Raw genomic sequence first — 123,811 nt, 5'->3', positions numbered from 1 at the left:
AAGAACCCTAGCTACAAATCGAGTTGCTTCCTCCCAAATCTGAGCATTAATGGTTTTTTTGAACTTGAAGAACTCGAGCCCAAGTTTTTGTCCTGGCTTTTGGTCGATAGCCTTCTGACCAGAGAAAGGAACTCGATTTTGAGGGTTTTAATAGAAGTCCTCAACTCAAAATGACAAACTTTGAGGGACTAAACTATAAACTCGGGTAAAATCACATTTACTGGTTACTACACGTCAGCAGTTATGCCCGGCTGGAGTGGCAACTCACCCAGACGGGATTCGGCCGGGAGAGCATCATTTTTGGTCCCATAATGTTTCAAATTTTTATTCTTCCTTTTCTGTTGTTTGCCTTCACTGCTACATCTTTTCCTTGTCTAGTTTACTTCCATTTTATTTTCAATATATAAGATCAAAATACATTTCAAGATCTGTAAATTTGATTTTTCTTGAGAAAATCGTTTTTATGATACTCATGAGTCATGATACTACCCTTTCTTTGCCTCTCTCTCTGTTATAAACAATTATGTGTTAAAGTCTCATTTTCTCTCTCTACATGCATTCGTTATATGTTTTCTCTCTCTATAGATTTGTCTTGTTTTGCTTGTATATTGAGAACAGAAGATAAGTAACTAATTCAAAGACAAAATCTTACTGGATTTCAGAAACATCTCTGCTGGGTTCTAAACATCCTCTACTAGATATTATGATCAATCATAAACCAAATCCAACAGTTAGGCACCCATCTTTCATCTTTTCTTTCTTTACTTATTCATTTTTCTCTATTTCTTTTTCTCTCTCTGAACTCCTATGTTCTGTTTCAAAGCATCATTTCATGAATTTTCTGAGAGGGGTGTTTGGTCTTAATCACCAGAACAAAAACTTCATTTACTTGGTGAACAGAGTTGGGCAATTTTTAAACATGAAGATGATCTCCTACCCATATAGATGAATTGATATCTTAAACTCTAAAAAGGTAGCATATTTGAAGAGGAAGAGATTATGTCCTAATTCAATTAATGGATTTCAACACATCAATCCAACTTTCGAAGATCATAAATCCATCTCGAGTTCTTGTGCAGATCATATAGTTAATCTTCAATCATCACTAGGTCCAAATATTTTTAGCTAGGTTAAGAGTTCTTATGAAGATCAAATTCATCTGCTATGTTTGTATAATTATATTTATGTTTGGGATATTGAACTCATCCACTTCGATTATGTAATTAATTTAATTGACATAAATTATTATTCCCTTGGCAAATCAAACAGTAGAATATATGAAAATATTTACGGAGAAACTAATTCTTAGAGAAAAAGTTTCTCTGAGAAAAAATTACCCTATTTTGTTTCTTTTTCCCAAATTGCTATCAAACACAACCTTAATTGAAAAATCAACCATTTTTTAATTGGGCCATTTTCCTTTGGTGTCGTCTTCCAATTCATCACGTTTGAAGTCTCTTGACTAAAGACTTTAGCATCAATTGTGTTTGGTTTCTTAGGCTTGAGAGGTGGCAACTTCATAACACCAACACTTAAAATCCCATCTTTACAAACAATTGTTATTCCTCTGGTATTTGCATTCTGATGTAACACTAATTTCGTCATTATCATCACATCCCTTCTTTTCAATATTGAATACTTACTCCTATCTTTTTCTTCATCTCTTTTCACTTCTCCACTTATTACTAACACATGTTCATCTTCAAACAAAATTGTAATTTCGTTTTATTTCACACCAGATGTATCTATTACGAATACATATGATTTTGATATTCTTTTACATATGATGGACTTTGACCACTAACATTAGGGTTTGTTGATATCTCGTATTCATTTATCATGTGACGAAGTGTTTAAATGATCTGGAATTCGAAATCTATTAATCTAATATCCATTTGTGAGAGCTTGAAATCCGAGTTGAGGGTTTGATTATGTTCACTAGTGACTTCGAGGGCAGACTTCACCTGCTTGCAAGTGGGAGAAACACAAAACTCTTTGATTTTAGATGTCATTATAGTAAGCTCCACATCATATCTAACTTTTGATCAAGAGAAACAATAATAACAGTTTGTTTCTCATTCTCACACAGAAAATTATACACCTGGTCACTCAAATTCAACCTAGCACGACAGATTTCGTTTGAGTGGCAGAGAAAAGCAAGGTTTGGTGCTGCTTTGGAATTTTCCAGATTATGTGATTCAATTCTTTTTATAAATCCCATATCATGGGTGTGATCTGCTTCATCAAGAAGCATAACCTGTAGCTGGATCAGTGATGGGCCTAAAAAGTTTCCTAAATAGGTCTACACCCACCAGTGCACGGGTGTCAAGTTGTAAATTCCGGTAAGACCGTTTCGTTCCTCAGAGACTTAGTCAAACTGAAATTCTAACTTAAATTCTAACTTGGAATCTAACTTGGTTTGATTGGTAATATTTTTCAGATAAAGATAAAATAAACTTAAATGATATAAAATTCAAGAGATGGAGGAACCTAGGGTTTTCGAATCCGTCATTCTAACAATTCTAACGACGATTTATTATGATTTAATTAGCAAATTCTTTATATAACTCAGATTTTTGGTCCATGAATGGTCTAAAAATCCGGAAGATTTTATCGTGAAAAACAATAAAAATTATTAACAAATCATATCGATAAAATTATTTATGAAGAACTTCATCTAAGACCCTAGATAAAAGATTAGTTAATCATAGACATTATATAAAAAAAAATTGGATAATAAAGTAAAGAGAGGGAGAAGAAAACTTAACTTTTTCGCTATTTCAAAAGCAAACAGCACCTTAGGGAAAGGATTTCCTTCTGTTTTCCCAGAATTCTGCCAAACACACCCTCAGGGAAAACGATTTTCTCGTCTTCCCGGAAACGGATTCCTTTGGGAAAATTATTTTCTCACCTTCTCCAACTCTCTTTCTCTCACTATAATCTCTGTTAATCTCTCTCTCTCACTTAAAAAAGATACAAAAATCAAAAGTATGAAGATAACTCTCTCTTTTTAATTCAAAACTGAATCTTTATATCTCTCTTTCTCTAACTTTCTAACATCAATCTCTCTCTGTTCTTTTGTAATCTCTTTCTCTCTCACTAAGAAACAGAAATAAAAAGAATACAAGAAAAATCGAAAAGAAAACAAATGATCAAAACAAGCTAGAGATGATGATGATGAACTCTAAACCGTGTTGTTTCCTCCTCTTTCTTTCTGTCTAAAACCGTGATGATCCTCTTCTTTCTCTCTGTCTAAACTCTGCTTTCTGTTTTTTTCTAGCCGTGGAGAGATTATTTGCCAAAAACCGAGATGATTAAGATGATAAGAATGGTTTTTTTTGTTTCTGTTTTTCTGGCCGAAAGGAGATGATCCCTGGTTCCTCCTCTGACCGAGCTCTTATACCCGAGACCCCAAAACTCCTTCTCTCAATCACAGCTCTTACCTCCCTTTCTTAGTTAAGTTTTTAGAGAGAGAAAATATCTTATCTCTCTAAAAACAGAAATTTCTTTTCACCCTCCCTTTGCCGACTGAGTCCGGTCCGTTTTATCGAGAGAACTTTCCATAACCTCCTCTCATTGACTCACAGATCTTTCCCTTTCTTCCTCTAACGAATCCCTCTTTCCAATCCTTGTGAATATTTCCATTTCCCTCTCTATCAATTTTGGACTACGAATTAGAGAAAGATACGTTAGGAAGGGTATGCTGACTGGACGAGGTGGAAGTTTCTGATTTGGCCTAAATCCACTAGTACATGACTGTTCATGACACATCTGTTGTCGCTAGCATGTTACGCGGAATTTCTTAATAAGTTGCGCCGCACGCCTAGATGACGCCACGTAAGTAACGAGTAATAAAATGGATTGCCCGATCTGAGGGGAGTATGGTGTCTTCTGCTTGCGAGTGCACCGAATCTCAAGCTCCAAATTACCTCCAAGTACAACCGCATGTGACCGAATGGAGCCCGCATACTATCAAAACTGTCAGATTTGCCTTCCTCTTGCACTCTACGTGTCCACTAACTAATTTGGTTGACTGATTTTGACTCATACTTTGACTAGCTCTAATATCCTCATTCGACCTCTGATTGGACTCCCGTTTTCGCCTACGGATTTATCATGGACTCCACTTCTCATCCGAGTATTAAAATTTCCAGAATATCCTAACCTTCAAATGAGCAAAATGCCCCTCAAGTATGTCTTCATCACGATGTTTTCGTATCGAACTCCGTAAATGAGACCTGAGAAAGAAAATCAAACAAATCACCAGAATAACCGCTCGAACCAGTTCGAGCGGTTATTCTGGTGATTTGTTTGATCTAAGTTTGGGGATGTTTGATGAGACATGAAAATGTCTCAAACCTTCAAATGAGCAAAATGCCCCTCAAGTATGTCTTCATCACGATGTTTTCGCATCGAACTCCGTAAATGAGACCTGAGAAAGAAAATCAAACAAATCACCAGAATAACTGCTCGAACTGGACTAACAAACCAATTCGAGCGGTTATTCTGGTGATTTGTTTGATCTAAGTTTGGTGATGTTTGATGAGACATGGAAATGTCTCAAACCTTCAAATGGGCAAAATGCCCCTCAAGTATGTCTTCGTCACGATGTTTTCGCATCGAACTCCGTAAATGAGACCTGAGAAAGAAAATCAAACAAATCACCAGAATAACCGCTCGAACTGGACTAACTAACCAGAGTTAAGAGATTCAAATGAGACATTTTCATGTCTCATCAAACATCCCCAAACTTAGATTTTGCTAGTCCTCGAGCAAAACAGATAAATAAAACCAAGCCCAGTTCACCACTTTCGTAGGGAATCACGATTGCACTTAGCACGTGCAACAAGCCGTTAAACCTCTGAGTTACCCTAGAGGACGAGTTTTGTCTCGTGAGGGTTTCCAGTGAATATACCCACAAAATTCAAGAATTTCAAAAGTGCAGAAGGGTTTAAATATGATGTGGACTAAAAATGTTCATCCGGTAGATTTTCGAAAGTTAATAAAAATGAAATCCAAGTCAACCAGACCATACAAAAGCTAAAAATCCCTTCACTAGTAATCAAGACCTAAAGTGCACGTGACCAGCCAATATGAGTATCATTTCGGTTCAGAACAGACAAAACTTTGATTACCTTCTCAATACATTTCGCCTCGACTACTGCCTCACGGTCATACGCTCAAAAATTCAAGTCACTCAGAAATGTTTCACTCAATGTGCGAGTATGAGCATGAAGAAAAACTCAACACATTACAAAAGACGGACTAAATTTTTGGTAAACGACTGATCTCATAGAAAGGAAACAACCACTAATACGGAATGGGGAAGCTAACCAACTCTTCTCACCTGATCAACTATCTAACAATGCTTCCTAGAGGTCAATAGACTATAATGATGACGTGACTAGAACTCCTGAGAACTCGACGTCTTCAAGAACTACTTCAAGGGATAAACACTTAAACAAAACTACACAAACATTTTTTTCTTTTTTGTTTTTTTTTCACTTCTGGTAATACAACTCAAAATACACAACTTACTTTCTCAACAATTTCCTTGGGTATACTTTGCTTCATGTCTTATTCTCAGGGTTCTAAATGATGGATGAGATCTATTTTCCTCTAGTTGACATTGCTTTCAAGTTTCTCAGACTACAAGAGAAGGGTTTACATCCTGATGACATCCCTAGTGGTTGTAAAATTTGAACTCAAGAGATCAACTGAGCTCTAATGAATATTGCGAGGTTGAGTAGCTCTTCATTCTACTCGGAGTTATCACAGAAGAGATCACTCAAAACAAAAGAAAAGGCTCAGAATCTCACATAGGTTAAGTCTCCACTAATGATCGATTAAGTTCTCTCAGAAAAGTCAACTCTTCACCTATCTAACACTCACATGGCTAGTGCACAGACAACTCCAAGACTCGAAATTCATGGAAAAACCTTTAGCAAACGGATAGCCTGACAAACTAGACTCTATAACTATTAACAAGCAAAAACAACTAGACTCACATTTTCAATCCAAAAATTAAAAATTTTGAACCCTTTTGAATTTTTGAAATAAGAACTAAAAATTCAATCCCCTATCCCCAAACTTAAACCGAATATTGTCCTCAATGTTCTGAAGACTATGCAAAAATAATAGGATTAGGGAAAGATGTTACCAGATTCAGAAGTCCTATGCATGGGTTGCCTCCCAGTAAGCGCTAAGTTTAACGTCTTCAGCCAGACGAAACTGATCATAGCGGACCAGTCTGGATAGACAGGATCTTCGATAGAAACATCCTCTGTATCGTTCAACATCTCTAAAAATGGTTTTAACCGTTGTCCATTTACTTTGAACACACTACCATTTTTGTCTTCAATGTCGACCGCACCATAAGGATAAACAAACTTGACCGTGAAAGGTCCTGACCACTAGAACGGAATTTCCCAGGAAATAAATGCAAACGTGTGTTATATAACAAAACTTTCTGACCCGGTGAAAACGTTTTTCTTAAAATATTTTTATCATGAAACATTTTCATCTTATGCTTATACAATCTAGCACTTTCATATGCATCATTTCTCAACTCCTCCAACTCACTGAGTTGCAACTTTCTCTCTCTACCTGCTTTGTCAAGCGAAAAATTCAATTGCTTGATAGCCCAATATGCTCTATGCTCTAACTCAACAGGTAGGTGACATGCTCTGCCATACACTAGTCTATATGGAGACATTCCAATAGGGGTCTTAAACGCTGTACGATAGGCCCATAGTGCATCGGTTAGTCGTAAAGACCAATCCTTCCTATTGGCGTTAACCGTTTTCTCCATAATGCGTTTAATCTCCCTATTCGACACCTCCACTTGACCACTAGTCTGTGGATGATATGGGGTTGACACTTTATGGGTAATACCATATTTTTTCATTAAAAGCTCAAACTGCCTATTACAAAAGTGTGTTCCCCCGTCACTAATGATTGTCCGCAGTGTACCAAAACGTGAAAATATGTTTTCCTTTAAGAAGGTGATCACAACTTTGTGATCATTTGTTTTGGAAGCAACCGCCTCTATCCACTTAGACACATAGTCAACTGCAACTAGGATGTACAGATTTCCAAATGAATTTGGGAAGGGACCCATGAAATCGATGCCCCACACATCGAAGACCTCAACTACCAAAATAGGATTAAGGGGCATCATGTTCCTACGTGAAATGCTTCCCAACTTCTGGCATCGTTCACACGCCAGACAATATGCATGGGTATCCTTAAATATAGACGGCCAGTAAAAACCACATTGTATAATTTTTGCAGCCGTCTTTTTACCACTAAAATTCCCTCCACATGCATGATCATGACAAAAGGAGATGATTTTGGATTGTTCCTCATCAGGAACACATCTCCTAATGATCTAGTCGGGACAATACTTGAACAAGTGTGGGTCATCCCAGAAGAACCGTTTTACCTCGGATAAAAATTTATCACGATCTTGCTTGGTCCAGTGTTTGGGTATTTGACCAGTAGCAAGATAGTTCACTATATCAGCAAACCAAGGTAATTGGGAGATACTAAAAAGTTGCTCATCAGGGAAGCTCTCTCTCATGGGTAACTTGTCTTCTACAGACTCGACTACAAGTCTAGACAAGTGGTCTGCTACTAAATTCTCGGAACCCTTTTTGTCCCGAATTTCTATGTCAAACTCTTATAGCAGTAGTATCCATCTAATCAGCCTAGGTTTTGCGTCCTTTTTAGAAAGGAGATATTTTAATGCAGCATGATCAGAGAATATAATGACCTTAGACCCAATTAGATATGATCTGAACTTCTCTAGGGCATACACTACAACTAACAACTATTTTTCAGTGGTAGAGTAGTTTAGCTGTGCATCGTTCAACGTCTTACTGGCATAGTATATAACGTGAAGAAGTTTATTCTCACGTTGACCTAACACGACTCCAATGGCATAATCAGATGCATCGCACATGATCTCAAATGGAGTACTCCAGTTGGGAGGTTGGACAATAGGGGCGGAAGTAAGCATAAGTTTGAGTTTCTCAAAGGCTTCTAAACAAGGCTCATCGAAGACAAATTTGTTCTCTTTTGCCAAAAGATTACAAAGAGGTTTAGATATCTTGCTGAAATCTTTAATAAACCGTCGATAAAATCCAGCATGTCCTAAGAACGATAGAATATCTCTAACCGTTTTAGGGACTGGAAGGCTTTTTATTAACTCTACTTTAGCCTTATCTACTTCAATGCCCTTTTCAGAAATGACATGCCCTAAGACTATTCCTGAGCGAACCATAAAGTGACATTTTTCCCAATTGAGAACTAGGTTCTTCTCTTTGCATCGAACCAACACGAGTGTGAGGTGATGCAGACACTGATCGAATGATGAGCCAAAGACCGAAAAATCATCCATAAAGACCTCGAGAAACCTCTTTACCATATCTGAAAATATGCTCATCATACATCGTTGAAATGTAGCGGGTGCATTACACAACCCAAAAGGCATCCGACGATAAGCATAAGTTCCAAATGGACAAGTAAAAGTGGTTTTCTCTTGGTCTCCAGGGGCTATTGGAATCTGATTATAGCCAGAATAGCCATCTAAGAAACAATAGTAGCTATGCCCAGCTAGTCTTTCTAGCATCTGATCAATGAAAGGAAGAGGAAAATGGTCTTTCCTCGTGACCGTGTTCAATTTCATGTAGTCAACATAAACACGCCACCCAATGGTCATCCTGGTGGGTATTAACTCATTTGACTCGTTCTTGACTACAGTAATGCCTGATTTCTTGGGTACAGTTTGAACAGGGCTGACCCAAGTACTATCTGAAATAGGGTATATGATACCCGCTCCTAACAATTTCAGGACTTCAGCTCTAACAACTTCCTTCATGTGAGGGTTAAGTCTACGTTGCATTTCCCTTGACGGTTTAGCATCTTCCTCTAAGTAGATATGGTGCATGCAAACAGAAGGACTTATCCCCTAAAGCCTCTTTGGTTTCTAAGGACATCTAGCAATCTACTTTCCTGTTCTTTTTCTAACTCAGAAGCAATAATGACAGGTAAAGTTTCAGATGGACCTAGAAACAAATACTTTAAGTTGTCAGGCAAGGGTTTCAATTCTAAGGAAGGTGGTTTCTCTGTAGATGGAGGCAACTCTGGGATAGAAGGACCACTGGACTCACTGGTGGATGATAGTTGATTTGTCTCTACAGTTGGCGAGTCAATTGGCTCGGACAAAATGAGGGGTTCAGCTTTTGCTTTCCACTTATTAGTATCCAATAATGGGGTAAAATCCAACAAAGCATTCACCTCATTGATACTTCCCTCCTCATCAAAGTCTAAGCCAAAATGAGCCAACAGTGTTTCTAAAGGATCCTCGGATAAAATCTCAGGTAAAGAATCCTGAACGAACATATCTATTAGGTTCATCTCGCTAAAATCATTAACATCATCAGGAAAAAGTCCAGCCTTAAAGATGTTCATCTCTGCAGTCATGTTTCCAAAAGAGAATCTTAAAAGTCCACTCCTACAGTATATGACAGCATCAGATGTAGCTAAGAATGGTCGTCCTAAAATGACGGGAATTTGGTTTTGGGCATCACGAACTGGTTCAGTATCTAAGATGATGAAATCTACAGGAAAGATGAATTCACCAACTTTTATTAAAACATCTTCCACTATCCCACGTGGTCGCCTAACAGACCGATCTGCCAACTGGAGAACTATAGAAGTGGGTTTTATTTCTCCTAACCCTAACTGTAAGTAAACCGAGTAAGGAAGTAAGTTAACACTGGCACCTAGATCTAACAATGCTCGCTCATGTTCCCATATGGTGCATGTAATGTAGGGCTTCCTGGGTCTTTATACTTTGCTGGAAGGGTTTGCTGGAGAATAAAGCTGACTTGATTAGTCAAGAAGACTTTCTTATGCACATTCATCTTACGCTTCCTAGTACATAGGTCTTTAAGGAACTTAGCGTAAGCTGGGATTTGTTTAATAGCATCTAATAATGGAATGTTAATACTAACCTGTTTGAACATTTCCATTATTTCCTCAAACTGAGTCTTCTTCTTTAGTTTTACCAAACACTGAGGATATGGGGCTCTAGGAACATATGACTTAGGCACAATGGGTGGATATTCAGACTCAGGAGCCTTCTCAGGCTCTTTACTAGGGACACTAGTTGGTAAGGTGGGTTGTTCAGAGTTTAGTTCACTATCTTCGGGAACTCCTACCTTATTGTCAATTACCCTGCCACTTCTAAGGGTGGTTACTGCATTAGCCTGGTCCATCGACTGTTTACCCTTTGGGTTTGGTTTTGGTTGACTAGGAAACATCCCCTGTTCTCTCTGCCTAAGGGCTTTTCTAAGTTGACCTACCTCGATTCTTAAACTACTTACAGCCTGGTTGGTCTGTTGTACAGCCTGGTTGGTCTGTTGTATAGTCGGGTTGGTCTGTTGTGCAAACTCTATCTGGGTTTTAGGTAGTTGCTTCATGGTTTTCGCTAAAGACTCATTGTTTTGAGAAGGATATTGGGTACTAGATTGACCCTGGTTTTGAGCAAAAGGATTCCTAGGAGCATTAAACCCAGGAGGGTTCATGGAACTACTAACCTGACCTTGATTTTGACCCTTGGACCAAGAAAAATTGGGGTGATTTCTCCAACCCGGATTATAAGTGTTCGAATAAGGATCATATTTCTGACGGTTATCTTGCCTAAAGTTTAGATAAAGGGCATTAGCTTGCTCTTTTTCGTCAGAAACAAAGAATAGGGTACACTTATTCCCTGTATGAGATGGGTCTCCACAGACGGAGCACGGATAAGAGATGGATTCATTTCCAACACTTATGACTTGAGTGGGATCCTCCCTAACTGCTTTAGGCTGACCAAGCTCTAGGGCTTCTATCCTTCTCGTCATGGCGGCGAGTTTAAGTTCGGATTCATAAACTCTATAGATGCTTCCTTTATTCGGAGTAGGATTGGCCCTACTAGGAGGTCCTTTAGAAGTTTCCCATTGGTGGGATTTCTCAGCTAGATCTTCTAGAAACGTCATGCAGTCATCGACGGATTTATAAGTAAATCCGCCACCACAGAATGACTCTACCATGGATGTAGTGGGATAGTCTAGTCCGTCATAGAGAAATTGGACTAGTCTGCTCTTTTCATAACCATGGTGTGGACACTGTAGTTCCAGTTCTTTAAACCTCTCAAGATATTTATAGAGAGATTCTCCTTCTTGTTGCACAAAATTATTAAGACTTTGCCTTAAAGAGGTGGTTTTGTGCTTGGGAAAGAATTTCAGAAGGAATAAACTGGTTAATTCTTCCCATGTGGTGATGGAATGAGGTTGTAAGGCATACAACCAAGATTTTGTTTTCTCTCTCAAAGAGAAAGGGAACAACCTAAGCCTCACTATTTCATCAGACATATTGGGGAATCTTATAGTCCCACAGATTTTTTCAAAATCCCTAACATGGTGGTAGGGATTCTCGTTCTCAACTCCACGAAAGAGTGGGAGCATTTGGATAATGCTCGGCTTTAACTCGAAGTGAGCCGTAGAGTGGGGTAACTGTATGCATGATGGTTGACATGTTCTAGTAGGGTTCATGTAATCCCTGAGTGTCATAGGTGGATTTCCATCCCTGGCTTGGTTTAGATTTTCACCCATAGTGTCACTCAAAGAGAGATTGGCTAGAAGATTACTTAGATGAGTTTCTTTACTAATGAAACGACCTCTCTTATCACGATATCTATCGGGCATAAACTAGAGCCCAATGACCAAGGATATTCTCAACAAAACTTTTTTTAAAATCGAAAACCGAGGAATCACTACGAAGACCCTAGAGGAAAGCAAACACAATCAGTCTGACTCCACCAAGCAACCTAAACAAAATCTAGACGAAAGACAAGTTGGTCAGATTTACCTTACAAATCTAGACAGCTCCTATTTCGTAACAAAGCTTGAACTATAATGTTTATGAGGGTTACTCCGTACAAGTACTACGGTCAAACAACTCTTGGAGACGACCAACGATAAACGTTGTGATAGCCGTCCAACCTGGTAACGTTTCCTCTTCTCGAGGCGACCTTATAAAGAGTTGAGTGAACTTTCCCTTTAGGAATGCCCAAATAAAAATCGAGTCCCCGAATTGTTTCAAAGATCCTATGAGCTCGAAAACCTTAGGGGCTAATGTCTAAATCAGATTTTAGTTTTTAGGTGAGGTTTAGGATCGTGAATGTTGTTACCTATTTGGGCAAGAGAACGGTGATGAAATGCATCTCCTATCTTTCAATTGGGTTATTGCCCTTACTAGAATGCTTATACTAAACAATTCGATCAAAGCAATTAGGCACGCAAAACACACAATTACCCACTGACAGGGGTTTCGTGGGTGATTAAAGAAATTACCTCCCGTTCAAGACGGGCGATGACCCTTGCAGACGACCCGGGCCACTCTCCCGTGAGTGTTCCAACTCGAGGCTTCGTTTTGGTTTTCGGTTACAATTTATAAAGCCCTCCAATTTAGGGTCAAAACTTTAAAACCAAAAATAAAAACTAGAAAGTCTAAAAGTCTCTCTCTCACCAAAAATAATAAAAATAAAATACTAAAAATAAAATGTAAATTTTCCTTCTTGAGCTCCTCTCCTTGTTGCGCCTTTTCCTTCGCTCCTTAGCGTTCTACACACCAAAAATGGAAAAGCAAGTCAAAGTGTCCAAAAATAAAAACTTAACAAAAATAAAACTTTCCAAATATAGAAATAAAATAAGACACATTCAAACTTAGTCCCCGGCAGCGGCGCCAAAAACTTGATGGGCCTAAAAAGTTTCCTAAATAGGTCTACACCCACAAGTGCACGGGTGTCAAGTTGTAAATTCCGGTAAGACCGTTTCGTTCCTCAGAGACTTAGTCAAACTTAAATTCTAACTTTAATTCTAACTTGGAATCTAATAACTTGGTTTGAGAGGTAATATTTTTCAGATAAAGATAAAAAAAGTAAACTTAAATGATATAAAATTCAAGAGATGGAGGAACCTAGGGTTTTTGAATCCGTCCTTCTAACAATTCTAACGACGATTTATTATGATTTAATTAGCAAATTCTTTATATAACTCAGATTTTTGGTCCATGAATGGTCTAAAAATTCGGAAGATTTTATCGTGAAAAACAATAAAAATTATTAAAAAATCATATCGATAAAATTATTTATGAAGAACTTCATCTAAGACCCTAGATAAAAGATTAGTTAATCATAGACATTATATAAAAAAATTGGATAATAAAGTAAAGAGAGGGAGAAGAAAACTTAACCTTTTCGCAATTTCAAAACCAAACAGCACCTTAGGGAAAGGATTTCCTTCTGTTTTCCCAGAATTCTGCCAAACACACCCTCAGGGAAAACGATTTTCTCGTCTTCCCAGAAACTGATTCACTGTGGGAAAATTATTTTCTCACCTTCTCCAACTCTCTTTCTCTCACTATAATCTCTGTTAATCTCTCTCTCTCACTTAAAAAAGATACAAAAATCAAAAGTATGAAGATAACTCTCTCTTTTTAATTCAAAACTGAATCTTTATATCTCTCTTTCTCTAACTTTCTAACATCAATCTCTCTCTGTTCTTTTGTAATCTCTTTCTCTCTCACTAAGAAACAGAAATAAAAAGAATACAAGAAAAATCGAAAAGAAAACAAATGATCAAAACAAGCTAGAGATGATGATGATGAACTCTAAACCGTGTTGTTTCCTCCTCTTTCTTTCTGTCTAAAACCGTGATGATCCTCTTCTTTCTCTCTGTCTAAACTCTGCTTTCTGTTTTTTTTTCTAGCCGTGGAGAGATTATTTGCCAAAAACCGAGATGATGAAGATGATAAGAATGGTTTTTTTTTTGTTTCTGTTTTTCTGGCCGAGAGGAGATGATCCCTGGTTCCTCCTCTGACCGAGCTCTTATACCCGAGACCCCAAAACTCCCTCTCTCAATCACAGCTCTTACCTCCCTTTCTTGGTTAAGTTTTTAGAGAGAGAAAATATCTTATCTCTCTAAAAACAGTAATTTCTTCTCACCCTCCCTTTGCCGACTGAGTCCGGTCCGTTTTATCGAGAGAACTTTCCATAACCTCCTCTCATTGACTCACAGATCTTTCCCTTTCTTCCTCTAACGAATCCCTCTATCCAATCCTTGTGAATATTTCCATTTCCCTCTCTATCAATTTTGGACTACGAATTAGAGAAAGATACGTTAGGAAGGGTATGCTGACTGGACGAGGTGGAAGTTTCTGATTGGGCCTAAATCCACTAGTACATGAATGTTCATGACACATCTGTTGTCGCTAGCATTTTACGCGGAATTTCTTAATAAGTTGCGTCGCACGCCTAGATGACGCCACGTAAGTAACGAGTAATAAAATGGATTGCCCGATCTGAGGGGAGTATGGTATCTTCTGCTTGCGAGTGCACCGAATCTCAAGCTCCAAATTACCTCCAAGTACAGGGGCGGAGCTACAGCTAGGCCCGAGGGGGCCATGCCCCCCCTCGGCCTAGCCGTAGCAAGTTGCATTATATACCTAATTTACTAGGACTAAGTATTAGACAAGCAATAAGGAGACAATATCATTAAGTTTCAGTTAGCTCTTTGGTTGGAATGAGTCCTTATGACGGGAATGATCCGGGTTCAAACCCTAGAGATAGCATAAATTTTAAATTAGCATAAATTTTAAATTATACTCTTAGTTTTTATGCCTTTACTAGGAGTGCTTGGAAATGTTATACATTGGTTTAGGAGTGCTTGGAAATGTTATATATTGGTAATATGATACTTTTGAATTTAAAAAACAATAATTATATTTTTTTGTTGAAAACCTCGTAATTATCATCAAGAAATTTAAGTTTGAGAAATAGATCAATCGTTCACATTGGTTGGACAATAAAAGAATATCGTGACTCGTTTAGCAAAAATTTAGTCTCAAATTTTTTTTATTTAGAAGACATTTTTGAGTGATGAAAGTAAAATGATGTTAAACAAAATCGTAATTTTAACCGGTGGTACTACTCTTATTTCAAAAAGTATATATAAACAACGTCTCTTAGTATAAATATAAAATTTAAATAAATGGTTAAATAAAACAATTTAGTTTGTATTTACATAGGCCCCCCTTCGTCTTTAGTCCTGCTTCCGTCCCTGTCCAAGTACAACCGCATGTGACCGAATGGAGCCCGCATACTATCATAACCGTCAGATTTGCCTTCCTCTTGCACTCTACGTGTCCACTAGCTAATTTGGTTGACTGATTTTGACTCCTACTTTGACTAGCTCTAATATCCTCATTCGACCTCTGATTGGACTCCCGTTTTCGCCTATGGATTTGTCATGGACTCCACTTCTCATCCGAGTATTAAAATTTCCAGAATATCCTAACCTTCAAATGACCAAAATGCCCCTCAAGTATATCTTCATCACGATGGTTTCGCATCGAACTCCGTAAATGAGACCTGACAAAGAAAATCAAACAAATCATCAGATTAACTGCTCGAACTGGACTAACTAACCAGAGTTAAGAGATTCAAATGAGACATTTTCATGTCTCATCAATTAGAGATTGTATTTGCCCAACCTGTAGGTGTAGTGGTTTGTGCTTGCAGTAAAGAGACGGAACTTGACTTTGGTAACTTTCTTGTTCTTCAAGTAGTCGTCCTCCGTCGTGCAATCAGTAGAAATTAATACAAATTAAGAATAATAGATTGAGATAAACTCGTTTTCTTTTAATAATTCTCGTGTATACAATAGGAGATGTTCTTCCCCTTATATAATTACAAAAGTTACATATATAGAATATATTATATAACGTATTTAGTATATCCCATATATCATATATATCATATATTTAATATATATCCCATATTGAGAGAATATATTCTATATTATGTATATATGCTATATTGAGAGAATATATCCTATATTCAACACTCCCCCTCAAGATGGAGCATAGATGTCAATCATGCCCAACTTGTCAATCGTTTTGTTAAATATTCGTCCGCAAACTCCTTTTGTAAGAATATCTGCAAGTTGATCTTCTGATTTTACGAATGGAAGACATATGCACCCTTTGTCAATAATTTCTCTGATAAAGAACCGATCCACTTCAACATGTTTCATACGGTCATGTTGAATTGGATTATGTGCAATCATAATTGCCGCTTTATTGTCACAGTGCAGATCCATTGCTTTCACAAGCTTAAATCCAAGATCCTTCAATATATTTCGTATCCATAGTAATTCACACACCCCTTGAGCCATACCCCGCAACTCAGATTCTGCACTTGATTTAGCAACAACTTTTTGCTTCTTAGCTCTAAATGTTACCATATTCCCACATACAAACGTATAATATCCAGAGGCTGACCTCCTGTCCGTTATATCTCCTGCCCAATCTGCATCGGTGTATCCCATTACTTCCATATCACCACCTTTCCGGAATAAGAGACCTTTTCCCGGATATTTCTTCAAGTACCTTAGTATTCGAAAGACTGCCTTCATATGTTCTTCACTTGGATTATGCATGAATTGACTCACGACGCTAATGGAATATGCAATATCCGGTCTAGTATGAGAAAGGTAAATTAGTCTCCCCACTAAGCGTTGGTACCTTCCTTTGTCACATGGAACTTGATCTGAAAATATTCCCAAGTGATGATTTGCTTCAATCGGTGTATCTACCGGTTTGCAATCAAGCATCCCAGTTTCAACAAGAAGATCTAATATATACTTTCGTTGGGACATGAAAATACCTTGACTTGATCTTGCAACTTCAATGCCTAAGAAGTATTTTAACTGCCCCAAATCCTTCATCTCAAATTCCTGTGACAAATAGTTTTTCAGAGCCTCCATTTCCACTGAGTCATTTCCAATAACAACCATATCATCAACATAAACAATAAGAGCAGTAAGTTTGCCTAACTTTTGTTTTATAAACAAAGTATGATCAGAATTACTTTGTTTATATCCATATGCCTTCATGCTCTTTGTAAACCGTCCAAACCAAGCCCGTGGTGACTGTTTTAACCCGTACAATGCCTTCTTTAATTTGCATACTTTTCCTACTTCAGAATTCATGACTCCAGGTGGTAACTCCATGTATACTTCTTCTTCTAAGTCTCCATTGAGAAATGCATTCTTCACGTCAAACTGTTGTGATGGCCAACCTTGATTGGCTGCAAGAGAAATGAGTACACGAATAGTGTTTATCTTTGCCACCGGGGCGAAGGTCTCCTCATAATCCACACCATACGTCTGGGTATACCCTTTGGCAACAAGTCTGGCTTTGTACCTGTCAATACTTCCATCTGGATTCGTCTTTACTGTAAAGATCCAACGACACCCAACAATACGATATCCGTGGGGTTTATCAACAAGTTCCCAAGTGGAATTCTTCTATAATGCATTCATCTCTTCATTCATAGCTTTCTTCCATCGTGGATCTGATAATGCTTCCTGCAAATTACTAGGAATAGATACAGATGATAATTGATTCATGGTGCATGTAAATGACTTAGACAACCTATTGGTGGACACATAATCAGAAATTGGGTATTTGGCTTTAGAATTAATATTTGGTTCATAAGTAAATTTTGGAATACCTTTAGTAGATCTTTCTGAACGTATAGGTTGAACATCATTAATAGTGGTAGGATCAAGTAATACCTGAGGTTCGACATTCGGAGGCAGGTCTTTGGTAGATGGTGTTAGAAAGCTGGAGTCACGGGCAACTTCTACTACTTCAGCTTGATCTCCCCCTATCGTCTGATCCTCTCCATTCTCATTAAATTCATCTTGACTACCCTAATCCCCCCTGTAATCTGCTCTGGTTCACTCTCCTTTCCATCATCACCTAGATTACTAGGCCTATTGAAATTACTTGTCAAATTCTCTAGTTCCTGAAATATATCCCCAATAATGGGGAACTTTCCTTCACTATCATTTTGTTTCTCCCCCTGAAGGGAAGATCCCATAAAATATGCATCTAATTCTCGAAACGAAACATCTAATGAGATATATACTTTCCCCTCCTCAGGGTCATAACAACGATAACCCTTTTGAAAATCAACATATCCAAGAAACACACACTTTCGAGCACAATGATCTAATTTTCCTCGTTGATGTTTAGGTATATGAACAAAGACAACACACCCAAAAACACGTGGTTCTAGGTTTGGCATTGCAGGGATGGTGATAAGGTCATAGAGTTTTTTGAAAGGGGTCTGAAATTCAATGACACTAGATGGTGTGAGGTTTATCACATAGGCAGCAGATTTTAACGCCTCTCCCCAATAATTTAATGGCATATTCATTCCAAAAATAGATGCACGAACAACTTCTAACAGTTGTCTATTCATTCGTCCAGCTAACCCATTTTGTTGTGGGGTATAAGCGTTAGAAGTTTGATGTCGAATGCCGTTATTTATCAGGAACTTCGCCATGTCATTACTAGTAAATTCTCCTCCGTTATCAGATTGATACACTTGTATCCTCCTTTGGAATTGGATCAACACCATCTGAAAAAATACTTTAAATACTTCAAAGACTTCACTTTTATGAGTGAGTAGCGATACCCACGTCATACGAGTACACTCATCGATAAAAGTCACAAAGTAACGAGCCCCAGACAAAGAAGGAATACGTGCAGGACCCCATACATCAGAGTGAATTATACTAAAAGGTTCTGAACTTTTATTGAAACTTGGAGAATATGTAATACGGTGACTTTTAGCAAGTTCACAAATATCACACTTAAATTCTGAAACACTACACTTCGAAAATAACGATGAATTTAATTTTTGAAGATATCCGAATGAGAGATGACCCAATCGCCGATGCCATAACCAAACATTAGCTTTTGCTTCTTCAATTCCTCCAACTTTATTCACCTGATGAATCCTCTGCTCTCCACTACTAGACAGGTCCAAATAGTAGAGATTGCCCTTTCTAACACCACAACCAAGAACCTGCCGCGTCACTATTAGGGCCGTGGCTGAGAATTTCGGGGCCCAGTGCCAAATTTTTGTTGGGGCCCCTTGTATAACGAAACATATTTTTTCTTTTTTTATAAAAAACATATAACAAATAAATTCAAAATAATTTGACCATAATAAGATAATGAATTGTTTATTAATCGAATTTCAATGTATTTTTCAAAGCATTTAAAAGAACAATTTTCACTTGAAAATTTTTCTCCTTGCATTTTTTGAAGCGAAATCATCGATTAAACCTTCGTAATCAATTGTGTCTAGGAAGCCACTTTCAATGCTAAGCAAAGCTAATCCATTAAGTCTGTCTTGCAACATGCTTGATCTCAAGTATGACTTTAAAAGCTTTAACTTTGAGAAACTCCTTTCTGCCGATGCAACTGTAACGGGTATAGTTAATAAAATTCTGTAAGCGATGCTACTAGCTGGAAAACAATTCATCTTCTTCAAAAAATTTAATACTTCATTAGCTTTGGTAATTTCTTCTGGCAAAATTGCTTGTAAGAGTTTCAGCTCCACAAATAAGTCATCTGCTTCAACATCAGAATGTTCTCCGTTCTTCAAACTATTTGAAAGATTATGACAACAAGCTTTTAAGTCATCTACATGATACTCGCGTAGCTTTTCAGGTCTCAACAAAAAGCCAAAATTTTTCTCATAGTCTTGATATTGCTCGAATCTCTTCTCCAATGAGCCAATAGCTTGATCTACTAATAAAGTGAAATAATGAATTCTAAAATTTTCTTTACCTGATTGCGGAACCAATTGCGATGATCCATCACCAGTATCATCAAAATGTCTTTTTCGACGAATTTCACGCCTCTCAGAAAAAACTGGGTCAATTTGCATTTCAATAGCCATTTTCTCAGCATCAACCATGGCCTCTTCAAATCCAGTTTCTCTATACATCTTCAGATACACAATCAATCCTTTTATTAATTCTATAGCAACGTCAATATGTATGTCCTTTGCCTGCAAGCGCTTGCTAACCTTATTAACTGCTACTAATAACTTGTACCAAATAGTAAGACTTAGTAAGAATTCGAAATTACCAAGTTCAAATCTTGCAATTGATTTTGCTTCACTACTTGTTTTTGGGTCATTCTTACTTTCTCCTAGTTGAAGTAAAGCTTCTCTGATTTGTAGAGGTTGCGTTATGATTGCCTTAATACTATCAACACGACTCTCCCACCGTGTAGTCGACAACGGTTTTAGAGTAACTCCTTTCAAATTATCTTTTAAAATTTGCCAACACTTTGTGGAATTCGCGAACAAAGAATAAATTAGTTGCACTACTCCAAATAGATCTTTAGCTTTACCGTGACAACTTGCTATATCGCACAGAGTTAAGTTCAAACTATGACAACCACACGCAGTGCAGAATGCTCGCGGATTTATATTTAAAAGTCTTTTTTGTACACCTTGTTTGCACCCTTTCATATTTGATCCATTGTCATATCCTTGACCTCTTACATCATCAATCTCAAGATCAAAACTCTTTAACGCTGATAGTAATTCTTCGAAGAGTCCATATCTAGATGTATCATTAACAACTAAAAATTGTACAAAATATTCTTCTACTTTTACTGGGCTAGCAGACATATCGACACACCTCAAAATCAAAGTCATTTGTTCTTGGTGATTGATATCAGGTGTACAATCGAGTATAACAGAAAAATACTTAGCTTCTCTAATCTTTTTAAGGATTGCACCTCTAACTTTAGAAGATAGTAGTTCTATTAACTCATTTTGAATAACATTACTAAGATAATGATTTCGAATTTCACTATTTTGAATTCGACGAAGATGTTCTTTCATCAATGGATCATGTTCTGCCAACATCTCAACAAGACCCAACAAAATTTCCGTTAGACTCTTGACCAATTTTGTGGTTGGTTCCACGAAATGCAAGATTATATTTTGAAAGGTACTTTACTATTGAAATCAACCTTTGTAACAATAATCTCCAATGTTCTTTTTCTTTCTGAATTGAGTCTTGTACAACTTGATCAATGGTACGATTTTTTTGAAATCTAAGCTGCAATCCAATCCAGGTGGCCATGTTAGCTATGTGGTCACTACTAAGTTCATGTTCTTTAAGCCTCTCAGTAAGATGTCTCCAGTCTCCATAACCATCATTTGCTAACTGGTTTTTTGACAATTTTTTCTTAAACAATTTGCAACAAAAGCAGAACACTCTATCAATATCTTTTGAGTACACAAGCCAAACTCTATCGTTTTTCTCTCCGTTTGATAATTGCCTTGTGTAAAATTCTGATGAAAAACGTCTATTTGCCTTATCTTTAGGACCTTTCTTGATTGATAGGTCTCTAATAGGACCTTTTTCAGCTAGCAGATCTCTCAATTTTCCATCAAGACTATCCCAAATTCTTGGATCATAGATATTATCCGGAATTTCATCAGTTGGTTTATCAACGAAGTCATTGAAATCATGATTAGGAATATCATCATCATTACTTTCGTTTTCTCCGCGAACTTTAGTTGATTCTTCATTATTTTCCTCAACTACTAATTCTTCAGTTGGAATATCGCCATCACTCTCTTCATCAACAACGATATTTTCATAACTGTCCCCATGAATCATATCATGATCATTGTTACTTTCATTCTCTACACGGACTTCAGTTGATGCTTCATTATTTTCTTCAACTACTAACACTTCAGACGGAATCGATTGTTCTCTAATAATGAATTTATCAAGAGCTCCTCTTTGTGATTGAATCAATTTTTCTTCTTTTTTTTTTCTCCTGCCTTTTCAAATTTCCAGATTTATATTTTTTTGGTGCCATGTATATAACTACAAGTAAAATTGAAGAATGGAGAAAAAGACCATTGAATCTCAAGGTCGTAAAAACCCATATTTATAGAGTATATCAGTCCTTTTTCTAATCTAAAAGAACTAAATTAAGAATTTAATAAAAGAGATTTAGATTTTGGAAACAATATATGTTGGAGAGATTAGGATGAAAATAAATATAAAGAAAGTTACCAAAGTAGAGAGAGAAAAGGATTGGTATGGCGGTTAATGGAAAATTGAAGGGAAATTTAGCAATCAGAAAGGAGGAGAGAGAATTTAACATTGAAAAGCATAAATTTCTTTACTATTAATGGTAGGTTTTAAATGTAAGAAACAAAAACTTTGACCAATTTCAAATTCAATTGAAGGGAATGTGTACTATTGTGGGCCCCATTGATTACACAAACTTCTCCATTGATTATCCCGCTTTCTCTCTCTCATTTATTACCATGCATGTTGCTTTTAATAGAAACGCAAAGGGGACCGTTCCGTTTACATTAAAGTAAACAATTTTTTTTGTAGGCCCCATCCGTTGAGGGGCCCAGTGCGGGCGCCCTGCCCGCACTGGGCCTTACACGGGCCTGGTCACTATGTCCTGAAAAATACAGAATGGAGGCCAAAACGTCACAGTACATGCAAGTGCAGCAGTGATCCTACTGACTGATAGGATATTGTACTCTAGCGCGGGAACAATGAGGACAGAGTTTAATGTCAGATTTTCAGATATGTCAGTGGAACCTTCCCCAATTACAGGAGAGGAACCACCATTTGCTGTGTATATAGAGGTTTGGGTTGAAGGTATAATGGATGATAATATGCTAGTGTCATTTACCATGTGATCCGATGCACCAGTATCAATTAACCACGTATTATTCAAAGAATTTACAGATAAAACACTACCTTTAATTTTCATACCTCACTGGGCAACATTCACTGATGGAGGAATTATAGCAGAATCCTTCTTCGCAGATATGTTTTTCCTAGGTCGCTTTGTAAAATCCCACCATTATGGATACCCAATGACTTCATAACACTTCTGTTTTGTGTGTCCCTTCTCTCCACGGTGGGTACACTCAAGATCAAGGCGTAAGGGTCTAGCCTCTTTGTAAGAATTCTAGGAACCTTGAGGTTGTCCCTTTTTATAGTTGACTACCATAACTAAAGACTCAGTTGCAAGTGTTTGGGTTCCCATCGCCTGTTTGTGAACTGACACCCTTCGTACTGTCTGATAAGACTGTTCCAAAGTAAGTGGCGGGTCTTTTCGAAGAATCTCACCACGCACCTGATCATACATACTATCTAATCTAGAAAGGAACATGTGAACTCTAAGACGTCCTACATATTGTTGTAAGATGGCGATAGACTCAACACTTTTTCCTTTCACATTGTTGCGCTGGTCAATTTCTTGAAAAATTGCTGCTAATTCATCATAATAGGTCGCAATAGATCGACCAGCTTGTTTTGTTGAGAAACACTTCCTATGTAACTCAAAGATTTTAGTTTCATCAGATGTGTCTGTATACGTAGCTTCAAGAGAGTCTCAAACTTCTTTCGCAGTTTCCAAACAAACATACCTGTTCATTAGTGTTGTGGACATTGAATCACACAACCATCCCTTCACCTTATCATTCTCCGAGTACCAATTTTCATATTCTTCACTTCCTTCTGCAGGTTTCGCTTTAGTGCCACTAATATACCCCCACATCTTCCGACCATTAATACGCATCTTCATGACCTTTGACCAAAGGGTGTAATTGTTATCATTCAGGGTATTACCTAATGGAAAGGGTGCATCGATGTGGTTGTGAACAACGTGAGGGTTTGATAGTACCATTGTTGCATCATCATTGGAACCCATTGAGTTTTCAATTTCAAGATTCGCATCGGAATTCAATTCAATTCAATTCGAAATAACCAAGTTCAATTACCGAACCTGCTCTCGATACCAAGTAGAAACTAATACAAATTAAGAATAATAGATTGAGATAAACTCGTTTTCTTTTAATAATTCTCGTGTATACAATAGGAGATGTTCTTCCCCTTATATAATTACAAAAGTTACACATATAGAATATATTATATAACGTATTTAGTATATCCCATATATCATATATATCATATATATTCAATATATATCCCATATTGAGAGAATATATTCTATATTATGTATATATGCTATATTGAGAGAATATATCCTATATTCAACACAATCCTCCAAGTTTTCACATATAAGAATAGTTGCAAACAAAATCCAAATTGCTCATAAACCCAGATTTTCAATCAATAAACTCATCAAATTCACGATCCACAATAAAAAATTCCTTATTATATTTATACCTCTTCAACTTAAAATCAGCTCTATCGAATTTTTCTTCCTTCGCTATTGAAAGAGTTTTGTTATTGCGAAGTTCTTCATTAACATCATCAGAATTGTATTTATCACTATTAATATCATAAACTTTGTCTTATATTTGTCTGTCATGTCTTCCTTGATCATATCTTACTTTTTCATGGATGGGAGATATAATAGGCATGGGAAATGGTTGAAGTATTATTGATATCAGACTTAATCAACTGAAGTGTTTCTGAAGAAAGAGAAGACGGTTGTGGTGGTGGTGGTGGTGGTGAAGATCGTATTAGAGGTGGTGAATACCGTGGTGGTGTATAACGAGAGTACGGAGATGGTGAAATTTCTCTTACAGGTCCTCAAAGATTCCAATGATAAACATACAAACTTTTTGTAGAAAAACATGCTCTGAATGAGCATTGCTTCATCCTCTCTTGAGGAATAAAATATGATTGATATTGATTGAACTGGTCTGGAAAAAAAATTTCCATAATAATTCACCCAAAATTTTGGTGGCTCAGAATACCACATGATGTAGACGCAGCGAAAATTAAGTGAATAATAAACTTGATTGAATAACGGAGTACAATAAAGAAAATATGATAAACTTTGATTGATAATGTCTGAAATCTAAATAAAAAGACAAACCGGACTCCCTTTTATAGGATTTTAGACACTTCTAGATAGACTAAAACTAGGAAGGAGATAACTACTAAACTCTAGTTTCCTTCATTGATACTAATCCTAATTTGAAAACAAATAAAATACTCAAACTTCCTTACTAGATAAAATACTCAAGCCTAAAAACTCTTACACCTAGATCTAAAGGACTTGGCCAAAAGGCCTACTTGTTCTCTTGGCCGAGAGGCCCACTATAATCTGCATGAGTAAGTTAGCAGAAATTTATGCGTAAAGACAAAATCATCAAACCCTCACTTGGTGCCTCAAACTTATACACAATAGACATTGGCCTTTTAGAGAATTACAAACACGTTCACTTTCTTCTATTTTCTTCGTACGACAGAAGCAGACTACTTCGTCTGGTTTTTCAAACGAAGGAAAGGATCATTCCTTTTGTCGAAACTTAGGAAGAGAAGGAGGGAAGGATGGAGAGAGAGAAAAAAAATATGAGAAGACAAAGAAGTGGTCGACAGTCTCCGACCAACGTCTTTCTGTCAGTGACTTGAAGGGCGCATTTGGTGAATATTTTTTAGGTGTTCCATGTTGTATCGCAAAAAATTTTCTTATTTTTTTCAAACATGGATCTCACTGAATAGGTCGGTCCCACCCCCTCAAATGTGTCTACAATGTAATTTACAATCTTCTTAAACATATACCTTTTAAATCCCTTTAATATATTACACTAAAAACGTTAGAGTATTCATCACTTGAGAGGAGCTAGTTGGTCTTCTTAATTTTTCAAATTTAGTTTCCGTCTTTAGATATGTGTAGTTTGTCTCTCTTAAAAATTCAAAACCAAATTCTGGTAACATCAATGTATTTAAGTAAGATTTACATCAATATTTGAATGATTTTATCCATAACTATATAAAAAGGAAAAAAATAACACTTGAATAAATTTGAAATTTTCAATTTCTTTCTTTATAAAGAGTGAAATTTCAACACTCCCAATTGTTTGTATTTGATATTTCTTTGGTAAAAATTTTGGGATTTTGAAAACACGATCTCGGACGCCAAATTAAGTTCAAATCCACTCTAAAATATTTCATCGCGTCTTGTCTCCTCCTCCCCCCGGACGCCCCCCCACCACACTCTTATATTTCCTTCTTCCACAGACTGATTTCTAGAGAGAGAGAGAGAGAGAGTGAGATTTCTAGGGCAAAATCCAGGGTTCTTCCTTCTGAATTTCTAGGGCTTTTCTAGGGGTTCCCTTTCATTATCTAGCTCAAAATCTCTACACACCCTTTTCTTATTTGATTGAGATTGTGATATTTGGTTGGTAATAAAGATCAAAGCTTGAGATTTTGACACTTTCCTGAACAGGATTGTTCATCACTTTGGTTTGTATTCTTTAATGTTATAATAAGACATTATTAGGGTTTCTCTGGGATGGACGGAAGGATATCTGCTAGCCCTCGACCTTGTTCAGCTCGTCGGATTTCTGCTAGGAAAAGACCTCGAGTCGATGGGTTTGTAAATAGTGTTAAGAAGCTTCAAAGACGAGAGATTTGTTCGAAGAGAGATCGTGCTTTTAGTATGAGCAATGCTCAAGAACGCTTCAGGAATATTTGTTTGCAGGTTAGGGTTTCAATATTTTACTTTCCCCCTTTCCACTCTTTTCTATTCTTATATCTTAATAGGTAGGTTTAGGCGTTTAATAAGACACGAAAGTAAGTGCATTGATGAGGAAAATTAGGGTTTAGAAGGAAAATGAGTGTGAATTTCATCTCACTTTGTTAGTTTGTTATTATTTCCAACATAATCTGATATTGGAATAGCTCCCCTTTATGTTCATGTTCAATCAACCCAATCTTATAGAGTAGTACTTTTCCATACCATATTTGAGTTTTTCGTTCACATCTAGTATGATTTTTCAGGAGGAATATGATACCCATGATCCCAAGGGACATTGCCCTATGTTACTGCCCTTTTTGAACAAAAGATCGAAAATTATTGAGATAGTGGCAGCGCGTGACATTGTCTTTGCTCTTGCACAATCTGGTGTTTGTGCAGCATTTAGCAGAGGTGAACTCGCTTTGTTTTGTATTTGAGACATTTCTTACTAAATACTATTATTTTCGACTTCCAAGCTGATTGTTTTATATGCTTTCTTTTGGTTCTAAATGCAGAGACGAACCAGAGGATATGTTTTCTTAATGTCATTCACGATGAAGTCATTCGAAGTTTGTTCTATAATAAGAACAATGACTCACTTATTACAGTTTCAGTTTATGCTTCAGATAACTTCAGTTCCTTGAAATGCAGAACAACAAGGATTGAGTATGCGAACTCTTATATACATAATTATATATCCATCTATTTTCTACTTTCTCTACCATTCCAGGGTAATACTTTTGTTGAACTATCTTGGAGTAGTACTTATTGTATATATGAATGAATTAGGTACATAAGAAGAGGAAAACCAGATGCTGGTTTTCCGCTTTTTGAGTCTGAGTCGCTAAAGTGGCCTGGCTTTGTTGAGTTTGATGATGTCAATGGGAAAGTCCTTACCTACTCTGCCCAAGACAGGTACAGTTTGGTTTGTATTTGCTATGGATTGCGGTCTACCTTATTGTTTCCATTATAGCTGAAATCCCCTTTTTTCAGTATATACAAGGTGTTCGACCTCAAAAACTATACTATGCTATACTCCATATCAGATAAAAATGTGCAAGAAATCAAAATTAGGTACGCCATCTCGTTTATGCTCCGCCCAATTAGTTTGGATCTTACTTATAGTTTATGTTAATGTTAATGTTAATGTGTTCCTTGGACAAACTTTTGGGATTCAACTCAGTGCGCATTGTTATATCTTCGAATTGGCAATGAGCTTGGTTTAAAAGTGTCCCATTGTTGCTCATTTTTAATATTGTTTTCTAAACCTTTTACTTTCTTGGTTTTGTTTTCTTATTATTCAACTTGCAGTCCAGGGATCATGTTGCTGATATTTACTAGATCTAATAGTCATGTCCCTCTTAAAATTGTATCAATAGAAGATGGTACAGTTCTAAAATCCTTCAACCATCTCCTCCATCGGAATAAAAAGGTAGACTTCATAGAACAGTTCAATGAGAAACTTCTTGTCAAGCAAGAAGATGAGAACCTTCAGATTCTTGATGTAAGATTCTTTTTTTAATTCTGTATGTTAAAGCAACATTTCTTGTGACAAAACCTTTTATGCTTGTCGTAGTTGTTAACACTTACTCTTGCTCTTTCAGGTAAGAAATGCTGAACTTACTGAAGTTAGCAGAGCGGAGTTTATGACTCCATCAGCTTTTATCTTCTTATATGAGAATCAGTTGTTCCTCACATTTCGGAATCGAACAGTTGCTGTTTGGAACTTCCGGGGGGAGCTTGTAACTTCGTTCGAGGACCACCTTTTATGGCATCCAGACTGCAACACAAACAACATCTACATTACAAGTGAACAGGATCTTATAATTTCTTATTGCAAGGCAGATTCTGATGATCCATTAGAAGGAAGCGGTAATTTCTTATTTTAAGGATTGACTCCAAGTTTGAACATTTAGCAATTTATAGAATCGATATACTCATCGCCCTTGTAGGATCTGTTGATTTGAACCTGAAGGTTCATGTGCAACATAATAAGTCCTATATGTCTTACGAAGAGCTTTTAGAAATGGGTTATATGGTAGCACCTTGTTTTACATATGGTCTAGGCCTTTTGGGTGGGTTAGTGCCCTAGATTGCCTAAGGGTGGCCCGAGTCAAGAAAAAAGGGAGGCCCTTGTCAAGAAAAAGAATCTTGTACTATGTGGAACTTGGCTAGTGGTCATATGTGGTGCCTAAATCAGAGTTTGGTGTTACATTTCTGACAGCTTATGTTTCTTTTGTAGCCGGTTCGATCAATATCAGCAATATCTTAACTGGAAAATGCCTTGCCAAGATACGTGCAAACGATGGAAACCCCAAGATAGAAGAAGAAGAAGAAGACAGCAGTAGCAGTAGTGGCAAGGATGTTGGTGGTAGTGGCAAGTATCTTGGTGGTGGTAGTAGATTAAAAAAGAGACCATTATTATATGCACCAAGAATGAGAAGCACGGTAGCAGAAGCCTTGGAGGATATCACTGCATTGTTCTATGATGAAGAACGTAATGAGATCTATACGGGTAATAGACAAGGACTTGTTCATGTATGGTCCAACTAACTGAAGCCTGATGAAGGCTTCTTCTGCTCAGGTCAAATCCAGGTTAGAAGATGGTTGAATTCATTGGTGTTTCTTCTGCAACTACTTGTTGTTTTAGTTTTTATTTTGGTTTGGGGGCTTACCCACATGAGAGTCGAGAGGTTCGGTCTTAGTCGCCTGGTTATTCTTAGATGTACTAGTTATGTTCTTTTTTCTAACTTGATATTTCTATTGTCATGTTTGTGTTCATCGTCATTTGTAAACTATCATATCCAACTTGGCTTAGTTAATTATTCTAATGAAGCCCTTAATTTGAGTCATAAATTTTGCCAGAGGCATCTTGATTATTTTCTTGGCATTCATGTGATGTTTGTATTTGTTAGGATTTTTAAACCCTAGGAGGATGTCTTGAACTAGTTTAAATGAGAGTGGAACCATACAGATTCAGGTTAATAGCGTACAAGTACTACAACAGGCCACGCTGAGAAAATAAAATGTACATGAGTGTCGGATACAAATGCTTGAAACTCGGAGTCTGATCTGCTGAAAGTAAGTGGTAGACAGAGTTGATGTCGCGTATGCGGGGAGTTCTGATCAAACTTTTGCAAGAATTACCACTTATACGGGAACTTTTGATCATGCTTTCAGCAGGTATAAGATCTTCCATTACTTTTACTGAGTTATGAAAATTGATCTGCAAAGAAACAAGGCTTCTACACTGATAAGTGCAGAAGACAAATTCTATCTCTGAACACACAACTCAAGAATGGTAGATAAAGAATTTGTTAAGTTCTATCTTGTTGTGACGGGTGGGGATCCAGTTCAATTTTCATTAGAAGCAAATTAGATTATATTCGCTAGCAAATTAGATTGTTTTTAGTTTCTTAATTTTACCCTTATTAGACTTGGCAACTTGTCACTCGAATTAATTTCAATTTTCCTCTATAATTACTAGTACTATTATTTCTCAGTTGAGAGCTTCTCACTCACTCATTCATTTCTTGTCTTCATCTTCTTTATCATCTTCATTTTCCGACTCATCTTAGGTCTAGTTCTTATATTCTTTGGTTTGCCAATTTCAAAGTGCCATTCTTCACTGTACACGATCATATAATTCTTCATGAGGTATGCAACCTCTGACCGAGTAAGTTTAATCTTTGTTTCATATACATATTCTGATTCTAGTCCTGTTCTGTTCCAAGATCTTGAAGCCTCGTCGAAAATCAATCACTTCATCTGGAGTTTCGTGAAGTGCAGTGATTGAAACTCGTATTTGAACGTTTGAAGCTAAAACAGTAAGTGGTCAAGTGATCAAACTTCATCCAAAATCAATCGAGTGTCAACCATAAATTCGCTTTGTAACTGGTCAACAAAGACCAATACAACTGACCAGAGCGGAAGAGTTAGATCATGAAGAGGTCTTTTTACAACCCTAAAGTTCACTGACCAGATAAAGATGAAACAACAAGGTGAGTGAGAAGAGGTCCTAGTATGAACGCTAGACAGTATTGGGGGCTAACTGGACGAATTGGTCGTGTTAAGAAGTCCATTTGGGAATGAACCTTTTTTCTCTCAAATAAATGTGGAACATCAAATATAGTAAAAAAGAAAAAGAAGATTTCTTAAATTAGGAAAAACCGACTTCAAATCAAGAAACGAGTTCCATACAGAATAAGACTAAAGGTTCAGATCACCAAGACGATGAAACTGAAACCACAAAGTAATTTATCAATGTTAATTAAACCTACGATGAAAATGCCTGTGATAAAAGTTGGTATTTGAAGGAAACAAACAAGTAGTTAAAATTGTGACTTATCGAGGCTATCGAAGTAAGGATGTTCTAGTGCTCCCTTAGCAGAGATTCTATTTGCAGGATCATACTGAAGCAGTTTCTGCAAAACACAGAGAAGATGTTGTTAGTTATATGCTTTCAAGGTGAGGTCGTTCATCAAGTGAAATTCAAGATACAAGAATGTAGATTTACCGATAGAAGATCAATGCCCTCAGGTTCTAATGCCGGAACAGCACGCCCCAAGTTCTGAGGCTTCCAAACAGGATACTCGTGCCAGTCTCTTAGAGAACTCACTCCTGGCCATTGCTCGTCGGTTGGAGTTCCCAACAACCTGTCATGACAGTTTGAATCACTTCAACATATATACATATGTATGGCCTTCAAGCGAGGTTTAGTCGTCGTTGGGAATATATATAGAAGTAGTAGGGATGTAAAATGCCTGAATATATGAAGCAGTTGTTGTAACTCAGAGTCACCAGGAAATAAAGCTTGACGTCTTGCCATTTCAGCTGCAGTGAAATCAAAATGAAATAAGATTAAAAATGAAAAAGAAATGAACTTAGAAGTTGAGCGCCGTTCTGTTAATCTTTGATTATAAGTTTTTTACACAATATTGATGCCTGAAGAGCATAAAGTTGCATATTGTTGTCCCCTTATACTAATATAACAATTTGATGATCATAATCTCCATTGAAATTAGGAACACAAAGCCACCATAATCAATCACAACCATTTTGGTTTCTATTTGGAAGATGAAAACAAAGGTATCCTCCGTGACAGGAGCAAGATCGGTCGATTCAAATAAAATGCGAAATAATGGGTTAGACACGATCATATAACGGAGATAGTCGAATGCCCACGAAGCAAATTCATCATTTACATTTACTACCTAAGTTGAAGTTCAAACAACGATATATGAACATCAATCAAAGTCGAAATTGCAAGAACAGGTTGGGCACACTAAAATGGGGAAAAGAGAAGCTAAAAAAACTAACCAAATATACATCCTACAGACCACATATCAACTCCGGTCGAGTAATGGGTCGATCCAAGTAATACCTCAGGAGCTCTATACCATAGTGTAACAATCTGCAAAATTAGATATACATAAATTCAATATACTTCACCATAGCTCTTAACAATATTAATACCTAATTTTTTTGAACTATCTTATACCTCATGAGTGTAGCTCTTAAGAGGTACAGTAAATGCCCTTCCAAGGCCAAGATCTGCAATCTTAAGAATACCCTTTTCTTTATCCACTAAAAGATTTTGGGGTTTAAGATCTCTGCCAAATCCCCATCAACAAAAAAGAAAGAATCAACACAATCAAACACAAAAAAAAACCTAAGAAAAAAAAAAGCAAGAACTTGTAATATAATAATTAACCTATGAAGAACTCCATGACTGTGACAGTGAGCAACTCCTTTACACAACTGATACATGAAACTCTACAAGAAAGAAAAAAGAAAAACCCCCCAAGAATCAAAATCAATCATTTTTAGAAATGAAAGAAAGGGTATTTGAATTGAAGTTTACCTGAATCATAGAAGGTGGTAAAGGCCTAGGATTAGGTCCTTTTCGATAAGTATCAATGAATTTCTTTAGATCGGTTGGTAGGTATTCAAAAACCAAATAAAGAAGGGGTTTTTCATTCTTGTGTACATGTTCGACACAGATTAATCTTACTATGTAAAGAGATCGAGATAACATTTGAAGAAGAGAAATCTCACGAAGTGCAGTTGGAGGAATACCTTCTTCATCCATTTCTAATCTTGTTTTTTTTAAAGCTACTATTTCACCTGTTGTTTTATCTTGGGCTTTGTATACTTTCCCATATGTTCCTTCTCCTACTTTCTCAAGCTTCTCGTATTTCTCCATCAATTTTTGTTTCCTCTCTCTCTCACAACCCTTTCTCTCTCTACGATCTGCCTCACTCTTTGTAGAAATTTCAAATGGAGGAGAGAGGGGGAAACAATATGACTGTCATTTCTATTCATGTAAATTTGACATATTAAAATGGGGAGATTAAGTTATTGACCTGATTATTTAGCGAAATTAGGATTACACCCCTAAAACAAATATTGTTAAGGTGTTAACCCTTCTCGTCAAAAGTCCGTTATATGAGGGTTTGCAAGTCATGTGTTTTATTTCAGACGAAAATACGCCCTCCAAACCTGACGGTCACCAGAGGCCTACTAGTTTCAACGGTCTAGATCTATTCCTTCCTTCTTATTGATGTTGGAATATTATTCATAGATTGCCCTCCACCCTCCAACGGTAATAACTACTCCTCTAATAAAACTCAGGACATGTCCCCCACCCTTCACTTGAAATTCTTTGAAAATCTTGACAAGCAAATGCAAGTGTTAGTTGACTGATTCATACTAAAATAGATGGGAGAATGGTTAAACAAAGCTGATAGGGGGACTCCTTGGGGATACTCCCTGGTCTACTCCCCCTCACAGGACAAGGCCGTTTTGGTATTTTCACAGTGTTTGTCAAACTGAAAAGATCAAAATACCCTTGTACTGTGAGGGGGGGGGGGGGGGGGGGGGGTATACTTGGGGGTATGCCCCAGGGAGTCCTCGAATCATTTTTTATGGTTAAAAACAAATTTAGGGTGTAGTCCTAATGTGATAGTCCCACATCGCTCACGAGAGTGTCCGGAGCCTGGGCTATAGGTGTATTGATGCAGGGGCACCCGGCGTGGAAGCTTTTTCCATGACCAAACCGGGCCATGGGCCATCCGGCCATGGAGAGTAGTTTTAGGAAGTTCCAATTTTAGTATGATTATTAGAGAATTTAGGTTTAGGAAATTATGTTATTTTAGTATTTCCAATAATTGGAAAGGTCCAGATTTGAGTCTAGTTATTTAGGAAGTTGCAGTATTTTAATTATTTAGGAAAGTCTAATTCAAGTCTATCTAGGAAAGTCCAGAATTCTATAAAAGGATATCTAGTTTGTCCATTATTCTCAAGTTGAAGAGAAACCCCATTGAAGTTTAATAAAGTTTTAAGTATCTAGAGTTATTTCATCGTTATTTTATCGTTCTTTGTTTAATTTTATCGTCTTCTTTAATTCCGCTGCGTTATACATCATGTGGTATCAGAGCCACCAAAGTTTTGGGTGAATGATTCTGGAAATTTTTTTCCAGACCAGTTACATCTGTATCGATCGTATTCTATCCCGCAAGAAGATTATAATCAACCAGATTATACTCATCAAGAGATAACGAATCGATGTTCATGCTCATCATGTTTATATGTGAATAACGACTCGTACAATTATCATTGGAATCCGGGAGAAATCGTACAAGAAAACCCTCCACAACCATCTCCTTGTCAATACCAACCGTCACCACCACCAGTGTACCCTACACCATCACATCCCTCTTATTATCATCCAACACCATACGGAACACCACCACTACCACCACCTTCGTACTCTTATTTTACACCACCTCTTATACCATCTTCGGCACCGCCACCACCAACTCAATCATCTTTTCTTTCCTATTCACCACAACCGCCACCACAACCGTCTCTTTCTTATTCTACATCACCAACACTTTTACCCGAAAATTACCAATCTTCTACTAAAATTGAAACTCAGTTCTCAACGTCACTCAAACCCTATATTGATAAACCAGTGCCAACGTTTATAATGACATCAAATCAACCATGTCAATTGACTCCCTCTCCTAAGCTCACTCAGGATCAATTGGTTGTGAGTCCTCTAAATCCTCAAAATTTCACGAGTCAATTGTTATCCACGAATCATGGGATAGAACCTGTACAGACAAGACAACAACTTTTGCAGCAGCAGTTGGAACCAAGTACTCTACCATCCCATCAGCCTAATCAGTTATCTCTTGGATTGGTTAATGATAACATGGATCATTCCTTCCAAAACCAAGACTTCACATATTGGAATTTGATGAACTCATCTCGTGGCGGTGGAAGCAGCAACGAAGTACCAAAGATTGAGGGTTTTCTCGGTGTTGAGCAAATCGACAACCACACAGACCTTTCTCCATTCAACCAAACAACAGTGGCTCAACCTGACTACTTCTTATCTAACCGCCATAATACTCACGTATCTGAGCTCACTCCTGACAATTGTAGCAACAAAAACTACGAATCTCAAGGAATTGTTGAAAATCTACAGTCCGTGACATTGTCTATGGGTACTGGTAAGGAGGGTTCCAATATTAATGGTGAAGGTAGTACTAGTATTGGTACAAGTACTAATGTGGTTAAAGAAGCACCAAGAAGAGTTATCGATACATTTGGGCAGCAAACATCGATATATCTAGGTGTAACGAAGCATGGATGGACCGGGAGATATGAAGCTCACTTGGGAACATTCAGTACTGAAGAGGAAGCAACAGAAGCTTATATTATGGCTGCAATAATATTTAGAGGACTGGATGCAATAACTAACTTCGACATGAATCGGTACGACGTTAAAAGCATTCTCGAAAGCAACACATTGCCGATTGGAGGAGCTTCAAAGATATTACAGGAGACTCAAGATGCGGAAACACTACGAAAGAGAGAGGAGATAAAATCTATCGATTCGAGCTTCTACGATGGAAATTCAATTGGTTTTCAAGGTTATCCAGTGGTTCCACCATTTGTGCAAACTCAACCATTACTAGCTGTACAAAACCAACAAAGTTACCACTTCACTCACGACCCTCAAATTCATCAAAATTATATGCACACTCACCTTCACCAAAACTGTAACAGTATACTAAATCAAGGATTTACACCCTTCTACTAGTGTTTATAGCGGAAATATGACATCTAATGTCTACACTAGTATTCCCAGGATCACATGCAAAACTAGTAATTAATCTAATGGAGATAGTAGATTACCTTAATCGCTTTTCCCTCGAACTAGTTGAATTGATTGAAGAAGACCAAGAGCTTCAAGTGTAGCTCCTCTACTTGGGACACGAGCAATCAATTTGATCTCTCACCTTGTTGTATAGCTAGCACACCAATGGTGGTTGGAAAAGAAGAACACCTTCTTCTTTGACTAGATTGATAGTAATGGGAATTAGCTCACTTTCTCCTCTCTACTTGATGTGGTAGAGTAAGAAAGCTTAGAGAGAAATTCCACACCTTATTCTCTGCCCTAAGAGTGTTTATATAGAACCCTAATAAGAATCCACCTCCTTTTAGGTTTCCTAAAACACCCTTTAGAATAAGATTTAGGGAAATAGTCGAAAATAGCAACTATTGGTATTTTCTCAATTCCCTAAGGAGGAGGTGTCCAAAAACCACGAAAATTGGCAGATATAATGTTTATTATATCAGCAACTAACCCTCCAAAATTCAGCCCAATCCGAGTCCTAGAAGTACCCGAACCGGTCTAGGCCCAAAAACCCTGTTTTTGGCCTTTTTGTACTATCTTTGCCTAATTCCTTTTAGGCCTATGAGATATGTTTATGGGACACTCCCATGATTATATCTCACTCCCACTAGTCATATCCTAGATCAATTTGTCACTCTTATGTGTAACCCGTTGTAGGATCCGATCGAAGTTAGCCGCGAATTACTTCGTAATTCGACGATCGTAGTTGGTCTCTAGCTACAACTCTACGATCCCTAAATCAATCGGACTTGATGATCTTCCACATCAATTGTCCTATCCGACAAATTGTTCGCATTGTCACCTTGGTCGAAGGACATCTCCTTCAACTCCTTCAACAATGTCGGTGGAAGGGGGTCGATGACGGATCTTGGACTTGTTAAGGCTGATTATGACACGAACTCCAAGGGGTACGGCTGGCCGGCACCGGTAACTGTTCATGATAATGTGGCAGGTGCTGGTTCATTCACAATGTGGACTGATGAGAGTGTGGTTTTGGTTTCTGATATGGAGAAATTTGTATCAGACGAGTTAAAAAAAGAATTGGCTCGGAAGGTATTCGATGAATTGTCTATGAGAGTTGTTTCTACTTTTACTACAACTTTTTCTTCTTATACTCATGGTGGTTTTCTCGAGAAGGGCTTAGAGATTTGTATGGCTAGAATGCAAAACCACCTAGTTGAGTTAGCCAAAGAGCATTACTCTTTTGTTATTAGTACTTTATGTCGTTCGGGGAGACGTACAACAACATGTGATATTGCGAAGAAGATGAGTGTAGACTTGGGGTTTTCAACGGCGTTGAGTATAATCTTCTTCATCGACTTACTAGATGACGGGAGATGTCGAAATTTGTTGAAAGATTATTTCTCACAATCGATCTTTCGAGATTCCTTGCAATATGAGATTGAAGCTAATGATATATTGCATGATGGTGTCTTTTGGTTTTCATGCACCTTTCGAGCAAAGTGGGAATTGCGGATTGCCATGACGGAATTCACCGTATGCGGGTGCATCAAATTATTTTCTTTATCGAAACGGTTCGGGACGAACCTCGTGGGAGAAAGGGAAGCTGATGCAGGGGCACCCGGCGTGGAAGCTTTTTCCATGACCAAACCGGGCCATGGGCCATCCGGCCATGGAGAGTAGTTTTAGGAAGTTCCAATTTTAGTATGATTATTAGAGAATTTAGGTTTAGGAAATTATGTTATTTTAGTATTTCCAATAATTGGAAAGGTCCAGATTTGAGTCTAGTTATTTAGGAAGTTGCAGTATTTTAATTATTTAGGAAAGTCTAATTCAAGTCTATCTAGGAAAGTCCAGAATTCTATAAAAGGATATCTAGTTTGTCCATTATTCTCAAGTTGAAGAGAAACCCCATTGAAGTTTAATAAAGTTTTAAGTATTTAGAGTTATTTCATCGTTATTTTATCGTTCTTTGTTTAATTTTATCGTCTTCTTTAATTCCGCTGCGTTCTACATCATGTATGCTCAAGCCTGGTAAGTATCGAGGCCTTTTGGGGGAGTACGTGGTGCTCTCACCAAGAACAAAACCTCCTGCCATCCGTGCGAGGGTGGTGGTGAAAGGGAGGACAATATCAGCAACTGCTGGGCTTGGGGCGTCACAAGTGGTATCAGAGCCGAAGACGGCTCTTCGCTGAGGGTGAGGGATTGTGATAGCCCCACATCGCTCACGAGAGTGTCCGACGCATGAGCTATAGGTGTATGCTCAAGCTTGGTAAGTACCGAGGCCTTTTGGAGGAGTCCGTGGTACTCTCGCCAAGAACAAAACCTCCTACCATCCGTGCGAGGGTGGTGGTGAAAGAGATGACAATATCGGCAACTGCTGGGCTTGGGGCGTCACACCTCATATCGCTAAATAAATGGGAGTTAATAACTAAATATTCCGTTAGAATATCTGGTAAGATTCACGAGCAGTGGACAGAGATGTTCGCAGACATTTATGAACAAAATGTTTCATAAACATATCAAGATATTCCTAGATATTTCAATCCATTTCAGGACATTTACTCCATAAACAAAATATTTTTATAAACATTTCAAGACATTGAGTTTGTAAACAAAATCTCTTATACACATTTCAAGATTTTTGGTCCACGAAAAAAAATATTTCGTCCATAGGCAAAAGGTGAAGTGGATAACACATCTATATAATAAAACGCAATGTTTTTTGCTTACTGGGACAAACCAAAAGATAAATCAAACCGTCTGTTGTGTTTTTTTTTTCAGATATTAGCCATTGGATCTCTAACCTACCTAAAAAAATACAATTTGTTCACCTACTCACTAAATCTATTATACAAACCCACGATAAATTTTGACCGTTCAATTTCTACAGTTAAATCTCAACCCTTAATTCTTATCTCAATTATAACCACCATCATAAAATTAATGACAGATTAGATTTATAGTAATGACCATTTTCACAATTTATTATCTCCATAACTTTTTCAATATTAATTGTGTTTTAGGTTATGAAATCATAACCCTTACATCTTAATTCCTAAAATCTCCTAAAATCTTAACCCTTGATATCTCCCTGATAACCTCTCTATCTCCATAATTCCCAAAAAGTAATTGTCTTTCGGTTATAAAAGAAGAAGATTAATGGATTTTATCTCCCAATCCTTTCTCTATATATACTTTCCTCCTACAATCTTTCTTTCTTATACTTTTATCACCCTCTTGCTTACCAAATTTCTTATTTGTTGGTAGAAGAAATTTTTCTTTATATGTAATTTTTGTCCATATGTAATTAGTAATGTAATTTCGGTTCGACATTAGTTTTTCTTAGTTGATTTAGTATTAGTTTTTCTTAATTTTGTTAATATGTAATTAGTAATGTATGATTAATACATAAAATTCAGTATATATAGATCTTTTATTAATATTGTGTATTCTCCATAAGTTTACTGAAATATTTAACGGGGGATGGGATTTAAGTCCAAAATCGCATGATCAACGAGTCTAGAGACCAAAGATAATCTGAAATAGAAAATAAATCCACTCAAAGTAAATTACATGTCTATCCTCTTATTCTCTTTTACTGCCTAACCTATCCTAAGTTAAAAAAAAAAACAACCCAACATAAAAGATACCATAATATATAGAGATTCATTAAATTATTTCTTCAAAAACAAACTTTCTTTTCCCGAAAAAATTTGTCTTTTCCGTTTAGCATAACAAAAAAAAGTAGCCTTTTTTGTTTCAAAAAAATAACCAAAAAAAAAAAGTTGTCTTTTCCTCAAATATCAAATCGAAGAGAGAGAGAGATGGAAACTCTTATCTTAAACACGCCCAAAATAAACTTAACAGAGAGAGAGAGCATCGAGTAGAAGAGAGGGAGAATCCATTGTTGGTTTCGTTCATCATCATCAACAGTAAAGTAAGTTATTTTGGTTTTCATCATTTTTGTTGCTCCTTCTTTTTTGTTTCTGATTTAGATTGATTTCTACAACACAAAATGAATTAGGTTTTGATTTTAACAACTTTAACTATGATTTATTTTTCTGAAATTCATTAGCTAATAAGAAATTTCTAGGGTTTAGTTGTTTCGAAGTGGTTTAATGGAAGTCATTTCAAAACCCTAAATCAGTTAAAAGTGAAGAGTATGTTTCTTTTTTTCATGCACAAAAAATTTGTATGGTTACCTTGTCTCTGTTGTTGCGTAATTTCTTTGAAGAAATAACATATGAAGCTTGATCTCTTTATAAATTGTAGTTACTACTACATCTTCTGCTTAAATTTTTTATTTTAGACCGACAATTTAGGGTTCTATCTAATTAGGGTTTTGTATTGTAGACTTTCAAGCATAGTGTTAGATCCAGAATATAGTTACTTTCAATAAAAACTTAATATTTTGTCTAGCATTATTAAGTTTCTTATAAAACTTTATCAATGGTTACCTGTCAAACCTGATTTTTTGACAACCATAGAACATTACATGGTGTAATATGGGAAAAAAAATGAGCGAATAAATTGGATTGTAAAAACAATGACATTTTTTTGTCTAGCATTTTTGAAGTTTATCGTAGAACCTTGAAATGGTTACTGTTCAAAACTGGTTTCATAAGAAAAATGACTTGTTTGACTAACATTTTTTAGTTTCTTATAGAAACGCATAAATGGTTACAACCCAAAGATGTTGAATTGGTTTGTTGTTTGAACTTTGACAGGCCTGATTGTGGGTTGTATGTGATTTTGCACATGGAAGAACTTTATATCGAATCAAACTATAAACATTTTCCTAACGAGATGCCAAAAGATGATTAGACAAAACTAGTGCAAAGGAAAAGGGGTGAACTAACTTGGTTGTTGCTGAATGAATCGAAGGATATATGGAGAAAAAATGTTGAAGTACTTTAACTTGTATTTTGTAACATGCTATGTGATAAAACGTAGCAAACATGTTTATGTTTTAAGTTTGAATAACATCTTGAGCAGTTATGAGATTATTTATTAATGTTTACAATACCACAATTATATTATATTTTAGATGTCGTTCAACAGGTTTATAGATACGATAAAGATGTTACTCAAATTTCTTGGACACTACTGAAACTATACAATTATAATACGTGGTAGGGCAAAGGCATGATGAACTCAAACACTTAATGCTGAATCCATTGATAACATATATAACTAAGGAAACAAATAGTTCGTACAAAAATATATCAAAAATCTGGACATTTTGATTAAAATATAACAAAGGCTAAAACCAACCTGCTTTGATTGTATTGAAAATTGCTAAATTGCGAGAAACATCAAACAAATTTTTCTAGCATGGTCCAATGGGTATAAAGATACCAGTAAGATGTTGACAAAATTTCACCAACACTACCAGCATTTTTTCAGTTTTTCGACATTTTGTAACTTACTCTAGCCAAATCATAATACCAACTGAAATATTGATCCAAATACATATGAGTATAACTACAATAATATCGTAACCATTGATAAAATTTAATAGGAAATAGGAAAATCCTCTTGTTTAAATACGATAAGCTGGTAACATTGATCAAATTCTCTAAACATATAAAAAACATAAGTAGAATATTTATGTTTCTAGCAGAATAAGTAAACCTGCATAATCAAAATTTAAGTTAGTTATTATATAGCTGCCGTGCATGAGGCACTATTGTGATAAGCCGGTTTTTTACACCGACCGCAAACCCTCATTTTTTTGGGTATGTTTCCTGAGCTCTCTCTTCTTACTGTCCTTGGTCTTCCTGGTTTTCTTTTTGTTAACGGAGGTAGTGTTTTTGTTTCATCGTTGTACTCTATTAGCTCATCATAATTTGGTATTGGGTAGACATAATATTGATAAATGTTGACGAACGCTTGTTTGGTGAAAATAATCAAAAAAACTTGTCGTATCACCATCATAATTCTTGATGCACAACATGACATGTTGACAAGGGATACCATCTATCGACCGCCTACCGCAACTACATGTGAGATCAATGAGATTGACAGAGTGGGTAAGAAATGAGCATACCTCATACACAAGCTATTGTAACAAATTTATAATAGATGTCACCAGAATCAATAAAATGCCAGTAGAATACGGGAAATGTAACAAAAATAATTTCACCTTATACATTTTAATTACTAAAAAGTATTTGTTAACCTACTGTAACAAATTCATTCAACAGATGCTGATAGAATGTAGAATATGCTAGTAGAATCAATAGGATGCTAGAAAAATAGTATTTGCATTTTAACCTACTGTAATAAATACATTCAACAGATGCTAATAGAATGTAAAAAATGTTATAAGAATCAATAAGATGCTAACAAAATAGTATTTGCTTTTTAACCTATTGTAACAAATTCATAACAGATGCTAATAGAATATAGAAAATGCTAGTAGAATACAGAAAATGTAGCAAACACAATTTCACTTTATAAAACTTTTTTATGAAAAAAATATTGAATTGATAGAGATTTCAACATTCACTTTTTACCAAAAAGTGATAAAAAATGTTACATATAAGTTTTTTGTTAGAATAAATAATTTTTTTAAGAAGATTGTAGTAATAGAAATTGTAGTAATAGAGATTTATAGATTCTAACGATCAATTTAAGTTGGACATACCTTACAAACGAATTTGTAGATGTCTAATTAGATCGAGGTAGAGATAAAACGCAAATCAAAACTTCATACTTTCTTGAAGTTCAAAGAACAAAGAGTTACAGAGAGAGAAATTCGTCTTTGAGATTGAGCATCTCGTTTTAGGTAAATATCCATTGATTTGGTAGGTTACTTTAATCGAATACAACGGATTTAGAAATAATATACTTTCTTGAATTCAAAGAATATAGAGTTACATAGATAGAAACTCGTTTTTTTGAGAGGGCAACTCGTTTTTGTTAAATATCCACTGATTTGGTTAAATATTTATGGACTTTATGGAAATAAAGATTGGTATTAAATATCCAACATAAATATTCTTTCATAAAATTTATGGAAAGAGTTATTAACTTAACCAGTATAAACCTTTGGTTTACCAATGGTTAAAAAATATTTATGAAAGGGCAAAAATGAGAGATAATTAAAGGATTGATGCATGGGACCGACCAAATAGTTAAATTTTGGACTTATTTTACATTTTCGGTTTATTTTGGTTTTATTTTATTTATTGATTTAGGAGTGGATATATGACTCATTACCCCCCTATTTTTGGACCTTAAACTCAAAAATCCAATATTTAATTGTAAACAGAATTGTTGCTAAATGATAAATCTCCTTCTCTCTACATGTATCTCTTACTCTATCGATCTGCTTTATTTTCGCTTTCTATGTTAATCTTTCTAAAGTGAAAACTTAGTATTTTTATTGAAGTTTTCAATTTCAATCTTTTTGTATCGTTTCTACTAGATTTGAAAAGCATCTATTTTGAAAAGTTAGTTGTTATTCTTTCTATGATTTTACGATTTAAATCTATTATTTTTTGTACTTTTCAAAAAAAAAATTGTGATGAGTAAGAGTCAATTAGGTGGTAGTTTATAATCTTGTAACTAGACTTTACAAATTATGTAAACAGATGCGTACACATATATACATATATATATATATATTTATATCTTTGTCGGTAATTTTTTAATAGGATTTTCTTTGTTATAAATTTTCTCTTGATTTCTTCTTTAAATTTTAATAGAAATGAATTTTTATCAATTCTTTTGAACAATTCGAATTACCTCTTGTAAAAGTAAAATGAATTTTACCTTCATTATACGATCTGAAAACTTCTGTGATTTTTATGCTGCTTCCAAAACTAATTTTCGATTTCAGACTTTTTTGAATTAAAAACTATTAACTTATTTTAAATTTTTTTTATTTATGACCTTATGTTCTTGTTTTTTATAGTTTGTAAATGTGATGTACTTCGTATTTATCGGTACAAAATCATTACTTTCTATGATTTGTAAGACACAATTGTCCGTGCCCTATGGGGACGAGTTATAACCAGGGGCGAGCCCACATAGGGGCCCGTGGGGGCGCGTGCCCCCACGACCCTAATGTGACTCGTATGTTTTAAGTTACACTTGTCATTATATTATGTATCTATAGTTCCACATTTTAAACAGAATTCGTCTGTAGCTCAAGTGGTGAAATGCTTGGATTACATTGTGGAGGTCTTGGGATCGACCCACACATAACACATTTTTTTTTGAATTTCCACTACTTACATTTTTTTTCGTAGAATGTCTACTATTTACATTAGTTGAAAGTATTGTTTGGTTTAAGATGACTGCTTATTGAAAATACTTTATAAAGTGCATGTTTGGTCTAAAATTAATTCTTATGAATTCAACTAATTCAATTTTGGCCTCCTCAAAGAGACCAACTTAATAACACGACTTCGTAGAGATGATGAATTTTCTAAATAACTCCCTTAATTTTGATTCTGTCTGATTTTCTAGTGACTTGTATTTTGGACTTCAAGATTGGTTTTTTACACGTTTGTTATAGTAAACATGTTATTAGAAAGAAAAGTTTATCTTTATTTTTTTTTCCATTACGATCACTTGCTCTTCATCATCTCCACCATCGTTTTCGTAATCTTCACCACTATCTCTTCATCCCTTCCTTTGTTTTTTATTTTAATATTTTTTGGGAATGCAGTTGGGGGAAAGATCCCCAAACCATATTGATGAGAAAATTATTGCTTGTTGTACATCAAAATTACCATGGAATATCTAAACTATAAATAAAATTTTGTTGAATTTTTGTTTTTTGATTCTAGCCTGATCGTATACTATGGAATTCTTTCACTAACTATAACAAAAAAAGTGCCCCCACTCATAAAATTTTCTGGCCTCGCCACTGGTTATAACACAATAAGAAACAAGAAGAACATGACGAACATAAGATCATAAATAAAAAATTTAATATAAGTTAAATTTATTATATAAAAATTTAAAATAAGTTAAATTTATTATATAAAACAAGAAGAAAGGAACAATCTATATAATAAAACGGGTTGAAGAGTGCTGACTAGGACAAACCCATGATAAATCTTGGCCTTTAGTTTATACCATGATAAATCATGACCTTCCTTACGTAACTCTAATTTATCAAATAGATGGACCAATCTGAGTCGTTCAATCAATCCAAGATAAATTTGATGTAGAGATAAAGAGTTTCAGTTACAAATCAATATTTCCCTTGACATTTAATTTTGAGTGCTGACTGGGACAAATCGAAATATGCTTTCAGTTTTTCTTCTAATATTGGCCTTCAGATCTTTTACCTCCCTTGGAAATTAAAATCGTTAAATATGAGTTGTCTGAGAAAGAAAATATTTACATGCTTCATCATTTGCACCGTTAGATTTGTTTCACATGCCTTATTATATTCTTCTTTCATGACAAATTATGGTCGTATCCAACCCACAATTCATTCAAAAAATTAATAAGCGTTTTATTGCCATGGAATATGGTGATCCTAATGCTAATTAAGTTGCAATATAATTTATTGTTTATTAACTCAGTAATTTGAGAAGCTTTTTGAATGGATGACATTTAAGTTGCAATGAAATGATCAGTTACTCTTCTTCATCTTTCACTTCAATACTTTGCCTTAAAAATAGCTATGAATTGTCGAAAATTAAAATGAGCAATTGAGTTAAGTCGTTACATTTCTTCCCCTTCCTTTTTCAATACTTCACTTTTAAACCAGAATTGAAACTCATAAAACGGGTTGAAGAGTGCTGACTAGGACAAACCCATGATAAATCTTGGCCTTTCGTTTATACCATGATAAATCATGACCTTCCTTACGTAACTCTAATTTATCAAATAGATGGACCAATCTGAGTCGTTCAATCAATCCAAGATAAATTTGATGTAGAGATAAAGAGTTTCAGTTATAAATCAATGTTTCCCTTGACATTTAATTTTGAGTGCTGACTGGGACAAATCGAAATATGCTTTTAGTTTTTCTTCTAATATTGGCTTTCAGATCTTTTACCTCCATTGGAAATTAAAATCGTTAAATATGTGTTGTCTGAGAAAGAAAACATTTACATGCTTCATCATCTGCACCGTTAGATTTGTTTCACATGCCTTATTATATTCTTCTTTCATGACAAATTATGGTCGTATCCAACCCACAATTCATTCAAAAAATTAATAAGCGTTTTACTGCCATGGAATATGGTGATCCTAATGCTAATTAAGTTGCAATATAATTTATTGTTTATATAACTCAGCAATTTGAGAAGCTTTTTGAATGGATGACATTGAAGTTGCAATGAAATGATCAGTTACTTTTCTTCATCTTTCACTTCAATACTTCGCCTTAAAAATAGTTGTGAATTGTTGAAAATTAAAATGAGCAATTGAGTTAAGTCGTTACATTTCTTCCCCTTCCTTTTTTAATACTTCACCTTTAAACCAGAATTGGAATAACTAAATTCGTGGCGTCCGTTACAAACGTTGGAAAAACTTACTCTTTGTTACTCAACGATGTCTATATAAATTTGGGATTACTTCCCTTAATATTTATCTACATTTCTGGTTCATTCTTCTATTTACTGGTTGCTCTTCCCTTTTGCTCCATATATCAACATTCAGGTTTCAAGTCGGTTTAATTTTTTGTTTCGCCAAATCGGTTGCATTCAGGAACTACGTTATGTTTACTACTGTTCCATACAAGATAATTTTTAAAGAAATCAAGCTCATTGCTCCTTCCTGTTACATATTGTGGTTCTTTGAATTTCTCATGGTAGTCTTAGATTTAAGTACAACTCGCGCAAATTCAATGTTCTAGTATGTTGAAAAAGTTGAATAAAAAATTTAGACTTGAATGTGTTACGTAACATACTTTAATATAAGAAATAAATTGAAGCTTCATTTGTTTCTCCAAGTATGTTAAGAGCATGATTGAAGCTAACATCAAACATGCTTCGATGAGGTGGTTGATTCAAAGTACTTAATGGAAGAGGGGTTGGGTTTCTGTTGTATTCGAGAGTGTTACAAGAATCTTGTGCATTGGAGGAATGAATATTTGAAATACATATTATCTTGACCCGCAGTTTTAATTTCTTTACCTTCAATCTCTACTCTGGTTTGGTGACATGTCTGTTGTTTCCTTGTCATATCCAGGAGGGGACAATGGGATTTCGACACCAGAATTAAGTATGAAATCATGACATTCATTTAATTCCACTTTTCTTATTTTAAAGTTCCTCATATTTTACAAATTTTGTAGCGTGAATAGTTTAATAGTTTTGTTATAATTTTTTTTTTTTTTGCCCTCATTTCTTTATGTGATACTTCAACTAATTAGTTTCGAAAGATTGATTACATATTAAGCAATTGAGATGATTGAGACCAATTCCATTCGTATTGCTTTCATTTTTATTCTTTGCAACTTTGATGTTACGTTTTTATCTTGATTTTATTATCTAAATAATGCTAATAATTTTTTTTTCAATTCCTTACACAAACTTTTTTCTTTTTCAGATATAGTATATTGAATAATCTAATGTCAGGACGGTTTTCTTCGAGGTTTATAACAATATGTGAAGAACTTATTCCTATAAAATTATTATAGAAAAGTTTTCATAGCTTTGCCATTTTTTCTCTTTCAATGATTGAACTACAAAATTGTGTCAGAGGTGGCAACTATTTGATAACATGGAAGGATGTTAAATACGATAAAAAAGAGAAGGAAAGGTAAGAATTGCTAATTATAAAGCTTTTTTGAAGCTTGACATTGGGTCGCCTTTTGATATTGAAGTTTGTTTTTTTAGTGAATATGTGAAGGGTGTCTAGAGAACTCTGTTTATCTAATATTTTCAACAAAAAAAAAACCTAATACGGAGAAAAGTGACACTGTGATGTTACAATGTATAGATGATGCAATAGGTCGTTGATAAGTGACATGTATATTATAAAGCTTAATTGTGGATTGTTTTCGACATTGAAGTTTCATTTTCTTGTTAGTAAATAGTGTTTTAGGGTAACCAAACAACGTAAACATTCCCTAATGCAACCCGGAAGAAAGTTGTATGGTTGCTTTTGTTAGTACACTGTTTTTCGTTTGAACCTCCTATGATGCAGTTCAACAAAAAAAAACCTCCTATGATGCAATAAAGTACTTTCCCGTGCCCGTAGGGCACGGGTTATACCTAGTTTTTACTAATATTTAAAAAATATATCTTTGGTCCTCTGTTGACATCTTGATATCCGTAGACATTAATAGACAATTAATAGATATATGTTATTTTAAAATTATTATTATCTTATCATATGAAATAACATATTTTCATTAATATTTCAAAAATACATTTTCAAATTTCATGGACATCTAGATATCCGTGAATTTTGATGGACAATTAGTAGATATGTGTTATTAATATAATATAATTATTAAAGGCCAGCGCTTTGGGGAAAGCAAAATAGTTTCCGGGGTGTGAAGACTTGGTCAAAAATTGGTCAATTTTGTTTGACAATTTTATTTAGGGGGAAAGCAAAATAGCTTCTCCACCTCAGCTCTCTCTCTCTCCACCTCACTTCTCTCTCTCTGCCACCTCATGTATTCGCCATCTCATCGTCTTCACCGGTGAAGGTCGTCGGCCGGGCGACCTTCAACCATAAAAAAAAAAAAAAAAAAAAATTTTCCTTGTGGAGACCTCCATTAAAGGTCCGAGCAGACCTTCAATGAGTCTGTTCGGACCTCCAATGGAGGTCTGCGGACAGACCCTTTGAAGGTCTGTTCGCAGACCTCCATTGGAGGTCTTAACAGACCCATTGAAGGTCTGCTCGGACCTTTAATGGGGTTTCCACTCTCTCTAGATCTGATCTAGAGAGAGAGGAGAAGAAAAAAAAATTCTTTTTATGGTTGAAGGTCGCCGGCTGGAAATTGGACGGTCGGCGACCTTCACCGCTGAAGACGATGAGGTGTAGAAGTTAGAAAATATTTCCCATAAAATATGTTTCTCCGGAAAGTTTTCAAAATTTTGCATATTCCCTTTAAAATTTTACACCCCGAAAACTATTTAGCTTTCCCCAAAGCGCTAGCCTTATTAAATTATAATAATATTATATCTTATTATTAATATAATAATGATAATAATTACCATTATTATTTACTTTTATTGTCTTCCTTGTCAAAATGTCCACCAGTGTCTTCTATATTTTTAAAGACATTCTCTTTCTAAGAGTTCTCCAGATTTACACAAATGTTTAAGAAACTAACTTGTTTTGAAATATTCTAAACCAGAGGCACCGAAGGATATCTGAAATGTCCTAAACATAATATAACATTAAGATACACTTGAAGTGTCTCATTTTCGAAACATTTGGAATGGCTGAATGACGATTTAAAATATTTCAGATATCCCGTACCAATGACAAGCCGAATGAGCATTTAAAAAAAAGAATACTATTGAATGAGCTACTGATAAAATTTTGGGTATTTCAAATGACAAAATCTCCCTCCAGCATCATACCCTCCTAGTCCTAATATATTTCAGTAGGAAAAAAAATAAAAATTGTTATGGAGCATTAAGTGGTTGCCCATAGAAAACTTGTTATGGGGCATTAGTTGGCTGCCCATGGAAAGCTTATCTCAAATATGAGGTGCCTGCACCATAGAAACTTTATCATCCACCTCACTCATGCAAGCATGAGGTGCCTATTAGCATCCCATTTCCCTCCACATTAGTCCCTTACGTGTTGGAATTGTGAATGCATGGAAAGGGTTATAAATACCCCTCCACCATTCATTCCTTATATATGAGAAAAGTGTATATTGAAATATAGTGTACTTTGATATTAATACAAATCTCACTTCCTTATACCCATGCATTGGTTTAGTTCTAGTACATATATAAGACTACAAATACAATAATCACAATACGTTATCAGCACGAGGCTCTAACCAAGTGGGGAAATAATTCCAGTTATAGACGAAGGGTTGTCTTGAAGACCGTTTGAAAATCAAAGAAGTTGTGTTATTACTTTTCAAATGTCGAATCTAACTAATATAAATTTTGCAGTTCTTGACCTAACAGGAAGAAACTATCTTAATTGGGCTCCTGATGTTGAATCTCATTTAGAGGAAAGGAATCTGAAGAAAACCATAGCAGAGGGAAATAATGAAACTTCTCAGAATCGTGCGGCTGCACTGAATTTTATCCGACACCATCTATGTGAAGATCTAAAATCGGAATATTTAAATATGAGAGACCCTTTATTGTTATGGACCGGTTTAAAGAAACGTTTTGACCATTTAAAAAGAGTTATCCTTCCTAAGGCTTTAAATGATTGGTTGCATCTGAGACTGCAGGATTATAAAACTGTTTCTGAGTATAGTTCTGTTTTGTTTAAAATAACGACAAAATTGGCACATAGTGGTTTTCCTGTTAGTGAAGAACAAATGTTGGAGAAAACATTTTCTACTTTTCATGTATCTAACATGAACCTGCAAGAACAATACAGAAATATGAATTTTAAATATCATTCTGATTTAATCTCTTGTCTACTTGTTGCGGAACAAAATAGAGAAGTTATTATGAAAAACCAAGAGGCTCGTCCAACAGGTTATTCAGAAGTATCTGAAACCTATGTGACATCTTATGGACGAGGTGGTCGTGGCAACGATCACAACAAAAATAATAGAGGTGGTGGCTACCACTCTAGAGGGCGTGGTCGTGGCAACGATCACCAATTAGATACCAGAGATGGTGGCTACCACTCTGGAGGACGCGGTCATGGGAACAGTCAAAGTTGGAATAACAGAGATGGTGGCTATCACTCTGGTGGACGTGGTCGTGGTTACGGTCGTGGTCGTCAAGGACGTTATAATAACTCGAGTACTAGACATCATCCATTTAGTCGACAAGACAAAGGAAAAAGAGAATTAAATGAACCATCTGAAATGCAAACTAAATCATGTTATAGATGTGGCATGACAGGTCATTGGCAAAGGACCTGTAAAACTTCAAAACATCTGGTAGATCTTTATCAAGCGTCGTTAAAGAAATCAACGACGAATACAGAAATGAACCAGATGGAGATAGGTGGTTCCTCCTATAACACTGGATTAGATGTGTCTGATTTTCTAGTTGATGAAGTGGAAATTCATCATACTGAATCACAAACCGAGTTATTTCCTGTTGATTACGGCGGTAATCTGGAGATTCTAAAAGATTGTGTCCCAGCAGCCGAAAGAGATATATACGATGGTAGTTTTGATCATCTACCTCCCGCTGAATTTGACAAACTACTTGATGAAGAGTTTGACAAAATTTTCCCAGAATAGTGCTATATTTGTATATATTACTTTGTTTCTTAAATAATTAATGTAATATATTGTCATGTTCATATAATACAAATATATTATAATTTTATGTCTTATTTTTGTGTACAAAAGGTATGGATTACAAAAGGACAATATCAAAGGATGATGAGGATATATGTGTAGTTGATAGCGGAACTACAAACTCTATCTTTCGAAACAATAAATATTTTGAAACCTTAAAGTTACACAAGGCTAATGCGATAACAATCGCTGGTTCATCTAGTCTCATTGAAGGCTCTGGTAGAGCAACTATAATATTACCGCATGGTACGAAAATAACCATTGAAGACGCATTGTTTTCAACCAAGTCTTTGAAAAATTTATTAAGCTTTAAAGACATTCGTCGAAATGGTTACCACATTGAGACTAGAGATGAAAATAATGAAGAATATTTATATATTACTTCAAATACTTCTGGCAAGAAGCATGATTTAGAGAGACTGTCGACTCTTTCTTCTGGACTGTATCTTGTAAGGATAAAAACGATTGAATCATATATTGTGGTAAACCAGAAGCTTTACGACCCTAGTGTGGTGACACTTTGGCATGATCGTTTGGGACATCCTGGATCTACCATGATGAGTAGAATAATCCAAAATTCTCAAGGACACCCATTACAGAACCAGAAGTTTCTGATAACTAAGGATTTTAATTGTAAATCCTGCTCTCTTGGTAAATTGATTGTAAAACCATCTTTCACAAAAGTTCATATGGAATCTCCTAAATTTTTGGAAAGGATTCAAGGAGATATTTGTGGCCCTATTCACCCATCATGTGGACCATTTAGATATTTTATGGTATTAATTGATGCATCTACCAAATGGTCTTACGTTAATCTTTTATCAACACGTAATAATGCTTTTGCACGATTACTAGCTCAGATTATTAGACTACGTGCTCATTTTCCAGATTTTCCTATCAAAAAGATACGTCTTGATGGTGCAGGAGAATTTACATCAAAGGCTTTTGATGCTTACTGTCAGGCAGCTGGTATTGATCTTGAACATCCTGTAGCGTATGTTCATACCCAGAATGGTCTAGCAGAATCATTCATAAAACATCTACAACTAATTGCAAGACCAATGTTGATGAAAACTAAATTGCCTATTTCGGCATGGGGATCTGCAATATTACATGCTGCAGCTTTGATCCGTCTTCGGCCCAGAGCAAATGATTATTCTCCGTTACAATATGTCTTGGGTCATCAACCAAATATTACACATTTACGTGTGTTTGGGTGTGCGGTGCATATCCCTATTTCACCTCCAAAACGTACTAAATTTGGACCTCAGCGGCGGCTGGGTATATATGTTGGTTTTGACTCACCATCTATTATAAGATATCTCGAACCTATGACAGGTGATACTTTTACCGCACGTTTTGCAGATTGTCATTTTGATGAGACAATTTTCCCACCATTAGGGGGAGAAAATCCGTCTACATCAGATAATAAACAAAATGATTTATGTTGGCATACAGAGAGTTTGTCTTATCTAGACCCTCGAACTAGTCAGTCAGAACTAGAAGTAGAAAGGATAATACATTTGCAAGGCATTGCAAATAAACTACCAGATGCATTTAATGATGCTGCAAGGGTAACAGAATCATATATCCCTGCTGTTAATGCTCGTGCACGAATTAATGTTCCTAAAGGACCAGGAGAAACTGCTATAGCAAATGAGTCGTCTAAGCCACGTCAGAAACGTGGACGACCAATTGGTTCTAAAGATATTATTCCGAGAAAGAGGAAGAACCAATCACAAAATAATAGTTCTCTAGAAGAGACTATAAATGATACACCAACACTTTCTGAACAAATACCCCTTGAAGAGGGTAAAGCCTTTGATGAAGCAGAGATACAAAATAATGAGGAAGTCTCTATGAATTATGAATGCTCAAAAGAAATTTGGGACCGAAATGAAACAATTATTGACGAGGTATTTTCTTTTGCAGTGGCAACCTCAATTCTGAAAGAGAATGGTGATTATGAACCACACTCTATTGAGGAATGTCGACAAAGACCTGATTGGTCGAAATGGAAAGATGCAATTCAGGCAGAGCTAGATTCACTCAATAAGCGTAGTGTTTTTGGACCAGTGGTCCTCACACCTAAGGATGTAAATCCAGTTGGGTTCAAATGGGTTTTTGTGAGAAAACGCAATGAAAATAACGAAATCGTTCGCTACAAAGCACGACTTGTGGCACAGGGTTTTCTACAAAAACCTGGGATAGATTATGAGGAAACATATTCTCCTGTTATGGATGCCATTACATTCAGATATTTAATCAGTCTAGCCGCTCAAGAAGGACTCGATATGCATCTACTAGATGTCGTTACTGCATATCTATATGGCAATCTAGATACAGATATTTATATGAAAGTCCCTGAAGGTTTCAAGTTACCTGAAGGAAAACAACGTGTCATGTATTCACTTAAACTTAATAGAGCTTTATATGGTTTAAAGCAATCAGGACGAATGTGGTACAATCGTCTCAGTGAATACTTGACCAAGGAAGGATATGTAAACGATCCTATTTGTCCATGTGTGTTCATCAAGAAATCAAATATTGGATTTGCTATCATTGCAATATACGTTGATTGGGACAGTTGAAGATGTCTCAAAAGCTGCAGAATATTTGAAGAAAGAATTTGAGATGAAAGATCTTGGAAAAACAAAATTCTGCATTGGTTTACAAATTGAGAGGAGCACAAGTGGCATACTTGTTCATCAAAATTTATATACTGAAAAAGTCTTGAAAAGATTTCACATGGACACTTCATATCCTCTTAGTACTCCAATGGTTGTCAAATCTCTTGATACTGTAAAAGATCTTTATCGTCCTAAAGAAGATAATGAAGCACTACTTGGTCCTGAAGTACCATATTTAAGTGCAATCGGTGCTTTATTATATTTAGCTCAATGTACTAGACCTGACATTTCTTTTGCAGTAAATTTATTGGCCAGATTCAGTTCGGCACCAACAAAACGACATTGGATGGGAGTAAAGCATATTCTCCGATACCTTCGAGGAACTACTGACATGGGGTTATTCTATTCGAAGAATTTCTCTAATGGTTCACAAGTGATAGGATATACCGACGCAGGATATTTATCTGATCCACATAAAGGAATTTCACAAACAGGCTATGTTTTTAGTAGTTGTGGTACAGCTTTCTCTTGGCGATCAAGTAAGCAAAGTATGCCTGCTACATCTTCTAACCACTCGGAGATTATTGCTCTTCATGAAGCTACCAGAGAATGTGTATGGCTAAGGTCTATTATTAGTCATATTAGACTTTCATGCGATCTCCCTGGGATTACAAAATCACCTACCATTATTTACGAAGATAATGCGGCTTGCATTGCTCAAATTAAGGAAGGATATATTAAAGGTGACAGAACAAAACACATTTCACCTAAATTATTTTTCTCGCACCATCTACAGAAGAATGGCGAAATTGATATTCAGAAGATACAATCATGTGAAAATTATGCCGACTTGTTTACCAAGTCTTTGCCTACTACAACGTTCAGAAAACTAGTACATGGCATTGGAATGCGGAGTTTGAATAATCTTATGGTATAAGATTACATCGGTCTAAGATATGATATTCATCAGGGGGAGAATATCATCTATGAAGATTTTCGCATCACTAGTACTGGATATCTACGCTCTGTACTCTTTTTCCTTCGTCCAATTTTCATCCCAATGGGTTTTTCTGGCAAGGTTTTAACGAGGCAGATATAGCGTAACTTATATGTCTCATTGTTTTCAGCATTGTGCTCTTTTCTTTGTCATATTTTTGTCCCACTGGGTTTTTGCTGACAAGATTTTGAAGAGATAGTTATTACAAAGAGAATGATGGTCATCCAAGGGGGAGTGTTATGGAGCATTAAGTGGTTGCCCATAGAAAACTTGTTATGGGGCATTAGTTGGCTGCCCATGGAAAGCTTATCTCAAATATGAGGTGCCTGCACCATAGAAACTTTATCATCCACCTCACTCATGCAAGCATGAGGTGCCTATTAGCATCCCATTTCCCTCCACATTAGTCCCTTACGTGTTGGAATTGTGAATGCATGGAAAGGATTATAAATACCCCTCCACCATTCATTCCTTATATATGAGAAAAGTGTATATTGAAATATAGTGTACTTTGACATTAATACAAATCTCACTTCCTTATACCCATGCATTGGTTTAGTTCTAGTACATATATAAGACTACAAATACAATAATCACAATAAAAATGAAATCTTAAATTGAAACTAAGGGCCTGTTATTCGTTCAGACCTTTTTACTAGATTTTTTTTTGTTCCGGACTTCCAAAGATCTCATAACTTCTTGGAGATGTTATAATGCGCTTATAAAGGTCTGGCACATAAATGTTCAAAACTTTAAAGGTTTAGAAACTTTAAAGTTTGAAACTTTTAAAAGTCCGGGACATTAAAGTTTTTAATCATCAAGTTAGGAAATCTTTTTATTAAAAACTTTGAAAATCAAGAATTTTTTTGTTAAAATCAAATTATATTATTTCAAATCTTAGCCGTCCAAACTAATGTTTGATATTACAATAAACGTTACATTATTTTAAGAGCTAAACTTGATTTTAGAATGAAAGCTCAGGACGTTCCCATATTACTAGCTATAATATTCCAATAAATAAAGTTTAATTTCTATGTACAAGTATTATTTTAGAATTTAAGAAGAAAATTAAAAGGTAGACTCCCAAAATAAATACTAAACACATAGACGTCTTCGACTCGCGTTAAAAAATCAAAAGTAAAAAAAAAAAAAAAAATCAATTGCTTATATGAAAAAAAAAAAATTTATAAGAGGTGGATGCTATGGAGACAAACAAATTATATTAGGAGTTCGAGGGGGGGGGGGAGAGAGAGATTTGAGATAAGGAGAAATCAACAACATTAAAGAAATAAAAAAAAAACATTTTTAGGTACACCCAAAGTAGGAATTCAAAGATCCACCTGTTTAGGTGGATCTTTGAATTTGACTAATTTATGAGTAAATTTGTCTCGGAAAGTCCTTGGGCCAGATTTTTGATTAAAAGTTCTTAATTTTTCATAAAAAATGAATAACGCGTTCTTTTAAAATTCTTAAAAAAAGATCTGAACCAATAACACGAAACTTTAAAGTTCTTAAATAAAGGTCTGAACCAATAACACAAAACTTCGAAGCTCTTAAAAAAAGCCTGAAACCAATAACGCCAAACTTCAAAGGTCTTAAGAACTTTGAAGATCTGTTAAAAGGTCTGAACGAATAACCCCCACTAAAGACCAAACAAAGGGACCGAGTTTTCAATAGAAACAGTTTCTACTTTTTGTTTTTTTTTTTGTTGAACTAGGTTCTACTTTTTGTTGAGAGTAAAATAGGTTGTACTTTTTTTTTTTTTTTTTTTTTTTTTTGAAAAAAATAGGTTCTACTTGGTTCATCATTCTATCAAAATCTTATTTCTAAAGCACCCCAAGTTTTTTTTTTTCTGAAGTTATAAACATGACATCTTCCACTTCCCCACAGGAAGATGATTTAACACAAGCAGAGAAAAGAAAAATGTTCGTAAAATTCTCAAAAATACCGCTTCATACGCACTCACATCGCGAATTAACCGAGCGACCATCATAAAGTTTATAAATAACAAGTACTTTAGTGTTAATTTCTAGTTCTAATGGCACTTTTACTGGATAAGAAGTTCGAAGTTTAAACTCTAATTGTCAACAACCTCGATGAGAGTTGTTTCGTAGTCACTTGGAGCAACAAATCCGTGAAGGTTCATCACTGTTGCAGCTACATTAGCTAGCCCGCCATCAGGTACATCGTTACGGAATCTAACCCCTGGAGCTAGACCAGGCCCACCAATTGCAACCGGAACCTGTGAAATAACAAAAAGACACGTATCTTAGAATCTCATCTATATACATCCTCCCACCAGAATATATCCTATTCCTTAGGACTCGATTGCTGATAATCTAGCTAAGTAGCTGAGTTCGGGATTTACTCGCTAACTCCCTAAAGTCAGCTCCCCTTTATGAGCTTCACAAGCCGAGTCCTCTAATTGCCCTCTTGTTATTTCTTATTCGCTATGCTATCATATTTTATAAGTACGCAGTTTATAGATTCAATCAACTGAAAAGTCTAGCTAACAAGTCGGGCTCACAAGTTGTTCGCTTAATATCTGAAGTTCAAAATATCATTCTCGCGAGGATGGATAGACTTCCTGATCATTTAACCATCAAAATCCAAGCTCTTCAAGCTGTTGGTTTAAAGAGCGTGGTTGAGTCGAACATATAGGGAGTATTTAGTTAAGATGACTTACAGGCTGAAGAGTGTGAGAAGTTAGGATTTGGATATTGCCATCTTTATCAAGAAGAGGTTCCCCTTTCTTGTTCCTCTTTACCATATCCTCTGCATTACCATGATCGGCAGTAACAACGTAAATTCCACCAACTTGCTCGATTGCATCAAGGATCATCTGCAAGAATATAATGAAATGCTTCAGTAAACCGTCAGACACCCAAAAGAATCAAAAGTACTTCCGTTAGCAGCAATATCTTCTCGACAAATTGAAATGAAGAGTTTGATTTTTTTTAATGCATAAAACGATATAGTATAATACTTGCTGGACCGTTTGAACTGTAAGCAGGTTTTGTTATTTCTAGAAGTGTTTTGGCACATGGGTTTGTAGCCCAAGAGTAGTGCATTCCTCCAAAACCCAAGAGGTCACAGTTTCAAGTCTTGGGACATCAGTCCACCCAAGATTTATCCCCTGTAACTTTAAGGTACTAAATGGAGTATTATGTAGTTGTAACTTCGTGGCATGTTTAGGGTTTGTTCTTACACTACGATGCCCGTTAGGGCAGTTTTCTACATTTCATGTTGTTTCATGGCAGATGTCAGCACATTCCAGCATTAAAACGGGCCTTACAACAAACAAAAGTACCAAATAAAGATATTCAATTTTTGAAATATAGAAGAAATTAACCAATGATATTACCTTAACACCTTCATCAGCAGCTTTGCAAGCAACAACAGTAGCCTCTATGTCGCCGGTATGGCCAACCATATCACTGTTAGGAATGTTCACACGTACCTACAGGGAATTGATGATAATAAAAAAACAAATCAACCTATAACTTGTTCAGAAAAGTAAGCATATAAGATATCACGAATACCTGGTCAAACTTGCCACTAAGAATAGCATCCCTTGCTTTCTCAGCAATTTCCAAGGCCTTCATTTTGGGCTGAACGTTGAATGTAATACCACTATCACTTGGGATTTCAACATATTCTTCCAGTTCTTCGTTGAAATAACCGGAACGATTACCGTTCCAGAAGAAGGTAACATGTCCAAACTTTACAGTCTCACTGTAGAACAACACAGGGAAATGTATATTAGACCTTAAAAACAAACAGATATGTGGGTATACTGAACAAGAAATTAATCTAAATCCAAGAAAAGTCAACATTACAAAAAGAGAAGGCGCAATAGTTCTTCAAAATTCAACTAGGTCAGGGAACTCTGCTAAGATGGAGTTGGGACCCAAAGTTCACCCAAGATTTAAAATCCAATTTAAAAAAGAATTAATGGTGTGTTTGGTTGCAGGATTCCTAAGTAGGATTCCTATGAAAAGTGGAATTTGGTAGGATTCATGAATCCTTGGTCTGTTTGGCTACCAAGAATCCTAGGACTCTTGAATCTTAAGGATTCTTAATTCTAAAATTTGTATTGGACCAAAATCCCACCCTATCCCCTAGGATTTGTTAGGATTTTGGATTAATGAACCTAAATTTCAAACTTAAAATCAACAAAAAAATATTTCCTTCTACAAAATCATTATTCTTTTTCAAAATCATTATTTTTTTCAAAAATCATAATTTTTCTAAAGACGTTTAGAAATACTCAAATAATAATAAATCATAGGATTCTTAGTTGCCAAACAAGCCAAAAAATATTACTTGGATTCATGAATCCGCCATCCAAACACACCATAAAAGAAAAAGTGATCCTCAAGATAGATGGAGCAACAAAAACCGAGAATAAGATTCAAGCAGCATATAAATACTGTTCCTCAATATAGATGGGGCAATAAAGTCGAGAATAAGATATATATATATATATATATATATATATATATATATATACATACATATACATATATGTAGTATAAGCACCAAGATTTCAGAGGGCCACCAACCTGCAGGCAAAGGTACGGATGCCATTATGCACCAAATATTCACCAGATGTTCTCTCAATCTCTGGAGGTGAAACTAGGTAATGGCTTGGAAGCTTCAACTCACCATCATACTGGAGCATTCCAGCATACCGAATCTTTGGGAATCGTACACGGTCAAAATTTTTGAAGTCTTCATATTCAAGCGCTTTGGCAAGCATAGTCATACGATCAGCTCGGAAATTGAATGTCACAACAGCATCACCGTCAACTATAGGGCCTACAGCCTTCCCAGTGTCGTCAACTATAACAAATGGAGGCAAGTATTGGTCATTGGCCTTCGGTTCCTCCCTCAGTTTCTTCACAGCTTCAACAGCATTCTTAAACTTGTATGGTGCTTCACCAAGAACTTGGGCATCCCATCCTCGTTTTACCACGCCCCAGTCGTTCTAAACGCATAATAAAATAATTATATTTCTCATACTGGGTCAATTGCCAAGGGAATCACTCACATAGGTTTCAACATTCAAGCCTATATATATATATATATATATATATATATATGGACATGTACATGTACACTTTTTTTACAATACCTCATAACGATCCATGGTGACATACATACGACCACCACCAGATGCAATTTGTGCGTCAATGCCCTTAGCCCGCAGGTCTGAGAGGTCTTTCTCAAGAGTTTCTACAAACCCGACACTTGAACCATCCAAAACATCACGTCCATCAGTGAGAATATGAACACGGATTCTTTTGGCCCCTCTCTCACTAGCGCCTTTTAGTAGCAACTACACCAGTAAAGAGATAATTACAACTGACCTCTATATCTATCACGGACCAAAGAATAACTAATGCATTTATCTTCTACAGAAGCGAGTATACCTGAACTTGATCAATACGAGAGTGAACACCGCCATCACTTAACAACCCAATTAGGTGAAGTGTGTTGTTAGCAAAACTTTCTTTGATGTAGTTAAAGCCTTCTCCATCATAAATTTTTCCCGAGGCAAGTGCGAGATCCACAAGCTTGGCTCTGCATTATAAAAATAATATTAAAATCAAGGGCCAGCTAGAACTTCGGCAATGAAGAAAACAAAAAAAAAAATCAACTAATAAATAACTTGTACCCTTGAGCGAAAATCCGCCCAGCACCGAGTGCGTTATGACCAACTTCACTATTACCCATGTCATCCTCAGTTGGGAGCCCAACTGCCTTACCATGTGCTCTTACTAGCCTCCATTTCTCTGGCGCACCCTTCACGACAATGAAACAATAAATGTCAAATGAAAAAAACAACTTATCTACATCAATGGACACAACCCAAAAACTCAGATTCGAGATACATCAACTGCATGAACACTGATCAAGTAGGCAGTTAATGCAATACAATTTGGTGGGTCGGATCATCATTATAGACATTGCAGAAAAATAATCACGGGGTTCGACACCTCAAAGAGTTACGCATAAAAGATCATAATCTAAAAGAAACTTGACACAAAAAAACATTGATAAACTGGTTGATTTGATTTCACCCTTCTAATAACTCTAAATCCTCTATAGGACAACAATGGATTTTCTTTGTTATGTTCATTAAACAGATGTATACATTTGGAATCTGCATGTCAGGATAGTAACAAAATAACAGACCACAAAAATCAAAGTATCAAACTTTGAAGTATCATGTAGGTAATAGATGAAGCTAAAAGAATAAATCCTTACCGTTTTAAGGGAATCCATGGTGGGTGTTTGAGCAACATGGATGCAGTTATACTGATCAGCATTAGCTTCACCCCATCCATCCAAAACCACTAAAGCAATAGTCTTACCCTTTGGAAGCTTTGGGTGATCAGACAATTTCCATGAAAAATCAGAGCTACCCATCTCCTTAAATAATCTAAAAACGGATTAACAAAAAGGATACTAATCACAAACCAAAAGACATGAAGAAGAAGAAGAAGAAGAACAGAGAGAGGGAGATCTGGTTTACCCTTTTTCTTGTTGAAGCGGTTTGTTGCTAGAAAGTTCGATTACTTGGAAACCACCCGACCACAGGATTCGTATATTTATAGGAGAGACTAGAGAGAGTGCGTGTTGGGTCGATATAATAAGGGAGAAGGTCCACCCTACTTTGGTACAATGGCTGGACCCACTTAAAACTGATGACGTCGTCGGATCGAATTTCGATCGAATTTCGTTGGAAGCAGTTCGTCATCAAAATTTATCCCACGTAATTTTGGCTATTAATAATGTACCTTATGTAATAATTTGTCGGATTTTAGGTCTTTCTGTTGTTGGACTTTACGCTTCTTTCATTCTTGGTTTAAATTAAGCGGTTATCGTCTTTATTACATCTTCACAATGTATTAATACCTTGTTACGACTAACGTAGATCGTAGTCGAATTCTCAAAAAAATAGGCGCTGCTATTTACAAAGCTCATAAGAGCTATTTAGAGGGCTGGCTATTTGTAAGTATACTTTTTGTTATTTACAGATAGTTTGATTTTATCACAACTTATTAAGTACTTAGAATTAGACCTCTGTTTTACAGATAGGTCCTTCCCTCCATCTAAAATCTTGATCTCTTCCCTCAAAAATTTCGTAAAGTCATTCTCTCAATTTTTATCTTGATGTGTTAGGGTTTCAAGGCTTCTTTAGGTAGTTTTCAAAGAAAATCTTGTTATAGATTTATCTTAACTCATATGTATTCATGGAATTAGATTTCTCTTTAACTATTTAGGTAGTTTTCAAAGAAATCTTGTTATAGATTTATCTTGAATCATATGTACTCATGGAAGTAGATTTCTATTTAGCTATTTAGGTAGTTTTTAAAGAAATCTTGTTATAGATTTATCTTGAATGATATGTACTCATGGAAGTAGATTTCTCTTTACCTATTTAGGTAGTTTTCAAAAGAAATCTTGTAGTAGAAGAAGGTGAGATTTTGTTGCCATATTTTTTGTTGGTTCTTGTCGAAAATTTTCGGTTTAAATTCGGTGGTTCCTGCCGAAAATCCATTTTTTCCTAACTTTTATGTTATTGACCAAAATTCTATCCTTTTCTTTTTCAGGTGTTAGGATTTCCATATTACAACATCTACTGTGCAAGGACTTATGCCATGTAATCAACAATCTCACCTTCACATTTGAATAAATATTATTGACCAAAATTCTATCCTTTTCTTTTTCAGGTGTTAGGATTTCCATATATTTGGTAAAGGTAATTCTTTTCAACTTTGCAGATAACTACCAAAAGAGTTTAGTTATTTATAAGTTTGGTTTCACCACACCAACATTCGGATAGTAATTTCTGTGTAGTACAAATATGATTCGGAATCAACAGATATAGCTAGTTACATTAACATCGAGTAAGGTATTTCAAAAAATGTCTGACTTCATTTTGGCTCAGGTTCTCAGTTCTCACTAGGTTCCAGGTTTTCTTCCCTTTTCTCTTTGTTTTCTCAAGAATCTCCTGTAAATGTTATGATTAGTTCTTCTTCATTCAGAAACTAAGGATGCTTTTTACATTTTGGATGTTAGTGTTCATTTAGATCCAAGTGTTAGAGTATTCTTATTAGAAATGTGTAAATGTTTAAACTTATTAGTTTAAGACTGTGATTATATTGAAATTTACATTGTAAGTGCTTCTGATAAGAATTTGTTGGTGAAGAAGGTACAATGAACCAACATGACGGATAAGTACAGAAAGAGTCATTCGATTGTAACTTATGCTCATTCACATAGTTTGCTCGATCTGTAATGCAATCAAAAGAACGGTCCGTGCTTACAGGCACGGGTTACTTCCTCGTACTTAAAAAAAGGGGTAAAAGGGGAAATACAATATTGTCTGTTAAGTTTAACGAAAGAAATCATTATCTAAGGGGGGCAAAATAGAATGGTGGATATTGTTGAGGTCAAAATTTTTTGAGTTAATTCCTATATGGCCCCCTACTTTGTGACCAGCTTCTTTTATGACCCCCAAATTTCTGTAAATTCAAATATGACCCCCTATTTTCATGGAAATGTCATTACTACCCTTCCCATTAATATATTTTCAAAATAAAAGTAAAAACAATAACCTAAATTCCACCTCACTTCCCTCTCCACCACTCATCTCTCTCCACGTCATCTCCCTCTCCAACTCACCTCTCTCTCTCTCTCCAAGTCAGCACTCTCTTCTCCGATGAAGGTTGCCGGCCGGAAAATTTTCTGGCCGGCTACCTTCAAACTAAAAAAAAAAAAAAAATTTCACTCATCTCTCTCTCTCTAAAAATTCCGGCGAAGGGGGTTTCCCTTCGCCGGAATCTGGTCTGTTGAAATCATGGTAGGTCGGATCTCTTGATGTGAATAAGAAGTAAACATAACCAACAACCAAATTAAGAACAGAGAAAATTAAGAAACAGGATGAAGTTCCAATGTTCCATAAATCCTGAAGTTTTGATAGAAAATCCTGAAGTTTCCAATGTTTCCTGGGGTAGTTTGCAATTTAAATTGACAAATAAATTTTTGACCTAATTTGAACTAATTTGCATACTCAAAGTTCAGGACTACTCCTAAAAGCTCTCAAGGATCATTGTTCCTAGGCATACCCTTTAAAGATCATCATCAAAACCCTAACTTTCAGGCATAAATTTGTAACTTAGAAGTTCTATCTACTGGGTTCAGAGAGATGGTATTTGATTTAGGTGTAAACCCTAAACAATCAACAAAGAAAAAAGGGGGAAAATACAGAAATCACCCAAAAAATCCCTAAAACATTAAAACAAATTTAGAGAGAGAAAGTAGATAAAGATGAAACCACCTTATCAGGATGAAGATAAACTTTATCTCTAAAAAGAAGAATAACACCAGCTTCATCAAAGTACTTAAGCAAAAGAAGCAGCTTCATCATAAGATCTAGTAACACCAATACTTTCACAAGCTTTAAGAAGATCAGAATACCCAATCACTTCTTCTTCCATTCCTAGTTTCTTCTTTAAAGCTTCAACATTTACCAATCTCAACAATTTCTTTGCTTCTATATATGAAATCTTATCTCCCATACTTCTTCCTTGATCAACCACCTCCATGGAAGAGGATGAAGAAGAGGAGAAAAGGGTTACTGAAGCTGGACGAGTACATCTTAACTCCATTGGAAGAACTGAATCTGTTTTTAAGCTTCTCTTTAACAACATCAAACCTGACGATCTCCACATTTTTTTTCAAACCCAATTTCTCTTTTTCTTTCTTCTTCTTGTTAATCTTCAACAGACCAGATTCCGGCGAAGGGAAATGTGACGCCCCGTGTTCCGAGACACGGTTTGCCCGGCAGTTTATAAAAGAAACTAAGTCTCAGTCTCGCTTAAACAGAGTTTCTAAAATAAACCAAAGCCAACACACTTATCTCTGTTATCAAACAAATAAAATGAAGCAGCGGAAATCTAATAAGAAATCATAGTTTTTGAAAACGAACTAAAAGTCAAAAAGACGAGACTAAATTTCGGCAGAGTTTCCTCTGTAAATTGAGTCTATAAAACCTGTAAAACCTGCCAAAACATACATATATACATGCACATAAACTCATATCACGACAAAACAAACTACAAACCCCAAACATCTCGCACCTACTATATACTACAGTGATACATATATATTCTTCGTTCTGATAATATACATAACTTCAAAATATACAAAAACAAATCGATCTCACATCAACAGTTGCTCACAAGCAAGATTAGATCGATCTGGAACTATAGTACCTGAACAAAAACAAATGAAGGAGTGAGATAACTCGAAAGTTAGCTCAGTAGGATACCTAGACATCCTACCCGCACCACACATCAACATTTTAATAAAACAATAGTTTAGGTGATACAATAGTACAAATAGATATTATGCACATCAAGCAAGGCAATACAGCAAGATAATTCTTCTAGCTTACCAAGATCATGACTGAATACGCCCTCAGTCGGGGTCACCTACTATTCGGCTAGGAAGAACCGTTAGGCCTTTGTTAGTACGTAGGCAGGCGGCGCCTTATCGAACAGTTGACTACTGCAGTGTACACATGGATCCACGTAATACCCCGGTAAGAGCTTCCGTAACTCTCCCTTCGTCATCATCGCCCATCGGGCTAACTTGTGATCTCAATACGCATCGAATAATAAATCCCACTCAAACAACGATACGCTTAGAATATGCTATGACTTACCCAGACGACTATAAGAGTATCGTCGTGAAGTAGAGCCATATACCCACGGCGATACAATTATCTCGTCTTGAGGCGCGTCCTACCTCCGGCCAGATCTGACGCTCCCTCGCAAGGTAACTCATTAACCATTCGAAGAATACCCAAACATATGCATGAACCTATAATAATATTAAATGATCTGAGTGACTCCCAAAGCTACAAGAACAGAGCTCTCCTAACAGGTAACATCCACCAAAGGAGAAGAGCGTTCTCGCATCTCAAGGTAGGGTAAACCCTGTTTAAAGCCAAGCTTTTACAAGTTTCCACTTTCAGGGATTAAGTATTTTCTTATTACGAAAACTCGGGTAAGCACCCTATTTCATTTCGGTGAAAATGTTGTAAGTATCAATCACATATCATACAGAATTCAAACCACAAACACCAGTGGCTTAGCAGAATAAATAAACAAACATGGCACTGGTCAGTCCCCTAATCACTCCAAGGGTCGGAATACCCCAACTCCCAATCTCTCTCGGACCCCATTCCGGGTAAACAAGAATGGTCGTTACCAAACGGCTGGCCACACGCACCGAGTGTAACCCTTAACATGAATTCATGGCTAATCCATAACAGAAATATAAACAAGGGGACCAACCAATGCCCGACGTCAAACAATCAATACACGTAACACAGATCAAGCGATTCCGCCTCCATGTTATACACGCAGCTCAAGCGATTCCGCCACCACGTGTTTACAATTCACACAAAACGATCACACAGATCAAGCGATCCCGCCTCTATGTGATTATTTTTCAGAAAAACCAATTTGTTTTGAAAAGAGAAACATCCATAACATATAGCACACCACTACATTCATATCATACCATATCATATCATAAATTGAACTAGAGAACTATAAAAAAAAGAAGAAAAAATGACTATATATATATATAATGGTGAAACGGGGAATACCCGTGCTCCAAGTAAGATTCATAGGATCCTACCTCAGATGTAGTACACTTCCGGTTCGTTGTCGTCCACCTGAGATTCGGACTCCTCGGGTTTCTCTTCTACGTAGTATTCGCTTCCTGCTGAAAGTACAAGGAACAAGACGGTCAATTGACAGTCAGAAAACTGTCTGAGGAGATCTTGCAAACTAAGAAGACAATATATCTGAAGAACCCATAAACGATATAACATTCATTACTTAGCTTGCGTCCTAAACCATTGGACGATTCCATAAAGTCTATTATGTGATTCCGAGGTCACAAGAGTCACCTTCACTCTGACAACACGAATATCTTATTCACACCCTTAATATACAAATCCAACCTATATTAGGTTCCGTTATAAACCAAACTATTCCGAAGTTGTTCCTTGTAACGAAATCGACTATACCGAGTACTTTCGACCATTTAAAAACTTTCGTTGTCATACTCAATTAAGTTGAATCATATATCGCTTAAAGTATATTTATGCCCTTAACATGTTCTATCGGTTCTCTTTGCTAAAATCCGAATGAACCGTATCCAAAATGCATAAACACACAAAGTAGTCTTAATTGCGCACTGCGCACTCAAACAAACAATACTCTTTAGTCCTTAATCCGATTCAACTGATTCTTAAGTTTTCGGAAAGTTAACTTCACTCCTAGCGTTTCATTCTCAGGTGTCTTCTCCTAATTACGACTAAAACATACCGGAAAAACGTAAAAGATACGCAGCAGTGCATCAGTTTTACTGCTCGTATGCTGCATACTCTAACCATCATATCATCCTCATCCGAACTCCGAATAATCATTATAATATGTTTCTGGAATCGGAACGAGACGAGCTATAATATCTATGAAGACTCGAAATTCTTCCGAAGCCTCTACAACTGCCTAAACACTCAAAAACAGTAGCAGTTATGTTCTTAATTTACTGTTTTTCATCAAGTCTCAACCTATTCATCCACTTGATTCTTCATACATAACTTCATAACTCTTTAAGTTAACTAACATCATAGAATCACACATAAAGGTAAGGAAATACCCTTAAAAATTCATTATACAACCATAGGGATCAAAATTTCTTACCTTGATTCCAATAAAATTGATTTAGATAGTTTCCTCTTGATTAGTCTCTTGTAATTCCTCCTCAATTCACCAAGTTCTTCAAATCATGAAGAAAACTACCATTAAAACTCAATTCAACATCATAGAGAGAGAAAATTAAGTTTCCATAAAAAACCTAAACAAAAAAGCTTAAGAACAACACTTACTTCTTGATTGAACTCAAAATTTCTCTTTAAAATTCACCCAAACTCTCAATCTTAATCAATTTCTTCCCTTGAGTTTAAGCCCTAATCTCAGTCGGTTTAAAGAGAGAAAGAAAATCTGATTTTTTTGGTTTACAACTTATCCACTCGAATTTACAGTTTAGTCCCTCAATTTCTATCAACTTGCAAAGCAGCCCCTAAATATTTCCTGGTCGCAGAAAACATCCTAAATTCTGCACCAGTTGTTTATTTAGTCCTTGTCCTAACTTTCTCTAAACTTCAAATGGCCCTTCGCCTAACCTTAGTCTTATATTTTCTGAATCCAAAGCACGGGACGTTACAGGAAACCCTCTTCGCCGGAATTTTAAGAGAGAAATAGATGAGTGAAAAAAAATGTTTTTTTTTTAGTTTGAAGGTCGCCGGCCGGAAAATTTTCCGGCCGGCAACCTTCATCGGAGAAGAGAATGCTGATTTGGAGAGAGAGAGAGGTGAGTTGGAGAGGGAGATGACGTGGAGAGAGATGAGTGGTGGAGAGGGAAGTGAGGTGGAATTTAGGTTATTGTTTTTACTTTTATTTTGAAAATATATTAATAAGAAGGGTAGTTATGACATTTCCATGAAAATAGGGGCCCATATTTGAATTTACAGAAATTTGGGGCCATAAAGGAAGCTGGTCACAAAGTAGGTGGCCATATAGGAATTAACTCAAATTTTTTCAGTTATTCACAAATTTGGGGCCAAACTTTTATTAACCCATAAAAAATTAGGAGTAACCCAACCCTAAATCATAGCTCTGTTTACTCTGTTGGACAAATCTCTCTTCTCCCTCTCTCTCTCTCTCTCTCTCTCCACACTGGGCTGTTACAATTTCGACATCAACACTCCAAAAGCTAAGCTCCCTTTTAGAAAACCACCTCAGGTATTTCTCACTCTAGAAATCCATTTTATATTTGTTTCTTCTTATCTAAAACCACATCTTCAGTAACCCCCAACCCAAAACCCGTTTTTTTGCAATACTTCTTAGGCAAGTGGCTCGAGAACTTTTTTACTTTGACATTTTTCTCATTGAACAAAAAACCCTAACAACTTTTCTCACAAAATCCTAACACCCATTCACAAAAATCTTCCCTTTCTGCTCATTCATTTGTTTGGAAAAATGGTTTTCAGAAGTGGGTAAGTTGATGCTTAGTTGATCATTTTCTGTTTTTGACTACCTTCCTCATTTTAGTTTCATTCAAATTGTTAATTGAAATAGCAGAAGGTCCCAATTTAGGGTTATTGGTATTTCTATGGATTAATTTGAATGGGTAGGCTTATTTTTGTGGGATTCATGAATTTTGTGGCTTTGATTTCTGATGAAATGAAACAATTAGGACTATATTGAATTGTTTTAGTGTAAAAATCTATTATTTTGCTTGATATTGGGTCTCAAGATTAGAGTAGTTTTGAGGCATATTTCTTTGTGTAGTTTTGAGGAGCTCCAAGTTGGTGTGAATTCTGTTCTAGTATTGCATATGCATTATAAACATAAAAAGTGGAATGATTATCTGTTATTTTTATGCGCAGTGGCTAAGCGATTCATTTGTTGGAATCTCGACGTTCAGCCATCCTCATCTCCATATACAGAATTAGAATAACTTCACATGCTGTGGAAGCAAATTGGAGTAAATATCATTTTTGCCGTATTATAGTTAGCTCAAGTTTTCTTATTTCACACATTATAATCTCGGAGACCACAAGAACCACCTAGGCTACCTTCCAGTTATCACTTGTTCACTCTTTGTGCAATCTCATTTATCAATCTCGGTTGTCTCGAGCGAGAGCTTGAGACAATATATTATAATGATGTTAACAACCAAACATTTGACAACCTCACCATCTCTTTCCTTCTCAAAAACCCTCAAGAGTCAAAACTTTGATTCTAATCTTTCTTTCCCTCTTAATGTTTCAAAACCCACCAAAATTCTCTCCGCTCCACTTCTCAAATGTTCTCTAGCAACAACCAGCAGCAGCACCATATCAGCAGCATCATCAAAGACCTCTGCTCAAACCAGGGTAGATATTCTCGCCGAATCACTTCCGTTCATACAGAAATTCAGAGGCAAGACCATAGTTGTAAAATATGGAGGTGCTGCTATGAAATCGGAATCTCTTCAAGCTTCAGTCATCAATGATCTAGTGCTCCTCTCCTGTGTTGGCCTGCGGCCTGTTTTTGTTCACGGTGGTGGCCCAGAAATCAATAGCTGGCTCAGTCGTCTCGGGATACAACCCAACTTTCTAAACGGCCTTCGTGTCACTGATTCGTCAACAATGGAAATCGTTGAGATGGTTCTTGTTGGCAAGGTTAATAAACACCTTGTCTCTCTCATCAACAAAGCTGGCGCCACTGCTGTCGGTCTTTCCGGCAAAGACGGACGCTTACTGACTGCTCGTCCTAATCCCAATTCTGCTCAACTTGGTTTTGTTGGGGATATTGCTCGGGTTGACCCTACAATACTCCGACCACTAATCGCCAATGATCACATCCCTGTGATTGCATCAGTGGCGGCAGACGAGGGAGGGCAAGCATACAACATAAATGCAGACACTGTCGCAGGCGAATTAGCAGCTGCCCTTGGGGCAGAAAAACTGATATTGTTAACTGATGTCGCTGGAATCCTTGAAGATAAAGAGGACCCATCTAGCTTGGTCAAAGAGATCGATATCAAGGGGGTTAAGAGAATGGTGGAAGAAGGGAAGATCGCTGGAGGGATGATCCCTAAGGTGAACTGTTGTGTTAGGTCGCTTGCACAGGGAGTCCGTACGGCGAGTATCATCGATGGGAGGCTCCCACACTCACTGCTCCTTGAGATTCTCACAGATGAAGGAGCTGGAACGATGATCTTGGGGTAATTGCATTCTGTGGTGTCACTAATTATCATTGGTAGGGTGGGCTTCGAAAAACGGTATGTTGGTTTTACTCTGATTTGTTATTCTCTCAGTCTTCTGTTTCTTCTAGAAAACTGGAATTGACTTTTAAGCTGTTGAAAACTTCATAGTAATGAATTAATGTCAATTGTTGAAAGCTCATACTTGGTCATGTTAATATTAAAACTTATGATTTCTCTGCGGAAGCAATTCTAAAAACTGAAATCTTGCTTCTAGGGTTCTACCACTTGCCTTATGTTCTTTGTTTGATAATGTAAGAAGAAATAATGCCTCTGATGCATCTAGACGGGGAGGGTTTGGCTAACTTTCTGTGTGAACTCTAAGTCCCTAACCCTAGAAATTTGAATTAGACATGTAACAGAGTGTATTTGTTCATGGACAAAGAGTTAACCCAACTCCTGTTATCTTTTGATTCTTGTAGGGCAACTGTCCCGGAGTTAAAGGAACTTCAATCGGTAGGGAAATTCCGAGTTTTCCTTTTTATGCTGTCATAGTAAACAAAAATGACTAGTGGTTACCTTTTTTCCTTATAATTTAGATGAATGGGATATTTGGTGTTTCAAATTACTTGCAACATAATAACTTACTAATCAAATTTCTTTCAATAAAAAAAAAATTAACGTCCCTCAGATTTGGCAGTGAGAGAGTGTTCCCACTGGGACTAAACTTAAAAGTAAAATCGAAAATAGAATATTTTTTTACAACAAAAATAAGGGAATAGATAAGAATGCATGCTAAGCGATTTGTGTAGGAGTAATCGTTTTGTAAATCGATAATGAGAGATGAAATAAGGAATTGAGGAAATTAGACTTATATATGAGACTTACAGAGATAGAAGAGTGAATATGAGAGAAAATTTACACAAATCTAGTTTTGTGTGTGACGCGTCACGAAGGACCTACCAAAGCAAGTAAGCAACCAAGTGGTTTTCTTTCATTTTCTCATTAGAGGGGTACCAAGTGACTGATTTAGGTTTCACTCTATCTTTGTGCATCAATGTTGTAAAATATAATCACGACTGATTGGGGGACAAGATGTTGTAATGTATCCTTTAAGGAATATAACATTATCAAAGGAAAAAACTCGACGAACCAAACAGTGTTGTAGAGTTGAAGGCCATTATTTGTGCACTCGTAAAAACTGTTGTAGAGTTGAAGGCCATTATTTGTGCACTCGTAAAAACTACTAGTTGGTTTGAGTTTGTTAATGTGAACTGTTGTTCTTTTCCCTTTTACTAGAAGCCCTTTAGATATAAACCCTAAATTCCTTATTCACCATCCCAAAGACATCCTAATCGAAAAATAGCTTACGTTCACTTATTTACTGTGAAGATGAGGTGAGAAAGATTTCATTTTGGTATAAAAAAAAAAATTGAATTCCGACCTGCCGGATTCGAACCAGCGACCTAAGGATGGCTATTGACTTTCACAACTACAGTCCTCCGCTCTACCAACTGAGCTAAGGTCGGATCAGTGTTTTAATTTAGGAATAATTATATTTGTACTATTACTAAACGAAAAGTATAATGAAATCTTGGATAGTCCACTTGGTATCTGAATATTATCGTCGATATATCATCGCAGAATCCGAATATGAATGTGGAGATCTCCTATAAATTTTTTAGTTAACTATTATTATTTTTTATTTCAAATAAATGGATTGTTATTTTTAATTATATATTTTTTCATATAAATATATTATATTTATATTTATATTTAAAATACCTATAGGGTTTTTGAATAATGGTTTTATATTTTATAGTAATTACAAGTCAAGATTAATTCTACGATCAGACTGTAGTAATTGACATAATAATCAAATAAATGTCAATTTTTAAAGTTTTAGTAAGTCTGTTATTCCTCTCGAGCCATACCAACTAGATTATGGCAGGGGGACTGCATAGTTTAGTAAAGATCTTTTCATCTAGAATCTTATGCTGCACCCGTTTCATTAGAAGCTCGGTGATTGAAGCGGTATTGTTAAGAAGATTGAAGTTTGAATAGATAGCTTCCAAACCTTGACAGTAAAGGGCATTTGAGGAAAAGATGAGTTGAAGTTATAGAATTCATCTTGTAAATTGGGCATCGGTTGGGCACAGTGAAACGTCTTCCTATAAGCCTATGTAGGACAACTTAATGAATGATATCCCAAAGGAGCAATGAAACTTTTGAAGGAAATGCCTCGTGCCAAACCTATTTGGGGACATTTATTTCAGAGAATATCGATTGCTTTCGAGTTCTTGATATAGAGAGAGTTAACACAAAATTCTCGACAATCAAGGAGCCAAACTCGAGAGTTTGAACTTGATTTGAGTTTGATAATAGCTTCAGACGTATCAGTAAGGAGAGTCGATAAATTTTCAGTCACTAATTATTGGTAGGACGGGAGAATTGGAAGTTCCATATATCATCGCTGGAATCTTCCCTTATATTTTCTTTTGTGGTTGCATATATTTTCCTTGTTGTTCTCCACAGAGTGAGAAATCTGGTTTTGAAGGAACCTTTGTTGGTCCAGTCTTTCGTTTGGTGTTTTTTTAGATATCGGGAATCATAAAAGTTGTGGATTTCCATGGACCTTTATAAATGGAAGCTTTTTGTTCTTGAGAAAACCATGAAGATGTCATACCCTTATACTTATCGTCAATGTCTTTTCTCCGTAGGCTAAGGGACTCATTACCATATCTCTACACCCAGTTTTCGATGAGAGCTTTGTTCATCAATTTTCTGTTCTTTATACTCAAACTTCTTGACTTCTTGCTCAATTTGATCGATCTTTGACCATGCCACCCAATGCTGCTTCCTCTTGTTAGAAGTTGTTCCTCGTTGGAAGTTTTAAATAATGCACTCAACTTTCTTCCTAAGAGCATTTGTAATGCAAAACTCAACAAAAAAAACTCTAATTGACTTGTGTGTCAAGTCTTAGTTGAGATTATCTTCCTATATAGCTAAATTGAGTGTCTTTGAATTCAAGTCCTTTTCCAATGCAACACTCATAAAAATTTTAATTATGGATATTGTTTAGGAGTCTTTCGTAATTTGTAGTATGATCCTTCGTCAAATATGAGCAGTGCAATTGACGTGGATTATGAGTCTTCATATTTCTATTTTTGAAGAAACTGTTGTCGGTTTTATATATATTTATTTAGTTGGAAGAATCTGACATGATCTCAAAGCCACAAACCAATGGTTCTTATTCAGTTAAAGAAATTTTTTTAAACCTACCTATTATATTATTTCATAGAATTTGTTCTTTTTCGTCATATCCAATAAAATAAGGTACCCACCTACTAACACTAATATTACTCACGGGATATATCCTAGTACACTTAATAGGAAAAAGTAGTTGAGAGAGACACACTTTCAATTGGTCTTAAAATTAAGTTTAGCGAGTAAGATAGTGAGATACTGAAAAGAAATCTCAAAAATAGAGTTTGTAACTGAGACATCTTAAAATTAAATTCTTCCACATCATATTCTTAAGATCTCAATTGAGTTTTCTATTTGAGAAGAATGTTTTTTTAACTCTAAAGTCCTAGGTGGCATTGGAGATGTTCTAAATAAGGGTGAACTCGGTTGGATAACCGACTTTTTGGGCCAATCCAAAGTCCAAACCGAAGGGTTCGGTTATTTCAAATCTCAATCTGAACCAATCCGTTCATGTTCTGGTTCGGTTAATGATCTAAATTGTGCATGAAAGGTTTGGTTCGGTTGGATAATTGAACCACCTGTAACATCTTACTGTAACAAATTTTTGCATTTTCGACTTAAAAATCTTCTATAATTGTACTTTAGACATGGTGAAAGTTAGTATTGAGCCACAAACGATTAAGTCTACATGTGCGTGATTAATTCGACATAAATTCTCAAACATTGAAGGAAGATAAAAAAAAGACCATAAACATAGTTTTCTTATTGATTTTTTGATTTTTTTTTTATATGAGAATATTATGATGGAACTAACTTAACTATTGAATCTCAACCATCCATCATTCCCATCATATCTATATAATAAAACAGGAAAGAAAATGCCGACTGGGACAAACATCTTTTCTTAATAAAGGATATTGTCTACAAGTCTTTCTCAAAATTTATAATATAGTCCTTCCCAAATCCCAACAAAGGTGACTTTTTAACCAATTTGAATAGGTTTTTTTTGTTAAACTACTAATTTGAATAGGTTAGCTTTGGTATTTTTAACATGCTGCGTTTTTTGTTTGCGCTGTGATTGTTTTAATGTAAAAGAATGATTATAAGATTGTTGGTTTATCTTGATATTAATGTTTTGTATCGAATATTACATTCCTGGATAAGATAAGTTTATTACAATTTGCTTGATTTCATCAATAATTTTGTTAAATGTGATTGATATAACTGTCCGTGCGCTAGAGCACGGGCTATACCCTAGTTTTTATATATAATATATAAAAATAAGGGTTATTTCCCTAATAGCCCCCAACTTTGTGACCAGCTTCCCGCCTAGCCCCCTAAATTAGCAAAAATACTCATATGGCCCCCTATTTCAGTTATCTTTAACTTCCGTTACTCTCTCTCCTCCATCTCTTTTTCTCTCTCTGCCAAGTCACGCCACATCATCTATCACGCCACATCATCATCTTCTCCGGCATAAGTCGCCGACCGGCCAAATTTCCGGCCGGCGACCTTAAATTTTTTTTTTGTTCTCTCTCTCTCTCTCCAAAAAAAAAATAATAATTTTTCTCACATCTCTCTCTCTCTCTCTAAACTCCGGCGAAGGGGGTTTCCCTTCGCCGGAGTTTAGAGAGAGAGAGATGTGAGAGAATTTTTTTTTTTTTTGGAGAGAGAGAGAGAATTAAAAAAAAAAATTAAATTTAAGGTCGCTGGCCGGAAATTTGGCCGGCCGACGACTTATGCCGGAGAAGATGATGATGTGGCGTGATAGATGATGTGGCGTGACTTGGCAGAGAGAGAAAAAGAGATGGAGGAGAGAGAGTAACGGAAGTTAAAGATAACTGAAATAGGGGGCCATATGGGTATTTTTGCTAATTTAGGGGGCTAGGCGGGAAGCTGGTCACAAAGTTGGGGGCTATTAGGGAAATAATAATCAATGGTTTTGTTCAGTTATTCGTCAACCAAATCCATAAACCAATCCAAACCACTCGGTTTAAACCTTTTAACATCTGAACCATCACTGGATCAGTCCTCAAACCGCCCAAATCCGTTTGCATCGGATTGGTCGGTTCCGATACTAAAAGTACACGGTACACCCCTAGTTCTAAATGAGTCTCACTCTCTTTTAACTGCAGCAGTGGTGGTGATTAGTGTGAAAGGTGGCAGTGGCGATTGTTAGGACAATTCGTGGTGGTTTGACTGGTTTCTGACTCTCTCTCTTGCACGCTACGTTAGGTTTGCTACAGGACCGAACCAGTTTGGCGAGCTCGCATTTCACACACTCATTTGTATGATTCTGATGGTAACCCCATTGCTAGCACCTCAACGACCAATTTAGCTACGGTTCTGGTAGGTAATTAAAGTGCGTCTACTGAAAAACAAATTGGCTCGGGTCTTCTCTAGAATAGTTGAAGAGATTGTGAGCTCCTATGTTTGAGGATGACAAAACCCTTTACAGGCACTCCAACCTTTGTTATTTATAGACTAGCCCAAGTACTAGAACTCCTTTCACATAGCCATCGTATATACTGGACCAGTGGGCCTAGTTGAAAGGTTCCTTACTGAAAAAACAAAAATGATGGGGAACGAAACAAATTAGGCCTAAGTTTGATTTTCTCTCTAAATCGAAGCGATTTCGGTCGACATTTTCGGCTCCCTATCACTTTTTCATAAAGAAATGTTAGTATAACAATGGATTTGACACCTACAAACATTCCCAAAAATATCTCTAGTGTTATCATGAGTTATAAATGTAATCCACATCTTTTCCTCGTTGAGAATCATCACAATAATGAAGTTTAGGGCAACACACTACCGAATGAAATGACGAATCTTTGAATATCTTAGAAATTCGATAAGGGATGAAGTGATAGGACAATATGAGGACAATATGAAATCATTCATTTATTGAACTTTTTCTTGTCTATTTTCCGAAAATTATTTACAATGAAAGCTATGTATTTGCATAAAAGAGAAGATCAAACCTCAAGTAGAAAAGGGCATTTTCGTCTAAGAAAAAATTTTGACAATCATACAATGACTCATGAGTATATCAGATGCTTTCGTACATCACTCAACTACGATAACATCATCTTGACCGTTCGTTCATTCTCGACCAATCCTAACCGATCAAAGAGAATTTGACCGTCGAGATCCAAACATCTGTTCAAGTATCATAACAAGAGCCATCGCAACCGTTGGATCAAGTTCAGGTTGTACGATAAGACGAAATACATCAAAACCTAATGATACACCACTCTTCCCCTCCTTTGTTATGATTTCTGCTATTATTCTTCTCTTGTTATCATAAACCGCGACGGACCGTTTTTCGTACGACCCCTCAATCTCGTACATCAAATTCTTATTTTGAGACCCACCTTTACTATCAACGGTGAATACTTGTGCCAATTTCTTTGAATTCATGATACCCACGTGCCTCTTCATAGTAAATCTTGGATTAACGGTATTCTCTCCGTTAAATACCATCCAGTTATCTCCTAAGCTCAATTTCTGTTAAAATAAACGGACGTTAAAATACATTTAATGACTAAAATAACCTTAATAATGTTATAGATTTACACGAGAGTGGTTCTCTTACCTTGCGGCGGATAGTGAGAAGAGATTTGCCAGAAGCATCCATTAAAACGATTTCCGTTTTATTACCGGCGAGATAATTATCAACTCGGAAAACGATATTTCCTTTTGTATCATAAACGGTAAAACCGTTACAATTGAAGAGAAGCGATTTTTTCCAAACCGTTAAAACTTCAACGCTTGAATCTGATTTTGGTTTTGGAGTTGTTGGTGGTGAAAATAATGAAGGTGTTACGGCATTTGGGTAAACCTTAACCTTCGGCATACTAATTCTCTTGGTGATAGGGTTAGAGAGAGAGAGAGTGTTAATTTAGGTCGTTGAGTTTTGTTGTTGTTGGTTGAAGATGTGAGTGGGTTTTGTGTGAGAAACTAAAGATGTGGGGGGAGGTAGTATTTATATACAACTTGGAGAAGGTCAAAAGTGGGTTTAAAAGAGAGAGAGAGAGAAAGGGTTAATTCCGTGTGTGTTTCATTATCAGATGACGTCGGCTGGTGTGTAGTTTGGTGGGAATTTGTAGGAGAGAGAGAGAGAGAGAGAGTGCACAAGATATGAAGAGAGAAAGAGATGATGAATGATCAATGGTGTATAAGTTAGAGCTCAAACTATATTAGGTGAACTCAAACTCACATGACTCATTTTCGAATAGTTAGGAAACAAGAAAAACTAGGCAGAATTTGGACAGTAATTCTATTTGGTTTTTTGTGATTCGTAGGCGAACGTACTCCTCCAGGGAATGATCTTTACATGGAGATGAAAGCGTTTGGAGTGATTAATGGACAAAATATTGCAGAATCCAAAGTAGCTCTAGTCTATGGTTAGACGAATGAACCACGGGGAGCTCTATGAGAGTTGGTTTGACTGTCCTAACTATGGAGGAATAGTTCCCGGATGTTAATGAACAAGATGTCCTTCTATTTGTCGACAATATTTTTCGTTTCGTCCAAGCAGGATCCGAAGTATTTGCCTGATTAGGCATAATGCCTTCTACTGTACCTGCAGATGATTTGACTAACCCTGCCCCTGCTACGACATTTGTACATCTAAATGGTACTACAGTATTATCAAGAGGACTCGCCAAAGATATCTATCCAACAATAGGCCCTTTAGATTCGTGATTAATTAAGTGGATCAAAATCTTAGAAAACACGAATAACATCAAGTCACATAAGAGTTTTTCCAAAACATGTCTAGTTTTTCTTCTTTCCTATCACTTTTCATCATTATAATTTATAATGATATAACATAATTTTATTTCTCAAGAATATAAGGTTCTACAGTAAAACGATTACAAAAAACAATTATACATGAAAAAATGGGTACGGTAGTGAAAACCACGGATATGAATACATAGTATTCTTTTTAGTCGTTCAACTAAATAAATTGATTCTTTCAACAAAAAATAACTAAATAAGTAGATTATATTAACTTAAAATGTTATAGTAATTGTTATAATGGAAATATAAGTATTTATTAAATGGTGGTAAAGAAAAATAATTATAAGAGAAAATCATGGAACTTGTGATTTATGTTAGAACAGTTGTGTTTCAAAACAAATACTACTATTGTTTTAAATGAATAAAAATAAAAGCTTTTGTTATAAGAAAGTAATTCTATGATAATATTTTTTAATAAGAAAACGATCCATATTCTTAAAGTACTTTGTATAATATATCGACTAAGATTAAGATGAGACTTTAATTATAAAATATGATTAAGAGAAAAAGGTTTTGTGGTGAGGGGAGGTGCCATGTGGATAAGAGAATACATTATTGATTTTCAGTAAGGCCATGGTCGACTTCAACAAAAAAAAAGTAAGGCCATGGTCGTATAGGAAAAAGATACTAATATACAGGCAAGTTTTGTTTTTTTATTTGTCTACGGGAATATTCTCTGTTTGGGCGGTTTGTGTGGCCCTCTCAAAGTCATTGGCCCCTTTCTAATACGCATAGAATACAAACTTTTGCCAACAACCCTTGGCTCAAGTGGTAAGAGGTAAGTCTTCCAACTTAGAGGTCAAGGGTTCGAGGCACACGCTTACCAATTCAAAAAAAAAAAATACCCATGATGTCTTTCACTGTTTGGTGTAGTATTTGAACACTCATTCCGCAATTTGGATGTCCATTCTGCCGTTCAGATGTCTCAGATTCGATCACAAGAAAGTAAAAATACAAAGATAATATGTGTTTATTTTCATTAAATATACTTTGAGTTTCACTTTCATGAACATTCAGTATTTCTCTCTCTAACACATTTACACTATATAACTCAACAACTATCTATATCATACAATCATGTACATTTCTTAATTAGATCTCCCTCTAACTCTCTAACTATAATGTCGTGTGACGTGACATTTATTGAACTTAAATATACATAAAGTAAAGATAGAATTAGATAAACTCTAAGTTATTTGAGGGTGGCTTTAAGGACTCAATTAAATTATTAAATGAGAAAATACATTATCAAAATTTCAATTACAATTGGCTGAAGAACATTACAAATGAATCCATCAATCATATTTTATGATCCTAATCCATATTTCTATTGGAATTTTTATTTTACTACATAAAAATTCTTTCCAATGGAATGGCGCCACCGACCCAAAGCAAACTAATTTTGTCCCGCTAGGAATATTCTGGAAATTAGGTCACAATTAGGGTATACATAAGTATCAAAGGGGCCCGTCTAGCTGTGAGTATAATCAAGAGGAAACAAGTAAGTGTTTCCATCTATTTTTATATATAATTTGCCGCCCACTGGAGTAATGAAATCAACACATATGTATATTTGTATATAGAGGCTTGAGGTATTCCTCCTCTCAAAAAAAAAAAAAAAAAAAAAAAAACTAATTGTTCTCTCTTCCTCCCAAAATCATCAAGACAGAGTTATCTTTCTAGATCTCAAACCAAACTCAATACTTTTTATAACAAAAAGTGAAAATTGACCAATGCCTAATTCGCAATTGTTCAATGGTTCTTTTGGAAAGAACTCATCAAGCCCCCATTAGGGTTCTTACACCATTTAAATGGTGTTGTTTTCTTGATCAAATTCCTAAATTATTCTGAATTGGAATTAGGATTAGTGAAGGTTTTTCTCTTATCATCTGTAAATAAAATGTTGGATTTGGAGTTTTTTTTTTTGTTGCAATAGGTTAGGCTATTTGTGGCATTGACTCTCTGGCTACCGTTATCTTTAATTAAATCTTTGTCTTTAATAAAATCGCCTATAAAATAATCATTTAACAAGAAAAAATCTACGTCACAAAAAATAACAAAGTTAATCAGTCTACAATGTCAGATTCGTGGCTGAAATGTGAGATTCGAAATGGTTAAAAATTAGGTTCAAATGTGATAATGTCACACCTCGAAGAATAAAAACGTAAACTATATGTACAGTAAATGAGTCGGGGCCAAGTTCCCACGGGTCATGTCGGACGCGCATAGACTGTGTCGGGAGCAGGTGGAATATGTCAACCCAAAAAATAAAAATTATCTATAGTATTGCAAATGTACTGTGTACAAAGGTATGCTCTATGCACGGATTCTATTTACCGTGCAAAATACCAGATGAAGGCAAGGACATTTGGAAATTCACAGTGCATCGGAGAAATATGGTGTCAATGTACATGATGTGACGTGCATGGAAACTATGTTAACACGATTTTTAGTGCACTCGAACAAACAACTTTTTCTAGCGCAAACATTTGTTGACGTTTTTTTTTTTTTTTTTTTTCTGGTCAGTGTGAATTTGACTTTTTAGACTCAGCATGTAATTCTTTTTCCGACTCATATTCCCCCCCTCATTGATCCTATCTTTTAAAACCTTTGATTCAACCACATTTAAATGAAATGAATAAAAGAACAAATGCAGGTGTAGTTTGTTTTGCCTCGAATCATTTGACTTGAAGTTACCTAAAAGAAGCAAAGTGCAGTATTTTTGCCATGTATTTTCTGCAAAAATAAATTCAAATTACATTAATCTCCAACTCATTTTGGTCTTAGAAGAATATTGGCCATGAATATTTATAAAATACGCGTGAGATTGAAAGATGAAAAAGTAAAGGTGGATCAGAAAATTAAAAATATGATGGGTTGTGAAGCATCTACCTGTCTCGATCGTATTGATATATAATGTAAAATATTTTCTTACATTAATCTCATTTAGTATGTGCATATCAACCACCAACTTTATACATACATGTGATTAGATTACTAGTATTAATGGTTGGTCTAGGTAATCCACCAAGACTGTCCAATCCCTCTAGTACTTGGCTCACATTGATTATCCAATCAACACCAATCCATTTTTTTATTCCTTTTAAACTAAACATAACACAATGCAAATTATAAAGTATAATTTTTTCCTTAAGCCGATTTAATTTGAACCAAGAAAAACAACTTTCAATCTAAAGCACAATATATATTTTAATATTGATAATAATTCTATCAAGATAAATTAATTTTTTTGTCTAACTGATTAAATGGGTTTTCTAAACAAAAGATATAAGATGACAAATTCAATATTCTATAAAATATATAGAGAGAAAAGGGTTGACCTCTTTATTTAGGTTATCAATCAATGGGTAACTTAGTGGTGATATGTGAATTGTTTTAGCAGATAAATGTTGGGAAATGATAATATTTAAAAATCCTTAAACATAAAATAGCCTCTGCTTAGGGTTTCATGATTTACATCATCAAGTCACCATTTGTTAAAAGTCTTGTTTAACTTTAAAAAGTAAACCCATAAACTTTTTTTTCGATGAGATATATTAAACTTAAAACCAAGTTTTTACATGGAGGAAAGTCTTAATCTAAAGCAGAAATAAAAGGTGGGATTAGATTCCATATATTCTTCTAAAGATGTTTCCTACCCCATTTAGCTAGCGCGTTCGCTTTAGAGTTGCAATCCCTGGGAGCAAAAGAGAATTTGATATCTATGATATGTTGCTTGAGTTTGAGAATCTCAGAGATATATTGTTTAGACTGCCAGTGAATTCACGTCTTGCCTATCGATGTGTTTGATGATGTTCTGATTGTCGCTTTCGATGTGAACATGTTGTATTTGAAGTTGGATAGCCCATAAGATGCCGTAGTATATCGCTAGACATTCACATTCTTCTGCATTTTGTCCTCTAACTGTGTATGCTACCGCTATGATAAATTGTGCTTCGTCATCGTGAATAATGCAACCTATTCCAACCGGTTCCGTGAGTTTCGTAAAAGAAGCGTCTACGTTGATCTTAAGAAATAGTGTCGATGGAGGTCTCCATTGTTGTTGTCGTGTTTTTTCCTTAATTTTATTGGTTAGTATGGATTCGATTTTGAGTGGTGTGGTTGTCGTTGTTAATTCGGTTGATCATCTGTATTGGAGTTTGTTTTTGAGTGGTGAAGCAATTTTCGCACCTAGCTTTTCATATAAACCATAAAATTTTATCATATAAAGTAGTTGGATTCTCGTCCAGTTTTTTCCATTGATGTATCCATTGCCTTACCGTGGTTAACTGTTTTGTTCTAACCTGAAAGCGAAACCAAATAGCTCTGACGTAGTTGCAGTGTAACATAACATGGTCTAAAGTTTCAGTAGTATCACAGTTAATGCATGTATAGATATAGCCAATATAACTGCCGAGAAAGATGAGGAGATGGTAGTCTAAGTTTATGTCTCCTCATCTTTCTCTATACGTTTTAACTTCTTAATCTCTTGCTCTCTCTTAATTATATCACCATCTCTCTCTTTGTATGTCCCTAGTATATTATATATGTACTTTTATTTGTAGGTTTTGGTGGCTCAAAAAAGATCATAGTCCAAGGTTGTGCCATGCCTTGAACTCAAAGTTAGACGTGTACTTAGGCATAAAAGAATCAACTAGCGCAATAAAGAAATAGAAATAAAAAAATGGTGCAACAGATAAGTTGGACACATTTTCGAACTTCAAGTTGTTCACATGACATGACATGCTTAGTCCAAAGGACATAAATATATAGTTAGGATAATTCTGGTGATTATCAATTCCATTTAAACAACTACTTACTACTCTAATATTGGATTGGTAGATGGAATTTAGTAATTGTTAAACGAAAATCGAATGAGTAGAAAGACAACTACACCAAACTAGTAAGAGCTTATAAATCTAATTAATTAATTAAATAAATTTGATTGGCATCAAACTCTAATGGATGATGAGTTAACATAGAAATGATAGGTTGATAGAATGTTAGAGAAGGTAGTGGAGGAGGTAGTGAGGATAGTAGAAAGGTGATACTAGTGGACGTTGTTATGATAAGGAAGATAGCAACATAGAAAATGATGAATGAAACAAGATATAATAAGAGTGAGGGAATTGGATTCCTATTTGTTACAAGTCATATATATGTGACAATCCCTATATACTTTTATTTCTTATGTTATTTTCACTTGGTTTTTTTGTAATGCTTCCACATGGTAGGGATTACCTGAAATGTATTATTGGTTACCTATTAGTGGGCCAAATTTTATCAAATAGGAGCTACCAAAAGAGATCATGACCATTGACTATTGGCCAACATTTTCCAATAGTGATAGAAGACTCTATTAGCACAATGCCTAATCAATGAGGAGTGTGGATTTTAAACATGCCTATTATGTATATCAAAAATGAAGGTAGAGAGTGTGGGCCACTAGGGTAAGCAACCTCTCCGGATTTGACGCTACAATTTATAGATAGAGCAACTCAAAAGTCTCAACAAAAAAAAAAAAAAAACTCAAAAAAAGAGGGTGTGGCTAAAAGCACCTATCCAAAGGCACCCGATCAAAGCACAAATTGTGAGATGTCTCATGTGCAGTCCGGGTGCTTATAACACTTTAGCCGGGGGCTTTTAGCCCCTCTCCTCCAAGGATCCTCTAAATTGGACAATTTTCTTAGTCGATTCGACTAGCCTGTCTCCAGTGTCAAACACATCTTTAGTCACCAAATACTCACCCACATCGATATTGACTCTTTGCCTCTCACTTAAATATATATTGTCACTCGAAAATTTTAGTTGCCCAACGTTCTCTTAGTGACTTAGTTGCAGTGAGAGGAGACTTCATTGGAGAACAACATGAATGTGTCATTTACTTCAACATGCCACTCATTCACCATATATATGTGAACTTTCGAAATCCCAAGGGTCTAAAGTTTGTGGTGTAGGAAAGGGAATTCCATTTGATTTAAAGATCTGGAAAATAAAAATAAAACAAAAATAGAAATAGTACATGGTTCGGAATGGTTGATCAGGTCGTCGAGACATAACCATGAATCGACTTATCGACCATACCTTTGGCGAAAGAATCAACCAATCTGTTAGCTCTCCTAGCAGGCGATTGGAGGATTGTTATGTTCACTCAGATTGGTACCAGTCTGAACAAACCTAGTTTCATTTTGTAATCCAAATGGCTGTACGTAACTCAACCAAAAGTGATATAATGGGTTCTGAAATGATCATATATTTATTTTGTAGATAAATCTTCATTCACAATGGGTACACCCTAATAAGCATATACCCAATTTTTTTTTAGACTTCCCTACATCCATGGTCTTTTGTACTTTAGAGATGATCTAAACCAACACAATAGAGAGTACTAACTCGGTCTGACTAATCCGTGATATTGAGCAGTCACCAACCAACGATGATAGCCAGATGATGTAGGTAGGAAAGATGTGTGATAGCATTTTTTAATGGGATTTCTAGAATGTCTAGATTTTGTATGGATGATGGAGAAGATGAGGAAGAGAGATAGGGTAATAATCCACTAAAACATATTCCATACTCACATGAGAAATAAGGCGATGTAGCTCTAGTCAAACTAGATTGACGGGAGTCAATCTGATTAATGTGAGTATGTGACACCAATAAATATTGAGATACTCAAAAGAAAACAATTGAGTTTTCTTTTGAGTATCTCAATTGGCTCACATCATCGTCTTTTATATTAAAATAAAAATGAAGAGTAAATCTAAAGTAAACGTTGAATTTTTTGAGTATTGCATTGGAGAAGTATTTTAAATTGAATATCTCAATAGTGACACCTAAGAAAAAGAATGTCAATTCATATTTGACACATTTGATTAATTGATTTTTTGTCGAGAGTTGCATTAGATGTGATTATGCATGGCCCATTTGGGGTTTGTTGGTTCACCAATCACAAGATTTAAAACGAGGGCAAATTAAATCTTCTCGTACTCATGCAGGGGGATTCATAAAACATTCTCTTTAGCTGGAAGCTAGAGAATGTCCATTATGTCTACAAAAGTTTATAAAGGGAGTAATTTTACAGTAAAAGTACTGCATCAATTTCCAACTGGACCTTTTCTTTTCGATAACAAACTTCAAAAGAGTGAATGATAAAACAACAGATCGTTTGTTGTTTCTCTTCTTTTATTTCATTTTTGAGTTTTCTATTAAGGTTATTTTACAATTGCTTTAAGTTAGGGGAGTTGGGAATTAATGGATTAGAAGTGAGTCATTCTAAGAGATTATCCTAACAAATCTAAGAGATTATCCTAACAAATCTAAGAGATTGCCCCTCCCATGATCACACTCACAATCAAGGGAGCGTGTGTAGACCCTCTCTTTCTTAATCATACATGCTTTCTCTCATCGCGCCACATAGACTAGGCAAGTTCGAGGGCATTCGTACTGGAAATAATCCGTACTAGACTTCAACAACACGGACAAAAGTCAGTGCGAGTGCCTCGAACTACCTGGTCCATTGGCCTCAGACTGAAGAGTCTGAGACCCACGAGAAGTGCTAAGAGTGAAGGCGGCCTGAGTGAAAAAGGAGAGGCACCTTCAAAGGCACACCATAATTAGTTATACTCCATATAATAGAAATTTACACTATTATTAGATTTCTGCTCAAATCGTTTATTTCTTTAGTTAACGTTTTTTTTCTTTGAAACAGTAAGATTTGAATTGTGATTTCTTTCGTGAAAGAATATATAGAATATACATGCTACTACGTACTTGAAATAAGATTAAGTTATTTGGTCACTCTTTGGAACTATAGATAAAGAGATCATAAGACAAAAACCAATACTAAAGACATGTGGTATTATTGTGAATGATATTCACAAAAGTTCTATCATGTCTCTCTACCCTACAAGGAAGCAATTCAAAGTACCCACCAACTCTATTATTGCTAGTAAAAATAGAAAATGATATTTCCATGTGATAATAGAAAAGATGTTGGATGGATGCCTCTTATTCATTTGAGTGAAGCCAAAGGAAATGTCAATATCTTCTTGATATATACATAGATATGCAATTTCCTTCTAAAGTTATATATCAAATTCTTAATATCACCTTTGAATCAGGAAAAATATATATATTCATTTTAAATATTTAACATGAGTTCATGTGTTTTTATCTTTTTAGTAAAATGGACATCAAAATGATTCTTTTTCAAATTTAGTTAGTTTATAATTGACACGCAAAAATCTATGCACTCGGAATAAGACATTTTTCAAATCTAATTTTACTAGAAAAATGAAAATACACAAGAAACTAATTATATTTAAAAAATAAATTATGCATGTTACTAACTAATAAGACTTTAGAAAACAAATACCACCTAAATCTAGAACTACATTAACAACACAAATGCACAAAATCTACAAAAATGTAATTATTCCATCCTTACAAATATCCACCAAGAGATACATATCATATCTTAACATAGACTATTTGAAGAACATTTTCTTTTCACAAAGAACTTTGGTTTCATTGATGATGGAATAAAATCAAACATCTTACACGACTTTGATTACATTATGATTAATGAAGTAACTTTCTACTGCCATGAATTTAGATACTTGGACCTTTACTGGTCATACCAATGTCTTAATGGCCATGCCATGCAAGACCCTTATAAGTTATGATAAGACCCCAACAAGGTCTAGAATTGATTTGGCCATAAATCTGCAAATGTTTTACGTGAGGATAATGAAAATGTCCATTCATGATTCATGAATGGAATGTCTGGCCTCTTGAATTTTAGAGTGTTATATATCTACATATATTATATATAATTATATACCTAAGCAATTAGTCGAGGATACAGAGAGGTCATGGGAATAATTTCTTCTCCGAGACCTTCTCTTTTGAGTGTCAATTGGATAGCCAAACTCAATATTACAAATCATCAAATAGTGCCTATTTCATCTGCTTTTCTGCATACTTCAATGACGGTACTTTGCGAAGAACATGTCAAACAAGAATATTACAGGCCCGCCAATTAAATCTTGAAAGCGTGTCCATTTATTTTAAAGGCAGGCTCTAGAGATTGAGTGCGTTCAGTATTACTCCATGTTGGGGGAAAGAAGATTTTGGGGTGCGTCCAATAACAGTTGGGATCTTTAAAATCCAGTGACTCCTCTTCTCATTAGGAGATCATTTGAAAATCAGCTGCAACCAAAACCTATCTAAAAATGTTGGAAAATAATCTTGACCCTTGTTGGGGGAATGAAGCTTATGTTTCATTTTAATATCCCAAGAAAATGTAGCAAACTTAACTGAGATAATCCGAAGACGAAACCCAGAAGAATGTGAATGCCAGGCAATATTACGCACCATAAGATGGGCAATAGAAAATCGAATAGAATATCTTCACATCGACAACGATAACCAAAGCATTGTTGATCACCTTCAACATCTAAGCAGGAACATCCATTGACAATCCATCCATTGGCAAAATGGACCTTACATCACAAACAGCAACCCTCATGGAGACTTTTGTTTACTCTTAGTAGTAGCAGTGTTTCCTTGTACCTCAAAAAAAAAGTGTAGCAGACTTTTGTTTCCCTTTTAGGTTTTAGTTGTATTTATCATGTTTCTATTAATCCATTACATGAAGTAGCTAAGCCCCCCTAGTCATAAATCATAATGATCTTCACAAAATAGAACATAAAATCCGTAAATAGTTCCAAATTTTTGAACTATATCTTATCAAGTTTATGTTTTGTGGCTTGCGGTTGTGGGCTAAGTAGACAAGTATCCATGTAACATTCCAACACTCACCAAGCATAATATATAGGATGAATTCATGAACAAATCCCAACCTAACCCTTAGCTTGTGGTTGATAGCGTTCATTAATCTCTGAAAAAGGTGAGTTATAGCCCATTAATCTCTGAAAATAGGTGAGTTATAGCCCAGTTTCTACTTTCTATTGTTCAGTTGCTATTTTATTTTCATAGTCATAGGGGTGAGCAAAAACCGAACCAATCGGCCAAACCAAACCAAGTCGAACCGCACCGATCAATTTTTGGACCGAATCGATCACCGTTCGACTCTGTTCGGCCGAAAAACCGAACAACCCAAATCGACTTGGTTTGGCCTCGGCTTGGGTTTCTAGAAACCGCCCAAACCGAACCGACCGAACTCTTTGGAAAGAAGAAATAATTATTTTTTAAAGTTAATAAGGGAAAAAATTAGGAAAATCATAATCAAATCTTCCAAGTCTAAATTTGTCCTCCTTCCTAGTTGTTGTTGTTGGCTTCGTCCACCACAACCTATTCAACTTGATTGAAAGGTTTTTAGAGGTAAGTCTTCACTAATGTTCTAAGTACCACAACTCATTCTTAGTAACTTAAAAATATTTATTTTGCATTCGCACTTCTACTTCTTTTTTCGTTTGTAATGGTGGAAAAGTACGATGAATTTTTAATTTTTATTTTCCGTATATGTAATGGTGGAAAAGTACGATGGACTCTTAATTTTTATTTTCCATATATCCAATGAAATGAATAACATTAGTTTGTCATTTTCTCTAAATTGTGTTCGGTTAAACCGATCAACCGAGTCGAACCATGTAAGCCGGCCGAATGATCGACTCGACTTCGGCCGATGATTTAGTCAAACCGCCACTTATTGGTTCGGCTCCGGCTCGAACCATAACCGAAAAAACCGACCGCTGCTCACCCTTAGATATGTGAATCCATTAACTATAAACCGTCACAAAAAAATCGGGTTTTAAAATATTATGATTTCTTTGGGTTTTTTGAGCTTATTCTCAAGTCACTAATTGGTAATTGAGTTTACCCCCTCCCCCCTCCCTCCCCCCAACCCTCCAACCCCCCAACCCTCAAAGATGGGTAATTGAGCTTACCCCTTGAACTTACTATTATAGACAAGACACACAAAAGTTGTGGTTGGCGAACATGAAATAATTGTGACTATCAAGAGCAATTATTCTTCAATATGATTCCTAGTAGAGACTCCACCTTACTTTATTGTTTGATTTGGTCGGGAATATGATTAATAAAAATTGATTTTGTTTATATATTACTCGGTTCCCACCGCGCCCGAGCGCGGTAGGTCCCTCTTGGCTAACACCGTTTTGGTTTATTACGTCCCCATTTTACGACTAAAGTGTTTTCGATCATTCTCCAAGTATGCGTGTAACGTGGAATCTATTTCGTGAGTTCACATCACGTTAAGTCGAGCTTACCCAAAAAGTGGATGCACATTGCTACCCATTTTCACACCTTTTGGTGTCATGCGTTTACCTGTCATCCAAAAGCAGTACGTGATTTCAAAATAGGGACGTAATAAACCTAAACGGCGTTAGCCAAGAGGGATCTACCGCACCCGTAGGGCGCGGTGGGAACCTAGTTTTTTTTTTTTTTTTTTTTCACGGTGAAAATTTAGTTTTCAAGTATTCATTGTGTAGTGGTCAAAAATCGTGTTGGGCCCACTTCGTCTAAAGGTCGCCTAGACCGAGCCTACTTCGAATTTCCGTCACTTGGGCCCGACCCACTTGCCTACTAGTTGGACACTCTCCAACGTGGAATTCGGCCAACTAAAGGTCCAAACAGCTCTACGCCCTTGTGAACGTCCATCTAGACGAACAATAACCCATTAAAAGTAACAATACTCCAAGCACCCCTTGGCCGCCCTCAACCGAGCCTGCCGGTTACCGAGTCAATCTCAACTCCGGAGACCTCGCCACGTATTCATTCGACGAAGTCCCTCTAAAGCCCCACGTCGCCTTAAGTACCGTTAGGCGATCTCAGACTACGAAGAGTCTAAAGTCGAGGTGGCGTAATCGTACGATCGAGTTACTCCAGGCGACAGATCGACGGCCAAGAACGAGTCTCCCTTAGGGTTTGGGGTCACCCTCGACCTCAATTATCTCGGATCTGACAGACTCCACGAGTCCATCAGTCGCCTATAAATAGAATGAGACTCAGACTCCAAAGGCATCAGATACCGACTAGAAAACTACAGAACACTTTTCTCTCTCTCATTTTTAGTATCTTCTGATCAGTGCTCTAGACGACGATAATCGACATTCGAATTCCAGAAGACTTGAAGGGTAATCTTCTAGGGGATCACTCTAGACGACGATATTATATCTTCAAGCTCCATCACTCTCGAAGTCCTTCTAAAGTCCTTGTTACATCCCACTTCTCCATTATCCAGAATCTCCGATCGAGACGACCTCTCGACCTGCTCTAGGAGATCAATCCGACCAACTATCCCGTAGAGTCGAAGCTCCGGCCACTCTACGAGTCTAGCCATCCTCCGACGATACAACACGGTGACACCTTCAGCATTCAATCGATTAATATTTACCTTACTTATAGTTCGCTGACTTGACCGTCGGAGTGCCCTTGGCAATACACCATCCCGGTGTCCCCAAGACTTCACAGTTTCTGCTCTTTTTTGTCTGTCTACAGGTCCAACCGGAACTTCGTCCGTCTCGAGGTCTAGAGCCCAAGTTGTCGGTGGCCCACCAATCGACGATCTATTAATTGTGTGATTTTCTACCGTCCACACATTGTAAAAAAATAATAATTAAAGTTATAATGAAATTGAAAGATAACTAAAGTAGCACCTAGCAACCATAACAAAATAGATAATATATTGTTAATTCCAAGTAAAATTAAAAAAAATAATAATCTTAAAAAATGTTGAATCATCGTAACAGTACTTTTGGATGGACGACGTTTGTCGATGTACATGCATTTTTTTCTTCTGGCAACAGTATATTCAATCTAGTAGCAGCCGTAAAATGGGCACACGATGCATGCACGTCTGGGTGAATGCACGACGCGTGTGACGTCTGACGGTTTGTGTATAGACAATGGTGTGCATGAACACTGCGGCACATGCACACTCGATGTATGTTGTTGAACTCGGTCTATAAATATCACTTTTACATCATCAACCTACGCTAAATTCTAGCTCGTCTATTCTCACAATGGCGTTAGTCAAAAGGGATCTACCGCGCCAGTAGGGCGCGCGCGGTGGACACCTAGTTCGTCAAAAATTTATTACAAATAAATCAACAAATAAAATTTATTACAAATAAATTAACAAATAAAAATCATAATACTTTGTTTAGAAAGAAACCCATATAAATGCTCCTAAGCCAAATATAAATGTTCGTAGCGGAACACAGTATTTCCAATAAATAAAACAATATTTAAATGTACGTTGAAAATAAATAAAATAAATTTATAAAAGAACTTCATTATAAACCACTTTTGTTGTGGTATTTGGTTCAACTTCAGGAAGTAATACATGTAACTTGGTGGTGGAAGTGCATCTTGATAAAGCCACGTATAGCTGCCCATGGCTAAATACAGGAGTACGCAAATCAATCCCGACAAATTTAACAGATTGACCCTGCGATTTATTTATTGTCATCTCATAAGCTAGTTTAACTAGAAATTGGCGACTGCTGAATTGGACGTTGAAGTCTGAAGAGGTAGGTGTTAGAGAAATTCTCGGAATAAACACCAAGTTACCAACTTTATCTCCATTTAAGATTTTCGCTTCTATCACACGATGCGAACATCTTACAACCATCAACCGCGTGTCATTACACAATCCATCTTTAGGAGAAAGATTTCGTAACAACATTATGGGACACCCAACTTTTAAGTCTAACTTAAAAGGTGAAAATCCTGCAGGATTTAAAGAATTAAGAAACTCATTAGGATAGCTAACATCTAAAGCGTAGTTGTTAACTTCGCTTTCCTCCATTTTATCTGCAGCAAGATAAGTTACTACTTCTCCGGGAGATACACTCAAAGCCGCGTCGTTGATTACAGATACATCTTCATTGCGTGCAGCAAAAATTGTTCTGTCAGTCAAATATTCTGTTGTTACGGTTCCATTAATATGTAATTCAGGATAGATAGCTGAAATAAGTTCATGGAGACTTCGACTTCTATTAATAGATGTTGGTAAATCTAGGATCTCTTATGGATTTGTCCCAACCTACAAAAAGTGAAAAGATACCTTGCAAGTTCATATATTATATATGTATGTTGAAAACAAAAATATAAATAATTTGTAATTAAAGAATGTCATACCCCGAGTAAGAAGTTTGCAAAATTTTGGTGTCCAGGTTCATCAGATCTTAACCTCATGTTCTGAGCAAGGGTTAACACATTAATCGCATGCCAAAGAGGTGATCTCTGTAGTTAAGCCCCAACTATCTGCTCTCTTATACCTTTTGGGATTACAGGAAGTATTTGACGAAAATCGCCACCCAAAACAACTGTTATACCTCCGAAAGGTCTATCGTCATCACGAATATCTTGAAGAGTGCGACTAACAGCCTCAACGCAATACCTATGTTGCATTGGTACCTCATCCCATATAATAAGTTTCGTTTCCTTAAATAACTCAGCATGTGGTGATTGTTTACTAGCGTTACACATTGAATCTTCGTGTACATCCAAAGGAATACGAAATGTTGAGTGAGCAGTTCTACCTCCAGCCAATAATAACGAAGCAATGCCCGAAGATGCAACAGTAATGACTATATCACCACGAAATCGACAACTTGCAGCTGAAGTATTGTACAGGAATGTTTTGCCTGTTCCAGCTGCACCACTTAAGAAAAATATAAGTCCTTTATTCTGGTTAACAGAATCGATAATATCTCTACAAGCGGCTCTTTGTGAATCATTAAGAAGTTCAACACTGGAAACTACATTTGACTCGTGAAGAGATATACGAAGTTGCGTATGCTCCCAAACCAACCTATTTTCAAAAATTTCGCTCCATATTTCACGTGGTTGTGGCATAGTAGGAAAATGTTCATTGAGATTTTTTCCAGTTTTTAGCAGTAATTCATTTATTAAGTACAACCCGTAATCAAGTATTTGATCCTCAGTAGGATCTGCAACTCCACGTGTTGCCCGGAGAACATGCGCAAGATCGTCGCATATGTCTTTCGCAGACCTATCCCATAATAAATGTGGATTTAATGGATGACACTCCAGAAGAAGCGTATAAAAGTCTTCTCAATTGGTGACCACTATTCATTCGAGCAGCTTCTTCTAAACACTGTTTCCACTCTCCATCATCCTCCAAAAGTCCAAGTGCAACACATGCTTGTTTGAATGTATCATAGATTATCCCATCAAAAGTACGTAAACACTCAAACGATTTTGACCCTCTTACAACTGTTAGTAACAACCTCAAGTAGAATCTCTCACCTGCATTAGGACTAACAAAATACATCCTTCCTATTGCGAAGCCCTTCTGCCTCACTTTTCAAATTTTAAGAGTTTTGTGCCACACAAAGTATTGCGGAAATTCTTGGTAAGTGTACGCTCGAGCTGTTGGATAAGATTCACAACCCGAAAAAAACCCATTAAAGTTGATTTTTGTTTTGCAACTCTAGATTGAATAACTTCCGCTCCCTCATTAGGATTACAAAGCACATGTTGCATCCCTGGGAGATGTACAACCAACCTTACAATAGGCGGATACTCTTCATGTAATAAAAAACCGAAAATTCTCCATGCAGCTTCCAGTGGGGAAATGTACCTTGAATCAAGGTATTGTCGAATCTCATCGATCCAACCAATAATCATAGTCGTGCGATCACCTCCTTTGTAAATATACTTGTGAATATATTTCACACATCGTACACTCGCACAAACTTCTACATTTATGTGACAATCAAATAGCCTAAAAAGATATGGATTGTAAGGCACTACATTTCTATTGTCAACTGATTGCCCTCTTACCGTAAAAATTCGACCGTCATTACGACGACGGTATATTGGATATCCATCTTCTCCAAGAGTGGTGGCATTTGTAAATGTACGTGGATATCCTTTTGTGCATTTTCCTTTGCTCATACATGGCGCATTCGGTCTCTGATTTCCACACGAACCATGAAGCATACAATTTCTTATTCTGTGAAATATGGTCGGATCTTCTAACACATCTGGTAATTCTGCACAAACTAATTTGTCAACCTGATCGATTATATGAATTTTATCTGAATCTTGAAGAAATATAAGTGCATGCATATGAGGTAATCCACGTTTCTGAAATTCAATGGTATAAACATGAGCAACATATTTCCCAAAGACTTCATTTTTTTTAATTTCTTTCATCAATTGCTTCCGTTTCAACTCAAAGACCCTTGCAGCCAGATCAAGTCTATCTATAGCAGTTTGGTTCGGCAAAAGAGAATATGTTATTTCCGGCCAATTCGGATTCGCAGTCATAGTGAGAAATATATCAGGATGATGATTGTAACGTGTGATCGCCATGAATCTTGATATATTTCAAACATATGTCGTGTCCCTGAAAGAGTTGAAGGAGATGTCCTTCGACCAAGATGGCAATGCGAGCAATATGTCGGCTAGGACAATTGATGAAGAAGATCATCAAGTCCGATTGATTTAGGGGTCGTAGTGTTTAGCTAGAAATCAACTACGATCGTCGAATTACGAAGTAATTCGCGGCTAACTTCGATCGGATCCTACATCGGATTACACATAAGAATGGACATTTAATCGGATGATATGACTAGTGGGAGTGTGATATAACATTGGGAATGTTCCATAAACATATCTCACATGCCTAAATAGAATTTGGGCAAAAGATAGCAAAAAGGCCCGAAATAAAGGTTTTTGGCCTAGGCCGGTTCGGGTAGGGGTGTACTCGAGCCGAGCCGAGCCGAGTAGTAAGATGTTCAAGCTCGGTTCGTGTATTTGACTGTCGAGCTCGAGCTCGAACTCGAGCTCGAGCTCGAACTCGAGCTCGTTCGAGTAATTGTCCACTTGTTCAAGCTCGGTTCGTATAAGTTTGCTCGAGCTCGAGCTCGAGCTCGAGCTTGCATTGTTTTAAGTTCGTTTATCAAAATACTTCAAATTAAAACTTTCTAAATTATCAAAACACTTCAATGATCATTTGTCACATACAATAATAATGATTAATAATTCATATTACGACAATTTTTTAATGGTTAATATTTCGTGTACGAGTTTTAATACTAATACATAATTATGTACTACCAAATTATAAGAGTATGTTAAACGAGCTGTTCACGAGTAGCTCGCGATACATTAAAGAATGATCAAGCTCGGCTCGTTTACATAAACGAGCTCGATTTTGAGCTCGTGTTAAGCTCGTGTTCGTTAATCTTCGAGTCGAGCACGAGCAATAGTCGAGCCGAGCTCGAGTAGCTCGTTAAGAGCTCGGCTCGTGTACACCCCTAGGTTCGGGTACTTCCGGGAATCGGATTTGGCTGAATTTTGGAGGGTGAGTTGCTGACATACCCAGTAGTATGCATGAAAAATTTCGTGGTCTTTGGATATCTCCTCCTTAGGGAATTGAGAAAATATCATTAATTGCTATTTTCGACTATTTCACTAAATCTTATTCTAAAGGGTGTTTTAGGAAACCTTTGAGGAGGTGTATTCTCATTAGGGTTCTATATAAAAACTCTTAGGGCAGAGAATAAGGTGTGTAATTTCTCTCTAAGCTTTCTTACTCTACCACATCAAGTAGAGAGGAGAAAGTGAGCTAATTCCCAAGCTATCTTCTAGTCAAGCAAGAAGAAGGTCTTCTTAATATCAAACCACCATTGGAGTGCTAGCGAGCTTTCAAGGAGGGAGATTAAATACACTGTTCGGTGTCCCAAGTGGAGGAGCTACGTTTGAAGCTCTTGGTCTTCTTTAATCTATTCAACTAGTTCGAGGGAAATAGCGATTAAGGTAATCTACTATCTTCCTATTAGTTAATTACTAGTTTTGCTTGATGATCTTGGGGATACTAGTGTTAGACATTAGATGTCGTTATCCGCTATAAACACTAGTATAAGGGTACAATTCCCTACAGTGGCGTCAGAGCCTCTTGCAATTAACTAGTTTTTGCTAAGAATCGAACTAATTGATATTTGATATGCTTGATAGTTTGATAGATTGAGTTTATAAAAGTATTTTAAAAGTGTTTTAAAAGTACTTCAAACTCATAATTTGATTACAATGAATATGATTCAACTAGTTTTTCAAATTAAAAAAATCAAAATTCATGATTGGAAGTGTTTGAAAACATTGAATTTCATTGATTTAGAATTGGTTTTCAAAATTGTTCTTGAAAAAGTTTCAAAAACCTAGAATTTTGATCCAAAATTGGTTGAATAAAAGAATTGTTTTTGAGTTTTAGGAAACTCCAAAAAATAACAAAAATTTAGAATTTTAGAAGTATTCTAAAAAGAATTGTTTTTGAGTTTTAAAAAACTCCTAAAAACAAAGTTTGGAAATTTTAAAAGTTTTGAGAAATTTTAGAATTGTTCTAAAAGGGATTTCAAAATTTAGAAAGAGTTTAAAATTTGGAAAATAGCAAATAGAGATTTGCAAAAAAAAAAAAATTTAGACACTAGGGTTTTGGAAACCTGGTGTCCGGCCAGGAAGCATCCTGGCCGGACAGAAGCTGCTGGAGACGCGTCTTGTAACATCCCATGTTTTCAAGTTTAGTTGAGGGATTATTCGACATTTGGGTCAAGTCAAAAATGGGCTAAATTAGTAAAACGTCCAAACTGGGGGGTATTTTGCAATCGAGAAACCAGGGACTAAACTGAAATTTCGTGAGACTTTGTAAAAGAAAGAAAAAATCAGAATTTTCTTCTTTCTCTGTTCGATCATGTCAATTAGGTTTAGGGTTTGAGGAGTATTCGTCAGATACATCTCGAAAAATAATGAAGTTTGTTTGGTCACGTGGAAAGATCGGACATAGGTCGGCTATCCTTTCGAATTCGAAATTCTTTTTCGGTATCGAATTAAGAGAGATCCCTATACCTTATTCTTGGTTAATTATGGGAGAAAAACGTAAAAGAAACAGTTAAATCAGGGTTCATAAGGTAACTAGTGAGACTTGAATTAGTGGAACATCATTATGGAGGGGCTTATTTATAAAGTCTATGTAATGGAAGACATAAAATTAGTTAAGTAGCATGGCCACTTTAGATTAAGACATGTGGCAAATTTGGAATCAAGCTACATGGAAGGGGTGCCCCTCACAACCAAAATTTGGAATGCAGGTTATGTATATGTAGGTGCCATTAGCAATATGATAGGGCTCCTATAGCACTACCCTATGAGTCACTTGCCAAATTTGCTCTTTCCTGTACACGTTTGTACCCACGTGCCCACTTTATATAATTTACTTTATTCTTTGTAAACTCAATTGAGTGGAGAAGGATAACCAGCAGTGGCCTGAAGCCGAGAGACAGTTGAGGGTTGTTTATGGTTCGAATTTTATTCGTCGATTACTTCGCGTCCAGTGGTCGGAATTCAATGAAACTTGTTCCAGGTAATCCCATTCGCCTTTTTCTACATATCTATCTGTTCAGAATTTTCTATTTCGTCCGAATTTGATGGTTTTATGGTAATTATTTCGTATACTGTATAGTTATACTAATTTCTTTTGGGATCGAAATTTGGAGCTATTTAGACGATTATTACTCAGTTTCTTCGAATGATTTGTGTTTAGAAACATGTTTAGGAGATTGTAGACTATTTCGGGTTGTCCAAATATAGACGGGGTGCTGCCGAATTATTTTAGTGCTCGAATTTCATATTTGGACTAGTTTTGGGAATGAATTGGAATAGAGATGGTTACCCAAATTTTCTCGTATTTCATATAAATAGACAACTTCGATATTATAAAGTTCATTATATGATTTGTCAGCTTATGAAGACTCTAACATGAAAAATAGAATTTATGGGAAGTCGGGTGGTCGGTTTGTATGCATTTCGAGTATTCAGTGGACATGGCTATGAAAGTTAAAGATCAAATCGATTATTCGAAGTCTTCCAGCGTTATTGATTGTTTTCGTGTTTTAAGTTTTCATCGTTTTCTCTTTGATATTGTCTTTATTGTACGAAGGTTCTTCGTTTAGAACCTAATGTTTCTATTCGATTTTTGGTCATTCTTCCGTATCCCAGAGTATGCGAATGAGGAGGAATTTGGTCGTCTGGTAGGTGGGAGGTCTTTGGTTATGCAAGGACTGAGGTAGGGGTTCTGAATCCTTTATCCAACATGGTTTTATAGATAATGAATATGCTAGATTCTATAGTTATATATGCGCCATTATAACTAGAGTTTAGGTAGCATGAAACTCGATTTATGTGATGAACTGAAATATGGTTGAATGCTTTTACTGCAATATGAGAAATGCTTTCGAACTATTTTTACTGTGATTGCGAACTACTTGAGATTTTCTTGTATGTACCCGACTACGGATTATGTCAACCTACGGGCATGTAGCCATTGAGGGTAGGATGACATGTGGACACGGGTGTGACCCGTGTGAGACCGGTGAGGTGGGCGATACTAGTCATGAGACCTGTGGGAGTAGAGTGCTTCACTTGCTGGCCATTGGTGCTCGTGCCTCCAGCTCGAGGCTCAGGGCCGTACACCCTGACCGCTCGCCTGGGAGGTGACATTGATTGAGATCCCTCTGCTTTGTGGCGATATGACTCTTGGTTGTTCCACATCCGTGTTTGATAAGATAATGAATCGAATGAGAATATTGGTTTTGGTATACGAATGAACTGATTTGAATCGAATATGAGAATGTGGTTTTGATATACGAATGAAACTGATTTTGAAAGATCGTATTAGATGCATGACAGGGTACTGAAGAGAATGAGGTTCAGGTCCTTTTATGGTAATTGGGGGACGGCTCTCTTATTCGAACTCGGTGATCAAAAACGTATTTAGATACTTAAGGTACATATGTATCATGAGGTAAACTCTTAAATGATTGCGGAGTCTCTTAGTGGGAGAGGGGCTTACCGGCTAGGGGTAAGTCTCTTTCTCGAGGAGACGTTAGTGCATTAGCTAGTGCCATAAATGGGCTGGTACTATCTAACGCACTCTAGGTTCTCCTGAGGAACTCTCCTCTTATTGGGAGCGCACCATGGGTGGGCAGCTAATCACTGCTATTGCTTGGTAGATTAAGGAAAATGGTTTTGTATATAGTATATACGGTAACTGGTTTGATAACTCGCTTTGTCATGATGTTTACAACTTATTAAATGAACTTTTGAAAACGTGATGGCTTTTGGATTGGTCTTCTACCAGAATAACTCGTGTCGGTGAGTATTTTGACCCCCTACCAGTTGTTAGTGTGCAGGTTCTTGTCGTAACCTCGAGGCAGAGTTGTTTTCCAGCCGGTGATCTTGTCTGACGAGGCTAGTAGTGTTGCGTCATTTTCTATGGTCTTGCGTATATGGTTTTTCGTTATTTTAAAGTTATGTATTTATTGTAGAAACCGAACTCGAATATGTATATATATAACACTTAGAGTTGTTTATAAGTTGTATCTATGTGTAAGAGGTTTTTGTAGTTCTTTTTATGGTTCGGGTTTCGACCCGATGTTGTGTTGAGTTTGTTTAGCTTCCGCTCTATAGTTTATTCTTGTATATGCGAATGTATGGTTTGCATAACAGGTTTTGCAGGTGCGACCGGTTCGATTTACATAGGAGACTCTGCCGGATTTTTGTCTCGTCTGTGAATTGTCGGGGCGTGGTCGTGTCTATTTTTGGGACACGGGGCGTCACACGTCTAGCAGCTGCAACCAGATTGCTACTGTGTTTTTTGTAGAAGCAAATAGAGATTTTTAAAAGTGTTCTAAAAGGATTTCAAAATTTAGAAAGAGTTTTAAAAATTGGAAGTTAGCAAATAGAGATTCGCACAACAAAAAAAAAAATTTTGGAAACTAGGGTTTTGGAAACCCTGTCCGGCCAGAAAGCTTCCTGGCCGGACAGAAGCTGCTGGTCGCGTCCAGAGCAGCTAGGACGCGTCTTGGAGACGCAGTCCAAGTCGAGTCTCGGACCCGACCATCAGCTGCAATGGAAGCATCTGGACGCGTCTTAAGACGCGACCAGAAGCTGCACTGGTAGCTTCCTGGACGCGTCTAGGACGCGTCCAGAGCTCTCGACCAGACGCGTCTTGTCGAGCACCAGTGTCGGTCCGGTCCAGCACCAGACACGTCTGGTACATGGACTAGCGTCCTGGCTCCGGCCAGGACGAGACCAGGCCTTGATAGGCCTCGGCCAGGACATGCCGGCCCTATGGGTCGTGCTATGTTCGGACCTTGTCCGAGACCTTTTGTGGGCTTGGGCCGGGACTTGTCCAGGACTTCTCCCGGGCTTTTTCGAGGCTTTTCGGACCACGGAAAGGGACCATCATTCGAGTGAGAGTTTTTGCCAAATTTTCTTCCGATTCCAACCAAATAATTCCAAAATTAATCCGGGGCATCCAGAAGGCCAAAACGGATTTCTCTTTAAATTGATTTATGAAATCATTAAAAATCGAACCAATATTTTTTCCGAAATAGACCCGGGCTTTCAAAACCCAAACGGAATTTTTCTTGAAGTTGATTTTAGAAATCATAAAAGATAAAACCGGAACGCACCATTAGTCGAATTCTTCGAATTTAGACTTAAGGTCCGTAATGTGACATGTGATGTCGACAAAAGTGTCTCCCAAGATAATCATGCATATATAATTCTTAGCCTTAATATATTATATGAATGCATGTGATGTGAATGCGGGAAACTAGTATGACCATAGATTTGTTTCTATATTCTTGTGTTAAGCACGGATGGGTGCATATTTGTAATTAATTTTAATTTCATGTTTATACGATCTGCGAATCGTTAAAGTCTTGTAATTATAGTTTAGGGTCTATGAGTCCATTGAAGAAACTCAAGGAAGGAATCCAAAGGTGAGTGGGAGAAATCAATGGAGGTTCAAAGATGGAGATCTAGACGAACCAAAAGGCGAAACAAGAAGCAAACCAAAGGAGATTAGATCTTCTAGGTTAAGGGCCATACTAGGATCCATGTCTGTTTGATTTATTTTCTCGCACGCATTTACTTACTTATTTACGCTTTATGTCGTGGATGTTAGTTAGGCTAAATAGTTTACTATAACAAACGCCATACTAGCTTAAAAGTCCCCAAAACGTAATCTTGAGTAATCGCCTATCCAGATTAAAGACACTCGTTGCGCCCTTGTTCGAGGAAGGTGGCTCGGAATTCGCAGAGTACCTCCTCTACCTTGGGACAATGCGGGTAGATCTATAGAATAGGTCTACACATCTAAATGGTTCTACTCAACGAGATCAGCAAGAGAGTCTTGGATACTCGAGGCAAAAGGATAGATTAGTCATTCATCAATGAGATCTATCAACCAAGAGTCATAAGGTATGATCAGTGAAGTAGTTCACTCACCCGGAACGACGGAGTCAAAGAGTAGGGCCTTCGTCCGCTTTACTCCGAAGAACTGGGATTTTGGAATCGCTTATTCAATCGGGGAAGATTTTTATTGAATAATGTGAGAAAACTAAGTTTTTCAAAAGATATTTTCAACTTCCGCTCACTTCTCGACAAGCATAAGCTGAATGAGTACAACTTCCTCGACTGGGAGAGGAACCTGGGAATAGTTCTCAGGATGGAAGGCAAGCAACATGTACTAGAAACTCCAATTCCTGTATTGGATGATACTTTGACTAAAGAAGAGGTAGATGAACAAAGGAGTGTGCGGAAAAAGGCAGAACCTGTAACTTGCTTAATGCTAGCAACCATGGAACCGATTCTGCAAGAGCAGTTCATAGACATGGATGCTTACTCCATGATGCGACAACTTCGGGAAATGTTCCAGAAACAGTCGAGATTGGAGAGGTTTGAAACCTCTAAAGCAATTATGGACATGCGCCTTGAAAAGGGAAAACCAGATGGGCCTCATGTTCGTCAAATGATTAGGCTCATGGGTAAGCTGGCTAAACTATGTTTCCCTTATAGCCAACAGACGGCTACCGACACTATCCTTCACTCCCTCCATAGTGGTTTTAATCAGTTTAAGATGAACTACAACATGAATGGATGGGATAAAACGTTGGAGGAACTTCATTCTATGCTTTTCTAACAGCCGAAAAGGACGTCGCTATAGTGGAAACTAAGAAGGAAGTTCTCATGGTACAAAAGGACAAAGGGTTCAAGAAAGGTGGAAAACATAAGAAGAAAACCGCGTCAAAAGGAAAAGGCAAACGGGTTGCCAAACCTAAAGACAAAGGTCCTCCTCCTGACACCAAATTTTTATACTGTGATGGCAAGGGTCACTGGAAAAGAAACTGCCCTAAGTTCTTGGAGGACAAGAAGAATGGAACAGTGGCTTCCAATTCAGGTACAAACAGTTAACTTATCAAATACTGTAAAATTCCCAAACTTTGGTATATGATACCTAAAATTGCCCTATCATTGTGAATGTACAGGTGCAGCTGGGAACTGAATATTTGGCTAAGGAAGACAAGATCCAAGAGGGAGCAGAAGCCTCGACTGCTCAGGATGCTGAAAGGGATCGAAGTCTACTTTAAGCACTAATCTAGATTAAGCGTTTTTCTTGTTTTTAACATCATCTCTGTACTAAGTATTATGGAGAATCAATAAAGAACTTTATTTCTAAATTAAGATGTTATTAAAAGTGCTAAATTAAACAATCTATACCTAAGGATTCTAAACTTGGTTAAACACCTACAAGATAGGTTCAAATAACCAAAACATGAATCAACTAACAAGAAAGAAAGTCTTGAGTCAGAAACAGAGATTGATCTTCAAACGTACTTCTAACCTATCCACAGGGCCGGCCCTGACTTTCTAGTGGCCCGAAGCGAGTTACGGAAATGTGGCCCCTATATTATATGCAAAAAAGAAAGTCTATAGGCGCCTCCTATTTCCACTAAAAGAGCCATCTATCCTTTGACCACGATGAATATGGCTTTCCCTATAAATTCTAGCGAAATTATACACACTTTTCGTCAACAAGTCAAGTGTTTCACGCTCACTATCTTCCTCCCTAATTTTGCATGAATATCTTTGTCGTCGTAAAGTTTTTCTCTTGTCCTCTCTCTATCTCTTCTTTCTTTCTCTCACCTCCGTCTTTTTATCTCTCTCGTAACTCTATGTGTTCCTTTTTTTTCTCTCTCTTTCTCTCTCTCACACACATTTATTCTCCCTACAAATTTCTCTCTTGCTCAATCTATGTCTTTGTCTTATCAAGTTTGTCTTTGTTTCTCGCTCAATTTCTCCTTTATTGGAAATGGTTGTTAGAGCACATTCATCGATAGTTTCCGACCTGTGCAACCATTAGAGAATCTCTAACGGGACATTAAGTCCTAAAATTTTGAGGGCCCCTTCGGATTTTGTAGAGTTTTTGCTAAAAACAACATCAACTCCAATGAAACATTATTAGAAATTCTTTGATGACACGGAGGAAATTATTTTAGAGATCCTTGTTCATGTCAGTTGATACAAAGGTTGAGATGAGAGAAATTTTTGTCAACTTCTTTTTCCATTTGCCATATGATCTCGATTTCTCGCTCCGCCAGTCTCAATCTCTCTCTGGATCCCTCTCAAAGCCAAGAAATAATATTCCACAACACAGATTAAATTAGTAGTATTTTTCAAAAAAAAGAAAAAAAATTAAATTAGTAGTGAAAGCACCCATTTAGATGGCCATAGATTGATCGAAGCAAGTTTGTAAATGGGTAATACCTAGTGAGATGAAGAAAAGTTCATGATGTAAGAATGAAGAGAAATAAAAAGTGGCCTACTTGTGTGTTGCTGTAAAGTGGAGAAAGAAAGAGCATCTTAGGTTAGGGATAGGTGGAGGTGGGCCCAAGATTTGTTTGTTTAGCTTATTATCTACATTGCACGGGGCCCTTTTAATGAAACGGGTGCCTTTATGACTTATCTTTAACGGGTTGGGGCAGAATTTTTTCTTGCATAAACTAATAGCTGGGAGGCCCTCAAAGTTGGTGGCCCAAAGCGAGGCTTTGCTCGCTTTGGGCCAGGGCCGGCTCTGCCTATCCATATTTGGAGTGTCCAAAAGGATCAAGATATAATATATATATGTAAAACTGTATACGTGGTGATATAATATATATATACATATATATTTATAAATATATACATATATATACATATATATTTATAAATATATATATATATATATATATATATATATATATATATATATATATGTATTTTTATATATATTTGGAGTTATATTATATATATATACACATATCGATAAATTTCTTTTTATTTTATTTTATTTTATTTTTTTCTTGATTTTTATTTAATTTTAATTTTCTTATTTCAGGCCTAGATTCTTATTGTGACGAGGTTTATGAAACGTTCACTTTTAATGAGGAAACTCCAAACAGAGCGTTCTTTTACGACACCCATTATTTTATGATAAAAGAATAGTTTCTTGTAAAATCATTATGTTTTAGGGACCAAACACGATTTTGAAGCCGAACGCGAAAAATTATCATTAGTGCTCGACATTATTAGAACCTACCACGCTGACTAGATAATAGATATTTACGAAGTATTTGAATCTAATATATCGGAACTAAAGAAGGAGTACATAAAGGATATATGTATATATATTTATTTATTTATTTATATATTTATACACATATTTATGTATACATATATTGATTTTATATATTTATAAATATTATATATATATATATATATATATATATATATATATATATATATATATATATATATATATACTAGGGTATTTCTTGTGCCCTATGGCACAGACACTTGTACCAATCAAATGTTACGAAATTTATTGTTATATTTTATTGAAAGAGAGAGATTTTTATTAGTTATAATTTTTTTTGTACTACTTTTTTGTTTTTTTCTCTTAAATTAGTTATTATTCTATTGAGAGAGAGAGAGATTTCAATTTCTTTTTTTTAACCCCTGAAATTTATTTTAACCCCTGAAATTTATTTTGTTTCTTTATTTCTTAAATTAGTTTTTTTATGGGTTATTTCCCTAATGGCCCCCAACTTTGTGACCAGCTTCCCGCCTGGCCCCTACTTTACGAGAAATACCCATATGGCCCCCTCCTGTTATAACACCATCACTCTCTCTCCTCCATCATGTTTTCTCTCTCTGCCAAGTCATGCCACATCATCTGTTACGCCACCTCATCACCTTCTCCGGCAGAGGTCGCCGGCCGGCCATTTTTTTTTTCTCTTTTCCTCTCTCAAAATGCCCTTATCTATTTAAAGTAGTTTCTCTCTCAATAAGCTTCAAATTTTAGGTTTTTGTTTTTCTTCAAAGATTTAGCGAGAGAGAGACGATGAAGTTCGATTTTCACAGATAGAACACGACATCAAGGCTTCGTCATCTTTGTTCTGATCTTCTTCTTCGTCGTCACCATCTTCCTCCAGATCCTCTCTACCATCATCATCTTCATACAGATATTATCATACACCAAGAATGCTTATCGACGATTCTTCACTATCTGCTACTAAAAATGCTCCTGGTGTCGTTCCCAGTACTATTACCGGCGCCGGAGGTTTTGTTGCTTCTTGGCTTGTCAAAATCTTATTACATAAAGGTTATACTGTTTGAGGAACCATCAGAAATCCAGGTAAATCTCTCTCTCTCTCTCTCTCTAACTTCTTTATCTCAATTATCAACTTTATCACTCTAAAATTTGATCGGAATTAACATATCCAGATGATCCTAATAACATGCATTTGAGAGAATTAGAAGGGGCAAAAGATAGAATGATATTGTGTAAATTGGATCTTCTTGATTACGGTAGTCTTGTTGATGCCATTAATGGATGTGATGGTGTTTTTCATACTGCTTCTCCAGTAATTGATGATCCTGAACAAATGGTGGAACCAGCAGTGAATGGGACAACGAATGTGATAAATGCAGCGGCGGAAGCGAAAGTACGTCGTGTGGTTTTTACTTCATCACTTGGTGCTGTTTATATGGATCCAAATAGAAGTTCTGATTCGGTAGTTGATGAGAATTGCTGGAGTGATCTTGAATTTTGCAAGAATACTAAGAATTGGTATTGCTATGGGAAAGCAGTGGCAGAGAAAGCAGCATGGGATGTATCAAAAGAAAAAGGGGTGGATCTTGTACTTGTTAATCGTGTGTTGGTATTGGGTCATCTTCTTCAGCCCACCATCACTGTTAACTGGTTCTGCAAAAACTTATGCAAATTTTGTTCAAGCTTATGTTCATGTCAAAGATGTTGCTTTAGCTCATATTCTTGTTTATGAAACTCCTTCCCCATCTGGCCGAAATTTATGAGGTGAGAGTGTGCTTCACCGAGGTGATGTTGTTGAAATTCTCGCCAAATTCTTCCCCGAATACCCAATACCCACCTAGTGTTCGGATAAAGTGAAGCCAAGGGGCTAAACCATATAAGTCATCACCACACAAGTCATCGAATCAGCGTCTGAAGGACTTGGGACTTGAATTCATACGAGTGAAACAAAGCCTATACGACACCGTGAAGAGACTCCAGGAGAAAGGTCATCTTCCTCTTCCTGCTCAACTGGAAGATCCTCTTCGAATCCTCTAAGCTTTGGTCTCGTGTTCAGGGGCGGCCCAAGTAATTTGGGGGCCTAAAGCGAAGTAAAATTTCGGGGCCTTGTACACTAACTATAAAAAAAAAAATTACCGTAACAATTTAAATTGTGCTAAAAATATAAGCAAAAAACATCAAATTGAACTATACGCTTGATGAAAAGTGCATCCAATTTACATATAAAAATGAGCTAAACATGTTTTGAAAACATTCTTCTCGCCTTTTGAGATGCAAAATTATTAATTATGCAATCATAGTCCAATTCTTCTGTCATATCTTGTTCAATTGATAACATAGCTAACCCGTTCAATCTTTCCTGTGACATGGTGGAGCGAAGGTAAGATTTGATCAACTTTAGCTTCGAAAAACTTCTCTCAGCAGAGGCTACCGTAATCGGTATAGTTAATAAAATCTTGTAAGAGATCTAAGCATTTGAAAAATTTAATTCTCTAGAATTAGTACTAATAAAATCAAGCACTTCAATCGCTTTTCTTATCTCACTTGGTAGAATTACTTTTAAAACTTTGAGTTCCGCAAACAGTTGAGCTCCATCAATGTCAGATTGCATACCATGCTTTAAATAACCTTCGAGTTTAAGACAATATTCTTTTAACCTTTCATCATCCGCAGTAGTAAATTTTTTCAAATCAAATAGAAATCCATATTTTTCTTCATATTCTTGAAACTGCTCAAATATAGTCTTCAATGAAATACGACCTTGATCGACGATGTATAAGAAATAGTTCACATTGAAAGATTCTTCCGCTGTCTGAGTAATCTCATTGGTGATATTAGTATCCTCATCAAATTGTTTCTTTCTACGAACGACACGCTTCTGTGGGAATACAGACTCGATATCTAAGGTCTCTGCAATCTCTTTGGCAGCTAAAATGGCTGAAATATACCCATTTTCTCTATAATCGTCAAAAAATCTAATCAGTTCCTGTAACTGACTTAAAGCAACATCAATTTGCATATCTTCACTTTGAAGAAATTTGCTAACGGCATTTACTACATTTAACAAATCAAACCAAATACATAAACCAAGTAAAAATTCATAATTTTCTAAATCATTGGTTACCAAGCTTATGGCATGACTCTTCGTCGGAGGATCTTTTGTAGTATTTGCAAGTTGAACCAAAGCATTTCTTAGTTCTGGAGCTTGATATCTAATCTCTTTAACTGCTTCAACATGACTTTACCAACGAGTATCTGACAATGGTTTCACTGTCACTGATAAATGATCTTTGAGGATATCCCATCTTTGAGGTGATGATGAAAATAATGTGTATATACGTTGAACGACTCCAAAAAAACTTATTGCTTTTGAACAAGACTTTGCCATATCACACAGAGCAAGGTTAAGACTATGACAACCACATGGTGTATAAAAAGCTCTTGGATTTTCATTCAATAGCCTTCTTTGTACACCTTTGTGTTTTCCCTTCATGTTAGAACCATTATCATAACCTTGTCCTTGTATATCATGTAAATCAAGTTGATGATTACTTAATACATCTTTAAGTTTATTGAAAATTCCACTCCCAAATGTATCGTTTACCTTCAAAAATTCTACGAAAAATTCTTTAATCTTTACTGGAGTAGTTGTAACATCTACACATCGTATAATAAGAGATAATTGTTCGATAGTACTTACATCTGGAGTGCAATCAAGTATAATTGAGAAGTATTTTGCTTTATTAATTTTCTGAATGATTTTGTCTCTGATTTCTCCTGATAGCATGAGTATCAATTCAATTTGAATTTTGTGACTTAGATAATGCGAATATATTTCTTTCTTCTGAACCCGTCGAACATGTTCTTTCATTATTGAATCATATTCGGCAATCATTTGAATTAATTGACAAAATAGTCCGTTGTTACGCTCATAAATCTTTTCTTTCTTCCCACGAAAAGCCAAATTGTTACTAGCAAGAGTTTTCACTAAAGCAATTATTCTTACCAATACCTCCTTCCAATGATCTCTCTCTTTGTTAATTTGATCTTGAGTACTTTTATCAATGGTTGTATTATTTTTCAATCCTGTTTCCAAGTGAATCCAAGCACTCATATTAATGATATGTTCAACGTTGGTCTCATGTTGTTTAAGTTTGGCCCCAAGATTACGCCAATCATTTATTCCATCTTCAGCTAAAAAGGATGACATTTGGTCTTGCTTGAATAATTTGCAACAAAAACAAAATACTTTGTTCAACTTATTTGAATACACAAGCCACTTCCTATCTTGTCTATCTCCATTAGATAAATGTCGAGTATAATACTTCGAAGAGAAGCGTCTCTTAAAAGCATCTTTTGGAAAATCATCTTCTTCTCTTAAAACTCTAATAGGCCCCCTTTCGACTAACAAGTCCCTTAATGGTTGATCAATTGTTTTCCAACTAGCCGGATCACTAAAATCTTCATTAATATTATTGTTCTCGATATCTTCATCAATGTTCTCCTTCTCTAGTTCTTCACCAACGTAGTCGCATCTATGTTCTTCAGAAATAATTTCTTTTTCATGTTCTTGATTTATATTCTGATGTCCAACGTCATCACCAATAATTTCTTTGACCATATTCCCAATACTAGATTCTTCAATCACATTTGTAGGTTCTTCCGTGGAATTATTCTCAGGTTTTTTAGTTGTCGTAAAATACTTATCAAGAGAACCTTCTTGAGATTTTATTAATATCTCTAATCTTTTTCTCTTTTCTCTCTTAGTATGTCCAGTTTCGTATGTACGCTTCATTGCTACACTAAATATCAATGAAATAATTCAAGTACAATGCCAAAATTTAGACCTAAAATGGAAAAGTTTAGACCAATAACCATTGTCTTATCAAATAGTTCAATTATATAAGTTCAATATCATATAAATATAAAAAAAATCTAGTGTAATAGTGACAACCATTATTTTACATATTTATTGCATAAAAAATATCATTAAAATATCTCTTTAAGAATTACATACCTTGTAGACTTGTAGTTAGTAAAGATCCTAATATATATCCAATGTAGGAGGAGTGCACTGTGGAGACCAATAACAAAAATAAATTTTAAATTTAGAAAGATAGAATAAAAAATAAAGCAAGTGAAAAGGAGAGGAATAGAAAAAAGGAGAGAAAACAAGACAAACAAATTAAGCATACCAGTAATTAAACAAATATGTGATAGAAAAGATGAGAGAGTACCTTGAGACTTGAAAGAGAGAGAGAGAGTAATTGAGTATGAATTATGATTAGGATTTGGATAGAGAGAGTAATTGAGTATGAATTATGATTAGGATTTGGATAGGTTAAATAGAAATTGGGTGAATGTGGTTTCCTTTTTCAATTAGGTTTCCTTTTTTAACTAGGTTTCCTTTTTCAATTGTAATTAAGTTATTTGGTAGGCTAGTAGTTACTGGGTTTCATTCAATTGTCCACAGAGGGGAGAAGTCACGTGCAGTCCCCTTTTTTTGAGAAACGAGCAGTTCCCTTTGATTCACGAACTACTTTAAAGGAGCAGCTCCTTTAGTTTTTTTTTTTCTTAACCGGGTGCCTATAAACAAGTATACTTTGGGGGCCCTTCTCCAAATGGGGCCCAAAGCAGCTGCTTTGGGCCTGGGCCGCCCCTGGGTGAATGTGGTTTCCTTTTTCAATTAGGTTTCCTTTTTTAACTAGTTTTCCTTTTTCAATTGTAATTAAGTTATTTGGTACGCTAATAGTTACTGGGTTTCATTCAATTGTCCACAGATGGGAGAAGTTACGTGCAGTCCCCTTTTTTTGAGAAACGAGCAGTTCCCTTTGATTCACGGACTACTTTAAAGGAGCAGCTCCTTTAGTTTTTTTTTTCTTAACCGGGTGCCTATAAACAAGTATACTTTGGGGGCCCTTCTCCAAATGGGGCCCAAAGCAGCTGCTTTGGGCCTGGGCCGCCCCTGCTCGTGTTATTACATTCCTTTCTGAAATAAAGTTTCAGCATTTTAAATATTCTTGTTGCAGCATATACCACCTTTAACATCAAAATATTGAAAGTTAAGTAAAAAAAAAAAAACCCCCTTTTTATATCTTTATTTCAACACTATGGGAAGTGCAACAAAGAATAAAAACAATCCTAACTTTTCCTACAAATGTGTTTCTAGGATTATGTTGTTTTCTTTTCGAATATATGTCTACTAACTCGCTTTTTATTACTTTTTATATTATCACACTTGATTGAAGCCTTTTCCAGGTCCAAAATTCTTTTATAGATGTTTGCAAACACATTTTTGCAAATCAGATTGTTGCAAACACGTTTGCATAACAGATTGTTGTAAACACGTTTCCATAACAGATTGTTGCAAACACGTTTGCAGAAAAACGTAAAGGTCTGTTTTTCTTTTTGAAAGAAAGTATTGAGAGTGGGTCTTGTTAGAAAGCTAATGAAAAATCATTTCGAAATATATAATTTTTATAGAAATCCGACATCTCAAACAAAAGTTATATCGATTTAAAGTTTAAAAATAAATAAAAGAATTTAGTTACACAAAATGACAAAAAGAGGTATTTTAGTATTTGCACACTATTTTACCTGAATAATAATTTTCAAATGTTTTTTGTTTTTTTACTCATTTTCAATATTATTTTGACCTTTCTAGAAATTACCCCTATATATATATTTGTTACATGCTACTCAACAGATTGTGGTACATGCAAGAGTTAAACCTTTTAACATTTAAAAGAAAATTTTAATTTTATCTAAATTTAAGAAAACACTAATGTGCACCTTAACAGACATAATTAGATTTTAAGGAAGACTTATTTCAATCTTTAACACATTTATTTATATATGGTTGAGATACTATAGACTTTTACTCTATGGTTTTAATTAGACCAAAAGAATTTATTGGTGACGGTTTACAATTGCTCCTCTACAGACGTATACTCTATGTTTTAATTAGACCAAAAGAATTTACTGGTGATGCTTTACAGTTACTCCTTCAACTGCTCTCTCAATTTTTGAACTACAACTTCTACTTTTCTTCAACAAATAGTGTTCATAATATTGTTTGAATTTCCTATAGATCGTTTCATTAATTTTCTCTTTGGTAGTAGTATCTCTCATTAAATCACTTGTAATTTTGTGTTTGTCATTTTTCGTCAATCATTTTTAATCATCCCAAATGAGTGGCCCTTCTTTCTCACTTTTGTATACTTCTTTAAGTTCCATTTCGAGGCGATATCTTATTTAGTTATATATATATACTAGGCATAACCCCCCGCACTACGTGCGGGGGCAATGCCCCTTATCAAATACAAATATTAGGATGATGAACATTGAGATACATTATATCTCATATTTTACGATGAATATTGAGATGCATTTCCCTTCAATGATAATGCAACATAATCGTAAAAGTCTATAAGGGTAGGTAGTTTTATTATTATTTCAGACTTTTTTTTGTTAGAATTTCCCCATTCCTCTTAGAGTGCTTATTTGGTCAAAAATACGATTCTGATTCTTGTTTTAAAAGAGTGAAACACGGGTTGTTTTAACACTTTAAATAAGACGTATTCATTATTAAGCTCTCCAAAACACTATACAGAAGTTGCTAGTCATTGAACTTCGTAATAACAGATGTAAACAATGTAGAAACCAAGGCTTTGCATCAAGAGTTTATAGAGAGATAATGGGAATTGGAACATTTATTAGGCTCATATTTTATTGTTAATTACTCACCATATTCATTCAAGTAATCAATCAACAATCGCGTAGAAATATCAGTAATAACTCCAGCTTCACGGGTATATGGACAGTTGAATCTATCTTAACATAAGCCTGAGGATTCAAGAACATCGTATGGGGCCTATACCACAGTCTTGAATATGATGACTTCCTCAAGAGAACCGGATACTTATCCTGAATAAATAGCCAGCGACAGTTTAAAGAAAAGCCAGATACACTTAAAGTGACTGTTTAGAGAAAGGACAACTCATAAAAGTGATGTACTATGACAATTATTTTACGGGTTACTTCCCAAATGGCCCCCAACTTTGTGACCAGCTTCCAGCATGACCCCCTAGATTAGCAAAAATACCCATATGACCCCCTTTTTCTGTTATCTTTAACTGTCCGTTACTCTCACTCCTCCACCACATTTCCTTTCTCTGCCAAGTCACCTGAAACGCCACATCATCATCTTCTCCGGCAGGGGTCGCCGTCCGGCGACCTTCAAACATTAAAAAAAATTAATTTTTTTTCTCTCTCCTCTCTCTCTAAATTCTTTTTTGTCTTTCCCCTCTCTATCTCTAGAACAGATCTAGAGAGAGGAGAACATACCAGATCTGTTCGTGTTCATCACGAACAGAAAAAAAATTTAGAGAGAGAGAGGAGAGAGAAAAAATTCCTTTTTTTTATGTTTGAAGGTCGCCGGCCGGAAATTTGGCCTGCCGGCGACCCATGCCGGAGAAGATGATGATGTGGCATTTCAGGTGACTTGGCAGAGAGAGGAAATGAGGTGGAGGAGTGAGAGTAACGGACAGTTAAAGATAACGGAAAAAGGGAGCCATATGGGTATTTTTGCTAATCTAGGGGGTCAGGCAGGAAGCTGGTCACAGAGTTGGGGGCCATTTGGGAAATAACCCTTATTTTACTTTCTCTGTGATATCTTTAAGTCATAAATCAGTGAGAATGAAGACATTAGGTGTTGGTAGATGTAAATGTTCATAGGAGCTGCTTCCATCCATTGCCGCAAATGGTAAAAATTTGGAAAGACAAAACTTAAGTACATGTTGTAATAGATAAAAACTACTCTAATTTTTGTTCAGAAAATCAAACTAATCCATAAAACAAACCACAACTAAAAGGCCGGAGGTAACTACATTTACTATTGCAACCTAATGTGACGACCAATTTTGCATCTCAAAACAACACCTGTATCACGGAACTACTGATTTTCTGAGGGGAGTATGCAGTTTCAATACAAAGGCTCGACCATGTCAGTCTGTCCTTCAAATTTTTTTGACTCCCAAAAGATTCTGCTCGACAATGAATAAATCGTATTGTTACATTAAGAAATTAATCTGACTCCCAGAGTCACCAAACAAATTTAGACAAAATTCAAATGTAGAGAGTGATGCACCCGAAAAGGTTGCACACCCAAGCGGAGGTATCAAGTAGTAATCCGGCAAAGCCGGGATCGATCCAGGGATAGGAAGTTACTTCGAATGTCGAAAGATCTTGTCCGTCGGTTTTAGTATTACTAACTAACTTAGACAAAAATGGACAGGACAAAGGTAAATGGGGGGGGGGGGGGGTTTAAAGATTGCTTTATAAGAAATAAAGAAAACAAATAAAACTAACTAAACAATATATGTAAACGGGCGAGAGAGATCCGAGAGAAGAGTTCGGAGGAATAAGAGTCGGGGAACAAGTAAGAGAGGTGTCGAAGTTCGAGAATCCGATGTGGTGGACTTACAACTATGTACGGTCCGATCGAATGGATTGATGTAAATCGAGTCTCAATTCCTAAGGTGGACGTTCATAAGCACTACGTATGTCCGCAGATAATACTTAGTCAAACAAACGTCATAAACGATTTAAACCGAATCATCGAAAATGTCGTCTAGTCGCCTAACTATGCGAAGTACTTGATAAGACACATGAAAAACGATTGAAACAAGTAATCAAAATAAGAGAACAGCAATTTATTATCAAAACATTAAATCGTATTAAACATAATCACGGATTCATCACATTTCATCTCATATAATCGACGCACTAAAGTTAGCTAAACATGGTGATTGAATAAGAAATGGAAAGAAAATGATGAAAGAATCCCCTTTTTTCGATGTGGTTCGAGGCTAAGATCGTCGGAAAATATGAGTCTTTAAAGTGTAATCGATCTCCCCTTAGTAAATTCTGGGTTCCCCATAGCGACCATCATCATCTTCTCCTTTTAGAACTCAACCTCCATTAAAGTTAACCCCTAGTTTTCTCTCTCTAACAATCTTCAACCAAAATCAAATCAAACCACATGGGAAGCTAGCCAAGGATGAGGAGAACAAAAGCCCTAAGGTTTTAGACCAAAATAATGACCGGAAAGCTCTTGAATCCTGCAAGGATGTGTCTAAATCCGGCCAAATCAAAGATTCGGCCAAACAAGACCCGGTCGAGCCAAGATGCGGTTGTCCCTAGGTGTCCTAAGCAAGATGGTATGCAGCCCGAGCTCGGAACTCTGCCCGAGCTGCTGTTGCAGCAGCTCCCCGAGTGCAGTTCCGGCCGGAGCTTGCACCAGCCCGAGTCAGGAAGCTGCTGCCGGCGTGAAGAAGCTGTTGTTTGGTTGCCATCCCGAGCGTGTGCACGCGTCCCCTTGCTGCTGTCCTGTGTTGGTAGATGAAGCAACAACCCGAGCTGCTCCCATGGAGCTCGGGCTGTTGTTGTCCCGCATCTCGAGCTCGTGCCGGCCAAGACTAGGCCGGCGTCAGTGCTGGCCGGCCTAGCTTGGCCGACCCCCTTCTTCCTTCTCTGTTTTTCTCTCTCTATCAAACTTCCAACTCCAAGAACAAGAAACCCTAGAACTCCTTTCTCCCTCTCTTGCTTGGTAGCTTGGTAAAGAAGATGAATAGTAGAATAGGATCCCTTTAGACTACTTCAAACCCTTGACTTTGTCCATCATTAAAGACTCTTGACTTGGACCAAAAATGGTTCCCATAGAGTCTCTATTATTCTCTTCCTCTTTGGGCTCTTGGGGTTGGCCTTCTTTCTAAAGCAAGGGAATGCCTTCATCTTGTCTCTACATTTAGAACCAAGGGGGTGCCTTCATAGAATCCTTGTTTCAAGGCTGAACCTCAACTTCTTTCATTCACAACTTCTTCGTCCGAACTCCGAATTCACCGTCGGACTCGTAATTGACTCCACTTGCTGTTTGACTTCTGATTTTGACCAAAATGACCAAAATACCTCTGGTGCTCTTTTCTTCCCTTTTGCCGCATAAGATCAAAATGTGATAATTCGCTCTCTTTATTCCGAATTACACACCAAACTCCAAATAAACAACCTAGCAATAAAAACACATAAATAATTAGAAATAAACCCGAAAAGAACTCATCAAAGTTAAGTGACCTAAAAGTGGCATTTTCACGCCACATCAACATCCCCAAACTTAGAATTTGCTAGTCCTCGAGCAAACAAACCAAACAAAATAATAAAGTAAACCTAACTCACTTTCGGAGGAGTCCCGATTGCATTTAGCGTATGCAACAAGCCTTTAAACCCTTAGGTTACCCCTAAAGGACGAGTTTTGTCTCGTGAGGGTTTCCAGTGAATACACCCACAAAGTTCTAGATTTCCAAGAGACATAAGAGTTTAACTATCGATGCAAATAAGGTGATGATCAACGAGTGAGAGACTTAAGTGAAGTGGAAAGACAATCAACAATTATCTTACCTCACATTTTCTGGGGTGAGCTCATCGAGTACCGTCTGAATAAGGCCCGAACTGAACTTAGAAGGCAAGGAAGACCCTACTATCCAATAGTTCGGAGTATACAGCTGAAATTACATTTCGAACCTGTTCCCTGAAGGAGCAATATAAAGCTGGTAACCTAAGACTGAAAGTAAACTTTAACGAAGGTAGTCCGGGCTAGAAGAAAAACCTCTGTTGGAAATATACTTTTATAACGTTTTTTGAAGAACCAACTGATTTATGTAAAGTGAAAAAATGACCAAAACTATCTAGGATAACTTTTCTTTTGTCAAAAGGATCCATAAATTGTGTTTAGGCTTCAGCTCCCTCTTTTAGGCTAGCTAGAATAGGACCGAAATTCCAATGTACTGAATAGATAGATTTGATGTTTAAATCGCATGGAAAAAACATGATAAACCAGGAAATGAAATTCCAAAACTACATTAATCGAAAAAACTAATTGTTGTATTAGTTGTTGCCTGTTAGCATGAGTTACCTAATAAAATATACAATATTCAAAACTACATCAAATCTGTTTTGCATAATATATTTGATGTTTAAATCACAGGGAAAAAACATGATAAACCAGAAAATGAAATTCCAAAACTGCATCAACCGAAAAAACTAATTGTTGTATTAGTTGTTGCCTGTTAGCATGAGTTGCCTAATACAATATACAATATTCATAGGGATATCTTATGAAGCCAGGTTCGAACCGATTTTGCAGAATCTATGAACCAGATGGTCAAGACTGGAAGAACGGTGAGGAAAGGTGTTGACTGAGCCGCTCTTTTATATTAAGTAATCCAATGAGAAGAATCTGTGAGATAATCAATGCAGCTATTATACGCCCACGAGCGTCCGACCGAAATCCTACAGTGCTTTCGTATTTTTGATTATAAACATTTGTAATCTACAAAATCGAGAATTATTAAACGTATTATTACCAAAGTGAGATGAGAAATGAACGATTGAAAGTTTAATATCTACAATTATGAAATGGTTACCTGATGAAGAAAAACAACATATGCAAGGACAAACAATACTATTATGGATGAAAGTAAGAAAGGAGTCAACCGAACGTAAACCATACCAAGTAAGAAGTAAAGCTGAATTTGATGTTTTCCTACATTAGATCAAATACCTCATGGATCCATTGCCTATTATCTGTCCTTTTTGGTCTTTACCCAGAAGAAATTCTTCAAACGGTATAAACTCAAAGTTTCAACCTCTAAGTCTTCCCAATAACTACAACCCATCCATCAACCCCATTATATAAGTAACAAATAAAGTCGTTTTCATTTGGATTGATACGCCGATTGTTTTCAGTGTACTACCAAAAAGAGGTTATTATTGATTGGTCGTTCCTACGTCGGTTTGAGAAACAATTAACTTAGACTAAAAAACTTTCAAAATGCAATTGCCTTCATATGTTTTTGTTGACTTCTTCTCAAATTTTGAATGTCTTCGTCCTTAACAAATTAGCTTGAATTATAGTTTTTTCATGATAGATTTATGGATACATCAGATGTGAATGTATTATCTACTATAAATGATCCAACGCTAGAATTAAAGGAGGATACAAGTACAAGTCAACAAAGTGTTCAACATTAATGTTTAAAGGACTGGACTGCGACACTCAACAACGTTTACTAATGTTAGTTAGTCAGGATTCAGAAATGGTTGGAGACACGTATCATGAGAAATTGAGAAACGCGGTTAATTTACTGGTCGTAACGCATTTAAGCAACAAAAAGCTTTATGATAGGCCTAAAATAGGTCTATTCCCGCAAGTATACGGGGTCAAGTTATAGTATTTCTAATAAGTCGAGTTTCGTTCTAAAGGACAAGCTATTTTATCTAAATCTCGAATTAAACCCCCTTTCAAACTTTTGATTTGATTTGGAAACTACTATGAAAAAAAAAAGCAATACTAATAGACTAATAAGAGTGAAATCAAGGTGAGAAGAAGAATCTAGGGTTTTCGATTTCACCACATAAATGGACTACTTAAAACATGCATTAATTAACAAATCCCTTTTCTCATGTATAACTCAAAATCTAACATAATAAACTATTTAGATTTCGGAATATATTCTTTAATAACACAATTCAAAATCAAGAATGTATGATTGACTATCATATAAGACTAATTTCCTACACTATCATTCAAGATCTAAAAGGCATATCTCATCTAATAATTCAATAAAAGCATGAAATATCTAATTATAATACATGAATGATAATAAGGTTATAGAATCAACATGAAATGACAATCAATAGGCATTGAAGCTCAAAATAAGGATTCATTGATTTATAACATATCTCAAAATAAGCCCAAATATGGGTTTCCTCTACACCCTAGATACAAAATTTAGCTACTCATGGAATCTAAAATAATATTCATGGAATTCATAAAATAAATGGAATTACAAAAGATTAATGGAAAGAAATCACCAAGAATGTTCACAATCCATATTCCCATGTATCTCCATTTTGATGTCCAATTTAAGCTCCAAGTATCTCAAGAATATTGCCCAAAACTCCAAATAATAGCTTATTATAAGATAAAAGAAGAGAAATTTATAAGAGAGATAGAAGAAGAAGAGATTTTAGAGAAGAAGGTATGGAGAAATTAGAAGGTTAGAAGAAGAAATTAGAAGAAGAAAGAAAATGTAGAGAAGATATGAAGGTGGTAGAAGAAAAGAATGGTGGCTAGGGTTTTTAGTTGAGAAGAGGTAGAGAGAAAAGGAGGCTAAGAGAGGATTGAGAGGGTTTGCAAGTCTAGAGAGAAATGAAAGAGGTAGAGATTTATTTATAGACGAGGGTGTAACCCGTGCCCGTGGGGCATGGACAGTTCTTTCATATGCATTATAGACCAAGTACATTGTGGATGATTATAAGTTACAGCTGAATGAATGTTTCGGTATTTATTCGTCATATCAGTTCACAGTTTACTACACTGATAGGTAAATCTAATAAGGACTTACTATTAAAAGAGGTCGCAGGTCTTCTTCAGAAAAATATCTCATGTTCATCCAAATATCGCGTTTAAGGTACCTGAATAACATCACAGAAATTAGTAACATATAACATCACACTGTCAATGTAGAACCATCATAGTGAAAGATCTTAACAACACGTAAAGTAATGATATTGCAATGAGAGCATGTAACCATATCATTACCTAGAAAGTGAGTTGATGTACGACTCTGACACAACTATAACCTATCTTAGCCGGTAAAGAATCAAGTGTTACTGTCATCTACTTGTTCCATGTAAGTAGCGAGAAAATAGTCCTAAAAACTAATACTTTTAATAAAGACACAATAACATACGAATTCGTAGGAATATAGATGATCCAGTCTAAGGATGCTCACTACAATAATACTCATTTGGTACAACACGTAAACAGAAGTAGTAAAATTACATAAACATTTAAATATGACAGAAAAATCAATGACATTTGTAAAAATACTTACAGATAAAAGAATGAGCTCAGAACCTGATTAGATGTCGTCTTTACGGTACACCATTGTTGCCAATTAAAAGGAACGATTGAGCAATATCCAATTTGAATAGTTATGGACACAATAAAATAAATTCAGAATATATCTAATTAGTAAAATTACCAAATTTTAGACTAAGAAAAGTACTGACCTCTTAAAAATGTTCCTTTGGTGTGATTTGGAACACGGAGAAGTTAAAGGTTGACTTCTTCCAAATCGCATAATGACGTCAATGTCTACAGCATGAACGAATACAAAGGTCACGATAGCTAACTCACAAAAAATAACAAAAGTGGAATCTATATAAATTTAGGAATAACCTGACGCAAACATGTTTGTTTCAATTGTGCTTGATGCGCAATAAGTGTCTGCTGCAATGTATCCTAAACCTTAATGATGTAAATGTATTATCATAGATTGTCATAATAGTTAGATTAGAGTCATAAATAGATTAAAATAAAATAGTTTCCTTTCACATAATAAAACTTCACATACATAGTTGTTGATGGTAACAAAAAATATTTAAACTACAAAAACAATCATCAAAGTTTGTTCCTTTCTACAAAAGTATGATTGTGTTGTAGTTTCTATATGAAATGTGCATTCATTTGCAGATATCATCTATTCTATACAAAAAGTATCACAAAATACATAGAGTTGGAAGACTTTAGCCAAAGTAGTTTTCAATCAAAATAGGCATGTAAGCTCTTCGAATTACTCTTAAGAAAGTAATTGTATCTACACGCACCCGTGACGGCCAGTGAGAAACATGCACAACAATCTGAAAAGTTATATCATTGCAATAGTTAGGATCACATAATGATAGATTTTAAGGTCTTTAAAATTATAAGCAATATACACTTACTGTGCTTCGATGCTTCCATTCTCCCCATATATATCTTTTATTTCGCCTCTCAAAGTCTTGTGCTTGTTGATCCCAACTCTATTAGTGAAAAAGAAAGTTAAATAGTTAATACTTGTTGAATTTGGGTACAATGAAAAAAAGAAGTAAATATCATACCTATAGCTATAATAAAACCTCAGGGTACACAATATTCGTAGTTGAGTTTTCTGAGGTTCCGGTAATAAAACATGTAATCTATTTGAAGCAGTGCATCTTGACAATGCTACGTATAGTTGGCCATGGCTAAAAACTGGACTCCGCAGATCAACTCCAACAAACTTATCAGATTGTCCTGGAGATTTGTTAATTGTCATTGCATAAGCCAATCGAATTGGAAATTGTCTTCTTGTCATTCGAACAGGAACGTCTACAGAAGATGTTGTAAGAGATATTCAAGGCAAGAAAACTAAATCTCCAGATTTATCTCCGGTAATAATTTGAGCTTCAATTATGCGTGGAGCACATCGAACCACAATCAACCTAGTTCCGTTGCAAAGACCATCTTTTGGAGCAAGATTTCTTAATAACATTATTGGACAACCAACTTTTAGTTGAAGCTTGAAGGGAGGTAATCCTGGAGGATCGAGAGAGTTTAAATACTCATTGGGATAATTACCTCCTCCAAACCTATTGTCTTCCCCCTCTTCAACTAATTTATCAGCGGCTAAATAGACAATAGCCTCTCCTGGAAATATTTTTAATGCCTCCAAATTAATAAAGTCTACATCATCATTACGGGGAGATAAAATAGCTCTCTCTGTCAAGTACTTTGGAGATGATGTACCTAATATATTCAATCCAGGATAGGTTGAACACAATAACTCAGGTAGATTCTTACACCTGTGAATAAGTGGTAGTTGAACAACTTCACACGGGTTTGTTCCAATCTAAAAAAAATATAACTATGTCAACCATTTGAAGGTTTGTAATAACACATAATTTATTAAAATAATGAATTGTTTGTTGGAAGAAGTAAGGAAGTACCTCAACCAAGAATTTTGCAAAATCAACATTTCCTGGCTCTGAATCAGCTAACCTCATGTTAAGACTCAATGTCAGGACAACAATAATCAACCAAAGTGGTGAACGTTTTAGTGAAGCGCCGACTATTTGTTCACGAACTCCTTTTGGTATTACAGGCAAGATTTGCCTAAAATCACCGCCTAGAACAACAGTAATACCACCAAATGGGTTTTTGTTATCACAAATATCCTGAAGTGTTCGATCAACTGCTTCCACACAAAATCTATGTTGCATAGGTACTTCATCCCATATAATTAGCTTAGTTTCCCTAAATAACTCAGCATGGATAGACTGCTTATGGAACCCACATATCGAATTATCTAAAATATCTAAGGGAATACAAAATGTTGAATGTGCAGTTCGACCTCCCACTAATAACAACGAAGCAATTCCAGATGAAGCAACAGTTATAACAATATGACCCATACTACGACATTTGGTTGCAATCGTGTTGTATAAAAATGTTTTTCCAGTACCAGCACCTCCACTTAAAAAAAACACGGTTCCCTTATTGTTGGTGACCGAATTTAAAATGACCCTATAAGCAGAAGATTGTTCAGCATTTAAACGATCGACGTTAACTTGTACATCTACTGTCTGACATTCATGTTGAATCATTCTGTGCTCTAGTAATAATCTATTCCCAGGTTGATCATTCCAATTTTCAGTTGAAAGAGGCATAGGTTTGAAATGAGTTAAATCTTTGCCAGACTGTTGAAGTAGTTTATTTATAAGATATAAACCATAGTCTGTGACTTGATTCTCGGACGGTGTCGTGATTCCATATACTGTACGCAACTTGTGCGCCAGGTCATCACAAATATTAAGTGAAAACTTATTCCACAAATGATCCGGATTTGAAGGGAAACAATGCAAGAGAATAACAACGAACAATTTTCTTAATTGATGCCCAGTTTTCATTTTTATAGCTTCCTCTAAACACTGTACCCATTCGCCATTATCTTCTAAAAGGCCTCGAGCAATACATGCTAATTTAAATGTTTCACATAAAACACCATTTACTGTACGCAAACATTCAAATGATTGAGGACCTCTTATAATAGTCAACAACAATCTCAAATAAAACCTTTCACCACAATTTGGACTCGCAAAATACATTCTACCGATTGCAAATCCTTTTTTTCTAGAAGTCCATAAATGTTGTGGTTTATTCCAGACAAAGTGTTTTGGAAATTCTTGATAAGTGAATGCACGTGCATCTTCATTTAAAACACAACATTTAAAGAAGGCCAATAAAGTTGACGTTTGTTGTTCTGCTCTTGTTAAAATTGTTTCCCTCGAATCATCAGGGTTAAAAAGAACACGGTGCATACCTGGTAAATGAACTGCCAATCGCACAACTGTTGGGTTCTCCTCATGCAAAGTGTGGCCAAATATGCGCCAAGCTGCTTCTGGTGGTCCGATGTATCGTGCATCCAGATATTGTTGAATCTCATCTACTTTTCCCAACACAAAAGTAGCACGATCATATCCTTTAAAGATGTACTTATGGATATATTTTACGCAACGCAAACCCGCACAAACTTCAACGTTAATATGACAGTTGAACAACTTGGAAAGGTAAGCATTGTAAGGTACAATATCTCTATTATCGACAGGATGCCCTTTCACGGTATACACTTTACCAGTATCGCGACGACGATAGATTGGATAACCATCCACGTCTACTGTTGTCGACTCCGTAAACACTCGTGGAAACCTTTTAGTACACCTTCCGTCTTCCATGCAAATAGCATGTTTGTCCCGAGTACCACATGGCCCATGCACCATACAACTCTTCACAGTTTCAAAAAGTAGAGGATCTTCTTTAGGATCTGGAAATTCTGCTGAAACTAACCTATCAATTTGATCAACAGTACGTACCTTGTCGGATTGTTGAAAGAAAATTAATGCATGCATATGAGGC

The 123,811-nt window shown here is 36.1% G+C and overlaps 9 protein-coding genes, 2 long non-coding RNA genes, 1 other non-coding gene and 3 pseudogenes across 17 annotated transcripts; 5 read left to right on the top strand and 10 right to left on the bottom strand.

The window, feature by feature from the left end:
* Positions 1–22,941: 22,941 nt before the first annotated feature.
* Positions 22,942–23,685, bottom strand: LOC147549818 (uncharacterized). Its single transcript, XM_086668391.1, has 2 exons — positions 23,402–23,685; positions 22,942–23,305 (listed from the first exon to the last, which is right to left on the bottom strand). Exons 1-2 carry the CDS (start codon positions 23,683–23,685, stop codon positions 22,942–22,944), a joined length of 648 nt encoding a protein of 215 aa, XP_086524517.1.
* A 1,851-nt stretch (positions 23,686–25,536) lies between these two features.
* LOC147549817 (uncharacterized) lies at positions 25,537–29,325 on the top strand. Its single transcript, XM_086666808.1, has 8 exons — positions 25,537–26,433; positions 26,733–26,880; positions 26,985–27,135; positions 27,259–27,384; positions 27,463–27,543; positions 27,781–27,973; positions 28,074–28,341; positions 28,712–29,325. Exons 1-8 carry the CDS (start codon positions 26,245–26,247, stop codon positions 29,020–29,022), a joined length of 1,467 nt encoding a protein of 488 aa, XP_086522934.1. The 5' UTR covers positions 25,537–26,244; the 3' UTR covers positions 29,023–29,325.
* A 1,273-nt stretch (positions 29,326–30,598) lies between these two features.
* On the bottom strand, positions 30,599–32,806 carry LOC147549816 (cyclin-dependent kinase B1-1-like). Its single transcript, XM_086666809.1, has 7 exons — positions 32,333–32,806; positions 32,183–32,244; positions 31,970–32,081; positions 31,789–31,882; positions 31,233–31,302; positions 30,986–31,124; positions 30,599–30,893 (listed from the first exon to the last, which is right to left on the bottom strand). Exons 1-7 carry the CDS (start codon positions 32,672–32,674, stop codon positions 30,801–30,803), a joined length of 912 nt encoding a protein of 303 aa, XP_086522935.1. The 5' UTR covers positions 32,675–32,806; the 3' UTR covers positions 30,599–30,800.
* A 1,653-nt stretch (positions 32,807–34,459) lies between these two features.
* On the top strand, positions 34,460–35,581 carry LOC147549815 (AP2-like ethylene-responsive transcription factor PLT2). Its single transcript, XM_086668390.1, has one exon. The coding sequence runs from the start codon at positions 34,460–34,462 to the stop codon at positions 35,579–35,581; it is 1,122 nt and encodes a 373-aa protein (XP_086524516.1).
* Positions 35,582–56,591: 21,010 nt separating this feature from the next.
* On the bottom strand, positions 56,592–61,284 carry LOC147549814 (2,3-bisphosphoglycerate-independent phosphoglycerate mutase). 2 transcript variants are annotated; one of them, XM_086667809.1, is made up of 10 exons: positions 61,201–61,284; positions 60,930–61,106; positions 60,337–60,464; positions 60,092–60,242; positions 59,794–59,997; positions 59,222–59,646; positions 58,199–58,391; positions 58,021–58,116; positions 57,343–57,498; positions 56,592–56,898 (listed from the first exon to the last, which is right to left on the bottom strand). In XM_086667809.1, exons 2-10 carry the CDS (start codon positions 61,089–61,091, stop codon positions 56,734–56,736), a joined length of 1,680 nt encoding a protein of 559 aa, XP_086523935.1. In that variant the 5' UTR covers positions 61,092–61,106; positions 61,201–61,284; the 3' UTR covers positions 56,592–56,733. The 2 variants fall into 2 exon arrangements, with proteins under 2 accessions (XP_086523935.1, XP_086523936.1); XM_086667810.1 differs by having other exon boundaries at positions 60,930–61,104; positions 61,198–61,266.
* Positions 61,285–64,684: 3,400 nt separating this feature from the next.
* LOC147549813 (uncharacterized) lies at positions 64,685–67,736 on the bottom strand. Its single transcript, XR_015237649.1, has 4 exons — positions 67,639–67,736; positions 67,454–67,529; positions 66,381–66,467; positions 64,685–64,945 (listed from the first exon to the last, which is right to left on the bottom strand). It is a non-coding gene; the product is annotated as an uncharacterized LOC147549813 (long non-coding RNA).
* A 620-nt stretch (positions 67,737–68,356) lies between these two features.
* LOC147549812 (uncharacterized) lies at positions 68,357–71,127 on the top strand. 4 transcript variants are annotated; one of them, XM_086669309.1, is made up of 3 exons: positions 68,357–68,554; positions 69,202–70,580; positions 70,985–71,127. In XM_086669309.1, the coding sequence occupies exon 2, from the start codon at positions 69,478–69,480 to the stop codon at positions 70,525–70,527; it is 1,050 nt and encodes a 349-aa protein (XP_086525435.1). In that variant the 5' UTR covers positions 68,357–68,554; positions 69,202–69,477; the 3' UTR covers positions 70,528–70,580; positions 70,985–71,127. The 4 variants fall into 4 exon arrangements, with proteins under 4 accessions (XP_086525435.1, XP_086525436.1, XP_086525437.1 ...); XM_086669310.1 differs by having other exon boundaries at positions 68,423–68,554; positions 70,780–71,127; XM_086669311.1 differs by having other exon boundaries at positions 68,528–68,808.
* Positions 71,128–71,940: 813 nt separating this feature from the next.
* TRNAY-GUA (transfer RNA tyrosine (anticodon GUA)) lies at positions 71,941–72,031 on the bottom strand. The gene is given in 2 exon segments: positions 71,941–71,976; positions 71,995–72,031. It is a non-coding gene; the product is annotated as a tRNA-Tyr (tRNA).
* A 4,558-nt stretch (positions 72,032–76,589) lies between these two features.
* On the bottom strand, positions 76,590–78,120 carry LOC147549810 (protein LURP-one-related 8-like). Its single transcript, XM_086671614.1, has 2 exons — positions 77,308–78,120; positions 76,590–77,219 (listed from the first exon to the last, which is right to left on the bottom strand). The coding sequence occupies exons 1-2, from the start codon at positions 77,566–77,568 to the stop codon at positions 76,839–76,841; spliced, it is 642 nt and encodes a 213-aa protein (XP_086527740.1). The 5' UTR covers positions 77,569–78,120; the 3' UTR covers positions 76,590–76,838.
* A 13,665-nt stretch (positions 78,121–91,785) lies between these two features.
* Positions 91,786–94,853, bottom strand: LOC147549809 (ATP-dependent DNA helicase RRM3-like). Its single transcript, XM_086668389.1, has 3 exons — positions 94,117–94,853; positions 92,789–93,525; positions 91,786–92,474 (listed from the first exon to the last, which is right to left on the bottom strand). The coding sequence occupies exons 1-3, from the start codon at positions 94,851–94,853 to the stop codon at positions 91,786–91,788; spliced, it is 2,163 nt and encodes a 720-aa protein (XP_086524515.1).
* A 2,925-nt stretch (positions 94,854–97,778) lies between these two features.
* LOC147549808 (uncharacterized) lies at positions 97,779–99,903 on the top strand. The gene is made up of 3 exons (XR_015238219.1): positions 97,779–97,899; positions 98,535–98,601; positions 99,714–99,903. It is a non-coding gene; the product is annotated as an uncharacterized LOC147549808 (long non-coding RNA).
* A 5,856-nt stretch (positions 99,904–105,759) lies between these two features.
* On the top strand, positions 105,760–107,023 carry LOC147549807 (cinnamoyl-CoA reductase 1-like; annotated as a pseudogene). The gene is made up of 2 exons (XR_015238862.1): positions 105,760–106,059; positions 106,149–107,023. The product of XR_015238862.1 is annotated as a cinnamoyl-CoA reductase 1-like (transcript).
* A 186-nt stretch (positions 107,024–107,209) lies between these two features.
* Positions 107,210–108,469, bottom strand: LOC147549806 (uncharacterized; annotated as a pseudogene).
* A 143-nt stretch (positions 108,470–108,612) lies between these two features.
* Positions 108,613–109,771, bottom strand: LOC147549805 (uncharacterized). The gene is made up of 2 exons (XM_086668388.1): positions 108,677–109,771; positions 108,613–108,633 (listed from the first exon to the last, which is right to left on the bottom strand). The coding sequence occupies exons 1-2, from the start codon at positions 109,769–109,771 to the stop codon at positions 108,613–108,615; spliced, it is 1,116 nt and encodes a 371-aa protein (XP_086524514.1).
* A 2,972-nt stretch (positions 109,772–112,743) lies between these two features.
* Positions 112,744–122,030, bottom strand: LOC147549804 (uncharacterized; annotated as a pseudogene).
* Between the last annotated feature and the right edge of the window lie 1,781 nt (positions 122,031–123,811).

This window comes from Eschscholzia californica, unplaced genomic scaffold, assembly GCF_041429995.1.
Source record: "Eschscholzia californica isolate CP2 unplaced genomic scaffold, dmEscCali1.0.p SCAF_3, whole genome shotgun sequence".
NCBI classification, from domain to species: domain Eukaryota; kingdom Viridiplantae; phylum Streptophyta; class Magnoliopsida; order Ranunculales; family Papaveraceae; genus Eschscholzia; species Eschscholzia californica.
Note: the sequence above shows the minus strand (reverse complement) of the source record. Positions and strands in the feature narration are given on the sequence as shown.

What these genes read in the sequence shown, in the direction of transcription:
- LOC147549809 (XM_086668389.1), bottom strand. Translation starts at nt 94,853, where the DNA reads ATGGCGATCACACGTTACAATCATCATCCTGATATATTTCTCACTATG. An exon ending in CGACAATACCTTGATTCAAG is followed by an intron (nt 93,526 to 94,116) that starts GTACATTTCCCC and finishes ATTATGGGATAG; the next exon opens with GTCTGCGAAAGACATATGCG. An exon ending in ACTTCCTGTAATCCCAAAAG is followed by an intron (nt 92,475 to 92,788) that starts GTATAAGAGAGC and finishes AACTTATTTCAG; the next exon opens with CTATCTATCCTGAATTACAT.
- LOC147549810 (XM_086671614.1), bottom strand. Translation starts at nt 77,568, where the DNA reads ATGCCGAAGGTTAAGGTTTACCCAAATGCCGTAACACCTTCATTATTT. An exon ending in TTCTCACTATCCGCCGCAAG is followed by an intron (nt 77,220 to 77,307) that starts GTAAGAGAACCA and finishes TTATTTTAACAG; the next exon opens with AAATTGAGCTTAGGAGATAA.
- LOC147549812 (XM_086669309.1), top strand. Translation starts at nt 69,478, where the DNA reads ATGATGTTAACAACCAAACATTTGACAACCTCACCATCTCTTTCCTTC.
- LOC147549817 (XM_086666808.1), top strand. Translation starts at nt 26,245, where the DNA reads ATGGACGGAAGGATATCTGCTAGCCCTCGACCTTGTTCAGCTCGTCGG. An exon ending in ACCTACTCTGCCCAAGACAG is followed by an intron (nt 27,385 to 27,462) that starts GTACAGTTTGGT and finishes CCCTTTTTTCAG; the next exon opens with TATATACAAGGTGTTCGACC. An exon ending in GTGCAAGAAATCAAAATTAG is followed by an intron (nt 27,544 to 27,780) that starts GTACGCCATCTC and finishes TTCAACTTGCAG; the next exon opens with TCCAGGGATCATGTTGCTGA.
- LOC147549815 (XM_086668390.1), top strand. Translation starts at nt 34,460, where the DNA reads ATGACATCAAATCAACCATGTCAATTGACTCCCTCTCCTAAGCTCACT.
- LOC147549805 (XM_086668388.1), bottom strand. Translation starts at nt 109,771, where the DNA reads ATGAAGCGTACATACGAAACTGGACATACTAAGAGAGAAAAGAGAAAA. An exon ending in TACTTGATTGCACTCCAGAT is followed by an intron (nt 108,634 to 108,676) that starts GTAAGTACTATC and finishes TACGATGTGTAG; the next exon opens with ATGTTACAACTACTCCAGTA.
- LOC147549818 (XM_086668391.1), bottom strand. Translation starts at nt 23,685, where the DNA reads ATGGGTTCCAATGATGATGCAACAATGGTACTATCAAACCCTCACGTT. An exon ending in TCCACAACACTAATGAACAG is followed by an intron (nt 23,306 to 23,401) that starts GTATGTTTGTTT and finishes TGAGTTACATAG; the next exon opens with GAAGTGTTTCTCAACAAAAC.
- LOC147549814 (XM_086667809.1), bottom strand. Translation starts at nt 61,091, where the DNA reads ATGGGTAGCTCTGATTTTTCATGGAAATTGTCTGATCACCCAAAGCTT. An exon ending in ATCCGTACCTTTGCCTGCAG is followed by an intron (nt 58,392 to 59,221) that starts GTTGGTGGCCCT and finishes GTTGTTCTACAG; the next exon opens with TGAGACTGTAAAGTTTGGAC. An exon ending in CTTCTCACACTCTTCAGCCT is followed by an intron (nt 56,899 to 57,342) that starts GTAAGTCATCTT and finishes GTTATTTCACAG; the next exon opens with GTTCCGGTTGCAATTGGTGG.
- LOC147549816 (XM_086666809.1), bottom strand. Translation starts at nt 32,674, where the DNA reads ATGGAGAAATACGAGAAGCTTGAGAAAGTAGGAGAAGGAACATATGGG. An exon ending in TACCACCTTCTATGATTCAG is followed by an intron (nt 32,245 to 32,332) that starts GTAAACTTCAAT and finishes TCTTTCTTGTAG; the next exon opens with AGTTTCATGTATCAGTTGTG. An exon ending in TTAAGAGCTACACTCATGAG is followed by an intron (nt 31,883 to 31,969) that starts GTATAAGATAGT and finishes CTAATTTTGCAG; the next exon opens with ATTGTTACACTATGGTATAG.